This window comes from Epinephelus fuscoguttatus, linkage group LG5, assembly GCF_011397635.1.
Source record: "Epinephelus fuscoguttatus linkage group LG5, E.fuscoguttatus.final_Chr_v1".
Lineage (NCBI taxonomy): Eukaryota > Metazoa > Chordata > Actinopteri > Perciformes > Serranidae > Epinephelus > Epinephelus fuscoguttatus.
The window spans coordinates 34045755-34186595 of record NC_064756.1 but is presented as its reverse complement, the minus strand read 5'-3'; the positions used below and the strand labels follow the sequence as shown (position 1 = coordinate 34186595).

General features: G+C 40.3%; 4 protein-coding genes across 4 annotated transcripts; 3 read left to right on the top strand and 1 right to left on the bottom strand.

Moving 5' to 3' along the window:
* The first annotated feature begins 19187 nt into the window (after positions 1-19187).
* bcl9l (bcl9 like) lies at positions 19188-46011 on the top strand. Its single transcript, XM_049576169.1, has 9 exons — positions 19188-19534; positions 37116-37189; positions 37507-37913; positions 39978-40100; positions 40488-40662; positions 40823-40907; positions 41245-43660; positions 43751-44005; positions 44360-46011. The coding sequence occupies exons 3-9, from the start codon at positions 37589-37591 to the stop codon at positions 45532-45534; spliced, it is 4554 nt and encodes a 1517-aa protein (XP_049432126.1). The 5' UTR covers positions 19188-19534; positions 37116-37189; positions 37507-37588; the 3' UTR covers positions 45535-46011.
* A 29-nt stretch (positions 46012-46040) lies between these two features.
* On the bottom strand, positions 46041-49630 carry LOC125888670 (C-X-C chemokine receptor type 5). The gene is made up of 3 exons (XM_049576170.1): positions 49463-49630; positions 48996-49172; positions 46041-47402 (listed from the first exon to the last, which is right to left on the bottom strand). Exons 2-3 carry the CDS (start codon positions 49026-49028, stop codon positions 46332-46334), a joined length of 1104 nt encoding a protein of 367 aa, XP_049432127.1. The 5' UTR covers positions 49029-49172; positions 49463-49630; the 3' UTR covers positions 46041-46331.
* A 992-nt stretch (positions 49631-50622) lies between these two features.
* ddx6 (DEAD (Asp-Glu-Ala-Asp) box helicase 6) lies at positions 50623-64691 on the top strand. Its single transcript, XM_049575837.1, has 14 exons — positions 50623-50743; positions 51530-52123; positions 52248-52311; positions 52979-53083; positions 53967-54096; positions 54608-54754; positions 55722-55816; positions 55971-56093; positions 56218-56346; positions 56583-56699; positions 57198-57261; positions 59163-59264; positions 59412-59591; positions 61475-64691. Exons 2-13 carry the CDS (start codon positions 51927-51929, stop codon positions 59585-59587), a joined length of 1449 nt encoding a protein of 482 aa, XP_049431794.1. The 5' UTR covers positions 50623-50743; positions 51530-51926; the 3' UTR covers positions 59588-59591; positions 61475-64691.
* A 135-nt stretch (positions 64692-64826) lies between these two features.
* On the top strand, positions 64827-73780 carry treh (trehalase (brush-border membrane glycoprotein)). The gene is made up of 15 exons (XM_049575836.1): positions 64827-64962; positions 65610-65710; positions 65804-65951; positions 66041-66128; positions 66496-66596; positions 66761-66853; positions 67040-67156; positions 67424-67546; positions 67648-67697; positions 68335-68535; positions 68640-68857; positions 70588-70699; positions 71404-71516; positions 71609-71662; positions 72014-73780. The coding sequence occupies exons 1-15, from the start codon at positions 64883-64885 to the stop codon at positions 72149-72151; spliced, it is 1737 nt and encodes a 578-aa protein (XP_049431793.1). The 5' UTR covers positions 64827-64882; the 3' UTR covers positions 72152-73780.
* The last annotated feature ends 67061 nt before the right edge of the window (positions 73781-140841 follow it).

Genomic DNA, 140841 nt, shown 5'->3' with positions numbered 1-140841 from the left:
GTTAGGAAGAAAAAGGAGAAAACAATGGGTAGGAAATGAAGCTGGAAAGGAAGGAGAAGTAGTCCGAGGAGAGAGAGGGGATGCTGACAGATGCAGGCTGGGCTGATGAGGAGAAGATAAGGGCAGGGTTGTCTCTAAATGAGCTTCTTCTCCATCTCCCACGTCTATCAGTCGGCACTCTCCCTCAGCCCTGCCCTGCACCCTCTACCCACGCAGCTACACCCCTTCATTAAGGAGCCCATGGGAACAAGAAAGCTCATTGTCTGCCCTGGAATTTCTGCCCCTTGCTGCAGAGCCGACCTGTTAACGCCAGTCCCTCTCCCCTCCGCCCACCATTCTTCCTCTCTCCCCTCTCCAGCACACCCTGAATGAATGCAATTCTTATGAATCGGGCAGTGTGTTGTTAAGTTGCTTGATTCAGCCCCGGGTGGTTTTATCCTTGAGATGTCACAAACCACAAATGAAGCATGTTGTGGTTGGATGAACTCCAACGGCATTCCAGTGGGTCCCTGCAAATGATGAGCTCATATGGAGCAAAAGACTAATAATCTGTATGTTCTCTCAAGGATATGTGCTATTTATTTGTTAGTGGGGTCAAATATTGATGCAGGAAGATGCCTCACTCATGCTGAAGTAACCACAACATTTGTAGACTGCACCTGTTAGATACAGTTGGGGAAACACTGTCTCATCTTTGTTCCAGCTGCATCCATTTAACTGCCTCCATTTTTTCCCTGTCAACCCACTTCACAGTTTCAGTATGATCATACTTATCTGGATCAATAATGAGCCTATTGATGACAAGCAGGTTGGATCTGTTAACATGAGCTAACCTCCAGAAGGAAATGAATGGTATTCTCAGGCATCATGGGAATTTCTGAGAGCCACACTTGCTGAAAAATAAATCAGCCAAGTAGTCATTTTTATTCACCAACCACTCTAGAGTATCTGTGCACAGATATGAGTAATGATATGTTTATTTTATACGGATGAATTATTTAAGAGAACACTTGTCTTACGTGTAAGGATTTCTGTCAAGGTATGTGACAGCTCAAAGAAGCTAAAATGTTTCCCAGGAATTATTCAGGAATGAGAGTTTGCAGCCTTGAGCAATGTGCTTTAAAATGTTGAGATGTGTTGGTCTGCTCTGGATGTGCCACAGTCTCTCACTCCATCGAAAGTGACAGCACACAGCAGTAAAATAATGAGCACAGTCTAATGCAATTAAAGAAAGAAAAACAACACGGCAGGGTGGTTATTTGAATTAAGCAGAAACAGTAATGAACAATATATTTCAAGAAAAAACAAACACCAGATAGTCTTTTCTAATGAACTTGCCGTCCAGATGGTTTTAATAATCAACACAATACAAGACTGGTTAGGTATTTGAAATAGGAACCACAACCTCAGGTCTACATGGTGTCACGCTTTGTAAGTTTATATGGCTACCAAGACTGCAGGAGACAATAGCACAGTCTTCTACTTATCAAAGTGCTTCGGTGTGTATTACAGCCCAGTCCAGTGCTAAAAAGTCTGTTCGTCCAAATGATAAAAAACACATTTTCTCACTTAACCCTTGTGGTATTTAGCGTGGTAGTTTTGGGTTTATTTGCCCAGATTTTGAGTTACCTGTTTCTGAAATTTCTGCCTCCACCCCAATACGATGGAGGTGAATGCAATTTTATTTGTGATGCTTACAGAACTAAAAAATGTCCTTTAGAATATGTACAGGGACTATTTCTTCAGTAGACACTACTTCTGATTAAATTGAAACACAGCAAGGTCTGTGGATTAGGCAGAACAATCAGGAAGCTGTTTTTAAACTGAATTTATACTCCAACAATTTTTGTTGGACTGAAGACTCACAAGAAACAGATTCAAAAGGGAATGGTCAAAATCAAATCAGCAGAGACTGAGATATCCTGGTTTTAAATCCCTGGTATGGGTCAAGCTACGAAAATGCTGAATTCTACACTTCCCATAGTGCAATTCAATGGCTTATTTTGTTGTGCTTGGTAGACACCTCCATCTTTCAAACTCTACACCAACACAAGCTTGACAAAGCTCCACTTAGAATCATTTAAGTGAGGTTGGGTACCTAAACCTGTTACCTTGTTATTTGTCAGCAAATAAATGCTTCAACAGGGGCGTTGGTGGCTTAGTGGTAGAGCAGGCGGCCCATGTACAAGGCTGTTGCCGCAGCAGCCCGGGTTCAACTCCAGCCTGTGGCCCTTTGCTGCATGTCTCTCTCTCTCTCTCTGTCCCCTTTTCACACTTGTCTGTCCTATCCATTAAAGGCTAAAAATGTCCTCCCTAAAAAATATCTTAAAAAATAAATAAATAAATGCTTCAACTCCTCAAGATCCAAGTAAAGCTCCCATGTCTTACTTGCCACCTGCTGATAAAAATGAAGGTGGTTAGCGAAGTTAGCGCTTTTGTGTTGTTGTTGTTGTTGTTTTTAAAGTATCGGTTCAGGCATTGTGTAGGCAAGAATGCCATTTTAAAAGTATCATTTTAGCACTGGTATTGGCAAAAACCCAAATGATACCCAACCCTACATATAAGAAAGCTATTTTGACAGGCAGAGGAAACAGATTTTTATGTGTAAAGAAGTGTAGTTTCCCTTGGAGTGTACATTTTCATTGGTGAAATTCACTTTCATTGTATCATGGTCAGGGCAAAACATCTTAGAGACAAATCCTGGGCAAAAACTATCTTCATAGATACCATTAGAGACAAGTCTGAGAATATGTTTTGGGTATTTTACTCTTTAAAGCAAGTTAATTTTTAAGAAATACACAATGGTCATGAATCTTAGAAGTAGACATTAATGCAGCACACTTTTGAGGTGAAGAGACTGATGTAAACAAAATACACCAGACAGTTATCATCAGTCATCCTCCACATCCAGCCGGGTGAAGTAGAAAGTTATCCTGGCCCCTTCGTCTGTATCATACAAAGCCTGGCATGTGTACATCCCCTCTGCATCCCTTTGAAGCTCCTCTATGACTAAAGCAGAGGTGTTGATGAGCACCTGCATGTGGCCCAGGCTGCTGGACTGAGACTGGAGCTTGGGGCCCTGCCCGTAGTTGTAAGCCACTGCTATATTATTATCAGTTCCTGGTTTGGTGAAGCCCCAGATGAAGATGGTGGGCATGGTGGACCCACAGTCCAAGGTGACTGAGCCTCCCGCTGTTACTGTAGCATTGTAGCAAATATATTCCACTTCCTCGGGGTCAAGTATCTCCAGACCTGTAATACAAGATGGCTGGAGTCAGTTACTATTGCTGTGGGAAAGGAAAAGCTCTCAAGTTGTTTTCTGCACATCGACCAAAACAGCCCCAACAAGTTCAGTATTGACAGATGTTTATTAGTAAGTGTCTTCAGAAAACTTTTACAAGACCTCACAGTTCGTTGGGAATGGACTGCGTCAGCTTTTGAGGATGAGCAACACATAATTAAACACACTCGTAGTTTATCTGCCTCTGGCCTATTTGATGGATCAAATTTTATGACCCTCCCTTTGGCTGCGCTCAGCAATTTGATATAATAATGGCAGCAGTTTGTGATTAAGAGCGACTCGCCTCAACTTGTCTCAAACTCAACATCTTTGTTGTTAAAGTAAGCTAAAGTACAATGATCTTTTACCTTGTAGAGGAAGAGCCAGCCAGCAGAGGAACAAGCAGAAATAAGGAATCATCCTCAGACTCCCTGTGGTGTCACAAAGCTTCAACTGGAAATCTCAAGTCAGGAGGCTATTTAAAGCCTATCACAGTAGTGGAAGCGTGTCTCCTCTCCAGTCCACACCGCTGTACACACTAAGAGTGACTGAGCGAGGCTGAAGGACTGACAGGGAGAATTCTTTCAAACTACACTGGATTCACTTTAAATTATTCATCAGTGCGTCCACCTCCCCAGTGTCGCTCCATTTTGCCTGTCTCTCCAGCTTTCCACTCATGGCTGGGCTAATGGCTAGACCTGCGAGTGAAAGGTGTAGGGTGTCAGGGTGATGCCATTGCTTCATATATTATTGAATAAATCGGTGGAGATAGCCTTTTTAGAAATTCCATCACTTCTAACGTGAAATGAAAAACCAGCCCGGCAAGGGCGGAAAACTGGCGCCGAGGCTCCCTCGCTAACACATGTGAGTTATTATTTACCCTATGAGAGGCATGCAGCCAGAATAAAATCACAGCTGATTCACATCATCTATTGATAACTATATTTCTCATGACTCAGTGTGTCATGTCCAAGCTTAGACGGGTGAATCATGGAAGCAGTGTGTGTAGACACTCAAAAATGCATGGGTTTTTGCATAATTCATGCATAGATATTAAAATCCTTAAATGCTTGTGGAAGTAGGACATTCATGCAAGTATCTCTTGTAACAAAAAAAGGCTCTGTTTAGATTAGATGTAGGAGGAGAGAAACAGTGAGTATCATTAGTGGTGTCACACAGCTGCCACCAGTAAAAAGTCTTGTTTCCGAGAGCCTCTGGCTGATGTTTGGGCCTGCTAGCTGCAACAGAAGAGGCTAAAGCTGAGTAGTGCTGCCCTGCAAGCAGCCCATAAACCTGCTCTTACTGGAGGCAGCCCCAGACTGAGAAGAAGGCTCTAATTAGTAAGGACTTAGTGTTCAGCTCTTTTGGGGGGGGGGTGAGAACTATATTTAGAAGGCTGCTGGAAGACAGACAGATGTAATAAAAATGCAATATAAAACAACATGGTTTCTGAGGGCAGAGTGGACTGGCAGATGAAGTTCAAAGATGTTACAGGGAAAGACTGACAAGCTAGTAAACACATTACACAATGATGTTTCTGCTAAAACTGCCAAGAGGTGTTGTGCAATGGAAAATACTAACCTGTACCAAAGACCAAAATGTTGCAAAATGAGCAGCAATGAGAGTGAAAGACATTAAAGAATCAGGAGAGTTTTAGGAAGTTGAGAGTGGTTTATACCAGTGTGGTACTCCAAAGAGTGTGCAGCTTGTTTTCCTGAAGAAAACACAGAAAAGAAAGATGATAAGTTTATGAGGAATTAACAGATTTAAGAGACTTTGAACTTTGTGTTTTCTTTTAGAAAGAACTGTCAACTTGTTGGAAGGCAGTTTGAAGTTATTTGCATCCCACTGCCTGGTACCCCAGGGTATATAACAGGCATGGCTCGCAATACATGTTATTAATTAACTGTGAAAGGCAGCTTTAGGCATCTCAGCCTGCAGCCTGCCAAAAATCTATTAGAAATGCTGTAGCTTTATTGTATCTGATCCGAATTAGGCTTTAAATAAGTAATACAATTATACTCGATATAATACATTAATTCTGTGGACAGTTAAAGTTTAAACACATGTGTAGTGCAGCTAGGCCACTGACAAAACCGTGACAACACCGTCTTACAGCTGCTGCACCAGGCTATAGCAATGTCCAAACTATGACAAAGGAGAGCAGGAGTGTGATTTGTCATTAATGGGACGAAGTAAGTCCTGTTCTGCTGGAGTAAGAGCTGACCAAATTCCTTACTGGTGAAGCACATCCTTTCTATGTGCTGCAGTCCTGCATACAAGGCCTGCCACATCTGCTGGCAGCCTGCCTGATTTGCTGCCTGGCTGCTTGCAAATCTAAAAAAAAAAAAAAAAAATGGGGAGGAAGAAGACCAGGCAACTGGAAAATGTGAGTTGTTGAAAAACAAAATGTTTTGGATGGTGGTCGGTGTGGGGGAAGTTGGCCTTGGTGTGGGGGAGTTAGCAACCATGGAAAGTTGCATCTTATCTGGACCCTCTTAGCCCTGTAAAAGCTCTCAGGTGCAGTGCCCCATTGAGTGGTTCCGGCCAGGCCGAGCTTGAGCAACGTTTTTGTTTTTGGCAGCAGATGAGAGAACAGAATCAGACCCAGATAGCTGGGACTATATGGGGATCTGGGTAACACATTACTGCCACCCCAACATGTGCCACCCGCCCCAACTGTGAACACTTGGCAGCACTGCGCTTTATGTGAGAGCAAAGCTGGCAAAACAGGTGGGTTCCATGAGCGTGCCCTATGATTAGATCAGTCATTACCAACGGCATTGTTGAAAGCAAAGCTAACCTCTTATTTCAGAGGACCACCTGTACTGGAATGTGTTACTAAAGCTTAACAGCAGATGATTCAATCTCTGGATGGGAAAAATAGTCTTGGCTTACAGTGAGGATGTGTGTTTCCACTTATCATCTAATGAGATTGAGATTCACAGTGCTGCACAGCCACTGTGTTTATTTTTGTAACTCAGGTTTTATCAGAGTTGTTCAGCTTCCAACAATGTTGACTTCCTCCTAAGCGTAGCTGTCCGCTGTGCCCTGCCATCCTCAGACTTGAGTCCCATACATCTTATGCTGGCTGCAACTGCGAGGTTTCCTCCTCCTCATCCTCCTCCTCCTTCTCCCTGCTTTTTCTTCAGTTGACAGTTGTGTCAGGGACCACACATTGCGAAGGTGGAGCAAGGCTGTTGTACTATTCTGGCAGACAGGGTAACATATATTAGCCAGCCTACCGTATATTTCTGCTCTATCATCATTTATCTACCAGGCAGGCAGAGCAGAGGTAAGCACGGCTGTGCAGAGGCTTGTGCTCGTAAAGCACAGAGGCCCACCCCCATGACCTCCATTTCCCTCCTGGCTCACTCATCTCACAGCCTCAGACCTCGCTATGATGGCCTCTTCTGCAGAGGGCTCCCTGTTGGGCCTCTACCTGAATCACAGAGCAGAGCACAACCACAGCTGACTGGCCTTGGGACAAGGGCAGCAGGAAGGGGCCTCTCTCCTCAACTGAGCCCCAGGAGTACACAGGGACAAAATATAGTTTTACACAAGAGTTACAGATAACCTCTGAAGTCCTGTAGCCATGCACAAATGGAGTGTTCAGTGTGGGGCTAGAATCAAGTTTTCCTATAAAGTGATAAAATAGGTCAGCAGAAGTCAGATAATTCCAATCGTAGCCTATTTGTACTAGAAGGTGCCGTAATAATAATCAAAACATAACAGTAAAGTGATTTGTATCAGAAACCAAGTTTCAAAAGTAGATCACACACACCTATTCTTAAAGCAGTGGTAAAACATTTTTGGAAATATGTTTACTTACTTTCCTTACAAGTGTTTGATGTGAAGATACTAGGGGTGGGCAATAGGCTACTGCAAAATTCAGTTTTGATCGAATACCAAGGTGGGTGCCATGGTGATTAGATTATTTTTTTGAAGCCTTTTGCCTTATTGTTGTTTATTGGATAGCACAGGTAAAGAGTAACAAGAAAGGGGTAGAGAGGATGACATGCATAAGGGCCTAGCATCATGACATGGGTTGTATGCAGACTCTTGAAATACAAATGGTTACAACATAGAAGAGAGAAACTGATTCCTTTTTTTGGTATCAGTCCTACTGATGCTAGAATCGATCTTCAAAACCAAAACATAGTATCTGTAGTATTAATATTTTGATATCAATCCACCCACACTTGGAAGAAACTACTATTTGTTGGCTCAGTTTAGCTCAGCATAAAGAATGGAAACAGGGGGAAACAACTAGCCTGGCTCTGTCCAAAGGTAAAAAAAAATCCATCTACCAGCACCTCGAAAGCTCACCAATTACCATGTTATTGTAATATCATAACACAATGCTTTGTAATAACCGAGACCTCCTGGGTTTAAGTGGATAAGTTCAACTGTTTTTTAAAGATAAATTCCTCACACAGCCACTGGGGTGGATTTCCTGATCACTTCTACAGAAAAAAAACTTACATTACAGTGTGCCCTTTAGTTTAATATTTAGTGTTGACATCTGACATCTGTGTTTTTCTCAAAACAAGAAGAAAAATCTGTCATTGGGGTAAGATTATTCAACTTGTTCCCAATTAAAATCAACTTGTGTAAACGATTTACTTGAATCAAGTGTCGTTCTCTTGAGACTAGTGGAGAGATCTGCTTTTTCTGCCTTGTTTCAAGATGTTTACACTCACAGAGTTCTGTAACAAGAGAACCCACATTGGATCGAACAGGAGTCTCACTCCACTCACTGAAGTTTTATTTTGGTTTCAGAAGGAGACATTGTTAAGACTCAGTGCAATACTAAACAGGCTCTGACTGTGGTGATTTTTTACAGTGTGCTGGTCTGAGTGGAGCTTGCGACATGCTAGGTTGGGTATGTAAACCACAGGACTACAGAGGGCCTGGCACTCTCCCCTCCTGTGAAGCAGAAAGCAGGTCCATGTCAAGGAACGTGTGTGAAGTCCTGGACGAGCTGACCTGGAAAGAGCCAGATGGGGATTGGGGTTTAAGCACCATAGAGGCCTTCTGCAAACAACATGTGGAAAGGCTTTGGCGGCTAATGTAGCGTGGAGTATTTATGTACTGAGTGCAGACTTGACCACTGTCCGTCAGGATCTGGGGAGCAGATATGCCACATACAGCCACGACCTCTGCAACCATTTCCACAAGACCACCTCGTCTGGACCAGCCTACCCCCAACCCCATCCCCAACACCGCCCCGTTCTCCAGCCTTTCTCCCCACGGGACCCTCATACTGCTCCTGGTTCAGCTGTTTAGTGTACAGTAGCTCATACCCACAATCCTCTCTGAGCAGGTGGTCTGTCATAGGCCTCTTTGTTTTCCAGAGTCTCACATGGCAGCTGAGGACAGAGAACAAGAGGAACATACAATAATCCAGCACTTTAGGCTCTTTTGGCTGCCCCTTCTCTGATTTAATTCATTTAGTCAGAATGTCATCAGACTGGGAGAGCAAGGTTGACATAGTGGTTTTCTCAATGAATATTTCATTTGGCGGTTTAACATACTTTGTTTTATAATGCCTATAGGGCCATATTGAAGGCAACAGTGACTGTAGCAAGTTCTGCTTTGATGTTACTGTAACAAAATGTATCCTTAACATATTCCTCCTGATCTTTACGATATTTGAGCCTGCTCTGTAACTATTGTAATTTGTGGGGTTTGTGTGTTTGTGAGAGGTCAGGGAAAAGTGCCAAAAACTCTTAATTACATTTCAGAAACCAAAAACCTTCATGTTCACAAGATACTGAAGAATCAGATGAATACATGATTTAGACGACTACCTGTCAGTGTTCTGTGTTAAAGGGATAGTTTGGATCTTTTTAAGCGGTGTTGTATAAGGTACCATATTTAGTGTATCACATACAGTAGATGCCAGTCAGCATGCCCCCAGTTTGGAGAAGCAGGCTGGAGTCTGACACGAAAGCTGAGCACTGCCATGGGGTCAGCAACAAAATGGATTTTAGCCACCTAAAAAATGTCCCACCTAAAAAAAAAACATTAAAATTACCGTTTCTGTCAGTGCAGTCTGGTAGTTTTGACGAGAGCATACATATGGCACTTCCACATCAGAATGGGCTGTCTGATGGAAAGGTAAAGCTGTGAAAATACTCTGAATATAGCATTACACCTAAATTGTTATAGATTTTTTAGGTGGGACTTTTTTTGAGGTGGCTAAAAAGGCAGAACGCTGCTTAGCTTCTTTGTCTGTACTCTTGTCTACTTCTCCAAACTGGGGACATGCTGACATTATGTATGTGCATGTGATACACTGAATATGGATAAGTACTTCATACGACGCACTTAAAAAATTCTGAACAATCCCTTTAAATGTTTATGTGCCATACCAGAACCCATACGGACACTGGCCCCATAGCATTATTTTGTGTACAATTAAATGCTACATGTAGTCTGATTGACAAGAAATGTCCAACTTGACACAAACAAGTACTGTAACTGTCTTGAGACTAGGGGGCATGGTGATCATGTAAAGGACAATGCCAGTGTTGGTGCATGTTTTTTTAAGTAATGGTTATTTGATGTCTTGCAGAAACTTCAATGAGAAGATCAGCACATGTTTAATATCTGTACAATTAATATGTGACTACAACTAGCAACTAGTTAACTTAGCTAAGCATGAAGACCAGAAATGGGGGAAACAGCTGGTTCTGTCCAAAGGTAGGAAAAAAAAACATGACATTCATGACAATCAACACAGATTTAGAATGACAGAGACTTGAGTCTTACCCTATACTTAATGCAATGCTCTTACAGTTATTGATGACATCTTACTATTGTTGCTAATAGGCTGAATGCACTCATTGACCCTTTGAGACAAAAGCTTGAAAGTAATGTAATCCGTTACAGTGAAAATCATATTTAGTTTGAATTTTCTGCAACAGTGATGATAATATGTGTGTCGCAAACATTTCCAGCTATTCTGCTTTACCATCCAACAGAGTGACAATAAAAACAGACATGGAATAAAAAAGGAACTAATGGAAAGTTGGTAAAAACAACGTTCATGAAGCTAAAACTATAGCATGCTTTCAAAAATGATTAGCAGTAATATTAAATGTACAGTATGTGATGTGTCTTAAACATGCAGAAACACAGGTGTTTAAATGGCTGTGGGCAGATGCTAACTTGATTTTTTTCCTTTAGTGTCAGACACCATATTTCACTGTCGCTGTGACCCTTGTTTTCTTGTTCAAACTGTTTATACTACAACATTTGGGGAACACTTTGTATTATTATCCAATTTATCTCCAGATGTACGACAGTAAATTATCAGACTCCCTCAACAGAAGCCAACACTGTGGCATGTCGACAATTTAAATGTTGAGACGTTTCCCTAAAACCAAAAATTAGCTGCAAAAATGCTTCAAACATGACAGTGAAATTACTATTTTGTTTCCAATGGTGTAATAGAGTTGTCAAACATGGTTTAACTCCTTCGTCTTCTGGAAAAAAAATATATTCTGTGTGTAATTCACGAGCACAAGTGGGAGTGTGAATGAGCGGGATGCTGGTTGGCACGATACTCACTGATCCAGCAGTGGCAGAAATCTGAGAGTCTTTGCAGCAGAGTCTCTCAGCTTTGGTAAGATCAGGCATGAGTCTGCTTAATATGCAGATTGAGATGTTTATTTTATTTTAAAAGAAGATTGAAAGTGCATCAAAATATCATTGAAATCATTAAGACGTAATTCCTTTCTCTATTTCTCCACACTCAAATTCACAGAACAACGACTACTGTGGACTACTAATTGTGGGTTCATGTGCATTTCTGGACTTAACGACATGTCTTCTCTGCTGGAATAAATATATCCATTATCTGTGGTGACTTAATGGAACCAACTATGATCTCAGCTAACATCAAGCCAGTTCATAACTCCCATGCTACTAGCTGCTAATGTGTATATGTATCACCCCACCCATCTGTTGGCTCACACCTAAAGCACTACAGCTGGTGATCAACTTTCAGGCTGACATATTAATGAAATACAGCCGATGCTGTTGCTGTGAAGTAACACTAATGAAATCACATTTTTGCAACAGGGAGAACAAAAGAAATTACCATTCGAGCTTCATCGTCACTTGGAATGACGGAAAGCAGTATTAACTTGCACGCCATGTTTTTAAGAAATACAGCCAGCATACAGGTCAACCAGATAATGTGTTCCACTGATTTCATTTTAAACTTATGCATTATGTAGGAAAAAAAAGCCATTACACAGTGGTCGTGTTTGAGATTGGTTACTTTTTAACTCACTCTGCCAATAGTGGCTCAATTTGTTGGTGACTCAGCCTGTAATATTTAATATGGTGGTGCCTATAATTCTGAGGCTCTCTACTTCATAATTTCCCAGATGTAAATGTAAAAAAATGAGAGGCTGCATGGTTCATGGCAATATTTTATCAATGTTTAAAATCTTAACGGCTGTTAGGTGGGTATCTTGAATTAACCCACCAGCCTTTTATTTTCAACCACAGTAAGAGGCTAAAAGCTAATCTATATGCTTCTGAAACTAAATTGGAACATTCTAGTGATATTTTTTGAAGTATTGCCACTCTGAGTTGCACAAAGACCAATGAAATATGGCTTAACAAAAAGGCCTGAACAGTGCTTTATACAAAAAAAAAAGAAAAAAAAAAGATGTTAATAATGAACAAAAAAACTTAATTACCAGCTTGACATTCATCAGTCTTCAGGGCTTGGCTGGACAGTTTCTTGTAATCTCAAGAACCTCAATGTAACACGTGACAGATGTTTCCATGTAAGACAGAGGTTAAAACCCACCATCAGTTCCTCCCGTCTCCCCGTTCCCTTCAGCTACTTTACAAGCTTCTAAAATGGATACTTGCTCATTCCAAAGTGGTTTCTACCATTTATATGAAGGAGGTCACGAGAGCTATTTGGATGGGAAAGGTGACTGTAAAGTATTCAGTTACTGTTGCTTTTGTTTCTCCTCTCATTATTTGGACCTGATGAATATTACAAGAAGAAAGAGACCTGTGTTGTCACATTTGGAAAATACTCTGCATCTTTTATTTTTGAAAACTGTATTTTGAATGGAGAATACCGTTTCTCAGTATGGATTACACGCTTAGATATGTATGTAGAGTTAAATTTACTGTAGGTGGTACAATGCTCAGACACAACATTTTACTTTTATGTGTAATCTGTCGTACAGATGGAATAGAAAAGAATAGATGTTAATACTGTATAATTTCACCATCAGCTGAAGTCTGCACACTCGTCGCAAAGTGAAACCATAGTCTGTGACTTTGTGCTATTCCACAAGCTCATACCTTTCCCCAAACTACTGACACTGTACCTGGCATGCTTCTATTCACACATGCAGTAGCCACGTAAACAAACATCAACAAAGATAAACTAAACTATCTTCACGGCCCATGAGTTTTACAGACTGACACAAATCTGTGACTGGTTGTATCGTGTAGGTTTCTCCGCTCACTGCATAGTTTTTGTAAGGTAAAGACATTAAAGCATTACATTTTTTTCAAAAACAAACTTGAACCCTGGAGTGCCTTCCCCATCTGGAAGCAGTAGAGTGCTTGTCTAAAAGATAAAAACGATATGAATCGCTGCTGGCAACTCAAATGTCCAGTCTGGGATCAATTACCTAGACAGGATTCAGAGAGAGAGAGGAGGGGAGCACAGATTCTATATCACAGTCTGGTCCAGCATACTCATGTAGCCCACATACACCCACACACAAACACACACGCACACACTAAACAAACTGCTCTGTGACCTGCAGCTTGTGCGCACGGTTCCCAGTGTCTGGTTATGGATTGGCTGAGACCGCATGCTGCCATGTTCCCGCCCCACTCGCACACTGCATTTAACAAGCGACTGATGGCAGTTCCAGATGAGGCCGCTCTCAGCCAGCTGCTCTGTCATGTGGGTTGGGGCAAGGATTTCTGCTAGGATCAATAGAATGAGATGGTTGTCTCTTTTACGGCTCTGTGTAGCTTTAAAGTATAAAAGAAATCTTATACGAACACGTTAATTATTCAATTTTAAGGATTATTTCCTGGCTTTATGTTCAATATCCAAGTTTGTCTAACATTTCTTTATGCAGGATTCATATGGTTCAGCACCATGAAAACATCTGCCCAGCAGCCTCAACGAAATGCATTGTGGGACGTTTGAGACAGAGGGGAGGAGGGTCGTAATGGAATGAATATGAATAACACAAAGTAAAAACAGACAGCACAACCAGGAGGGGAGAATGGGAGAGAGACAAAAGGATTTAATAGGATCCAGATTGTTTTGAGCTCTCACTGTTTCAAAGGGAGACGCTGCCATATGTACGTCTACACTCACTGTGTTTGTTGGAGCACTGAGCGAGCAGATCTAGGCATTCGGAGCTTGACAAAAGGTCACAGCAACACCTTCATTCCCCATAACCTTTTTAGGGTCAAGCTCCAATGCGCAAATAGTGCAGGACCTCACCTCATGTAGCCCCATTAAACTTCATAGGCATGGCCTGCTCTGTGTCTCCCATTACCCTCACAAATGTAAATACACAGAGTTGCAACTGGTCGGTTGTTACACATTATTGCACAGTGTTATTTTGATTTGCAGGCCAGTTACATGCAGTATCAGATTAGATTAATCTGGGTTGATTTCAAATAAAACATTACCCATTAGCATAATTAGTTATTATAAAACAAAATTACACCTGCAAAGCTTCTGTCCAACTGAGAATGTCTTTTCCTGTCTTGTGCTGATGATTAGGGGTCAGAATAATTCTTATATTGTCAGTACATTTTTTTTTTTTTTACTTTTAAGCTTATTTTTTACTTTATTACTTTTTAAAAACAATACATCTTCATTTTATGTTTCAGGTACTGGCACCAGTTGATTTCACATTTTTCTTCTTTTCTTGTAAATTGTTTTAAAACTATCTAATATTAATTTATCAAATATTTCATGTTTAAAGACGAGTAATATCCACGGGTATGTTCGTGCACTAACTCAAGATTTGAATTTCATGCAGTTGGGTTGTTTTGGATGAGAAATGCTCTGCCAACACGGCACCCATGGCAGTTTATATAAAACCTGAATTTGCCGAATGTGAATATTTTTGGAATCTAAAGTTATCTGCTTTTCAGTGAGCCATACCTGCAAAGCAAATCTATCACTAAAGGAAGGGAGCAGTGAATGATTGTGACCATGATTAAAATTCACCAGAGCAACTCTACTGCCATCTACTGTCTGCTCTTGTTTTCCACAATGAAAACTGCAATTGTTCTATTGTGTGGAGGTAAACCTTGAGCAGGAGGAGATTACTCTGACCCCTAGTATGATAAAAGAGGAGCAACATTGATCTGAACTGGCTGCAATGATAACAAAGAGTCTTGATCAGCTAGTTTTGTCCAAATTTGAAACCTTCTGCATTTCAGCTAGAAGACAAACCTCTCTCAGAACAATGTGGTCAACATGGGCTTTGACTAATACCTGGATTCTATCTAAATCCTGTGCCAGACTGCTGTGATTCATGCTTCGTGTTTCGGAGTTTAGAGTTGCTGCTTTTCCAACTCAACATAGCTCACCAAATGTCTTATGGATTATTGGTATTTTGCCATCATGGAGACAACATTCTTTAGTTTCAGTTAGGGGGTTCATGCAGCTAGTGTTATGAAATCCTCCTAATTCTTCCTGTCTTTATATGAACCTAATGTTTGTAAGTTTTATTTGGGTTCATATACTTACACTTTTTTGTCTGGCTTTAGTTGTAGTATATGTATAAAATCTCCCATGCACGCCAGCATGGAGACAAAATTTGAATATTTGTGTTTTAATGACCACCCTGCTGTCAGTGTAATAATTACTGAACCCAAAGTATCCAACTAAACGTTACCTTCATTCACCTCCTTCCTGGGCTTAATCCAAGAAAACAAGTTGGCCATCTACTAGTGAATTGGCCACATGGGTATTTAGTTGTGCCAACAGCCTTGATCATAACACAAACAAGACTGTGGAGATTAGATTGACTTCCACAAGAACCCAGATGCTCATCTCCCCCTGGTAATCAACGATACTACCTTGTACACACAGCTGAGTCGATTAAATACATAAGAGCACTCAGATCGGAAGAGGACATTTCCAGCTTGACTGAAAGATGCTCTTCCTGTCTCAAACACGTCATGGCAGATAGTCCAAATTCTTATCTATGATCATGATCATCTTCCATCCCTGCTTGGTCTGGCTCCGCCTCCTCCGTCTCCGAGCAATTTGTCATTTCTGTGTGTGCTGGCTGCCCTCCATCAAAGACCTGCATGATTTTAAAGTAAGGGCAAGAGGGAAACATGATTGTTACTGACTTTGCCCATCTGGGAAACCACCTGTTTGAGATATCGCTCCTGTGCATCGGTGCCTGCACCAGCCGCCACGGCAACCGCTTCTCCCCAATTACAATTACCCTCTCTCCAAAAACACACACACCCTCCATCAGACTGACTGAACAAACAAACAAATCTGAACATGGCTGCTGGTTATTAGGTTATTCAAGCTATTTATCAATGTCAACCACTGACGCACCATTGCTACTTTGTTTTGTGCTTCACTGCATTCTCAAGTTGATCCTTCTCTGTTTGACATATTTAGGATTATGACTGATAATGGCAGCTTTGTATGTCAAGACTATTGCACAGTTTCAGTATAGTTTCATTTCATCTTCACTGTTAAGTCCTATATTTTTCACGCACCTATGTCAGTTCTTATCTGTGTTATATATATATATATATATATATATATATATATATATACATATATATAAATTCAGCATGAAAATATATTATACAATTTCAACATGCACAAACATACATTGCCTAAAGAATAATCTGAAGATGTATGATACTTTTATACAAGAGCGCACACACACACATTAGAGCACAAGCAGCTATTGTCTGTTGAGTACATGCTGTTCTCAAATGTACTCTGTTTTCCACTCTGAAACCGGTGGCAGAGATTGTAGGTGAGGGACTTGACTTCCTACACTGATACACACAATGGCATGGGTAGTGTTTGTCACCACGGAAACCATTAGTTTCTTGGCAACATTCCTATCATCTCTAGCCGACTAAAATCAAATCTAATGATGGGATTCCAGCAGTCGGCTGAAAGAGGAATGTTTGCGAGCAAAGTGCTGGTAAAGGCTCTGGCAGAATGAAAAAGCACACAGGTGAGAGGGAAAATAATGATGAGGTACAACAAACTTTTTCTGTTTTTGTCCCTGCATAATGGGTCGACACAGACTTTCTGCTGACAGGTGGCTTTCTTAAGACCAGACGTTTAGGCTTGAATCCTGTCATCTGAAATGTTCTTGAAAGAAAAGTGTGAGAGGGTTAACATGCATCTCCATCACTGAATGTTAGCCTATAAAATGCAATAACATTTTTCGTATGCAGCAGTAACAGAGCCACAAGTTGTTCACCCACATTGGTAATTCACATTCTCACACTGACCTCTGCACCTCACAAGCAAATACATGTTTTTAATTAGTCATTTGTAAGTAACTGCACAGAGAGAGATTAGGGCTGATCCTCACAACTACCACCATCTCAATCCACTATGGAGTCAACATAAGCCTCTACATTCAAAGATCCATATTTCTGTCATCATCATTACTAATATACATTTATTTTTGTTTCAAATCTCTTTATTTGCATAAAATGTTGTGGAAGGTCGTCTCTTAAATACATCTCCCTGCTTATTTCTTCCCTGTAGCGCCATCACATTCCCTAAGGGTAAACCAATTTACATTCTTGTTTTGCTCTTCAGATCCATGCCAGTTTCCATGACAACATAGTTTCACTTTCTCATCCTCTCTGTCTCACTCTCTCTATCTCCCTCCTCTCTCTCCCCTGTTCTCTCATTCCCCACTGCTCCTTTCTTATGTTCTCTTGACCTTCCTCCAATGTTTCATTTTCTATCTCTCCAAATACTGGGCTCCAAATTCCTCCTCTCCTCATTTCCTCACCTAATTGAGCTCATTCCTCTGCTTGCCATATACCAGCAGAGAATAATGGACTCAGATAAAATATATCTCAGGGGAGAACGGCAGGATAGAATTCCCAGCATCTTTTTGCATTTTCATTATAAAATACAAATGCTGCATACTCTGTCTGCAGGCTGTTTTATTCTCTCTTAAATATCCCTGGGCTGGTCTATTTGGCAGGAGTGATGCCTCAAGCCCAGAATTATTGAATCAAAACAATGTGGAGCAGAGTTTTCTTTCTTCTGATTGAAATAATACTCTTGTTTGGCAATTACTGTCTACACAATAGCACACAACTTAAAGGGGGGTAGGACAATGATAAAGACAAGATGCCTCAGTCAAATAACCATATACATTTCCTAATCTGTTAATTTAGTTGTCCAAACATTAACAACAACAACAACAAAAGCTTTCATCCTAAACCCAGCCTGAGCTTTTTTTTTCATTCAGTTTGGCATATAATGACAGAACAATATAAAGTGCACATCTCTAACCAATGACATAATAAAATCTCAAGCTATTTAATTACTCAATGATTAAAAATGTCTGGTGCCAACAGGTATGATGGCGCTTCCTCGGCTGATTAATGCCAGTCCTTTCTGCCTTGTCTGGAAGGAGAAGGTCATGAAGACAGTGGTCCGTCTCCTGCACGACTTTGACCAGTCTGCCTGCTCACGCTCCATGTCTGCAGGTCAGGGAGTCTCAGCAAGGCACTTTTGTGGTTTGTGATTATTTTTGCTTCTCCACTCTGACTCACATCCACTGCAGATTGCCATTTCATTTCTCTTCATCTCAGTATACATCACTGCAGCTCCCCTCTCAATGATCTACGACTTTATTGTATGTGTCCTTGCCTATATTCAACTGGTTGCCTTATCAAAAAAAAATCAGGGTTTCTTATTCATTCTTTCAGAAAAAAAGGGAAAAAAATCCCAATACTAAGGATGCTATACAAACCTACATCCTAAGCAACTGTTGCTGGTGCAAATCTTTGCAACATCTGAACAAGAAAAGCATATGAGATATGCTCTTCACTTGAACAATGTCTTAAGTTGCCTTGATTTTGACAATTACTTTGGTAGAGCTTAGTTGTAGCCAGTACTGGGAAGGTGTAGATGTTTCATACTGCTCCTACATATAGTCTAATGTAAGTGTTCTTCCTTGTATAAATTGCTGCACTAAAACACATCTGCCCTGTCAGCCTTTTCGATGTAACAAATAATGTATGAAACATAAGGCTCCTTAAACTCCCATCTAAATTCAAAAACACAATCAGTGTATTTGCAAAAAAAGGCCTTTATCCCATGTTCACTTGAGTGTATGTTGCCAAGCCTACTTCTGCTACCCATACCACCAGAGGGAGTATTCAACTAAAAAAAGAGCAGGTTTAACAGTGCAACAACTGGATCTTCACTCTGAGTAACTTTATAATGATTCCCCCAAACCTGAAGCGTCTGAGTTCAGTTTGCAGTGTCTCTGATTTATTTCTACTTTGAATGTGAAATCTTTTGCAGGATAGTGTCCCATAGGGATGTGGCTTGAGGTGGAGAGGGTGATTTGCTGGATCAGATAGGCCCAATAAAATAGAAATAAAACACCTAATATTTGCTATTTTAATGATTATTTTATTCTTACAATTTCAGGAAAGGCACCTACAGTGTATTTCATGTCTGAAAGACAGCATTTTATTTCAGGGTGTTGCCATGTTCATCATCTGAAAATATTACAAATATCAATAATTTTGAAGTGGCATTCATGTAACCCTTAGTGAGATTAAAAAAAAATAAGACTGTCAGCCAGCACAGAAGTCCAGTATGACATATCAGTACAGTGACATACGGATACCCGTGTGGCCACACTAATTATTGTCAGCGGCTGGGAGTGATATGGACTCGCAGAGAAATGCAACGTCCTGCCCTTCTACATCTTGAATAGTGGGAGTCATGAACCGCTGCAAGGTGACGCGTCCCCTGATTTCAACCGAAACTTCAACCTAGACACGCCGTGTTATTTATCACCATTTGAACCTCCCGTCAAACTGCACCAGCTCCTTTCTTATCAAACATCGGGATCGGGACCATCTTGCGCAGTGGTACGGCGAACGGAGCAAGCGGTGGCGGCGGCCACTCCGGGGAATGTCGACTGGCCGTCAGTCCTGACATCGGCCTCTTCTGATCTCACACACCAGGTAGAGAACACAGCATTTCAAAACACTGTCACTGTTGAAGCATGCTAGCTGTTCGCCTATTTCGGAGTCGTCTCCCTAACGTGTGGACTCGTATAACTTTCTCTTCCTTTTATGAAGTCTTCGGGTCGCTAGCAAGCCAATAACAAAGTTCAAATCCCGTTAGCTAGCATTGGTTCGCTTGCAGATGTGTGCTACGGCAACGTCAGTTTACAAGCAAGTAGCCTAGCGAAGACATGAATTAGCATGCTAAGTTAGCCCATGGACCTGGCTGGCGCAGCAAGTCTCCACTCATGAGCGCAGGGGTTCACACCAGGGGCATGTGTCCTTAAATTCTCCTAACAAGAATGCGGTGCTTGCTCAACTTCTATGCTTTCACGTGGCGTTACGAACATGTAAATCCACAGTGTGTATATCACTAATATTAGCTTGTCAGGAAGCTAATCTGACAGATGCAGCCTTTGAATGGTTTTGTGCTAAGCAGCTACACCGTGTTCGGTAAGGTGACAGACTGCGTAACGATACCTGTCACTTCAACACAGACTCAGCGTGGGCATGTGGAGACCAACATGCTGTTAATAATGCCGCCGCTGCTTAACACTATCTGCCCCCTTTACTGCCACCGTGGTGAACGTTAGCTGTAATGTTGAAAAATTATGTCTGTGTACTTTAAAAATATTTATTTTCAAGAGGCATTTCCTGTTCCCGCTGTGATTCAGTGTCACAGAGAGGAGCAGAATGTGCACCTGGAGTTTATTCCTGAAAACCTAAAACGTTGTCTGGTTAGCTGTCAAAAATATATATGTTGAAATAATTATTACCATTATCATAATTGTAGTTATTATAATTGTATAGATAAATACTGCCATACAGTTTATGAAGTGTCATACACACCCCTTTTCCTGTTTTTCTCTCTCTCTCTCTCTCTCTCTCTGTGTATGTATTTATGTACTTATGTGTGTGTGTGTGTGTGTGGTCTCAGTTCAGTAACCTTATGACAACCCATGACCCGCTCAGTTCAGCCTGTTGAATATGGTGTGATAATGCTGTGCTTCAGTCTGTTCACAGAAAGATACTACAGCTTTCCTCTTTTGCTACACATCCTTTCTGTGTCTGAGTGTGTGTGTGTGTGTGCGTGTGCATGTGTGCGTGTGCATGTGTGTGTATGTGTGCGCACGAGCACCCAGGCGCTTCATGCTGTTTGTGTATCTACAATATCCTGGTGAGCTATATATAGCACCTAACAGAGTTTGCAACTTGATCTGAATTGTCTTTCAGGGCTACAGTACACTGTGCGTTGCTTTCCACTGGAGGTCAGATATCTTTGAGTTCAGAGCATCTTCTTCTTTTTTTGTCTTTTTTGTTGTAAGAAAAGGACAGTCTGCTGCCTACCTGTAGGCCTAATGCAAGTTTTATGTTGCACTTTTGTTGTGTTTTATCCTTTGGTATCCCTGTAAATGGGGTTCAGGTGGATAATAATAGAAACTTAATCTAACATGTCAGGGCTTAATGAACCAAATATCATTTTGTTTTTACTCCATCCTGTTCTCAGAACTTTATAAACTAATATTTTAGTAATCAACCATGAACACTTCTGTACATTTTGCTTGGACAAAACGTGACAGAAAATTGGATGATGAACCAGTCTTCTAGTAAAAATGAGAAAGCTAATGTGTCTCTAATTGTACAGAAGAGCAAACTGTCAGCCTGCATGAATTAATTAACATATCCTAGGTGTGAAAACTCTACTTCTGCCTTTTTTTGCATTGTCCAAAGTTGTTTTGAATGAATAAACATGTGGCAGCCCCTGCATGTCCACACATACTGGTCTAGTGCAAGCAGAGACAGATTTGGTGAGCTGCTGACAAAGTGTTTCTTATCTGGTTAGGTGATCTGAGAACTTTGGGGTGAGTTACAGGGAGCACTGCTAAGGTGAGCTATGAAAGAATAATGTGATATTGAGAACGTTTCCACACGACAGAATATACAAAGACACTTATGTACTGGACTCTGTAGGTCTAGTGACAAAAGCGAGGCCCCACTCTAATCCCTAAATAGGAAGCATTTAGACATAGCATTTTCGTAACGCTTGCATTATGGTTCATATTTATGTCCCATGTCTGTTTTAGTTCTGTGCCTTTCACTGTGCTTATCTTTTGCATATTTTTGCATACAATTTTTGTAGACAAAATTACTCTGTCCACACTGCTTCTGAGCCTGAACCTTTCCTTTGTCACACCAGGCGGTATATTCAGACTATTAACGTTAGTTTGTTTGGTGAGGTAAGAACAATGCCAGTTGAGCTCAGCTGTATACAAAATAACCACAGTGAAACCTTGTTAGCATGCAGGTCTTGGGCAAACTGTGGTGCTGCTTGCTAGAAGTGAGAATGTAATATGAACCAAATACAGGATTTAACCCTCAGATACTGTGCCCAGCTTCATAATTGCAAGAGGACAGATGTTCACCTCTGTTTGTTAGCACTTACTTGTGCTTGGAAAGCCTTGTGTAACAAATTGAGTCTCAGTGAATGCTTATATTAGGATATTTCCTCATGTGTTCAAAGCTGATGTGAACCCAAGAAAATGTATGATTTAATAAAGAGCAGAGCCAAGTCTATCTCACTTGGTTCCAATTACAGGGAGAGGAATTTTGATTTGTTTTGACTCCTGTCACACTGCCAAACTGTGCTAATATCTAATACATTAGATAATTGTGGGTCTGTGTGACTTTTGTTTACAAGTTTGAAGCATGTGACACTAGATGACTCAAACAGGAAAATGCATCAAAGTAAACCTTTCCATACACAAAACCAACTGTGGGTGTGATCACAGGCTTGGTGATCAATACGCTCACATTTCACCTTTACCATAAGGCCTGAGCTCTGATCGGATCTTACCAATCATCAAAGCTTTTTTTCAATATCACAAACAGGGTGAACTAAGTAAGCTAAATCTGCACTGTGAAACAAAAATGTGGAAACTGAGGGTTGGCGTCACATTATGCAAGTTTGATATGATAAATACAAGCCTTATTGAGGATGTAGAGAGAATCTTTTGTTGTGGCTGCGTGGCATAATGCATTTTCACCCACTGATGCCTCAACACTTAGTCTCCAAAACTTGAGTATTTGAACATAATATCATCACCTTATCTTAAAATCATTTGAAGGATTGTGTGATAGCTCACTGCTTGAATGTATTTATTGCACATGCTCAGAATGATCAGCTCAAAACTGCTTTAAAGTCCTTTGCCAAAGACAAAACAAGACAAATATTTTAAAGGCTCCATTAGAGGCCTCTTGGGTCTAGTGGTACTTCTTACACCCAAACCAACCACTGTGTTTTGAACAGAGCTCCTCACAGTGCCCTTATTTCCTTTAGCAGGGCTAAAAATGTTTGTATTTGAGGAACTGACATTGTTCACAAGCTTAATACCTGTTTGACTATTAAAAAGACCAAAGAACTGTGAGTGCTGTTGGAGAATCGACACACAAAAATTTAATTCATGCAAGTTACTTCCTGGTATGTGAATGCTGAACTCTTCACAAGTTAACTTGCACTGCCTGCTGTATGAATGCACAATAGTATTTTATCTTTGCGTGCGTCTCATGAAGCTCTGTGTGGCTTTAACAATGGATACCATTATTCCCTCAAAGCAGTGTGTATTGCATTTTGTATTACATACAAATGCGCAAACAAACAGGCTCCAACTGGGATTCTACAGCCGGATGATGCATCTGTCACCACCTCTATCCTCCCTAAGCTCTCTTGCTTTTGTAATCACACAATTACATACAGTTAGTGTGTGATATTAATGTTTGTTAGACACTTTATGTACCCAACAAATATGTTCTTAGAAAGGACACCACTTTCAAATTGAGGTTTATTTCTTTACAAAGTGTGTGTTAGAGTGCATACTGTAAATTGACCAGCAAAGGCCAAAAGTGTGCAAACACTTCGATGATCTGGAGGTAATTTCCCACCTTGTTTATATCTGTTGCAATAATTACTAGTATGCTTGTTTATCCAGGTGAATTTTCCTCCTTTTTTGGGACTTACTTTAATCTCATCTTCATTTTAAGCTCACAGCTCGCGTCATAGCTCAGGACACTTAGCTTTCTTTTTTTTTTACCTTCACCGCTTTTTATTCAGTTATGCCTCATTGTAGGGCCATGTCTAGTTTAGATGCAACTGGTGTCTATTTTGTGCTTCTAATTGGAGTAAATCTGTTATCCAACTTGTTAAAATCTAGGATAATTTATTTTAGTTAAGGTCAGGTTATGTTTAGGCTAATGTTTTGGTCACTGTTTATGGATAGTTCAGTGTTGTTTTGGGAAAAAGATGCTGTGCACAACCTCTAATGCTCCCCAGGGAAACAACAGATACACTTCTAGTTCTGCTTGGTTAATTTGCCAAATCTTAAAAAAGGGGACAGATGTAAAAAAAAATAATAAAAAAAAAAAATCTCTACAAACCCATGTATTGTACGATAAATCATGTGGAGTGATGTGTGGAGTGCATTCTTACATGATGATGATGATGATGATCTTTGACCTGTGGGAAAAACCAAGACAGTGTATCTGATTGGACAGACTGGTTTTCCTGTCCTAAGCAGACTGGGAGGTGTGTGTTCAGTTTGACACTGGATGGCTTCTGTCCATCAGCCTACTGCTTCTGTGCCATAATGCCTGCCTTCTGTCTGTTCTAAGGCTGCAGTTTGGTCGTTTTCCTTGCTCTAGTTGGCTTTTTTCCCAGAATGTGTTGGAAAGGATACAACCCTTGACCCTATGTACAAAATGAGCCCAGTACTTCCCTATCACTGAGCTGAGGCAAAGCTATGGACTAGGTGCCCACGGTCTTCTTATGACTTAATTTCCAGCCCATTGAGGAGGTCTTTATTTGTGTTTGTATTGAATTGCCAACAAATCCTGTGTAAATTGCTCACATTGCCATGCCTACTCTAGTTAAGTCAGTCCTGAACACACGTTACAAACATGTCTGATATCCACCCTGATAGTTGCACATATAAACCAGAGGTGGCTTCGTTGACTCAGATAATATTTTAGCTAAAATGTCTTCTTTCCTCCTCAGCTTAACTCAGGGCTTTTTGTGCAGTTCATAATGTTTTCTCCTGGTGTGAAAAGAAAGGTACATCTTAGGTCATCTCTTTTGTCATCACTGTTCAGCGAGGCCTGTTACATCAAAAGACAGCGATGCTTTGAGATCTTCACAAATGTCTCACTTTTCCTTTTTTTTCCTGTGGCCTTTTCTCTGTTGCAGGCCCTTCTCTCTGCACATCGCCTACTGGTTAGCCTATATTTACTCAGCCCCGTGACATGTTTTGTTGCCACAGCAACCTGCCACAACCCCCCACCCCCCACCCCCCCAGTGTGCGGATTTTTTTGCTGGCTGTCACCTGTGTACTGTCCCACAATGCATTGCAGTTTAACCCCAGCAAGCATTATGAGCAGACTGAGAACTGCGAGTGCAGAGAAGGCAGCTATGCAGATCACAGACTTGTAAACAGAGTTTGTGGGTTAACTTCTCCCAAAAGTAAAAATACCTTTTTGACAAAGGTTAGATCAACGTACCAACCAGATCCTTCTCATTTTTAGATGTTTATTGAAATGACCCACAGTAACCTCTTGTTATGCTTGTGGACTAATACATTCCTACAACACCAGGCTGCAGAAAAACAAAGTGTGTGTTGGGAGAAGAGAACAAGCGTGCGATTGAAGGAAAGTGGGGGGGAAAGAGAAAAAAAAAAAGTTATAGCAGTGACGATAAAAAGCAAGAAATAGATATGGCTATGGGGCTGAATGTGGTCAATAATCCATGAACAGGGTTCTCCCGCCTATTACGCTCTTAACAGGCCCACTCCACTGCTCTGACCAAAAATGCCAAACATGCAGTATACTTTTTTTCCTCCTGCAAGACTTTTGAACAAGTTCCAGTTGTGTCCTTTCCTTGCCTACAGCCCCTGACAGCATACAAATATAGTCTTCTCTCAACTTAAAAGTTATGAGTTTAAAATGAACCTTCTTTGTACAAAAAAACATTCACACTGGCTGCATCAACACCAGATCAGACAGTAGTTTCACAGTCCCTGATCTGGAATCAGCTGCCATATGATCAGAAATGGGATGGTTGGTGCTTTCCAATGAAGTGACCCTTTAGTGGTCGCATTGTTAAGAGGTGCTTGAGGGAAATAGGTATTTTTTTACATACAAAATCTGAACCTGCATTCATCAACGAGAGTTCAAAAGTTGTATTCTATTGGGTGCTGGCACCAATAATCACTCAAAATGTACTGATGGCTGTAACTTGGAAGCACTGTCACATTATTGGTGTCAGTTGGTTTTTCCATGAGTGGAAGTTGGCAGGGGCTTTATAACTGATTAAACATCTTAAAACCTAGCAGAGCTTGCCTGTCATCATCCTTTTTGATTTTCTAAAGTCACATGGCTTTCAAATCAAGCTGGCTTTTACATCAGAATGGTAGCTGACTGAAACATTTAAAATGCAGTCATTATAAGGCAGTAAAGAAAAGCTCACTATTGATGTCATATCAGAGGAGTGTCCGTTTTGATATTTAAAATTCATTAGCAGATCTTAAGACAATTCTCACTGAGTTGTGGGGTTTATTTTATATAGTGTTTTAGTTTATTGCACTCGAGCATGCTTATTTAATATGCAGGAGGGATTTGAACCACAGGAGAAAATGACAGTACTTTGCTGTATTCTCTGTCCACAGGTCTAATCCAAACTAAGTCCTTATATGAACAACAGGCTAGTTGTAGCTTTTCACTATTGTCCATGAGCTGCGTTTAGCTGTGATCCAGCATTGTAGGTTCTATTGTTGGTTTGTGTTCAGTTGCACTGCTGCTGCTAACTGTAGTTTTGATCATTTCAAAAGTAATGAACAAAGCAGCCCAACCAGTATTTTAAACAGTGTGGAGAAATGACACCATTCATTGCTTTTGCCCCTAATTTTATTACACTATATCCCGCAGTATCACAGTGCATCCCAATCAGACTGTTCCCTCACAGAGGCTTCAATGTGGTCATGGTGTAGCATGGTTATTTCTAACATAAAAGGGTTCAGCGCTGTCTGTGTCACATCACATTTCATAAAATTTGTCACAGTCCACTTAAAGGTTGATGTAATTTCTTAAATAAGGCACACAGGTAGATTTGCCATCTGAAAATGAAAACTGAAATATAGAGCAAGTCTGTCTCCATGGCAAGTGGTGGTAAGTGTGACAATTTTGGGTTTCTTTGAAACCTTTGTGTGTGGACATGAAGGGAGTCATTACACCAGCCACATAGCCCACATTACATGTGTGTAACATAAAAGCAGGCGAGGAAAAAAAAAATCAGAGGTGCGTTGTTTGCTTCATTTGAGCAGGGTGCAAAAAACCAGAGCTGTATCGTTTTTAGGATCCAGCACTTGAGCGAAGGAGGTTCGATGTTTGGTGGCACAATAAAAAAAAATTAAGTAGTACAGTGACTTTACATTTAGACAGACTCTATAGCTAATATGTTATAACTTTGAAGAACTAAAAGAAGATAAAAGTTTCAAACTTGATTTGATTAATGAACAATGCCCTGGCAAGTGACAGCAGAAAAAAATAACATTTCATAAAAATATTTATTAATAAATGTCCACAGTGATAAATAAAAAATAACTTTGCTTTGGAGAAATTTTTTTGCAAGTCAGGATTTTGTGTGTAAAATGGAGCTTTCTTTAATGGTACGCTATGCGGGATTTTCCCAAAAAACACTGTATAGACTCATACAAAAGAAATCCTTCTGAGTCATCACCTGTATTTTTCTTGTTTACTTCTTATTTTGCTGTGTTTGGGATGTATGGGTACAATGTGCAGGTGAGGCCAGGCCATTGTAAAAAGGGAGCAACCAGGTGCCAGACTGTAAGCAGCAGGCACCCAGAAGGAAGCAATGAAAATTGCAGGCACAGTGCTAAAAAGATGCAAATATAGCGAGGCAAAACAGGAAGTGGACAAAGCTTTTTCCAAAATGAGAGTGCATCTGGGGTCTGCTTTCACTTTCGCTGGCAATACTGTTTACAAACATTGGTCAACAACTCCTGCACAGTGTAACTTTAAGTCCAGTTTGAATTCTTCTTGAAAGTGCACTCAGAGTCAGGCACTTCCTCATCACTTTAAAAACTAGTAAACTAGTTTACTATTTTGCGCAGTGCATGTCTCAACACAGGTTTTCTAAAAAGGCTGTTGGTTGAAAAATGTATGCAGTCATTCGAGGTGATATGGCTAGACTTTCAGATGATTATGAACATCTTCATGATATGATTGAGCAGAAATTATGCCTTAGGTGGTGAGAATTTGCAGTGTATACCAGAAAACTCTACAGAAACAGTGCCAAATATGAATGACAGAGTTCAAATGAGGAAATGTGTATTGACAGTAGACAGCAGGCAGACAGCAGCAAAAACAAGTTTGACAGTTTGTCAGGACGTTGAAACAAAACACGCATGAGTGTGTGTTGCAATGTCGATGTCGTACAGAATCAAATATATTATTTGAAATTATTTTGTGTTTGTTGATTTATGTAATTATTCTTGTAATGTCCAGTAATTGTCTTTTTTTCTCGTTTTGTGAAGGAGCTACGTAACATGCGATTGTATGTTCCATCGCTGAGGGTAAAATATTTTAACTTTGAACGGCAATGCTGTCTAGTGTTACAGTTGCCGGTCTCACCTAAGTCTACCATCCTGCTCTCTTCTACTAAAATGAAACCCTGTTTGCCATCTACCATGTGCCTGATTCCATGTGAATGCAGCTTAACCGTAAAAAATATTTGGTTACATTGCCTTTGATAGTTATGTGGTCTACCCTCCTCTGGAGAAATCACTAATATTCTTACAGTACTCCAAACAGTGTTTTTAACATCGTGTTTATGTGTTGGTGCCTGTCAAAAAAAATCCTCAAGTGTTGCATACTAAGTCAATTACAGCTGATAACGTTTACTATTGTGTATTTGTGATGCTCTTGAACCTTGATAAAGGACCTTCAGGTCAACCCAACAAATGTCCTCTGGTGATCCTGACGTGAATGTTGGAAGTGGCTGTCCTCTTAGATCACCATATTAACTGATAAAAAATTAAGGACTTGGTAGACCCTGCAAGGACATGTTTTAATTTAAGAAGTCCTTCACAGAGCATTTATTTTGTTAACAGTCACACATGTTGTGTTAGCTGTGGCCTTGTCCTCAGTTCGAAAGAAAAGTGGCTAAGCACATTCAACTTATTTTTCTTCTTTCAGGCTGTTTGACTGGCGCCATGTGCAAATGAAGTTTGTTAACTGTCAAAAAAGTCTTAACTGTGCATCTCTGTGTAACTGTGTGGGCCTCTGCGTCATACACATTATTCATTCATCAGTACTGTTAAACACATTGGCCTCAGTGTTTACTGGTGTCGATCCACAGTTCAGCACTGTGGCATCTGTGTTTTGGACTTGGCGTCGTATTTTGTTCTCGCTGTTGGCCCTGACTTCCCAGGACTCTCTGGGTCTATTAATACCAGCTCACTCTAAAAATACACAGTACTGTGTGACCCACTGGGACTAAATAGGAGCTCAGCCTCTCACCGTAGGCACACTGACATAGACATAAACAGCAGTCATAAATTGTGACCTGTAAAATAGTTGTGGTACTGTTGTCCTGGGATTCACACTAAAACCTTTTTTTTTTAAATACCTGGATGGTCAACTGAAAAAATAAATAGTATATCGGTATTTTCCACTCAAAGACAAATAAATAGCTTTTGGGAAATTCATTTAAATCATTCATCACACCTTTGGGTCTAACTGAGAACAGTGATGTTTTTTTCCATTGATGTTGAAGGAATGTAGGGGCGTGTATTTGTGTGTGTTGGCCTGCTTTGTGTGTATATGTACTTATCATTATGGCCCTAAATGAGTTGGCCTCATACGTAAAGACCATGTGCTATGGATTCCAAAACTCATTGAATTATTTCCGTAATTTGTTTGGAGCAGCAGTTAGACGCATCTGGACAAGGTCCAATTATTAAATTGAATTTGTTTTCCAAACAACTTGTGAAAATGTCAAACGAGGAAAAGGGAAATGGAGAACATTTTATGCCCCAACACATTTCTTGATTGGGTAACAACTCACCTTTGCATAAACATGTGGCCAACTGATCCTTTCTTTAGCCGGGGCAACATGTTTCATTAAAAAGTAACTCACATCCTTAAAAGAAACCAATAATACAAAACAATGTACATCAGGGTGTGAACATAATAATGCCAGCCCTCATATTTTTGTTTTCAGTTTCTCTGCTGGCTCCATGTCGTATGGGCACATGCTGATTTGTTGGTTTAGAAAGCTTCCTCCATGTAATCAACAGGTCAGTTGGACTGGATTGTCATACATAGATACATTTTGCTAACGTTGGCAGTTAGACATAGTCATGAATACATTTTGTGAGGCATGCATGATGCTTTGGTTGCTGTGAGACAATAACTTTTTTGTTGCAACTAAAGGCACCAGCCTATTTGATACCATTTAATCCCAACAAACTGTAATTATCTCTCTTGCCTTAATTGGAGACATCTTTTTCTGTGTTTATAAAGAATTGGCTTCCCCTTGACTTAACACCTCTGGTGTTGAAATATGCTAAATTCAGAAGTGGTGTGAGACTTGCTGGAAATTTAAGTAAGCTGTTCTCCCTATACAACTTGACTTTACTGACCTGTATAACTGCTGCACTATACAAGTTGCTAGGGATGTGAATCACCAGTTTCATCACGATAAGATATTATATGGATTCTTTGGACAACGATCCGATATTTGCCAATATTACAAAGTCTGCCATGATATGATTTCGATTCAATGTGATTTAGGGGCTTGTGATCGAGATGAGATGATATTAGATATCCATTTAACATTTAAGGGGGACTACATATAAGTAAGTATGATCCATATAATTGAACAGCACCATGCACTGCATGCCCCAAAATGACCATTTCAACAAAACCTGAACATTATAATCTTCACTGAGGTCAGACTTATTGTATTAGACCACTCAAGTTTAAGCCAACAGGGTAGTTTTCAGAGATAATTGAGTTGAGACAGTTTTAAAAGGAGACATTATTCCATTCTGAATCAGTCCACACAAGCCTAGTGTTGTCAGAAATATCAATTTATCATTACATATCAATTTTGAAGTTTGAAGTCATTTTTTCGTAGTATCAATACACCAGTTCCAGCTGAGCTTTCTTACTTTCTCTCTTATTGTTAACATTTACTACCATCATTTTGTTGTCCTCTGTTCCTCTGCTTGTCTTTGTCATATTATAGTCCTATATTTATCTTTTAATAAACATTTTAAATGTTATGCCCTCAATGTACCAATAAGATTTGGTATGAAATATCAATATTTTCCAAGGTTTTGTATTGAAATTCCAGTATCGTGACAACACTATTTTAGTAAGTCAGTATCAGTCCACTGAGTGTACATTTTATTGAAATAGCTGCTCAGACAGACTTGTTTGTTGACATTCTCAGATGACTGAACAGACGCCTGAATGGAAAGCAGGATTTCTAGGTTATCCAGATAATTTGTCTTTGCAGAGGTAGGTTTCAAGGGTAACATTTTTTGACTGGGTGCAAGAAATAGTATTTCCTACCTCAGTTACTTTGATCATTTGTGCCGTTAAATCCTTTTTAAAATGTATAGTCATTTATCAGTTTTCACAAAAGAACACCATCAAGCCTCTTAGCAGTAGGAGCTGAAGTTACACAACTTGCTACTTAAAAACCCAGAGCAGCTTTTTTTTTCTTAGTTTATATGCCAGATTTGAAGGGATCCGAGTGTTGCTTAGCAAATGCATCCAGATAATGGACATTGCTTTTGTGAAAACATTAGTGTTTCCAGGTTGTTTCCATAAAGAATTCTGTACTCATCAGTACAATGCCTGAACAACATCAAGACTGCTAAATCTCTTCCTCTTTGCCCTCTGTTCAGTTGGCAAACAACAAAACTGCACATCACAGAAAACATCTGGCAAGGAGTGGGACAGACCGCCCAGCTGTCCAAATCATTATTTCATGGTTGGGACGTCATCTGACAGGATCAACATAATATATACAGGTTAATGACAACATCTGTGGTTTATGATTGGTTATACTGACGTTTGAAATGCGTCATTACAGAAAAAGAGACAAGAGGATGTTGTCTTAACTTTGCTGCCATAAAGCCTGTTTCTATGTCAAGTGACAGCCTGTTACACCTCTGTTCCCCTGCTTGATGTGGTCACCTCTACTGTGGTTTAATATAGATGAATCCACAATATAGTTGTACTTGTTTGCAGATTTTTTCTGTTTTTGTTGTCATACAACTGACTGAGTATTAAATAGTTGTTTAATTGGGCCCCATATTAACATTATCATTTGCAGCTGCTGTGCTGCAGTTATAAGACCCCTTATTTTATAATTATCTTATGAAATAAACATGAATCCAGGTTAATGGCAACAGCGCTGATGTGTATTTAACAATCACAGAGAAAGTTAGGAGAAAGTTAGAGGCAACCAGAAGCTGCTAGCTAAGGTCATTGTTTTGCAAAAGCGGGTGTTTTAAGTTTCACACAATCTGGAGGCTATTTTAAAAGAGTTCCCTTTTTGGGGGGCAGAAAGATGCTGCTTTAGTCTTGATGGACTGAAACAAAAAAGAAAAATGTACATTTAATCCTCTTAAAGTGGATGTACTCCCAGTAATTCATCTTTGAAACAGGCCTGATTTCTTCTTCTACACAGCTTGACCATTAGTAAGAGTGGCCTTGCAGCAGGTGTGGCCAGGTACTGTTTGGCATGACACAGGATCCCTGCATGCGTAGACCTTGACAGCAGACACAGTTGGCTGTGGTCTGTGCCTGGTCTCCCAGGGCATTTCTCAGACTTTCACCACATGATGAGTATCTTCTCTGTTGGTTCTGATTTTAGTTCTTCTCTGGAGAACTGTGGAGTTGGTTCAGCATCATTCAGCATCTCATCCACACATTTCCCTGTGCTCTGGTTTGATACTGTTGGTTCTTAAATGTTGAATCTTCCATTGTCATTATTACCTAAAGCCATGGAACTGTGGAACTGGTTCACTGCCTATGACCTTCATCATGAAATGATGACAGCACATACAGTTTTACAGTTACATACAGTTTGTTTTTTCCACTCTTTGAATAGAGCAGCAGACTTCAATAAAAGGACCTGCAGGGGTCTAATTATGATTACTGGTGACTGCTGTACAAGACTATTTTCTCTTATTTGTCACCATGAACCAATAAGGTACGAGGCAGTCCTGCACCCATGTGTTTGCACCTTATGAAGAATTACGTTCTTATTTTTATCTAGCTACTGTGCACTTGCAGTGTCTTATCGACTGAGCAGTGTACATTTGAGCAAGAGTCACATGTCACCCTACTTTAGCTGTAATTATTTTTCAAGCTTTTAGTAGTGTGAGCAAAGATTAACATGGTTTCTTTTTCATGTGTTCTCTCAGTAAATGGCCAGCTGGGAGTCAGTATCAGTGATGCCAGGGCCTTGATTAGTCAGTCTCTGTACACACCAGGTATGTGTGATTATTAATCATAGGAGTCAGTGCCCTTTACATACCAAGTTAAACTGCGGTTTGTACATTTTCAAACTGTGTCAGCAGGCTCTTTTCCACAGTAAGATTTGGGTTTTTTTTAGGTTTTGTCTGTCTATCCATTATCACTTCTTGCTTATCCTTTTCAGGTTTGCTGGGGGCTGAAGCCTGTCCCAGTGCAATTAGCATTTTGGACCTGCAGATTCAGACATATGAGAGCAACATATTTTCTTTGCCATTGAGAAGTTGTTAAACCATTAGAAAAGAACTGCAGGAGACCTTGTTTGATAAGGAAAGCTTCAGTCTGTCAGGCCAGATGGAGATCTGCAACCTTGTCAACATGAATACAAAAGCTAGACTCAAAAAATGAGCATTCAAACCTGCTTTGGCAGAAACTGTTTGACTGGATAAGGGGGAGAGAATGTGAGAAAGTCTCCCTTAAGGGACATTAACTTTGATTTTTAAACCTTGATTTTATTGTAGATTAATTGCATAGCAGCCTGGATGATTTGATTTAATTCATCATTTAAATGTCACCATAATTAAGTGCTAATCATTTCTCAAGCTTAGGTGTAAAATGTCGTCTTAAGTTCATGTGTTGAGGTCAGAATGTAATGAATGCAGATGACACCAATTAGGTTTAGTGTTGGTTCTCTAAGTGTGTCTTATTAATCAGCGCCTTTTTATAAACAAAAATGAGAGCAGAACATGCAAGTCAGATTTTGCTTGTATCTGTACTGCCGTTCAATGTACAGTACAGTACTCAAAGCAACTATTGAACCTCTGGACCTTACTTTTCAATTTTGCAACATTAAATCAAAGTGGATACAATTTGGCTCTTTAATGATGATCAACAGAAAACAACTTGAGTATCAAAGTGAAATTCATCACAATTCGATGTAAATAGTACAAATACAATAAATAGTAGTTCATACTCTCCCATGATACACCCATGTCATCACCGGTGCGACCAGGTGTTTTAAGAAGTTGCATAATAAATGGAGATTGCTCTTGTGTAATAAAGGTGTGACAAATAAGTTTTGGATTAATAGGCCTCAAATGAATAACATGTACAATCAGATTACTTAATTTGTTTACTCAAGGTAATTATTTGTAAATTATTAGCCTCTTACAGGTCCAATGTGTAGGATTTAGGGGGATATATTGGCGGAAATGGAATATAATATAATAAGTATGTTTTCTCTAGTGTAGCAGCCCCTCTGACAAAAGCAGCATTGGAAAAACAATGTTTTTTTTTTTAACGTGAAACTACTTTATTCAGTGTTTTAGCATGTTTAAATTAACGGGTCTGTTTGTTTTGTTTCTGAGACCTCTGTGGTCTACAACCAGAAACCAGGGCTCTTCCCCTCTTCTTCCGGAGGCAAGATCTCCGGGGTTTGCCTACAGACTCTACATTCACTAAATGTAGAGTCTGTATATAGAGACTAGATGCCACTAAATCCTACACACTGTTCCTTTAAGCCAAATCTACCATGTTACAGGTCTAATCTTAAGTAACAGTTTTGATTTTTAATTGTATTTTCCTGTCTGAAATGCATTTAAGCACTTTTCTCAGATGTGTCTTGCGACTCCTCCAAATACATTACATTTTTAAGCCTGTAAACAGCACTATATGAATAGAATTTCTTGGCATTAATGGAGAAACCTGCTTTGATTGAGACCTGTGACTGTAAGAGCTCAGTTAAACATTAATATGCTAACCAAAAATTGCCAAATCATTGCAGCACCTTGTCTAGCTACTTTTGCAGAAGGTCAAGGAAGAGAATTTATTGGTTTGGTTTAACTAGTTGTAATAATTTTCATACACTGATGTATTACCACTTCACCTAAAAAACACTCTCAAGTAAAAACCCATCTACTACTAAAAAGGCTTTAGCTCCTCTAAAGTCCCTGTAATGTTCCTTGTGGCTGATTACCTAAATACAGGCTTCATTCACATGGCAAGGAGTGGGCATAATAGTAGTGCAAGGCCTAACTCCAGGTTTACAAAATGTTCAAATGAGACACAACATTTACTCGAGCCTTCAATGACTTGTACCTGCTTTAATGTTCTGTTACAGTCCAAACTGGACTCACTTTGATTTCTTCAGGCTGTTGATATTATCAACTACAGCAGAAATGACTGAGAGTCTCCTTGATATCTACTAGACTGGCATTCACTTTAGATAGGCCTATCTTTTCTTTACTGTCCACTCGAAGGTCAGCGACGCACCATATGATTAGTCTGCCTCCACTTTGTGTTGCACAAAGCAAATGAGTCACACTTTGTCAACAGGAGTGATGTCTGACTGTCCCTGTTTGGGTTAATGAATGATGAAGCTCTCAGCCGACGAACAAGGTACCTTTCTGTGCTGACATGAGCCAGTGGTAGTTAATGACTAATTACAGCATTATGTTTACCATTACCTGTCAAGGTGAGTGAGTGGTACAGATGGTTTTGTCAGAGTGTGACAGCTGACCTGACTGACAACACTGTGTGCAGTGGTGAGATTGTGTCATCGCTCAAAATGGAAACCAGTGGAAATGTTTGAGATCTGCATCATGTCAGCCAAATATCTCAGCTAGATGTTTTTTGAGCAGGCTGTGATGACTGTTTTGACCAACTATTGTTCACAGCAACAGGTGTGGAAGGGTCTTGTTGAGACCTGCAAATACTGAGGAACTCCTAAATGCTCTGTACACAAGCAGCTTTTATGGGATGCACAGCAAGAAAACTTTGTGTTCAACTAGTTTGTAGACTGCATACAAATTCTTCAACACACAGAGAAGAACACCCCAGTTGCAAAGGTTAAAATCAGGGCCTTGGGGTTATGGACACAGGCAGGTGGTGGTGTCAAGAGGGCGTCAGCTTGCAGCTATGGACTTGAACCCAGAAGGAAGCCTCATGTGCTGGGAAGTGTCCTCCATTCTTAATGTTGAGCTTGAATCCTGCTCAGTTTACGGCTGGTTTTGTTCCCTAACATTACCAGTAAATGTAGAAGTAGATGTCTGAGAGCTGAGGCCTCGTCATCTGGTCTCTTAGGTCACACCAAAATAGATTAAAAACAAATGCTGATAAACCCATGAGGTTTGGTGGTGTGTCTAAATAGGCCTTAACTAAAATCTGTAATAAGCAGGTAATCAGTTTTTGCCTGTTTGTGCCTTACACTCAAAGTGTGAAACTGAGAGAATGAGTCTCTCTGAGTGGGTAAGGGAGGGAGGGAGAGACAGGTATTGCTACAGACAGTGTTGTGGAATGTGTGGTGGAGTTTTTGTGGTTTGCAAAGTGTTTGGTAGGGGGAGGGACCTAAAACACTGCTGAGCTACTTCTGAGCTGCAGGTTCCTCCCCCAGCTCAATCTCACTCTCTGCTCTCTTTCCCTTAAAGGAACAGTTACCTCGCAGTAGGCCCTTATACACAGCCTGTTCAAGGTGGGACTGTTGTGCCGTTATTCCACCTCACTGTTCTGTATAAAAGGTACAAACACAGAAAAGGGGGGGGGGGGCATTGTTGCTCCGCTGCTAAACCCACAGCAAAAGGAAGTCACAGAGGCGAATCAAAATCTGCATAAAAGGGACAGCTGGCATGAAGGGACTACCCACATACACACACACACACACACACACACACTGACTGTTGTGTTTACACGCCTTTTTTGCTTCCGGAGCGCAGGCGTGTTGTCTCAGTTCACACACTGGAGCATTATCCCAGGTGATGTTTGGTTCAGTGTAAAAAAGCAAAGCCGGCATAATGCCAGTATTGCAGATTCTTTGTTTAAAAAGGGTTTGTGTCTCTTTGGCCCTGCTGTCTTATCAAACTTTTAGCTCCTTCTCTCTCTTATCTGTCTTTGCTCATGAAGTTGATGTTGACCCACAGATATCTCTGACTGTAAAGGTTGCTATCTGGCTCCACTGAGATGATATTACTCTCTTGCTTTCCCCCAGGTCCATGTGTGGTCAGTGAAGTGTCCTGGAGAGCAGCATGGCAATGTATCAGTTAAGCGTCTGGTTGAGATGAGGTGAGTGGCCAAGTTGAAAAGTATGCTCTTAAGGCCTAACCCTAAACCAGAGTGTGCTGCCTATCATCCACTCAGTTTAGGCAAGAAATAAGGTTATTTTTTTAGAAAAAAAAAAAAGAATTAAATACATGTCTAAACTCTGTCCAGTACCTTTTCTAAATTTGTAGTTTCACATTTCCTAATTGCTGCTTGTGCGTCGGCCAGATTTGTATTTATTCTCAGATCAGGCCTCGTAGAGAAAGGGGCTGAAACTTTCTTTCAACTCATACAGAATTTAAGTCTGAAATACTGATACTGATTTTTCTTCTCTCCATCAGTGTCGCTTGTAAGCAATGTGAGCTCCACTGACAAACAGCTTTTCTCCATACCTGACCTCCACCTCAATCACCAGCCAATCAAATGCACCCAGACAATAAACTGGCCAATCATGGCAAGCAGGTCACCAGTGACAGCCGATCCCAAATACCCAGTGTAAACCAGCAGGCTCAACAGCAGCAGGGAGCTGCTGGCCACCTGGGTCCAAAGGGCGTTGGTGCCGGGAACCATGGAGTCAAAACCAACCAGATTTCCCCCGGCAACCCTGGACTGAAGGCGGTCAGCCAATCAGTGAGCAGCGTTGGAGGGATGCTGAAAACCAAATCCAAGCGAGAGCGGAGCGTCTCAATTGACTCTGGTGAATCAAGAAATGCTGTTCCTCCAGCGCTAGAGACTGATGCCAAAGGAGGTAAGGCCATTCACGCACAAACAAAACTGTGTTAGCATCTGGGACATATAGACAGTGTGCCTCTGTTCTAAGTATGCAGAAGTTCACTTCCTTTACCCTCCTATCAGCCAAATCTTTACCCGAAATACCAGATAACGTGCATTCACCTCCTCCACAGCAGGAAGTGAATGTAAGGACTGAGAGGACAGAATAACTTGTTTTCTCTCTAGCTAAAATGCCCTGACCTTTCAGTGAAGCGTCAGAATTTCCCCCTGGCTTTTGATAGTTTGTGCCGTGCCCGCGCGGCAGTGACGTGTCTCAGATGAAAAAGCATCTGGGCTTTCTGTAGTGCTCAGAGGGAGAGACAGGTCATGAGGTTGCGAAAACTTAGTAAGCCTAGAGAGGTTGTTATTAAAGCAGAGACAGCGAGTGGGTGGGAAGAGTTAAAGTTCCCTTTGTGAGTGTTTGGTAAACAATCGTGTTCATGTGGTTCAGTACAGTGTTTGATTTGCATTTGTTTGCTGTTGCTTACTTAAGCGTTCATGTGAGCGATTGACTGCAGATGACAGTATGATTTTGTGAAACTCATCTGGGCTTCCTGTACATGACTTGAACCTCTTTAAACACACACATAAACACACACAACTTGACACACTCAGAGGTGTGGTTCCAACACAAAGAGCAACAAGCTGAAAGATGGAGAGAAAGAAAGATAGGGTGGATCATTTGAGGGGAAATCTCCTCTGGCTCCATTTGACCTCCACACACACACACACACACACACACACACACACACACACACACACACACACACACACACACACAAACATACCACACACTGCCTCTGTCTCGCTCTTTCTGTCTCACTCCCTGTGATCTAATTTCTGCTTGTAGAAAAGTGCATTCAAATGAAACCCAAGCCTCCCTACTCTTCACTTCAAATCAGTCCGCCATCAAACCCGCAGAGAGTCAGTGACAAACAGTCTGAACACGGTTAAGTTTCTTTTTCTTTTTAAGTTTCTTGTTAAGATAAACCAGTAACTGCCGCTAACAAAAACATTCACAGAAGAGGTCAGCTCTTTCAGACTGTCTTTCTGTGTCAAGGTAGTAGCCCTCCCTCTGCTGTCCTTTTCTCTGTACTGTCACTGCACACTTCCTTCCTTCCTTACTGTACATTTGCACATTTTATATGTGTATGGTTACCCAAGCTCATCTGATGTGTTTATTGGAAGGTAGTTTTCTGCCACAAAGTGAGTAAGATGTTGAGTAATGAACCTGAAAAGCCTTCACTGATTTGTTTTAAAAGTATCTCTAAATATGTGACAGTAATCAGGGATATCGCCAGTATACCTTTCTCTCCCGTCACCATTTAAGTGAGAAAAACCCACAGTTGTATTTGCTGTCAGAAGTTAGTTTTGCCTCTTCTACTGTAGGTTACCTTCTGGAAATGTTAAAGCTGCTGCATATTTCCTGCAGCTGCTTGCACCCACCGGTGCACAGCAGCTTGTGCATCCACAAAATCATAATTACACCATGTGAGAAAGCTCAGCACATGCTTCTCAAAACATTGCATCTGCAGATGTGATTAGTATGCATGGCATTTTGTTGTGGAAAGAAAAAAGAACCAATACAGGGACGAGCAGAACTGCAAATGATTCTAGTGTTTCATTTTTACCCACAAGCATTTTTGATAATTCAAGTGTGTAAATTTTAGTAGCTCTGATTAACATAATATGTGATTACATGACTATGACACATTTTACCAACATGACTTTATGATGCAGCTAATTTCCATTTTCACTGAACAACATTTGATGATTGATTTGAAGTGATTCTGACATCCTGTCCAGGTTTAAAGTGATTCCTTACCTTTGCCAATGCAGCTGTGGGGTGGGATTGTATAACTTACAGCACATTAGACAAACTGCATTAGCATGTCAGCTTCTGGCTCTGGGAAACATGGGGATGGCTTTTGACCTTTAGTGGTGAATTATAATAACAAAATTACATTGATGTGCTCTTAAAAGAGACAATACTATGACAGTTGTTGTCCAAGTGTTGATGTGTGCGTGTATTGTCCTCTAGAGGGTGTTATGCGCAGCAAGCGGCGCTGTGTTCTGGAGAAGAAACAGCCATATAGTGGAGATGAATGGTGCTCTGGACCTGACACGGAGGAAGATGAAGACAAGCCACACACTGCGACCCACCGTGAGTCTGCCCGCCTCCACAGATGGGGAAACACACTACCAGTTGCTGTTGTCTGAATGTAGCATAGTCCTCACTAACAGTAGTGTCATTGAACCTTTGAAGGCCACATGACTGACATGTAGAAATCCCCTGCTGCATCTCAATTTTGTTTTCTCTGAAAACAACAGGTTAAAGCCATAAATTATCCAGAGCAGATCCTGCTCACACACACTGAAAGGAAGAGGCTGTCAGCTTGACGTGCCACACTACTACTTTCCACTGATTTCACTTTATATGTGTTTTAGCTCCATCTAGTGTTTAGATGTTGTAGCCAAAAGGATGTACTGCTATTAAAATTATAAACCAGGGTACCACTTTAACCAAATTGTGTGCTGCTGATGTTTTTAGGAGAGCGTGGGCTGGCAGGTCCTATCCAAGGGCTCTCTGATCGCCTGTCTGCAGGGCCTGTGTCTGAACCTGCAGGTCCTGTAATGGGATGTGGAGTGGGACCAGGGTTAAAGACAGAGCCACCTCCGCCTTCACAGCAAGTGGTGTACGTTTTCACAACCAGCCTAGCCAACAGGTAAGAGCTATTTGCAGGCTGTACATGCAGATTATTATTCACATCAGAAATGGAGATGTCGAGATTGTCTTTTTGATTTTGATCAGATCTCCAGTTAAACACTGAATTATGTAATTGTAGTGATGATTTCTTTTGTAATATTGCTCTGTTTTTTTGACAGTGCTGCAGAGGCAGTAATGAAAGGACAGACCGATTCCATCCTTCTGTTTCACCAGCAAAATGTATCACGCACCAAGTTGGAGCAGGTCAGTGGCAAATTAAATAAAGGGTCAAGTTTGTGTTAAACCACGGGGAGGTTAAAAGTGTTTTTCCACAGTAAAGACCACAGATGCAAAGCATGTGGGGAGGTTATTTCTTTAGCTATTTTGGTCTTAGAAAACCGCTTGTTCCTGTTTCCATCAGCAGCTGTTATGACCGCTGCAAATGCTTGTGTTGAGAAAGTGAAGTGCACTGTGTTGTTTAGGCAAATCAACAAACGGACAATATACTATATATACATTAACTAAAATTTCTACTGCTACTAGTGAAATACCTATTATGCACTTAATGTAATTGTTTCTTTTTTCCTTTTGTCTGCTACAGGGCCACACATCAGGAAAGCTTCCTAACCAGTCTGAGAAAGCAAACTCTAGCAGCTCTCCACCCACAGGCACCCCTAAATCCCAAAGTGGAACTCCACGGCCAGCCTCTGCAGGAGTTGGAGGCCCATTGCATCCTGCAGGGACACCGTCATCAGCGGGACACTCCGATAATGAATCCTCTCAGACCAGACCTGGTGGAGTTTCCAGCAATAACAATATCGTTGTCCATAGGTCAGACGGAGGAAGCACGGCCACACCTGCAGGCCCAGTCCCAGGAACTGGAGATGGGGAGGGTGCAGGGGGTATGTCTCTTCCTGTTCCTACTGTTTCTCCCTCGGGCAGTCCCTCCATTCTTTCAGCACACCTACAGGGTGATACAGGCCAGAGGGGTGGCCCAGGGCACACGGATGGTCTTTCCAAAGAGCAGCTGGAACACAGGGAACGCTCTTTGCAGACACTGAGAGATATAGAGAGGCTGCTTCTGCGCAGTGGGGCAAGTGGAGGCCCAGGAGACACAGGAGGCTCCAACAACAATGCTAGTAATAATTCCTCCAACCTAAATAATAACAACAATACTGATAGGAGCGGTATACTCGAGGACAGTGACAATGGTACTAATAACTCTGGAAACTGCAGTAGTGGTAATATGCTATCCTCAGCCTTGGCTCCAATGGGGGGGATGAAGAAATATGAAGAACCCCTTCAGTCCATCATATCTCAAACACAGTCCCTTGCTGGACCTGCCCTTGACAGCCCTCAAATGGACTCTCACCATAACCTACCACAACACCCCCATCACCAGCTGTCTTCACCTGGGGTGGACATGGGTCCGTTACTTGGACCAGAAGGGCTGACCCCAGAGCAAATGGCATGGAGGAAACTTCAAGAAGAATACTACCAAGAGAAGAGACGACAACAAGAGATACAACCCCCCACACATCCACAGCACTTTAGAATGATGACAGAAATTGGCATGCATGGAGGTCCTATGATGATGAGAGGACCCCCTCCTCCCTACCACAGCAAGCCTGGAGACCAGCAGTGGGGTCCTGGCAATATGATGGGAGGAGGAATAGGTGGAAATGCACGAATGATAGACATGCACCAAGAGGGACCCCGTGGCCCCAGGTTCCTGGGACAAATGCAGAGAGGGCCACCAGGGGGAGGCGGTTTTCCTGGTAGTGCAGGGGGAGTTTTATCAGTGGAGGGTCTCGGACCTCAAAGGCCCACCAGGCCAGGGATGATTTGGCTTGATGATATGCCCAACAACATAGGCGGCGGAGGTCCCTTTCATGGCTGCTACCCTGGTGGACCTCCTCAGCACATGCAAGGGGACCCAGAACATCTGTTAACACATGAGGAAATGTTTCGCCTCATGGAGAAACGGCAAATGCAGGGGATTCCCAGGTTTGAACTTGACAGATTGGCTAAACAGCAGCAACAGGGCAACCTTGGTTCAAGAATAATAGATAATCCTGGGGGGCCAGACTTTCACAGTTTGGGAATGGGCCGGGGTCTACCCTCAACTCGAGGTGATCCTATGGACTTTCCTGGTTCACGGGAGATTATGGGCTCTCCTGGAGGGGGTCCTCAGATAAGAGACCTGGTGGATTCTCATTTAGGGAGCAACCTCCCAATGAACATGAACCCACAGATGAATGTTCAGCAACAACAGCAGATGATGCTATCTCAGAAGCTCAGAGGAGGTCCTGCAGGAGGAGGGCCTTTAGGTGACATGTTTAGCCCTGGAGAGATTTCAAGAATCAGGGCTTCACAGAATGGAAGAGGAGTAAATAAGGGAATGATCCCAGGACCTGATGGCCCCTTCCAGTTTCCTAATCAAGGTCCCTTCTCTGGAGGACAAGTAGATGGGCCTTATCTTCAACAACCTGGGCCTGAGATGTTTGGGCCTGAGCAGCAAGGTCATAATCAAATGGGAGGTACATCACGGCTTAGTCATATGCCAATGACTGGAGGCCTCAGGGGAGTAGACCTTGGTTCTAGGCACCCCTCAGACCTATCAATCAATGTTAACCCGCTGACCTCTCCTTCTGTGCCTCGTCCCCATCAACTCAAGTCTCCATCCCTCAACCAAGAGCCATCTCCTCTTCTACCTTCCCCCTCTGCTCCAGGACTGAAGTCACCCTCACAGATCTCCTCTGCAGGGCATCACCCCACTCTTCCCCCTGCGTCTGGTGCTGGGACTCCCTCCTCTTCTTCCATGAAGTCCCCCCAGATAATGGGGTCTTCCAACCTTGGGTTGCACTCTCCATCTGCTTCTCCTGGACGACTCAAGTCCCCTGCCATGGCTGTGGGCTCTCCAGGGTGGGCGTCTCCCAAAACAGCTCTTCCAAGTCCAGGTGGTCCAACGAGTGGGAAGGTAGTGGGCAATGGAGGAAGTAGTTCCACTGAGACAGGTACACTCAAAATCCAAGATGATGTTTGATCATTATTAAAGCGGTTCCTTTCATTAATGTGACATTAATTCTTTTTAATGTTCTTTGCAGGCCAATCACTTCCCCCCAGGAGTTCCAACTCTACACCCATTAGCCAGCCAGGCTCTATGAATCCTAGTATGCCATTTACTTCCTCTCCCGATAACCCTCCATCTCAGAATCCTTTATCTCTTATCATGTCTCAGATGTCCAAATATGCCATGCCCAGTTCTACTCCTCTCTACCATGATGCAATCAAAACAATTGCCACTTCTGACGATGAGATGCTGCCAGATCGACCTCTTCTATCTGGTGTCAGCATTGGAGGTATGAAAGCAAGGACACATTGTGACACATATGGAAAATACCCTATACAGTTCTGCAGTATGTAGAGAAGAAGCAGTAGAATGACTCTGGTTCAGTGTGTCATTAGTAGATGCTGCCATGCCTTCAGAGAAAGACTGACTAACTGAATAAATCAATAAAATGTGTTTATTTGTAGATCTATATTGCTTTCCCTGTAAAAACCTTCTCTCAGCCAAAACTCTCATAGTAGTGCTGCTTGAAAATATGAATAGACCCCCAATTAATATTTTAGTATAATGGGCTGAGGAAAAGGGCAGTCTATTTTCAAATGTTAATAATGTGATTTTCCGCATGCTGGTTTTGTTTTATCACCAGGAAACATGGGGAACTCCCAGACCTCCCAGATACTTGTCTCCCAGGGCTCCATCGGTCCCCACAGTGATCCACAAAGCCCCATGGGTATTGTGAGCCAAGGTCAGCAACACCTGCCCCATGATGCCTCAGGACCTGTGCTTTCATCCCCAAACCAAATGGGCATGCCTGCCATGAATTCTGCCATGATGGGAGGAGGTGCACCTGAAGGAATGGGGCCCTGCAATGTTTCACCTATGTCTCAGAACCAGATGACAGGTTTCCCTCGCATCCAGCCACCACCTCATGGGCACATGCACTCACCTATTGGAGGAATGTCACAGAATTTCTCTCAGTCGAATGAGGATATTCTCCCACCTCAGCAGTTACACCTACTTAGAAAAGGTCATCCTCACCAGCGCCCCTCTCATCCCTCAGACTCATTTGCCTCTTTGCCCATGGGGGATGGCCCAGATCTAAGTGAAGTTATACGACCCTCTCACACAGGGATCCCTGAGTTTGATCTCTCCCGCATCATTCCTTCTGATAAGCCCAGTAGCACTCTTCAGTATTTCCCAAAGAGTGAGCCACATCAGAATCCACATCAGGGGCCACCATCCCAGCAACCTACTCCACAGCAGCTCCTCAAACAGCTATCATCTTCTGGCCCATCGTCTAACCCCCACTTAGCAAACCTACAGAATATGATGGCTGAACAGCAGCTGCCACTTCACCCCTCACATGGTGGAATACGCCAAAACATGGGCATTCCTCAAGGGGGCACTAGGGGTATGGTGTCTGGTGGGGGTATGGGCCCCATGTGCCCCCCTGGACATATGATGGGAAGGACAGGCATGGTGCCCCAGCAGCAACTCCAGCAACAGCAAGCCATGATGGCGAACAGCCTTCTCCACCATCCTTCCAATCCTTACCCTGGCATGATGTCCTCTCAGCAGCACCCACACAATCTGATGGCACAGCAAAACATTATGATGATGCAGGCTAAGCAGCGAAGCATGCCAATATCCGGGGATCCGTTTGGTCCCCAGGGTCCTCTAATGTCCCCTCAGGGTCCCATGATGGCCCCTTCCCACCCACAGTCTGGTATGATGGGCCCCCAGTCTCTCAGACAGCGGGGAATGTCTCTGGACAGTCCTATTGGCTATGGCCCTGGAGGTATGGCCAATATGCCATTCTGATCCAGCTAACATAAACTGTATAAAAATCATGTCCACTAGGTCACCTTCCCATTGAGTCCAGTTTTTTCATTAATGTTATTCTTGCAGTTATTTGAAAAGAGGAACTGTAAAAACAATAAATCAGTGATACTCTTTAAATTTTGGATTACACCTGATGAAAATTGAATATTTAAAAGCACTGTAACACAGTTCAATAACAAATCTGAAGCCATTTTCTAAAATACTGTAAAATATGTATATTTCAAAGATGTGTGTATTTGTTGTGGGAACAGAGTGGCAGTCAGGAGAGGAGTGCCTCAAATTTCTATTTGTTTTAATATCACTGATTTATTTTCTCCAACTACCAAACTGTTGTGCAAAGGAATTATATATAATATATACTTGCTGTATATAAGATGCAATTTGTGATTGTTTGCAGTTGTTCTGTATAACAGTGTTTTAATAGAAGTCTAAAAATAGAATAATACTGATCTCTAAGGTGGTTTTAGTTTTGGTTATTGTGTTGTCAATTATTGTTGTTTGATAACACTGACAAGGGGACACAGTTGCTGTATAATATATGAAATCTTTATTAAGTTCAAGTAGCAGAAGCTAAAATACAAGCAAAAACAGTTTCCGGCCAACAATAACATTTTTTTCTTGACTGGGTAAATAAAACATCTTTTAAATGCAATCAAAGAAGCAATGGGTACTGTATTGTCAGAACATCTGATAAAATTTAAAACATCATTACAAATGAAATATTGCAGAACCAAACGGAAGCATTTTAGTTACAGCTGACATTGTATAAGAGTTAATTAGATGAGGATGGTGCTGGTTGTTGTTACTCCATCAGAAATGGAAGGGCGACTGTGACCTTGAGGTCTGATGAAAGGTAGGCAAACTCGGCTGCAGCCCAGTTTACAAATTAAGTGTATAAGCTCCCTGCGAAACCGCACCCCAACAAAGGCGTACAAGAAAGGGTTCAGGCAACAGTGTGAGAACCCCAGGCTCTTCGTCACATCAAGGGCGGGAGGCAGGTTGACCATAAGTTCACAGTTTATATTATGTTGGTCACTCACAGTTTTTATCAGTAAGGTGATATTATAAGGCAGCCAACAGAAGAAAAAAACGAGAGTGACAAGTACAGCCAATCGAATTGCCCCTTGCTTAGCTTTGCTTTTTTGACTGTTGTGCAAAGTAACTACCACTGCTGTGTAACAATAGCTCATGACAGCCAGAGGTAGGAAAAAGCACAGATGATCTAAAACTCTGTTGGCCAAAACCCAGTTGTTTGCATGGATACGGAAATGATGATAGAAACAGGAGAGCCTAGATGTGCTCGTAGGGTCTTCCTTTACAGAAAGAAACACAGCATTGGGTACTGATAAACCAAAACAGACCAGCCACAATAACATGCATGTCAGGTGCACTGTTCTTGGACGTCGACTTTGCATACTAGGAATAGCATGAACAATAGCCAAATAGCGATCAAACCCAATGCATGCTAGAAGGAAACACCCACAGTGGAGGTTAAGATTTTGCATCAGGCCAATAAGCTTGCAGAGAAACTCCCCAAACAGCCAACCATTTATATTTTCAACTACATAAAAAGGAAACGTGACAAGGAGCATGAGGTCAGCCAGGGCGAGGTGCAGCAGGTAGATCTCGGTGATGCGCAGGAGGCGCCAACGTCTCAGGAGGACTGTTATCATCAGGCCATTCCCTGCCACACCCAGCAGGAAGCTCAAGCTGTACAGCAGAGGTTGAAACATGGCATGAAAGATCTGCAGGCCAATCCCCTTATTGTCCTCACAGAAGGTTTCTTCTTGATTTGTGATGCTGTAATTGTAGTCTGTGTCGTTCCCCAAATCATATGAGTCACCCAGCTGTAAAATATAAAGAGGAAAATGTTCATATGAAGTATTTCATCACAGTTTGAGAATTATGTTTGTGTTGTGGAATAATACACAATTGTATAGTCAATTGATTTGGGCTAAATTCTAATAGTTGTTTTTTATAATGAAATGAAAAATTAGTTGTAACATAGTCTGTTAACGTAGCTTTAAAAGAACTACCTTGATTTGTGCTTTGTTCCTTGTGGTTTTCTCAGTCAAATTATTAGGCAGGAAACACCGAATATGCTGCTTTTTTCACTTCCCCTTCACAGTAAGTAGGAAACATTTTGTGGTATATATGCCAAAACATCATACTTTGGCTGTATACTAGTAAATGAATCCTGTTGACTTTTTACCCCACAACCTCTATCTATCTATCTATTTATCTATCTATCTATCTATCTACATATTGTCCATATTATTAAAATATGGGTAAAATGTTATATACAAACATTCATAGTATTACACATACTGAATATATCCTCTTAAATTTCATCACATTCCAATGTATTATTAGTAACAGATTGCTGTGTTCTGGTATTTTTATGTTACTTCTAGAATAACGATGTCTTTGAATAAGACCGTAATACATATTTTTATATTTAAATATATTCATGATTCTTTGAAAAAGTATTCTGTCTGATGAAACAAAACTTTATGTTTCAAAACTATAAACTGTAATTATAATTTATTCATGTAATAATTGTTGCCGTTACCTTTAATGTTATTATTGAGCCTAAAATTCATAGTGACAGTTACACTATAACTTGCTCTTATATCAGTTTTTTAATGTTAGAATGTAACTTCTTTACAATAATCAAGTTTGTAAATTACATACATTTAGATTCATATTATAAGCAATAATCATCAGGAAGATAATATGTTTTGCTGAACGACTCTGATTTGAAATCAGAAATAGTCACAGATAGAATTGAATTGGTTTAAAATTATATATTTTTTTTTTTTACCATATACACCAGTGTCATTATAAATGAACTGGAAGCTATTTGAAGCTTGTGATTAGATCCTCTTTTCACAACAAACGTGATGAATTACAGTGTTTTTTCTCTCTCGCTTAATTCCCTAGTGAGTCAACGGGAAGGACACAATATGTAACAAACCCACATCTGTTTAGGTGCATTTTTATGGTTCAGTAATTCAAGCCACTGTAGTTCATGAATTATGTTTCTCAACTTTTTGGCAATTTTAAAATCCTATAGTTTAAGCTTAATCATAGAGAGCAGCAATATGTTGCTTGCTACCTTGAAAAATGCCAGATGCTGCAGTGGAGGCTTAGAAAATGTTAAAGATTTATGCAGAGTTATGCTGTACTGTTCTTAATAGTAAGCTGTAGCATCTGGAAAGTGTCTACTAGAAATTTAAGGATATTTGACAACAGACCAAATCAAGCCTTTTGCTATCACACCCACTCTTTTAAGACTAAAAAATACAAACTAAACATACACACAGGCAACATTTCAGCATCTCAAATTAGATTTGAATCAATCTGTGACCTGCTATAGACCTTTACAAATATCTATAGCAGTTCACAATTCACTTCAACAATTCTCAATTATGTCTTACCTCAAAAGCTTGAAAGGTGTTTGTTACAGCCATGTGGGTTAATCTCAGTCACTTGAATGTATATCTTTTACTGCCGTAATGAAATGTGCTTGTACTTCCTGTTACTGCTGGTTCTTCTACATTTGCTTCACTGCTGTCTTCGTTAGCGGTGCGTTTGGCAGAAACAGCAAGTCAAATCTGACAAAAGGTTTCAATACCAGGCTTTTTATACTGTAGTACACATGAGAGAGAAGTAATGCAAGTCCAAGTAACCACACCCCACAGTACATTGTAGCTTTGACAAGCTAGAGTCAATCATACAGAACTACACAGATTTAGATGGGTATTTTTGGCAACACACCCTTATAAATCTTATAACATCCAGCCATCCTCTGACAAGAAGAATATGTTGATGTGGGATAATCATACACACCATCCAGCTTTGTCACTGGTATCAGTTCTGTTTTTGATTGTAATTAATAATTTACCTCAAGAAGCTATCTTGCAAAATTCTGGGGGGCAGTGAGAAATGGGTTTGTAACCAAAAAGTCTAATTTGTTGTAGGTAGCTGGTTTGCAGGATACATTCGGGTGGGAAAAGCCACCGAGGAACCGATCCTCAACCCTCAACTCTTCCAGTGAAACTGCTCCGTGGCTGTACTAGGCATCTCTCTTAAATGTGTGAGTATGGACCTGGCATTTCTGAAAAACAGAGCACATTGCTGTCAGTGATATGCCCATTAACTAAAGTTTTCAAAACAGCTATATATGGATATTCAGTAAATATCACATATTGATTCCAGCACCGGTATAAAACTATAGAAAATAAATTAATAAATAAATAAAGACCCCCTTTATTATCCACATGCCACCCCTTAATTCAGGGCTACTCAGCTGTTGAATCGTAAAGCTTCACAATTGTATTTTTTATGTAGCTATGTCCTAAAACTTACGGTATGATAGGCGATAGTGCAAAGTGAAGGTTACTTGACTGTAATAAAATTAAAATACAGCCAAGTTATTTGCCTATGAAACATTAATATAAAATTTGGTGTATGACAGGGAGACTAAAAACAAGAAAGGCCTCCTGTGTCTTGCAACCATTTTATTCCTATGCTCGAAGCATAGAATTAAAATGGTTACAAGCTTTTGCATTCGAATACAATCACAGTCTACCTCAGCTAGCCTGGGTTGTTTCCTGTGGGTTTACCAGATCATTCTATTGCCTTTTGGTTTTCACAGTGGTTTAACTCTTAAGTTTGGTAGAAAAAAAAACAGGGTACACACAATATAGCTTTGGTAATTTGACTATGGAAGTACATTGCTTTGACCTAGGGTAATCTAGTTTACAGGATTCCCCTCCACACAAGTGATCACAGTGTGTCAGAGTGGGTAAAGTAAGTAACAACAGTGGTGAACACTGTGTGTTGTGTTATTTATTTACTTAATTTAAGGTGGCATTAATCCCAATAATATAGATGGACGTTACGTACATTTGAGTGAAAGACGATGGCACTGATGATATACAAATTGTACACTGGATTGTGGAGTGGAGTTAGTAATAGTCTAAAAGTATAATTTTGACACGACACCCTAAAGTAAATCCTTGATTTGAAATGAAATCAGCTGATTAGTTGGATGGGGGCGGGTTCAAATACGAGTGGAGGCCATCTTGAACGCTTGGTTGACAAGACTCTTTGGTAGTCAGCTAAAAAATTGAGTACACCTCACAAACAGCGCATAAGGAACCGGTTATTTCAGTTATCCAAGGTAAATGCATGCACATCTTAACTATTTCTTCTTCTGGATAGTTCTTTACCAGATATCCCAGTGTTTTGTGGGGACTTTTACGATATGAGTTAACTGTAAATGGTATTTCGCCATCGATAGCCAGTTTGTTAGCTTGCTAGCACACCTAGCACGGCAGTTGAGTCGGCTGAACTGGCTGATATTAGCTGTGTGATTGTGGAGATCCTGTTTTGTTTGTTAGCTAAAATTGAAAACGGTGTCAAGTATCATTTGCACTAGCGCTATAACATACGGACTGGTTTACAAGTATCCTGACTCAATTATGTCAACGTTGCTTACCGAGCAGCACAACATTAGCATGAAGCTAAATCTTCATGTGCTAGTTAGCCGGATGTCGGCTAGCTGAAGGGTAACATTAACGTTAGCTTGTTTTCCTTCTAGTTGGTTGGCTTTAACAGAATAGGCTTCTTGTTCGTCATGTGGTTAGATATATATCCGCCAGACTTGTAATTTGGCAAAGTTGAAATAACTGGACTGATCGTGTATTTCGGTGATTGACTTTCCGTAAATCAGCGCCGTTTCCACATTGTTAGCAAGGGTTTACTAAATAACATGACGGGCCACCGCTGTGTCGGCTAACTTTTGACGTTAGGCCAGCGCAGTACTGTCACAGTTATTGATGAACTAAATATTAACTCGATAAGTCACCGTACACTCAAGATATAGGATATTTTCTTCTGCCACGCAGCATCATTGTTTTTTTTGTGAAGTATGATGTTTCTAATAACTGTGTTTCGTATGTTTCAGGGTTGGAGAAACCTGAGAAAGGACGCAGCGGCTCAGTCAGGCTAAGAAGCTGGCTAGCTAAACAGTCTCCTAATACCTGAAAGCTAGTCAAGCCCTCCTAGTGTGTGGTTTTCCATATGACAATGGCAGATTACATCTGCTTTAAGCCCTAATTTGCTAATAAAATCTAACCTTAGAAGTCTTCTAAAAATTGAGAAGGGGAATTTGTTTTTGACACTTGAGGTCCCAGAAAGAACAATATTGTTGAGACAAAATACTTGAAATACTTTTATTTGGATAATTACAAAAGTCTCAAGAGGGAAGGACAATCTTAAGTTTTGAGTGGTCCCAGCAGAGTGGACTCACTCCATCTTTTAGTTTTATTGCTATTGTAACAGAAAAGATAAGCGGAGTAAATATGAGTACAGCCAGGACAGAGAATCCAGTTATTTTGGGCTTGTCCAACCAGAATGGGCAGCTCAGAGGCTCAGTAAAGCCTGCCGGAGCACCAGGTGGAGGTGGAGGAGGCCCTCAACAACAACAACTTAATCAGATGAAAGGCACAATCAACAATGGCAATTCCCAGCCAGCCCCCACAACTAATGCTGTCATCAAGTAAGTTATTCAGTACTAGAAATCCAAGACTTTGGATATCATGTTTTCTGCATGTTGGCACAATTATTACTGTCTGTCAGTTCTGTGTTATGCTTATTGCTTACAAGAATTTTACCCTCCCCAGGCCTGGAGATGACTGGAAGAAAAGTTTGAAATTGCCCCCTAAAGACATGAGGATGAAAACTTCGGTTGGTACAAGATAGTTCTCCTTTTACTGAGCTGAGAGTCATCCAGATTGGAAGTTGAAATTACGGATATCTGTTTTACTTGTGCTTTACATGGGTCTATTTGCAATTCATGTCACTGTTATGCAGTCATGCTAGCAAATCCTGCTAAGCTTGGCTATACATTTGTCACAAAGGAATTTATTGTACGTACTGTTACCACAAACAAAGTGTGACTGAAAGAAGTTTTACTTTTGTAAAAAAAAAAGACTGCCATGTAATGCATGTTCAACGTGAACTTGCAGTCACCATACATTTGGATCTCTGTACTCTGATCTTGGGTGCTTAACTATTTATGTGGTTTATTAAAGCATACATTTTCTTGCCACTGTTGTCCTCACAGTCTTCAAATCACTTAAAGTCATTTAAGTTTTCCTCTTCATTGGAACTGTTGCAGTGGTCCAATAACTGTTCTTAACATGGTTTGTAGTTGACCTCCTAAGAGAAACTTGCTGCATGACTGCAATTTACAGATTTAAGTAAAAAAAAGTTTATATTTGTGTAACTGAAAAAGCTGGTCAATTAAAGTAATGCACTGAGACATTTTCACTTATTTTATAAGCCAATAATCTGTTTACATCTTGTCAACCAAATTCGAATTATTATTTTTTTTTTTATTTTATGATTACAGGATGTGACTGCAACTAAAGGCAATGAGTTTGAAGATTACTGCCTAAAGAGGGAGCTGCTCATGGGAATCTTTGAGATGGGCTGGGAAAAGCCCTCTCCAATTCAGGTACATTCAGACATGCAAGTCAAGATTTGATCCCTTTCAGCCGCTGGACAAGAAGGTGCTTAAGGAAGTGCATGTTTTTATAATTAAAGATTTGGGTGTGTTTGAAAAAAACTTTGGCAGACATTACGGTACCTAGACTTTGACACTTTACCAAGCTTTACTTTGATACCCTTGCTAAATTATATTTATAAGAAGTCACACTGTGATTGTCAATCATTAAATGACTTCAATGTTATATAAATATAGTATACTGGGTTTTGGTATGAAAGAATTGTACTACCTGCTTCTAGTTCAGCGTTAATCATAATGATTTGGATTCCTTTAAAATCCTGTATGTATCGGGTTCAGTGGTTAAAAATTGGAAAGGGTTAGAATTAGGTTTGATTGTAAATTAGATTCTGATGAAACAAATAAAAAGGTGACTCAAAGTTAAACTATTTTTAGCCATGATGGTGGCATGACAGTGTCAGTCAGTTGGGTTGCCACGTTGGTCCGGACTGAAATCTCAAAAACTAAACGATTGATTGCCATTAAGGGTTTTTTTTTTTTTTAACGTTCACAGTTCCCAGACTATGTATTGTAATGAATTCGATGGTCTCCTTAGTTCTCCTCATCTGACCCATTCAGATAGACCCCCTAAGTTTGTTTAACCTGGCCTGAATGAGGTATTAGTGGGCCAATGACAAAGGACTTTAAAAATTACTGTTTTACTTTTCATCAGTCCAGTACGTGTTATTTTATGTGACCAAACCTTTGAATTAAATGTTTGAATGTAGTTTGTTCAAGTAGACGTAATGTGGTATGAGCCAAAAATGCAATGACTGTACCCAGCCCCCCAAAAACAGTACTGTGTATGAATCTATTATTACTGCTTGTGGCACAGGAGGAAAGCATTCCCATTGCACTGTCAGGAAGGGATATCTTGGCCAGAGCCAAGAATGGCACGGGAAAGAGTGGAGCCTACCTCATTCCCTTACTTGAACGCATTGACCTGAAGAGGGACTGCATACAAGGTGAGTAAGATCATTTTCTGCCATAGCAAATGCTTGGAAGTTGAAAGTGGACTCTTACCCCAATCTTAATCAAAGTCATCCTTAATTTTCAAGGCAAAATTCCTAGATTTCAACTTTTGAAATGTCAATATATTATATTCATAATACTATTCTTATCTTTGTGTATATCAAGTATCTCAAGATCAGTTGATAATTAAATGTTAGTTGCAGACCTATTTTTCTATATATTCTCTACATGTATATTCAAATGGAGTAATTAAAAAATGAATCGACCATCTACAGTGTGTAAAACTACTTTCTTTTGGAACTGTGTGTAATACCTATATAAAAACACTAATCAAGGTATCTTTGTTACAGTGCGTTTGAAGCTTCCATGCAGTTTCTATCTGTAGTTGTTGTGATTTCATTGTTTTAATGGTTTGGGAAAGCTGTGTTCATGTCTCCAAATTAAGACTAAGCTGGTTTAATAATGTTGAGTACTCTATCACAAGATTGTTTCTCTTTTTTTCAGCTGTTGTCATAGTGCCCACCAGAGAACTGGCTCTGCAAGTAAGCCAAATATGTATCCAGGTCAGCAAACACATGGGTGGAGTGAAGGTAATGGCAACCACAGGTGGCACCAACCTACGTGATGACATCATGAGACTTGACGAAACGGGTAAACTTTTTGTCTTCATTGGAAGAACTGTGTTCATATCTCTCTGGAATGACTAAAATAATCATGCTGGTACCTTAGCTGTCAGTCTAAATCATCCTTTTTGACAAATGCCAATGAATGTGTAAATAATATTTCAGTGCACGCAAATGAAAATCCCTATTTGATCTGTTCATAGAAACATGAAAACATCAAATGAAGGCATTATCATTTAAAGTGGAATTCTAATTTATATGTCTTGGCACTGCACTTTGCAGAGGAGTAATCTTAAACACAACAGATATATATTTAGGTCCAGATGATGGATGTCAGTCTGGCTCATGTGTTATGTTTGAAGTCTGGAAAGTCCATCTGATCTTGTCAGTATCTAACACAGATGATGAAGGGGCTCTGTCCGGTTTGTTTGAATATTGGCAATCTGAATGTCTCAAAAAGCAATCTGTTTAACTCACTGGCCACATCACAAAACCACAGTGTGAGGTAGTTGTTTGTTTCTTTTTGTTTAAGGCCTTCATTATTGACCGCATTATTTGTTGTCACTACGGAGTATCAGGAAAGAATTGAAATATGTCGTAATAGCTAACATATGCCATCGGCTTGGTTTGTTTTTTCTAATACCTGTGGTGGTTGTACAGCTGTATTATTGGCAAGCAGGGGTTGATAATGATTGAAATATGGCAGCCAGTCAAAACATCTGCTCTGTGGCTGAGTGAATATTGCCAAATAAATGGAGATTTTCAGTGAAGTACAGCTTTCTATACTGTGCAGTCACCAGTTGCTGAATATTACCAGTACAACAGAGACGTGATCCTTTACATTCATAGTGCTAAACTCAAATCTATACATTTTTAAATCCTCTGCCATGTGATAAAACTGCATTACTTAATGCGATTCTTGTTATGTGTTTATGTATAAATTAATTTACCGATATTTATTTTTATTTATTTATTTATTTATTTATTTTTTATAGTACATGTAATTATTGCCACTCCTGGGAGAATTTTAGACCTCATCAAGAAAGGAGTGGCCAAAGTCAATCAAGTGCAGATGATCGTTCTGGATGAAGTGAGTTAAATAGTTCATTTTTTATTCTGTATAACCCATTATACCATTATATAACCCATACTTTTTTTGTAAATAAACCAGTGAGGTTAAAATTTAAGTAGTCGCTTCAGACAGCTCTCAATGTGTTTTTCCCCGATCTCCCTTTGTTCAACAGGCTGACAAACTCCTGTCTCAGGACTTTGTGGTTATGATGGAGGAAATGCTGGGCTTCCTGCCCAAACAGAGGCAGATTCTGCTTTATTCTGCAACCTTCCCTCTTAGCGTGCAGAAGTTTATGGTGCATATTTCTCATTTTTTATTTAAGTACTTGTTTCATCATTTCTTATTGCTGATAAACAAAATCAGCCTTCATAATCTTTAGCACAACTTGAACATAACTCCTGTTATCACCTGCTTTGTAGAATGCACACTTGCAGAAACCCTATGAGATCAACCTGATGGAAGAGCTTACACTGAAGGGTGTGACTCAGTATTACGCTTATGTAACTGAAAGGCAAAAAGTTCATTGCCTTAACACCTTGTTCTCCAGGGTAAGTGTTGCCTTTATGCAATCCATGATTCTGAATCTATGTTGTCAAAACAGCTGTAAAAGACTTTTATTCAAATGCCTGTCATAAACAGAGGGTATTTTCATGAGTTCATTTCTGTACTTTTGTTTTGCATTGGACACTGGAAATGTTTATTATTAGATAATGGCTGGAAACCTCACAATTCAAACAAATCGATTTCACCAGGATTTACTGCTGTTGCTGTTCTGTTGTTTCAGCTCCAGATCAACCAGTCTATTATCTTCTGCAACTCCTCTCAGAGAGTGGAGCTCCTTGCCAAGAAGATCTCCCAGCTTGGTTATTCATGTTTCTACATTCATGCCAAGATGAGACAGGTCAGCTCAAAGTAGTGCCTCAGAAATACCAGCTCTACCAGCCTTAAGACCAAAATACACACAGGTGGCAATGGATGCATGCCAGAACAGCTGCTGCTGTTACGTTTGGTGTGCATTCAAGTGGTGCATCATGTAGACATGCATGTACCTCTGCTTGATGTGCTGCTACAGTTCACACCAATGCTTTATTTCTGGAGTGTTGCTACCACTACCATTATCCTTTCCCCAGTGAGAAACTGTCTGCAGTGCAGTGTCTGAAACTGCATGTAATATGAACAGCAGCTTTTGAACTGTACCTTATTTGTCATCAACAGTATTGGCATTTGAGCCTAGTTTTGCACCTTAGCTTGTACTTTACAATGTATAAAATTTTACATTCCATAATAATAGGCTACATGCACATAACGTGGTGCTTTTTCACAGCAAAACAAAAAAAATGTTGTACTGCAGAGTCCATCACTTATGAGGTTTTCATGTTATAACATTTTTTCCCTCCAGGAGCATCGCAACCGTGTGTTCCATGACTTCAGAAATGGCCTCTGCCGGAATCTCGTCTGCACTGGTAAGTGCCATGTGGATGTACCTGTGCTGTATTTTACGTAAGATTGTGATTATATATTTTGAGCTTGTCCAACCAGAATGGACAGCTCTTTGGTTGGAATGGGTAGCTATTGTGAGACTGGCTAGACATCATCACCACCAGGCAGGCTGGGCCCACTTTGACCATTATTTTCCACAGAGTGGTGATGCACACTGCTCAGATTTTGAAACTTCACCACTGAGCTTATAGTTTAAATGATTTTATTATCAACCCTGCTTGCCACTGACTTTTCAAAGTGTGTCCAATCAGATTACAGCTGACCTAGATTCCTGACTGAGTGACTGAGTCACCAGAGATGTAATTTTTGTCTAGTTTGAAAGGTAAGTGCTTGAAGTGCAGGAATTTCAGTTCTTGTCTAAAAGTTCTGTGATGACATATCAGCATGAGCTGAGCTAATGGCACTAACGCAGCAGTGAGTCCAGCTCATATCATGTGAGTCAGTCATTATTTATTTGAACTTGAGAGCCTTTAGAAAGACAGAGCATTGTTGCATCACTCAGCTTAGTAGGTAAATCTTTTTAACTGACAGACATTTGGCTGCTCCTGCTTGCAAAAAATATATTTTTTAAAGGTTTTGCACACAGAAAAAATGACCAAAAGACAAAGTACATATAGATAGGATGGCAATGCACTTCAAGCTGCATCGAGATCTCAACAAGATCTGGTTGCCACAAATCCTTTAACTGGAATCACCCACCTGATCATGGAACAGTGGAAACATTTTGATAGGTTTAGCTAGCCAGCCTGTGCACATGGATTAAAGCCAAATGGGGTGCCACAGTTCGACCATAGTAAGCTCATGTTGCCTGTGGGAACACATCAAACAGCTTTGTTCAGAGTGTGCTTTTGGCCTTGGTTTTGGTAATGGAAAGGTTTTGCTACAATGATAGAGCTGTGTAAGCCAAAAGAAAGTGAAACAAAAGTGAGACTGGTCCTCTACGGAAGTGGGATGACACATGCACACAAACTTTCGTGGTGCCTTGTTTGGTAGACTGAACTTGTTCCACGGATGTGTCAATGTTTTTGTTTTCGAAACAGAACTCTGTATTGTTTCCATCTTATATTCAGTTTGTAGTGACTCATATGGGTTGAAATTAACTACTGCTTGTCTTTTTTAATAATTATTCTACATTACTGTAAGGTCTGGTGTGTAGGATTTAGAGGGATATATTTGCAGAAATGAAATATAATGAGTTTGTCATCAGTGTATAATCATTTTTAAAATAAGTATTGTTGTGTTTTTGATACATAGGGAGCAGGTCCTCCTTTATGGAGATTTCCACGTTGCATCACCATGTCTCTACAGCAGCCCAGAATGACCTAACCAAACACTGGCTCCTAATAGGGCCATTTGTGTTTTCGTGCCAACCGCCATAGTTAGCAGGCCCTCCAAGACCAGCAGCGTTGGAAAAACAGTTTTGTTTTTTTTTTTTTGTTTTTTTTTAGAACATCAAACAGAGAGGAAGAGGCCTATGAGGATATTTCAGCTCTTGTAGAAAATATCCTAAATGTATGGATCAGAAAAAAGATGAGCACACATTTATTTACTAGAGAAAAATGGTGAGCACACATTAGTAGGTGCTGGGCTACTGGTCCATCTTCGATGAGCTGAACAGCATCTGGTCCATTTATTTTAGAGAGGAAGAGATTGCAGATAATTCGGCTCCCGGTAAAAGCCTCCTGAACACTTAACACATATGGAATTCTAAATAGGAGAAGTTAAATCTGGTTGCAATCTGCAGTCCTCACCACTAGATGCCACAGAATCCCCCTTAATCTTACACATAGCTCTTGATATTTTGCCCCAAATGTATATGTTGTGTTGATAGAGATTTGGTTTCTTGCCTTTTTTTCCCCTCTAGACCTCTTCACAAGAGGAATTGACATTCAAGCTGTGAATGTTGTGATCAATTTCGACTTTCCCAAGCTGGGAGAAACGTACCTACATCGCATTGGTAGATCTGGTAAGAGAGCATGTTGTGATTTTTTTTTTTTTTTTTTTTTTTTTTTTTTGTGCAGGATCTTATCTGGTACAAAGATTTATTGTAGGTGGCAAACAATAGAGGTAGGGATAAAATAATAATTAAAACCCTCACATCTTTAATATCTAGGCCGCTTCGGACACTTGGGTCTCGCCATCAACCTCATCACGTATGATGATCGCTTCAACCTGAAAGGGATTGAGGAGCAGCTTGGAACAGAGATCAAGCCCATCCCTGGCATCATTGACAAGAGCCTATATGTGGCAGAGTACCACAGTGAGAGTGGCGAAGAAGTCAAGCCATGAGCCAGTGAGTACATGGACATTGACGGCCAATATATATACATATATTCACTCTTTCAGGATAGTCCCAGGATGATTAAACTACTTTTCTGTGTTCCCATTTTCTGTCCTTTTTTTTTTTTTTTTTTTTTAAATGCCAGTGTAGAGTTGGGCGATCTTGTCCATATCCTATCGTCCTATCGCCATCTAGTGAAATCACAGATGAACGATGTCATCGCCCGCGGGGGGGTCATTACGCGTCGCTGCTGAAATGTTCACTTGTTCACTCTCTTTGGCGTTTGAGCAGCTTTATAAAACTCTTGAACATGTAATGGCTCCTTAATTAGCAAGTTGACTTTACGTAGACGGCATATCTTTTCAATTTCTCCTGACATTGTGTTGTTTGGTTTGTTCACCACTCCGTGACATGCGCGTTAAGGCCTGAACATACTCAGGCAGATTCCGCGGAGGTCCGTGCGGACTCAAAGCAGACGTCCGCAAGCCCTGTACGCGCAAAGCTCAGATTTTACGACCGCATGGACTCCACTCCGCGCACCAGTGACTGCTTGGCATGTATTTTTCACATTGCGGGGATTTTTCACGGACATTTTTACAGGAAACTACAACGCGGAAGTGCGCTCGACTATGAAAGCCCGAATGACTGCGGACATTTCTCGCGGAGTCCGCTCCGCTTAAAGTACGTCCGAGTGTGCTTGTGTTGAGCGGGGGAGGCGTTGACCCCCCCCCCCCACCCTCCGCTCTCTCACTAAGCAGCCTCCCTCTGTCTCCTCTCACTCAGCCTCGTTCAGCCTCGATCTCGTCAGCATGCACCACACACGCGCTGTCTCCCCCCCACACCTCGCGATTGCATCGTCATTTAAAAAAAGACATCGTGAAACAACCCTTCTATCGCTGATGGGCGATTGGATCGCCAATCGGCACAACCCTATGCCAGTGCAACCATTTTAACACAAAACTGCATGGATAAAAGAGATTTTATAATTAGACATATTAATGGCAGACATTACATTGTCCTTTGCCAGTGCTGTGCTATGTTGGGCACGCTGGGTTATTGGTATAACTCACTGGCACAACCAAAGGTAAATTAGTCATTATTACTGTCATCACCTAGATGGTGCGTTTCTTGCCGTGCCAAGTATAAATGTTCCCAATGAGAAAGGTCTTTTACCTTTTTTAAACATGACAAAAGATGAAGCAAAATGAGCAATACCTCCAGTCACTCTAAAACTGTCCTTCTAATGCGGTTGTCACTGTGCTGTGACAAGGTTGCAGTTTTTAACTTGAAAGATTGTTAAAATCCCATGTAACAAGGTGTCTGACCTGAAGTGTCCTTGATTCAGACACTCAATGGCTACCAGGTGCAGAGGGGATATTCTTTGTCATTTTCAAGAGTTTTCTTTTGTAAAAGTCAAAAGAAAATCTGGGATGTCATCAAGTTTTTTTGGCCCTGATCTGAGTCACTTTAATATTGGGTGTCAGCTGATACCAGGACTGATCAGCTACTTGGTTAAATTATGTATGTGATACATTGAAAAAACAAGTGTAGCCCACGGAATTTGTCGCACCTTATTTTTCAAGGTCTTTTAGATCCAAATACTGAACTCAAAACTTATTTACTGTGTAAGCTTAAGTTATTAAGATATGAATGAGAGTTAACCTTGAATGTGGCTGCTCGAGTTGTGGAAACTAAATGGGGTATAATTAGACTGATTGTGTGCTACAAGTAATCTGTGAGGGAACACACGACCCTTAGCAATTGAATGCAGTTAGAGGGTACTGATGTGTAAAAAAAAAAATAAATAAATAAAAAATAAATAAATAAATAAAAATTAAAAAAATACCAAGCTTCGTTCAAGTAACTAACTTAATGTCACTCTTCTCTCTCGACAGATCAGTCCATCCTCCATTCCCCTTTGTATCTTTTTTTCATCCCCCATCTGTCTTGGAGTTTTTTTTTGTTTTTTTTTTAATGTACAGTGTCTGTCTTCCTTTTTTGGATGCCACCATAAGGAATGTGTATTTTGATGGACGCGTTTCGGAAGAACTCATTTGCCTTTTAATAGGGCTCTGTGCTGCACCACCACACCCTGAAGACATAAGCACCAGGAGGAAAGCACGGGACCAAGTCGAAAATGTATCAATGCACATTGAAGATTCATATCCACAATGACACAAAGCCAGCACCAACAGACCGCTAAATGACACCCTCCATTCTCCACGTGTTATTTTAGAAGTTTTAACCAATTTGTATCAAGTGCCTTAACAAGCAGTTCAACTCGTTCTAAAGTAATAACCCTCCATCATCCGTCATCTTGCTCACTTCATACCACACACTCATGTTCACCTAATTGAAAATTTGTTACACTAATTTAATGTCCAACCACATAGGTGAATTCATTTTTGGTTGGCTCATCCGTTTGCAAGGAAAGGAGATAATAAGGACGGAGGCTGGTCTGAAATATCTTTTGCTGGCTTGGCTGCACTTGAGTCTGGCTGATAAATGAGGACAAACTTGGATGTTCCATGGACAGAGATGCTGGATTTTTTTCCAAGAGACAGCCAGACTGTCCAGTTGCTTGTGAAGGAGCTTGTGCTTCAAAAAGACCCAGACCCTTTCCTCTGTCTTCAGCATCAGAACACTAAAAATGAATAAGCAGCCTCTCAAAACCATGAGTCATGAGGATTCCTGTTTTGGTGGAGTTTAATTGTAGGGAACGCTTTTTGTTTTTCCTTTTTTTTTTGTCCTGTGCTTCACCTTCCAATGGATGGCCATACTTCAGTCTACGAGATGTGCAGCCGACATGTGTGGTGCATCTTACACCTTATGTATATAACTTCATTTTAAGATTGTTTTAAACAAGTTCAAAAGGCTGGCCGACAAACTGAAAAGCTTTTTCCTCCCATCTCTCTTGTTAGCACTGGAGACTGTGTCCTTAACTGCCAGTTTGTTTGTTCTGCAATATTGGCCTGTGAATTTATTTATAATTTTAGAAATTGCAGAATTTATTAGAACCCAAAACATCCCTTTGTGCATGATATGTTTTTGGAGGCAGAGTTCATCACTGATTATCTTTTAACCCCTCCAAATTTGATGGCAAATGCAATTTTTCAAAGCTGCACTTAAACAGAGATTGTTTAAATTGTTGCCCTTATTCTCCTGCTACCAGTGTTAACAAGTGTTCAGTCTAGACAGATGGCTTTGTTAAGCTTGTGCATTTGAGTAATGAATTCTTTGTTGTCACCAGCCTTAACTTGTGAAACTGACTCTTGAGGCACACTCTAAGATCTCCAGTTATAGTGTGTGTTGTTATTGGAAGAGAAAATAATCATAGTAGTACTACTTGCTGCAGTGCAGCTGAATTGGCAGAGAATTTGTGTTATGGGGAAGGTTTAGCTGTTACGTTGATCTGTGTGCTCTTTAAGCCCAGCTGCATTGCTTCACAAATCTTGAGGAGGAAGCTGTGGATTTATTTTCCCCCTTTTCAAAGAATGCTGGCCAAATGCATCAAAATGATCTATCTGACCTAACATGTAGCAGGAATTCATTCTCTGTGCATTGCAAGTTAGCTGGCTTTACTAAAAACCAGCTAACAAAAGCTGCCTCACTAAAAACAACCTGAGCAGGTTGGGCTGCACTTAACGCACAGAGAGATGGGTTCAGGCAATAACAGTGACTGCACTGCTTTTTGTACACCCATGATGCCCACATGGAAAGGAAGTGTGATGCAGAACATTGAAAAAATAATAATAAAAAATTGGCACGGAGGGGGGAATGGGCATGAAGGATAACATTACTATTAGTCGGACTGCTTGTTTAAGAAAATAACTTGGGCACCTCAGAATGCTGAGTTATGGCTTTTTTCTCTGCCCTTTATTGCTTTGATATTTTGGGTTTTGGTATCAGTTTTTTGCATTTTTATGCAACACAGCCTTATTTTGCATTAGGGTCAACTGTTTGTTCAGCTGAAACCTTTCTGCAAATGAGGTTCCCTTTTGTTATGGTGAGATGCTCTCTTAACTGTTCTAATCAATGAGAAGTATTATCCCACACTTAATTTAAGCTCCTTTTAAAAAATATACCTGTTGCAATGTTGATTAGTTTAAAATGACCATTTTATTTCTCATTGGTTAGGACTGTGATCCCTGTTCACTCAGCTCTATTGTTGTCCACTGAATCCTTGCACGTGTAATTTGGCTGTTTTGGCTTATGGTTTGGGTGGGAGGGCTGTATTTGTTAAAAATATTCAAATTAAGCATTGGTTGAATGAATGGGGATCTAATTGTTCAGGCACTTGGCAGCTGCCTGTCTCTTGTCAGTCCACTGGCAGTAATCACCACAGCAAATGCTTTCATGTCTAAAATTGACGATCCCTCAAATTTTAGTGTATTGCTACCTTTTGATGGAATGCTGCTTTACTGTCAGTGGCTGCCATTTTGAGAACCTTAAAGACTGAGACAAGAGCATCTTGCCCCAGATTGGGTGACTAAATTGGATAGTATGTGTAACTAAATTGTCTCATTCTTTAAGGCCTTTTTTTTTTTTTTAAACTTGTGGGGAGGTTTAAATTAGCGCTTTCGCTGCCCAGATGCACATGTTAATCTTCTCTTGATAGTTCCAGCACATTTAAGATAACACAGCTTTTGTGTACAATTTGGCCGTCTTATCACTTATCTATCAAGGAGGATGAGAAAAGGAGTCCATTAGCGTTTCTTTCAAAACTGATGCATCTGTAAAATGAAACAGAGAGAAGCTTTTGGGCTTTACAGAAACAGGATAAGATCTAAAGATCCAAAGTTATGGTAATGGGTATAAAAACGTTTCAAAATGATGCCCTTAGATTTGGATTTTTTTTTTTTTTTTTTTTCCCAAATGGAATGTTCAAGTGGAGTAAACCTTATTTATAAAGTCCAAATTTAAGTGAAGACTTTAAAGCCTAAGTTCATTTTTTTTTTATTATTTTGATGGAAAATTGGTTGTTATTTAATTGGCTCATTTTTTCAGTGAAGCTAATTTTACAATGGACTTAAGTTAAAAAAAAAAAAGATGTCCTGAATATTACTGGATACAATTGAAAGTTTTGTTGAGAATAAAGCTCACTGAAATTTATTGTGTCTGAAGTTTTTGTTTTCATTGGCAGCCACTGCAGAGTGCTGTTAACCCGCTCTTTTAAAGCTAGGTGTCAGTATGTTGCTGCTCTTCAGTTCAGACATAATTTCTTAATATAATCTTTAACCTGGAGGAAGCTCTCAGACCACAGGCTTACTTGTTTCCTGTTGTCACTTAGTTCATTGCTTAAGATGCATGTGTTTGTGTTATGCATTTCGTCAGTGGTTCTTTTTGCCTGTGTAAATAGCGGTGTTCCACCGTCATGTGACAGGTAAGATAAATTACTGTTTTTCTTTAAAAGGTGTTTGTATAGGAGACTGTATGAACCAGTCTCCTGTTACTGCACTTCTCTTAATTATAAAAGGAAAAACTGATTAATGTATAGCTGTAAAACTGGTAAGTTTAATCCAGAATTTGTCCATGGCAAACCCTAAATCTTTAAACTTTGCCCTTTGGTTTGAATTTGCCACCAAAAACTATTGATCTGTTCAATTTTAAACTACTGCAATGCTTACAATCAAAAATACTGGAATGCCTCCATTTTGTCAAATGACTCATCTTTTTCCATCACATGTCCTGCATACTGTGTGCTGGACTTCTTTAAAAAGAATTTGCACTGTAATGGCAAACATGTTAATTATTTTGGCATTCGAGAGCTATTTATTCATCTGCAGCATTATGTTTGTAGGATAACATCAGCCTTCTGCTGCGTCTGAACTCCTGGATGTGGCGGTGTTTTTTTCATGTTTATCTCCTTAAGCACATATTAAGTTGTTAGCAGACCTTTGCCCTCACTTGCTTATTATTGATATGGTTTTATTACTTACTTGCAGGACTCTGTAACAAGAGGTCAGTATATTGTAGTAATACACATAATGTCTTTCCTGTCTAATGATTCACAACTCCTAACAATTTCAGTGAAATATACTGCACTGGGCCCATCTTGCATCAGGTACAGGAAGCTAAACTGTTTGACGATGACAAGTACTTTGTTGACATGAAACTGAGGGAAACTCCTGGTGAGTCATAAATCAGTAAATCAGCTTCTTTTTTTTGGTTTCTTTTGTCGACTATGTGACTGCTTTTGTTGCTCACTGTGTCTTTTCCTGTAGATGTTGTTTTGTCTGCGTTTTACAATCTTTCAAATGACTTGCCAAACACCACTGTACCGCCTGCCAAACTGCAGGAGTTCCTCAATACTTACTTTGAGAAACCAGGGACTGAGTTTGAGTCATGGACACCACCAGACTGGCATGAAAAGTGAGAACCAGTTATTAGAGGACTCTTGCTCAGATGGAACTGTATTTTTTAAGTGTGCTTTGCTGGAATGAGTTGATTTTTATATGCAGGCCAAAGTTCCTGGGAGGAATAGCAGACCAAGAACTACGCAGCTGGGCTGAAAAGATACACGATCTGTGGAAGCTTCTGGGCAGAAAGGTGATGAGCTTAAATGATTGGTGGCTTAGTAAATCTGCCTAATTTTGCTTTATTTCAACTATTCAGTAACTGAGGAAATATTGAGGTCATTTAAAGTAAAAATGCCAAAACTGTATAACAGTATATATGTATATATCTTCAGATTTTGTTCTGTTTATTGAACAATACAAGCTTTCAATATGTCAGATTGACCTTTAGGCAAATGTTATTCACTATTTTGATTATTTGTGGACCAAATGACACATTGAAAAATTATTCAGGTTCATAAATAATGAAAGTAATTGTTAGCTGCAGCCCTGGTGAGGTTAAAGGATCCATGTACATGTGAATCCAAAGCTTTTAAAATGAAAAATAATCTCTCCTTCAGATCCACGCTGGTGTTAAAGATCACCCAAAGCTCTACTCGCAGATATACACCCCACATCCTGTTGTTGTGCCAGGAGGGCGCTTTAGGGAACTCTACTACTGGTGAGTGAACGATGAGGCCTGTCTCTCAGCTGTCTGTCTGAGAGTAAAGTGTCACCAGGTCAGAGTGAGAAGAGATCACAGCCAGGCTCAGTCAGGGGTCTCTGCTCAGAGCCCACCTGGGTGCCATATGCTGACAGTGACGTGAGCTGTTCTGTGCCTAACAGGGACTCCTACTGGGTCATCAATGGGCTCCTGCTGTCAGAAATGACAGCCACAGCCCGTGGGATGATTCAAAACTTCCTCTACCTTGTCAACAGGTAAGCTTTAAAGTACATTTCATCTTTCATAGCACTTGCAAAGTCCAGCTCGCTGCAGGTTGTTCAGCAGGCTCATTTTGAATAATAAGTCATTTAGCAACCCAAGTTGTACACTTGGATATGGAGCTCTCAGGGGGGAATTCAGGATTTGTGGAATAAAAGATTTTTTCAATCACTCTCCTACAGATATGGCTTCATTCCAAATGGTGGGCGGATTTACTATGAAAGGCGCAGTCAGCCTCCATTCCTCACTCTAATGGTGGAGAGCTACTATCAAGCAACCAAGGATAAAGAGTTCCTCAGGTGATATTTAGGCCTGAGCTGATGTCCTGCCAGACGCATTATCATTCTTCAGCTGCCTCGTGTCTCTTCCAGAATAGAAAAAAGGCGTATTTAACATCAAAACCTCAGTGCTCGTGTCTGTCTGCGCCTCCGGTGTTTTGTTTCCCCTAACGCACTTAATTAGAACGTGACACCCAAACTTTTGTGTGTAATGATATTAAGGACTGTGAAAAGTAGTCTGAATTAAAACATAGCTCTCTGCTGTCTGTACAAACTTTCATGGTTTAGAGCAGCTTTGCCAGCACTGGAGCAGGAGTACCAATTTTGGATGCAGAACCGCTCTGTGACTTTGAAATTAAATGGGACAGAGCATGTGCTGAACCGATATGATGTAAAGGTGGGCTTGCCCAGGTAGGCTACATTTGAAAGAAATCTATTGAATTATAAAAACAAATTTAAGATGTGGGTATTGTTGATTGTGCTACACTCACCATGTCTTTTGTTCTCTTAAGGCCTGAATCCTACACAGATGATCTGGAACTAGCGGAAGGACTCACCAATGGTAACAGATTAATAGTGTTTATACTGTATTGTTGGTGGTTGAATGAATCCCCCTTCATGAGCCCTGCTCTGGTCATTTTATTCCATGAGAGAGAAAAAAAAAGGCTGATGCTGTGGGATGGATGTACTGTAGTTTATCAGTGCTCCTCGACAGAAAAGGGGAAATATTCCCCTCGATTTAAAGATCATTTCCATGTTTTGATGTATATTTAATATGTTAAGCACAACCATTTTTGCGTATTGTGGCTTATAAGCTGAGCATTAATTTCAAGAAAAGCTGTTTTAGGGAAAAACACTGTTGTTGTTTGCTAAAATGTTGAATTTTTCTGCCAGCAAAGTGTGTTTGCTCAGATTTCTGAAGATTTTATGCAAGAATATATTTATATTTATTAACAAATAGTCAAGGTCAAAGTCAAGTTATTTCCTCCTCTTTGGGGGAGACGTTTAATTTTTTTGTCTCTAAAGCTTTTGAGAAATGTTGCAAAACTGAAACAGCAATGTTGTTCAGAGCCTGCATATTTTACTTTTTCCACATCCAGTTGACAGATGGCACATACATGAATAAATAACAAAGTTTAGATGCTGATCTGTTGTGGCTCTACTAGTGAATTCATTTTGTTTTTTTTTCTTGCCCCCAGACCGTAAGGAGAAGCTGTGGATGGATCTGAAAGCGGGTGCAGAGTCTGGCTGGGACTTCTCATCCCGCTGGTATATAAACGGTGACGGCCACAACAACGGCACCCTGGGGGATACCAGTACCAGTCAGATCCTGCCTACTGACCTCAATGCTCTTCTGTGCCTCAATGAGAAGACTCTTGCTTCATTTCACAGGATACTGGGTGACTACATGAGCAGCCTTTGACCTTGGAACTAACTTTGGTCTTCACACTGCTTTTAGCTCCTAACTGGTGTTACATAACGGTGATGTGCTGTTTCCTGACAGGTGATGGTGACTCAGCTGCACTGTATGACCAGGCTACAGCCCGCAGGCTGGAGGCGATAGAGTCTGCACTGTGGGATGCTGAGAGGGGTGCCTGGTTTGACTACAACCTAGTGACGCACACCAAACACTTTGAGTTTTACCTCTCCAACCTGGCACCTGTTTGGGCACAATGCTATTCTCAGCCTGAGATGGGAGAGAAGGCAGTACAGTATCTGAAGGTCGGTGGACAATCTTGCCTTTATTGTGGTTTCAATTCATAAATGTGGAAGAAGGGATAACTTTTAATCCAAATCAATAAAGATGCATATTTTCCCCATTCACCTTTAATAGAATCCAGCTATGCAGATACTGCATGTTGGTTTTTCTTGAGTAGGTTTTGAGATATTGGTCTCAAAAAATGCTGCTGGTACTTCAATACAGCAAAGGTGTGTATAATTTTAGTGAATCCAACAAAGATTTTTTTTTATTTTTTTTTTAACAGCAGCTTTTTTTACAGGATGAGTTTCCCTGTAATCCACAGTGCACACTGTCAACAGTGTCATCAGGGACTGTTTTTTAGTTGTTTTTTTTTTTAAGGTTTTAGTAACAGATCGGCAGTTGGTAGTACTTCCAATAAAAAAGCCCAAACAGCCAAATCACTGATTCAGTTACCCTTTACCTCTGTTGTATTGAAGGAGCATCCAAAACCTGGACAAATAAAGCTTCGAATGCAGTCATGCCAATAAAGCAGCTTGAACTGAACTGAACTGAACTAAAGCCAAAACTGTGTGGCTAGAAGCCATTAGGGTTAAATGAGAAAATGCCCTCAGTGACCACTTTAATAATATGATAAGATATGTATAATCCATTGCAATTAAATACAACAGCTCTGCCACAATTTCTGCCTTTACGAAGTATATAATGTTTCTGTATTTGTTTTAAGTTATGCTTAAAGGTCCAGTGCGTAGGATTTAGTGGCATCTAGTATAGAGTCTGCAGTACTGAACCTTCTCCCATGAGCCGAGCCTGTGAGAACTACAGTGGCTGACGCAAAACAGCGAATGGCTCTATCTAGAGCCAGTGTTTGGTTTGTTGATTCTGGGCTACTGTAGAACAACATGGTGGACTCCATGGAAGAAGATCGCTCTGTATGTTGATATAAATGCCTCATTCTAAGGTGAAAAAAAAGATTATAGCTATGAAAAAATAGTTATGAACATTACAAAAATTCATTCATTTCTGCCAATAGATGCCACTAAATCCTACACACTCGACCTTTGATATTGAGGCCACAGATACGGTAGGTGCTGTACTGGACTACATTATATTGTAAGGTGTTTTCGTCCTCCTTATTTACATACATAGGGGGGGAAGAATATTAGAAACAATTCTGAATATGGCAGATCTGTTATGTACCTAATACAGTGACAACTTAAAGTGTGTATTCATGCCATTTGTGTGAAAGAACCCTTTAACCTGTATTTCTCCTGGTTGGTATGACTTGTCTCCTCTTCTGTTGGCCACTGCAGCTCCACTCTGTGAGTTACAATAGATCTAATTAGCTGCTCAGCTGCAGCACATTAAACACGTAAACATACCTGCAAATGTCACTTCTGTCTGGTTAGATGCTGGTATGGTCCTTACTCTTAAATACCAGTAACATCACGTTGTTTGACCATGACATGTTGACATTTTTTATTACAAAAAGGGTTAACTGAATGTAATTTTAAGCAGACTTTGAATGTTTTGCCTAAGTGCCTCTTGACAGTTGTTGAGGACGATGAGACTGTTGCTCATTTATTTCCCCACCACCATTTCCAACCAATTAATCCTCCCTCTACTCAGAAGCCCACCTATATGTCACAAGCTTTATGAACTGTGCTCATTTGCTCCAGCAGATGGAGCACACACACTGCACTACTTTAATCCATGCATGCTTCTAAGGTTACTGGTTTTCCTGTGTGTACAGGGGAGTGGTGCTCTCCAATTTCCCAATGGAGTTCCAACATCGCTGAGAGAGTCTGGGCAGCAGTGGGACTATCCTAACGCATGGCCTCCTTTACAACACATACTCATTGATGGTAGGTGGTAATAAATTGATCTACCATCAACACATACCAATGATGCACCAACTGTTCAACATGTTGCTCTGTTGATTTTGCATAATAATTTGTGAGAATGCATAGTGGCTGTAGCGTGGTGCTTTATTTTTTGCTCTTGCTTTGTATTCCAGGACGTGGATTTAAAATGAAACAAAGCAGGTTAAACAACTGATCTTCAAGTTTATTTGAGGGTGTTTACATCTGTTGATTGTTACTCACCAAGGCATTGTGTGTATCTGTGTGCAAATGTGTGTCCTTGTGCATGTGCACAGTACAAACTAAATGGAGACCCACTTGTAAAAAAAAAATATATATATATCTCCAAAGTGCAACCAGTCGTCCAAAACTCCACAGGATAGCTTTAGGTTACATAGAGTCATTATATTTTATATTCTGCTTGAAATCCAACCACCCATAGAGATCTGCAGATACTTGATATCTGCTCTGATGATGCTCTGCTAGGCCCTTAATGTACCAACCTTCACTTCTTGCTTTTTTAGAAGGATTTTTGCCTTAGTTTGTTCTAAAGCAAGTGTGATTAATGATAAGAAAGTGACCCTTCAAAGTCCTTGGTTGCCTGGTCTGTATGATCACTGCCCTGCTGAATGTTTCTCTGCCTCATGTATGTTTAAAAAAAACTTTCTTAGGCTTGTTTAGTGATTTAAGTCTTTATGTGTTTCCAGGTTTATTAAAACTGCCTTCAGAGGATGCTCAACAATTAGCATTTGATTTGGCCCAGCGCTGGATCAGGACAAATTGGTTGGCATACATGAAGTATGATGCCATGTTTGAAAAGGTGAGTCTCTTTAGGTTTCAGTGTGTCAGAGCTTGTGTTGCACGGTGATAACACAGCTGGCTCAGAATGTGTAATTTTCTTCCTCCTGACAGTATGATGTGAACGGCGATGGCAAACCTGGTGGTGGAGGAGAATATGAAGTTCAGGTACTTCTTGTGTTGATGGTGTAAAACTAATGTGCTTATAGTCTTTCTGATTTCACGCAGAGCCCTGTCAATTCTTTCTACCTCACTTTTGCTTCTTAACTTGAACACATTTGCATTTACACATATACTCTCACTCCTCCTCACTTCTTTGTCTTTATCCATCTTTTTTTTGTATCATTTTCTACCCTGTTGGGTCTTGTTGTCTTTTATCTTTGACTTGACTCTTATGTGCTTCCATCAGCACAAATTAATCACTTGTTTTTCTCAGGTCACTGTGTTTTGCTGCTTTACTAAAGTGTTATATAAAAATGAAAACATCTCTTATACACCGCTGTGTTGCCCTTTCTGTAGCTGGGTTTTGGCTGGACCAATGGCGTGGCCCTGCAGCTCCTGAACCAGTATGGGGCGACTCTCACCTCAGGAAGCGGGCGAGTGTCTTCTGGCCTCCTGCTGCCTCTAGTCGTCTCAGCCGCTATCATGCTCCAGTGAAACAGAGGTGACGAAAGAGCCTGACTGGAGGTTGGATTTTATTTTTTCTGGTTTCACTGCACTACAACACTCCCGTCCACTGGCTGACTTCAAACAAACGGATATTGACATTAAAATGAGACTAAATTGTGCATATTTTAACAAGTTCTGATTTCTTTCTAAATTGTATATGATCAGGATCACTCTTCTTTGTAGAAGGAACATGATGTGATTTATCATAAACTAAAAATTCCTTTGATGAATATTTTAGTATGTATCCTCAGAGGTAAATGATCTCTGATGATATCAGAAGATGCAGATCATGTAGGCACTTAAATGGACTCTCTCCAGTAATTCAAGCTGTTAGCGCTGGCTGCTGCTTGGATCACAACATTAACTCGTCCCAGATATTGAACTGACATTACAAACAGTTATTCACCTAATTCAATTATAAAGTTTATTGCTATGCTGCAGCTTAATTCACTCCGAGGCCTTCTATTTGCACGTATACTGAAGTTGGACTGTAAACGAGCTCATGTGAGAAATAAAATGCAACATGAATACAATAATGGTGTTTAAAACATACAGTTTTTATTACATCTGTCTACTCAAGACACCTTTATTCATTTTTTACAAATCAACCAAGGAATTCCAGGTTGCAATGCTGGTATGATAATCACATGTTCAATATAGTGATGAATTCCTGCTAACTGTCAGCACTAAGGTTATTTGAAATGCAGTGTTTTGGTCTCATACCTTCATTGGGCATGGGTGGTCTATGACCATGAAGGAAGGAGGACGCACAACTCCAATATAATAATATTATATTATATAAATATTTCCAATCGTGATGGGTGCAAGTTGTTTGGCCGTGTGTCGCCCTATTAAAACATAGATTTTGACTCTAGTCTTTTGTGATTGCTGTTGTCTAATAGTTTCTTTGGTCTATGACCATGACATTGCATTTTCAATAAACTTTGTGCTGATTTTAAATTCCTGTGCACCTCTCTACCAATGCCTATTTGTGTATTAGACAACACAGAGCAAACATGGCAGACTCCAGGAGAGAGGACCTGTTCCATATATATTAGCGGCTCATTCTAAGGTAATAAAAACACAATGCTTATTTTCAGGGGAGTATTATAAACTAACGAAAACATAGTTATGAATATTATATGTCATTTCTGTAAATGGATGCCCCTAAATCCTACACACTGGATCTTTAAAGACACTTTCTTTAAAGACAGAACACTGCTAACCACAGTGACGAATACATTACCTGTGGCTGCTTCACAATATAAGCCACCTGTATTCCACTTCAATGTTTAACAGTAGGAAGTTTGGTTTGCATTATTGTTAACCTGATGCAGCTCTGACATGATGGAAATAGAGAGGACAATAAACAGTGAGGCCCATATCAATGACATAAAATTACGTTGGATAACATCTATGCATTGTTTGCCTGTGAATCCCTGGTGCATGTGAAAGTAATACGAGTCTAAGATGGGAATGACAGACTCTGCCACCAACAATGAAAACTGCTTTTTACTGAATGTAAATACACTGAAATGCTATTGCAGAAAAAAGATGACAATGAATAGTATCCAAAACTGGGTTTTATGTATTTATGATCCTTCAGTATTTTTCAACCTGGACTCTGTTTTCCCAGACAACATTTTTTATATAGGTGCAGTATTGAGAGAGGCCCATGCAGCCACCAGCCACAAAACAGGCTGCAATGTAACCACTCAGGGCAATAACGCACCATCAATGCACATCCACTAAAAGTTCTTGTTGTTATCACTGACAGGCTCAGATTTTTATTTTTAGTGCATAATTTATGGAAAGAACCTTTACAGAGAAATAAAACATTTTTCTTTATCTTTCACCTGATCCGATCTGTTTGTGATTGTGTGTAACAAAGTCTCGCTCATGGAAAAATCTCGTTCCAAAATGTTGTGAGACATGACTTGTTGCATACAACAGTGTAAACGTTGGTGGCAGTTGGAGAGGATTGCAAAGAATAGTTTGTTATGTTGGAGTACAGAAATTGTAGTGTAATCTAAAGATTTTCCATGTCATGGCTGAATATTTAGCAGATTTTGACTGTGAAAAATTAAGCAAGATTTAAAGACCAGACTTCTCCTTGAGTGAGAACAAACTGACCGGATCAGTGAATGTTAATGAAAACATTTAATTTCTCTGTAAAGTCCCTTCCATAAGACACTAATAGTAACAATCTTAACCTGTCAGTGGCAAAATAAAGTACTTTTATTGGCTGTAACTTGATGGTGCACAATTGCTCAAGTGGTTACAATGCAGCCCGTTTCATGGTTGCAACGCTTCCTCTCAGTACTGGGCCAATTTCAAAAATGACTGTCCCCACAAGTCACTGAGACCCAAAAACATGGGAAAACAGGTTGAAAATACAGTAGTTTCCCTTGAAGAATGATGAAAATGATGGGCACTTTTCCCCACTTTGGGAAATGTGTTTTCTGAAATGTTGCGTTTAGCACTTAAAGGCCACCGTAGTTATACAGTTAAACCTCTTTGACATTAAAATAGTCTACTTTGACATTTCGGGTAATTGTGTTCTCACTTCAGTTTGAACTCAGGCTCACAAAACACAGAGTGAAAAAAGTCAAGGACCTTGAAAAATTTATGAAGGCACAGTAAATGTTTGACTGTAACTCACACACACACACACATACTGCTAATCTAAAAAGAAACAAAGACAAGTCAACATTTTTATGCCATTTCTGATTGTTCCAAGCAAGTCATTCTCTCTTTTGCATTTCTGCTTACATCTATGGTGAAATGCAGGTCAAGCATGAAATTAAGTCCATATAGATATTCAAATGGTCGTGGGGGAAAAAGTAATGAGAAATTTGCTCCTTAAAGAAGAAAATGCATCCCTCTTGGCTGTGAAGATATGAGGCCCAAGCAGGGATTTCACTGCATCTCTCTCCTTAGCATGAGTGCACACAACGGATTGACTGTGCAACTTTAAATGGGCAAAAGGCCAATAGGTGCAGTGGTCCGTGCAACCCCAAAGATCACACTCTGGTAATGTGCTATTGTGAGTCTCCATCTACAAGCCATATCATCATCTTTTTTTTTTTTTTTTAATCCCCATGCATAACTGTGACACCCACACAGTAGCAGCCGTGTGTATTATGCTGTGTTTAGAGAGGTTTAAGCAGTAGGCAGCAGTCATTATGTTTTCAGCCCTCGCTGACAGCAGTAACTCAAGTAGAACCTGCACCTTTTGATAACTTGCACATTACCATGCCGTTTTAGTAGAAATGTGTTGTGTTCTGGTAATGAGATGGAGCTGTAAAGTGTGGAATAAGTTGTCCGGCAGTTAAGTGGCGATGAGGTGAAACTACAATGTGTTTGTGGGTGCACGTGCGTGTGTGCCTTTTAATTACACAAATCGGGGGACGTTATTCTGAGAGGCACGTTCCATGGGCGGTCTATGAATTGTAAGCAGCGGCGACAAGTGCATTACATGTTGTTGTGGAAGTAAAGGTCAGGGTGTCTTGTCCTCATCAGTCATCCAGTAACTGGCACTGCATACAAACTAGCATTCACATACAAACTTGCTTTTTCTTTTGAAAGGGCATCACATTTTAGATTCATTACTCTTTGTGGGAAATGTACAGTTTACAGACAAGGAGATATGTTTGAAGTAACGTGGCTAGAGACAGGAGTCTTTTTTTTTTATTTGAGATTTCATTTATTCTCGTGTCTTTCAAATTCTACATGCATCTCTACGGGTCTTTACTGTATGACCCTCTGGTCTTAGATGTGTTAAAAAAAGATACTACTGTGGCTAATACACTCCCTGATTTCCATAACGAGAATAAGATGCAGGATTATGTGCAGAAATGTGTAAAATCTTATGAAAAAAGTAGATGCATAGGACAATGGAGGTGGATTCATATCCCAGAATGTCTGTGTGGCTTTAGATGGAGGGCTGGGCTTCATTACTCTTCCCTGGCTCAGCTTTCACTAGCCCCTGCAGCACACATCACAAAGACTGCTCATTATCCACTGAGTCCTCCTGGTGCCGCTGAGTCCTGCTTGGTGCTGCAGGAACCCTGCTCTGCACTGCCAGTATAATCCCCACCCCACCCACCCACATCCCCACCGTCTGTGAAGACCCACGATGGGGATGTACAGGACTGCCTGCCTGTCTGTTCTCTGATGGTGAATCAGAGAGCCAGAGATCGTTCTACTGACTCCCATTCAATGTGCTCTGATCGATAACTCATTGAAGGATTATGCCAGTCTTCCTGTGTAATTATTTCCCTAATTATGACCGTGGCCTCCGCAAAGAATTGGTTTGTCTCCGGTTTAGCAGGCAAATTGTTTGGAGAATAGGCCAACTCCTTGACCTCTAAACTGGAAGGATTGGCTAACTGGAGGCATTATAGGGATAGATATGAGATAGCTTAGTAATATTGATTCGGCACTGTCCAGAGATATCAGGCTTTTTATAATCAATAAGTCTTGAGGAATCATTCCTATAGAATTTCTTCTGCTTAAGAGAAGATTTTAAAATCCAATCTAATGGAAGGAAGAGCTATCAGCGAGAGAAAATTTAATATTGTCTCAGCTGATCTGCACCCTTGAACTCCAGACTGGGAGGAATCTCTCAAAAAAGAAAACTGCATCAAAAGCAGTTCACCTTGCTTATGCAGTTACAAGTTTTATATCCTTTTGTGAAGGTCCTAGGTGGCTCTTACATATTTCTCTATGATATGGTGAAGTGCAGCTGTGGATATATTCATGCCTTTATGTTTTGAATAAATGCTGAATAAAGCTCTCACACAACACGTCTGATTCAAAGAAGAACCATAAACCTTTAATATGTTTCACATAATGCTGTTAAGGGCTCGCTGTGGTCTTGTCTAAATATTCAATCAAAATGGTCTGTAAATGGAATTATAATGGCTTAAAGACTTTGAAAACTTTTTGTTTCTTGAGTATTCCTCTCACATAAACTATTCATGGCTAAATATGCAACAATTAAAGTTCAGAAATAATATCCTCAGTTATTATCAGTTTAACACTCAGAAATTCAGCTAATCTGCTTCTTCAGGATTGTGTGGATGCGCTTTGATCAGATTTGACATTGCTGGCAGCACAAGCAAACAGCTCTACATCTGTCATCGCATTTTGATTCAAATGTAACTAAACTCTGATTTGTGCACAGAAGTAACATCACCTTTTTATAACTGCGTCGCGCTCAGTGAGAAAAGCTCAGACAAAAACACAAATAAAGAGATCTCTTGTGTGAAATCAACCAAGCTTTTCTAACTTTGGCAGAAAATAGCATGTTCATGTTGAATCACATCGCTCAGAGTGAGAGGCTGATTGAGAAAATAAGTTTTCAGGGCCTGCTTTACTTTTAAATCCCACTTTGTTTGAAAATGAAGTGAATATAAATTAAAATAAGGGAATTAAACTGATGAAGACTGTATACAGAGATATAACAATTCTTGATTAAGTAATGGAAAGGCCCAACAAACCCTTATTGCTCTCATGTTTGTGTTTTAAGTGTTTCAGTCAGACAATTGTTATTGAAATCTTCCAGACATCTCCTCTCAGAGGAATGACCACACAGTTTTACTACGTGATGTCTCTCCTCCTGTCCAAAACTTGTGAAAAAAAAGGGCTGTTGCCCAAATGTGCCACTGTGAGGCGATAGAGCTCTTTGTTGTATTGGATGATGCACCTTGTTTTGCCAGTCATGCCATTTCGTTCTGGTGGGCATACAATCAATATGGACACCACAAAAGCCTATCACCATTTGCAGTGTGGCACAGTGTCCTTGCCTGCTGCCTGAAGGCTTTTACTCAACACTTTACATGGTTAAAGAAAAAACGAACCACATTCTGTGAGTTTGTCTTCGAAGATGGTTCTGTTGTTTGAACCATAAGCCAAGAGAATCACGCGCAATATTTCACACTGATTTTTCCATTACCCAGCTGAGTGGGATGTCAGTATGATGACTGGCTCACATCAATAGTGTGCTGTTGGTGAGGACTTGGATTGTTAGATCTTGGGCTGTACACTCTTCACTGGAAGAGGGAGTTTTTGTTTTGTTGGAGTAATTGAGAGTGATCACGCATTGTGTACATGCCACAGAGAGAGCACGAGGAAAGTTATCACATTTAAGCTTGCAGCTTGCCTTCAGCAAAAGATGAAAGCACTGTTTTGTTAACTGGCTGGGCTTGCTGCGTAATGGCAGGACGTAGTGTGTGTGAGAAAAAGTGTCTGAGACATTACTGCACACAGGGAGTCTGACTGCATGGTAGCTCCATCGTGGGACGCAAACAAGTCAGTCAAACAGCCATGCAGGGGAGGCCATGCCTGGAGAGGGGGGATGAGCCAGAACCAGGAGGGAAGAGAAAGCAAGGGAGTGAAAGAGAGCACATGAGGAGTCCTGCTTATTACAGCTGCACAGATGGTGCAGCAGATGAGATGGGAGGGATAGATGGATAGATAAGGAGTGAGGGTAAGACAGGGAGAGAGAGAAATGGCACGAGAGCACGTGTTTGACAGTGTACATAAGGAGCGCCGGATTGGAGAACTTCCAAGGGAAACACTATAATATTTATTGTTCTGTGGCTGGTCGGAAACTTTCTTTCCACCTCCAATTCCTCAGCAAGAAAAATGGCTGAGGAGCCGCCTGTGAAATATTAATTCCATTGCAGGGAAGCGGGATGCTGAAGGTATGCAGGATAGAGCGACATATGGTGGGAGATCCTGAGGGAAAGAACACCAGGAAGGAACACTCCACAGACAAGAGAGGGTCGGCGCAGTGAGGACGCGAGGCGGGGTGAAGGAAAAGAAGGAGGGAAATCAAATTATTGGGAGGAGGATTCAGTGGGGCTCATGAGTCTGCATTTGCAAGGGATAATAGGCCAGACTTTGTGCTTTGTAAGCTATTATTGCAGGCACAGTCAATATTCATTCAGTCTGTCAACCAGGGATAAATGCAGAAGTAATAAGGAAAATGACAGTTCTTTCTTGTATTAAAAAAAGGCAACCTCAGCTGACACTAAGGCTTTACAGTTCTCTTCTCCAGACTTAGGTAATATGTTTGATGATCAACACTGTTCTGGTTTATTTGTTAGATCTTAAGAGTGAAATTCAGACACTGAAGATTTGGGTAAGTGGTATTTGTGACAGATATAGATTGTAAACTTCAAACAGTAATGAAAACAGTTTTTGAGTGTTATTGTACAGTTTTTGACATAAACATAGTCGGTTAGTACACCCCATAGAGAATTAATGCTCTCATCCCACTGGAATCTTCACACTGATGGTGAAAAAACTGAGCATATGGCTTGTGGGAGTGTACCTCCTTTATGATTCATGATAACAGCCCTTGTTTCCTCAACATACAGTACAAAGACACATAATGTCCATATGTCTAGTATTAAGTATTTTTTATAAATATATAATTTCATAGTAGATATTATGCAAATAATTAAACTTTGTGTACAAGATGCACTTGTGCTGCACAATTAAAAATGTGGGAGATCTCATATATGTTGCTAATGTGTAGTGTTTCATAACAACTTAAGGCTAATATTCATGCTGCCACTAATGCCACTTTGTTATTGTTTGTTTGTTTTCTGATTCATGGAAATATTTTCACGAGAACTTTGTTAGCAGCTCGTAAATTTATTGAACGACTAACATAGAATATATCACGGGTGCTATTTAAACATTTTAGGCAAACCATTTCATTTTGTTTTCCTGAAATAAAAAAGCACAATTTACATTTGAATGTCAACAGTATTTAACCGCCACTAAAACCTGACAAAGATACAATTGCAGAAGGCAAATCCTTTTTTTGTTTGATTTTAAGCTTAACAGCTAAACTGAACATTTTGAAGTATTTAGAAACAAAAATCCTAGATCAGGGATTCTCCAGGTGCCATCTTGGGGAGCCAGCATATAACTGAAGGCTGCAAAGGCTCTGTCATTCTATGACATACTATACTATGAATTTTCATGTCATTTTTTATTGCATACTATACTAAGGCATTTTTTAAGTGATAAACTATACTGTGAATTTTCATGTTTTTTTAATGGCATGACTTTTTTGATATAATTTTTCATGACATACTATGCTATAGCTTTTATTAAAAAAAATGTTATGACATACCATAACTTTTTTTTTTGTAATTTTTTGTTAAATTACATATTGTACTCATAATTTCTGTGTTGTTTTTCTATGGCATATTATACTATGGCTTTTTATTGCATGACTTTTTGTTTAATTTATTTATTTTTTTCTACATATTGTCAAACTATACTATGAATGTTTGTGTCATTTTTTATGGTGTACTACACTATGGCTTTTTAAAATATATTCTTTATGATATACTATAGCCTACTTTGACTTTTTTAATGATTTTTTATGATACACCATAATATGACCTTTTATGACATACAATACTATGAGTTTTTTTAAATGATTTTTTTGGCATAACATACTATTTTTTGACTTTTCAAAATGATTTTTTAAAATGTCATTTTCATGACATACTATATGATTTTTTGTGTCCTTTTTTGTGACACACCACACTACTTTTAGCTGGCCTTTAATGCTGTTCTAAAAAAATTCTATTCAAGTTGAAGCTCGTCCTGATTGCTGAATAAAAGTGCACATTATTTACAAAGGCCAAAGAGAAGCTATCAAACCATATGAGATTATAATGTGTAACTATTGTTACACATATTGAACTACTTGTGAAAAGTATAAGGGTACAACTGGGATTTTATTTTGGGAATAGGAAGTTTTCTTTCTTGGCCAAAAAAAAGAGAGAAAAGACTGGTCTTGGCTACATCCTGACTGTGCTTGATTGTGCGAATGTATTATACATGAATGCATCATCTCAGTGTTTGCATGCTCAGACTCTGTGTACCATGGTGCAGTGAGATTATTAACTGTGAACCCCCTACCCATCACTGTATCCTGTATGCTCGGGTTGGGTGGCTCTCTTTAAAATTTCGCATTCACTTTTTATTGGCATTTTTTATTTTCAAAGCTATTCTTGGCCTGCTTCCAATATATTTATGTGAGTACATTAAGAAAAAAAAAATGGAAATGACTATGCTCTCCATTCACAAACTGTGTACTTACTGTCTATACCTAGAGTGTGTACGGAGTTTGGCAAAAGAGCTTTTATGTATGCAGCTCCATATCCATGGAATCTTCTGTAGTAGGATTTAAAGGGAAATTTCGGTTTATTTCAACCTGTCTCCTATCATCCTAAACTTGTTTCAAGTGACTAGTGACATACAAATAATAGTTAGCATGTTAGCCGTTAGCCTAGATACAGCCGGGGTGCATAGTAGCATCAGACCTGTTAAAACGTAAGTGAACAGGCAACCTTCAAGTGCAAAGTTAGTCCACTAAACAAGCTTTTTCACCACAAAGACCGCCTCATATCGTTAGCATAAATGTCAGAGAACATATAGAAAACGACATGTAAACATGTTGTCTTACCTTACCGGTGTGCTGCCATGTTTGTTTACCATTTAGCTATGCTTTCCAAAGCGCGGCTGAAATATTGCGAGAACAAGCAGCAACAGCTGGAAGGCAGAACCGGACAGTAGCCTGAAAAGTTCATTCATTTATTTTATGAAAGATTTATAGAATAATGGCTGACTTTTTGCCAGACTTCGACTTTGTGGAGGTGGAATTTGATTTTGCAGAGTTTGATGGCTGCCCTTATTTATTTGAGCCAGAATACACTGACGAAGAGCTTTGTGAAATTGAAGAATGGAGGAGGAGAGAGAGAGAGGAGGAATGGCTGCTGCAAGGCTGCGTAGCTCTGGAGATTGGTGGTGTACCTGTGAATGCTGTGCCCCAATGCCCACAGAAGAGGAATGCCTCTGTTGCAAGGAATGGGACCGGTTGCAGCCTTATTTTCAAGGTCTGGATGTGACCGAGGACGAGACACCTCCACCTGGAGTAGTATCTAGCTGGGCTTTATCTAGAGCTCGCGAGATTTCAGGCACGAGATCGCTGCTTGTTCTCGAGATATTTCGGCCATGCTTTGGAAAGCAGAGCTATATGGTAAATAAGCATGGCACCACACCGGTAAGGTAAGACAAGACATTTACATGTCGTTTTCTATATGTTCTCTGACATTTATCCTAACGATATGAGCTTGTTTAGTGGACTAACTTTACTTGAAGGTTGCCTGTTCACTTACGTTTTAACAGGTCTGACGCTACTATGCGCCCCGGCTGTATCTAGGCTAACGGCTAACATGCTAACTATTATTTGTATGTCACTAGTCACTTGAAACAAATTTAGGATGATAGGAGACAGGTTGAAATAAACCGAAATTTCTCTTTAAAGTTGAACTTATTAGTTCCTCTAGATGGTTAGAACTGTAGTGAGATTTTTTTAATGTCATCATCTATATGCCAATGTCAGAGTGTATTTCAGCTGGTCTTGTTAACTGTTCATAGTTGCCCCTGTTTTCTTGTTTTGCCTGTGATTCACTTAACGCATTTGTGAATATATTTTTTAGTTTTTCTTTGCAGTCATTTCATTTTATGTTTTTTTTGTTTTATATTGATTGCTCTCGCGTTGCATATTTGATTATGTATTTTTTGTTTTATGTGGTCTGTAACTTATGTTGCTGCTTGTCTTGGCCAGTACACACTTGAAAATAGATTTTTAATCTCAAGAGGTATTTCTGAGTAAAAACAAGGTAAAAAAAACAACAACAACAACAACAAATAAAAACGAATTTTTGGTGATTTTTTTTAATGACAAACTATGCTTTAATTTTTTGTGTCATTTTTCATGGCACACATGACTTTTTCAAAATTACTTTTTATCGCTTACTGTACTCTATTTTTTTTTTTAAGATTTTTTAATGACATGCTATGCTATGCTATGATTTTTGTGTCATTTTTTATGGCATACTATGGCTCTTTTTAGCTCCCACTAGGTCCAGCTGAAATAGGTGTCACCAGGACCACATTTTGCCATGATGACACACACAAACACAAACACTCGCATGGTGAAAACAATACCAACCATTGCAACATTGTCGCAGCTGGTAATGATGGAAAGGTTAGTTGCCACTGAGATGGTAAATGGAGTTGCATTTGTATAGTGCCTTTCTAGTCTTCTGACCACTCAGAGCTTTTACACTATGTTCCATATTCACCCCATTCACACACAGTCATACAGTGGTGACCCAGGCTACCATACACGGTGCCACCTGGTGCTCACCACTCACCTACCTGCTACACATTCACACACTTACACACACCAATGGCACAGCCATCAGGAGCAATTTGGGGTTTGCCTTTGACATGGGGACTGGAGAAGCTGGGAATCAAACCACCCACTGATCTTCTAATTAGTGGACAACCCAGTCTATCTCCTGAGCCACAGCCCCAGCCACATCCTAAAAGAGGGGATGGCATGCAGCAAAGGGCCCAGGCCGTACTTGAACCTGGGGTAAGGACTCAGCCTTAATGTCATGTGCTCTTCAGTAGGTCAAATGCAACCAGCCCTCTGCTAGTTCAACTCTATAAAAGAATTTTAATGGAATAATAAAAATAAATCTAAATTAATTCATCAAGAAAAGCAAACAAAAAAAGAACATAGTGGCCATCAGAGTTGTCTTTGAGATCCCAGCAATCAAATTGGCAAGGGAAATGGTACAATTAACAGAGAAAATAGCCAAACTTACAAAAATAAGTTCTACATTGCAATAACCAACCATCCTTTCACTGAACCTCAACCCATAGTCATTTTAAAACATATTTGCAGCAAAAAAATCAGAAACACTACACAGAATGTAATATGAGCGCACAGAATCTTCCAGTATTAACATTCTGTTGGGTGAATGTGCTGTGGGAACACAGGACCTTGAGAACACTGAGATGACCCTGCGGTGACCGAAGACACTCCTCCTAGTGTTGATCTTCATCTGAGGGGTTGGATAGACCTGGAGCAGGGCTTCCTGACAAGCATATTGAACAGCACTTGGAGCTTTATTCCACTTAGGCTGGTGATGAACACAGAAGGTGGTAGAGGTGTCATGCAACCGCAACTGTCAACTTCTAGCTGACATCTAGAAACAGCAGAGAAGGAAACATTTTTTAAAAATCTCACAACAGCACGAACATGAATAAACATAAAAATGAAGAAGCACGCATGAGAAAAGGTCTTCTTGAGTGAACATTTGCTTAGTTTGATTTCCTGCCATCTGATTTAGTATTCAAACATGAGCTTACAGGATACCGGCAGCATGCTCTGTCCCTATCATTTATATTACAGGGAAGAAATAAATCAATGTACATTTTAAAGCAAATTACTTCTATTCCAGTTGCTGTAATCAATAACACAATTAATGTTCTTGTGCACCTGTTTATGAACAAATGTGTGTTTCTGTTTAAAGTGCAGGCCACATCATCCTGTAATTAACATGCACACCTTTAGAAAAACCTGTATTTGATGAGGAAGCTAATTTATTCCCTCTCCAGAAAGACAACAAAGGATGTGCTGGGGTGATTTCTGTCACTCTTCCTCTCTGTTTCATGCCTCTCATCAGGAATGCACGACATTTGAATATTTACGAAGGTCAGGTCAAGACCATCTTTGTCCACTGGAGACCTGTTGTGTCCCAGTGGAATAGAATAATGAAGAAACCAATTTCCTCTTTTGTCAAAGCTATGTGAACCATGTAATCAGCAAATCCTGCCAAAACACCCTTCAGGAGGAAAGAAAAGGGGAATTCATTTTAAGGAAATATTGCAGCTTCACAGTTTTTATTGCCTTTGATTGTCATCTATTCTAAATGAAAATAAGCTGGGACTTTACATATTACATCCCAGCATGTTACTCTCTGATGCACCTTTGTGATTTTTGCATCGGCCACAAGGAAGTCGCTCATGGTTCATTCCCAGTTTAATATCTGATATCGGAACAGATAGAAAAGATTTTAAAAAATCAATTTTCATATCAGATGTCACCTCTACTCTACATCTCTGGGAGACAGTAAAAAAGAGGTGCATGAAAAATTAATTCTAATGATTAACAACTCATAATGACAGAGGTATTGCGTATTAGTGTTGCAGGGCAAGAGTTTCCCTCCCTGTGTGGGCTGGAGAATCGGTGAAAACGCTCTCCCAGGTGTTGCTTCACCAGATGGGCTCGGGATGCGATGATAATATATTCCCCAAGCGTTGGCTCTGCCTTTGAAAAATGCTGGTGCTGGGAGAAGATGGCCTTGCGCTGTTTGAAAGGCAAGCCGCAGGGGGGACAGATGCTCTGATATTCCAGCAGGGGTATAGCTGCGGGGCCTCGTGGCTGTTCTCTGCCTAGCAGGGGAAGTTCGGTTGAGTCACGCCTACGCAGCTCAGCAGGAGAAACCGAGAAATGGAAGGCAAAGGGTGGCGGCGTGCTCTTCAGGTCACACTGCTGGATTTCCCAATGAGGGTAAGATGGGAGATCTGATCATAGACTACACCAATTTACAGTGTGAGTGTCAGAAAGTCAAGTCTTCAAATAGATGCAAAAAAGCAACATTTTAAAAAATTATAAGTTTAAAAAAAGGGGGCAGAGAGTTAGATTTGAGTTGACATGAAAGAGGAGAAATAGAAACTGAAAATCTAAATTTCATTAATTGGTTTGCCCTTGCTGACATTTTGCCATCCAACTGGTGAATCTATGATTACATATAAAAGCAAAATTGTCAAGCTAATAAATATTTTTTATGAGATAAAACAGATAAGACAATCTGGGAAAACCAACCATCCAGGGTAAGATTTTCTCACATCATTACACTAAGATGAAAGAGATTTCAACGTCTCTTTGCCTGTAATAGTTACATCACATTGGTCCCAGTCATCCCTTTGTATCTTCTGAAGTATCAAGTTACATTTCCATTCCATGTTGGAATAGATAAGGTTTGCAAAGTACAACAAAAAAAAAACAAAAAAAAAGAAAACATGTGACCATGACTAATGATAGATCACTGAGCTTTTTTTTATTCCACTGAAGGATTTTCAGGATGTGGTTTCACTAAACTAGTTAGACAGCTTCTTGGGGCCTTTAAATTTCAGAGCCATGTCTCAGATGAAGGTGATTAATTGCAGTTATGGACTTGCTCACAGCTGCTTAGCCATGAAGAGGGACACAATTTTCTGAAACAACATGCAAATACATGACATAGACTCAACAATGTAAGTACCTCAGAGAAAATGACTTAGGTGTGAAGTGAAACTGGCACAGAGGTGGGTTGCATGAAGCTGAATACCAATTAGTAACATTTAATAGCTATTAACAAGATCTGGCAGTCAGTACATTGATATGTAAGTTTTCAAAACCCATTAAATTCACTGGAAAGCTATCTGTTGCTTTTTGGTTGCCTTTGGCTTTTCTGATCTCAGAGACGGATTGCTGTTATGTTGCGTTAGCCAGACGGTGAAAAGGTGCAACTGTGTATGCAATCAGCACTTAAATGACATAAGCCTGTTTGTTTGTTAGCTGTATGGTAGTTGTTAGCTGGCTACTTAATCTGTTTTAGGTACATATGATTCAAAAATCCTTCACTCACAAAATGATCATTTGTATATCAGTAACTCACCCCATGTGATGTTGAATTTGTGAAGTATTTCTTGCACACTTCCATGGTGAACAAAGAATCAGAAAACTGAGAAAGTTCTTAATTAATTGGAGTAGGGGGCTGTGTTTAACAACAGCAAAACTGTATCAAAACATCTGTTGACAAACACACCTCATGCTGTGTAATCCAAGTCTCATTTATCAAGTTGTATGCTCAGTACTTTCCAAACACATCACTACCTGTCTATTTAAAACACACACACACAACAGTTTCATGCACAAACACTTCATATGCAGTGCCTCATATGCAATGTTTTAAATAGTAGGCGGTTAAAGACAGGGCATGTATATGGCCCCTAATTTACAGGGCTGGTATCTGCAGTTATTACACAGGCTAGCTAATAACATGTCGGGCAAGACATTCAAAGTGTGGGATCGATTGAGAAGGTGAAGGATGAACCTAAGGTGATATGTAAACTCTGCAGGAACAAATTTGCCAATCATTCATCGACTACAAACATGATGAATCATCTGAAACATGGAAATAGCTACGTGCCCATTAGCCACTTAGCACAATCATTACTGCTTTTCTGACAACGTCATTAACAGGCGGCTCGCTCAGTGTGTGACGTGCACTTGTAGATAAAATGTAGGCCCATATTAATGAAGGTTCATTAGTACGGTTTGTATTTCTCTGCAATGTAGCACAGTGTTAACAATGTTACTGATACTATTCTTTCTCAGACTTTGAACGCAAACAATGTGTTGCCCTGCCCAAAACACATAATTTATCATTTAAATTAATATCATAAACATGCAGGCAACTAGTCGACCAATGGCCCTAAATGACGACTATTTGTCGAAATGTCTTAGTTGGTGGCAGCCCTAGTTTTAGCAAAAAGGCCTACGTTTGGGAAGTGCTTCTACTATGTTTTTGGATTCTTTGTTCACCATTAAAGCATGCGAGAAAAACAAAGTGTTCCTTACAAATTCATTATAACATGGCATGAGTAATTGATATACAAATGATCATTTTGTGGGTGAATATTCCTTTAATTCTCTTTTTGCATTTTTTTGATTGTTGGCAAACCCCTATACCTGCATCCTGCCATCTTTTTGACTGGAGTATTAGTTTAGCAAGTTTAAAGCAGCTATAACTATAAAAGTACACTCGTAGAATGCAGATCTTTGCCAGGTGTCCCCCTGGGTCACAGCTGGATCACAGAGAACTGTGCCTGGAGGAACTGTCCCTTCTGGATCCCTTACAGTCAAGATGGTGAAGAAAAGAATGGGGGGAAAATGGAGATTTATTTATCCTATATCGTACCTAACTTTAGTGGATCACAACATATCATGTATGGAATAAATCTGCAGATGCTCTGGTTCAAAATAAGACCAAATGTTTCTACAGTTGTCAGTTTTTGAGCCACAGTGAAGGCCAAAATATGTCATGCAACAGATTGTAAGGCTTACTGCTTTCAGCCGAGCTGATTTGCCGAAAACTTGCAGCCCCTGCTGGTCAGTTAAGAGGAGTGAGGAGTCAGCAGTCAATGACAGTATGAAACAGTCAGTAATACAGGTTTTTCAACAACTGTGAATCACCACAGCATAGAAGTCCTTGAGCACACAGTCAAAATGTGCACACAAAATATTAGGGTAATTGGTCCAGTAATTTGTGAGATTAGATGCAGGCAGACAGATACACACACTCAAATACACACACGACCAAATGCATGATCACAGGCTTACACCTGGTGGAGATAATCCATATTTTCATAACAACAATGGATCGAATGACTGTGTGATGTGAAAGGGTTTGCTCTTAATAGTGAACCCCCAGTGAATTATCAGCTGACTCTGCAGTTCCGCTCAGCTCTACCAGGCTTTACAGCATTATTCACCTAATTGTTTTGGTTTTACAGCCCACAACTTTATTGTTTTGGTTCACTCTCATAGCAACATTTTTGGATGCAGCAGGCAGCTGTTTTTAGAGAAAAAGGCTCTAAAAACCCTCCTTACACGACCTGCACAGCACCACAACTACAGCACACCAACATAGTGGAGCATTTAGCTAAAGAGCCAGATATTTCCCCCAGGAGCTGGTGGATACTGGACTTATGCCAGGTGGCCAGAAACAACACTCCAAACGAATGCTAATGGTGCTCCTGCATCAGCTGGATGTGTAAATAGGCAACTGCACACTAACAAGTTTGTCACATCAACCGGAAAGGTGTTAGTATGTTGGTGTTGTGTAAAGTCATCAAGTGCAAGAAAACCAAGTGGGTTGCAATCAGATTTCTTATTTGGCTAATGAAAATGCATATACATCGATGAGGCTATGAGTACATCAAATTAAATAGGCGTAAGGCTCCAAGGAGGCTAAATCACATCAGTGCAGGAAAGAGTATAGTCTCAAAAATATGCCAAATATGTCAAACATAGACAAACTGCATGATCAAAGAAGAAGAAGACTCACAAGCTGAACTTAACCAAAAGGGATGTCTGACATACACAATATGCAGGGAATTGACAAATGTTGCTATAACTGGCATCCAACCAAATATGACCCATGTAATATTTGTGGCAGTGTTTCTAATGGTGATTTAGTTGCTTCAAATTTAGCACTTAAATTATTTATTCTACCATTTGGAAATGGCCACTAGAGGCAAACCATTCCCCAAAACCATTCTTCAGACTACATAGTAAGTCCTTGAAGTTGCAGAAAGCTGGTATTGTTCTATTCATTTCAAGGTGACAGCCGGGCGATTATGATTACACTCATTTGGTTTCTAGGGGCAAATAGCGGCAGATCTTTGAAAAGACACGTCCCTGTGCCATGCCTTCCCTGGCCTCGCTGAATTGCGGAGAGGCCTTGGATGCAACGGCTGAGTTTATCACTCTTAATGAGAGACTCTGCAGTAGGCCACACTCCATTACGCATGAGCCAGATGATAAATTACATCGCCTTCCATGACTCCCTGACCCCAAGGGATGTTTAATTAATCAGAGGCTGGACATGGCCACCATTAGTCGAAGGAACAGCGGCCAGGGCTGCACTGGACACATTCTCACTCCCACACATCATTATTTGGCTATCCTTCCAGCTCCCTCACCTTGGCAGCAAGGTGTGAATATATAGAATCAGAACAGAGGGAGAGGGAGAGACATCTTCACGACCTCATGGGGGCTGTTACCAACACTAACAGCTATTTGAATGTGAAACAACCTCAGCTCTTAATCAGGTTAGAATATGAATAATTGAGCCTCACAGATGAGCTCAGAGGAGGGGGGAAATGAAGTAGAAGTGTTGCTGCACAGGTAGAGCAGCTGTTCCCCAAAGTGGGATCTGGGGACCCCCAGGAGGGATCCTGGAGGGGGATCCTGGAGGTTCCTGACAAGATTAGGAGTAGTTAAACTTGAATGAAATTCAATTCACCAGAAATGATCACAATTAAAACAATGTATTGGAAGGACTATTCTAATGAGGTTTCATTTTCACCACTATTATTTTCCCATTAATAATGTCCAAAGTTAATTCAGTACTTAATCAACAACAATCCTCCAGCTATGCGATGTCCTGGGACAAAATTGAACAAGAATTTGTGACTGAACATGTGTTAATTGGGGGTCTGTGACATGGAATGTTTCAGATCCCAAAACAATTTGTTACTTTAACCATCTACCAAACACAATCAATTAACTATAAATGTACAATATCAGGGGCTGCAACTACTGATTGTTTTCATTATACTTAATATGTCAGTTGATCGAGTCATTGTTTTATAGAAGTCATAAAGGAGTGGGAAAAGTGTCTTGTTTTCTCTGACCAACAGCCCAAAACATAAAATATATTCAATTTATAACAATATAAAACAGAGAAAAGCAGCACAGATTACCAAATTACTGATGATTAGGCAAATCTCAGGACTAAATTCTTTTTCTCAGCACAAAGTTGTCCAGTTGTTCATCAGCAGGTGAAGACATACCCATTTTTTTGCACTGAAAAAGAGTTTCTTTAGAAAAAAGCAGCCAGCCCTGACCCTAAAACATTGATATTAGTTGTCTGCACAAGCAGCTATTACAACTCCTAACATTTAAGACACATCCCTGTGCCATTAGCCGGCGACCTCTAGCGGCTGTAGTAATGATGCTGGGAGCAAAGGATTAAGTCAGGTGATGTCGTATAAAGAGTGGCAAAGTCCTCATATAGGGAGGCGGTTGGGGTAGATGGTTGGGTAAGACAAAGACTGGACTTTCACCCACTTTCTGTTGAGTTTTAGTGACTTAGCAGCTAAGTGTACTCATAGTTTATTATTGTAGTCTGTTTTGCTAACCATGCCACTAAGGTTTAGTAGTGCTTTGGTAGTCACTCACCACCTCCACTGCAGAGATATGGGGAATCACCTTTTTCTCAGCATCTTGGTCTCCCTCCATTATCCCTCAAGTTTCTGCCTCTGCTTATTTTCCCATACTAACTAATATCACAGTCAGAATCACTGACCTGCGTTCATGCTCGTTATAATCAGAGGCACCGTGGTGTTAGAGTGATGCCTCCAATTTCACACACCCCAAAGCATCCTGGACACTTCAGCCTTGTTTCCACCAAGTATGGTGCAGTACGTCTTTTTTGTTTCCACTGCTAAAAGTTGTGGATGGTACTAGGGCTGGGTGATATGGACAAAAATGCATATCTCTATATCTATTTACAGGCTGACTGGCAATACACGATATCTCTTTATTTTGTACGTAATGGGAACATGTTTTCAGTTGCAAGTCAAAGCCAAGTGTGAGATGTCACATGCAGTTTTTTAAAAACAGGCTGTGACCAAACTAAAATGCAAAGACAGGGATTTTATCCTTCTGTTTGAAAATATACAGCTGCACAACAGTTACACCTCCAAAACACTGGTTGGCAGCAGAAGTGCTATAAAGTTTAGTTAATTCAAAACACACCTAAAACACAAAGTAAACATGGCTTAATAGCGACAATGTCAAACTAACTTATACAGTGTAAAATGCCATAGGCTTGCGCTAATAACGTTAGCATTTTGGAAAACGTGTTTTTGTGACAGTGTGTTCACACCATGTACTTGCGACATTCACGCGAGAGAACGGGGCAGGGGCGGGCAGGACAGCAGCACGTCAGTGACGTCGGTGACGACAGGAAAATCTCAACGCTGATAGGTTGCCCTGACACAGCATCAAGCGAATATTTCGCTCAAGTTCAATATTTTGAACTTGCGCGAAGAGGCGAATGATGCGAATTTCGCGTTTGCTCCATTTGCATCGCGCCATTTGCGTCATTTGCGCCGCCGGCACAAATTCGCATCTAATCGCGTCTTTACATTGATTTTGTATGTAATCTTATCGTGCGAAAAAATTTGCCTCGCGCCCGGTGTGAACACACTGTGACAGTTGTTTTGTCGGTGAACCTTGTGAGTTGTAATGGAGCCAAATTGTGTGCTGTTACCTTTGTTAAATGTCACTGTTGTCCCTGGCTTTATATGAAAAGAGGAAAAGATCGCTAGCCACTAGGCTAATCTATACAATGTAAAATGCCATAAGTTTGTGTTAATAACGTTAGCATGTTATATTTGTTTGGAAAATGTGTTTAATACAGGACAGTTGTTTTGTCAGTGAATTTTGTGAGTTGCAATGGAGCCAAATTGTGTGCCATTACCTTTGTTTAATATCACTGTTGTCCCTGATTTTATATGAGAAGAGGGAAAGATCGCTAGTTGCTGGGCTAATTTATACAATGTAAAATGCCTTAGGCTTATGCTAATAACGTTAGCATGTTGTATTTGTGGGGAAAATGTGTCCGGATTGTCTGTGAATGATGCTAGTTATAGTGAAGCTGATCTGTGTACTTGTGTTTGAAATGATCACAATTAAGCCATGTTTAATGTGTGTTTAATGTGTGTTGTGAATCAACTAAACTTTACAGCGCTTCACAGAAACCTAGTGTTTTGGAGGTCTAACTGCAGAGTGATACAGACACACCACTGCAGAGGTAAAAATGTTCACAACTGCATGGGCGACGTGCGTAGGCTACGTGCGTAGGGTCTACAGTACGCACAACCATAAATCCGTTTAAAGAAAAGACACTTGGCATGGTTGCATTGTAATGGTAGGATAGTTAGCTATGTAGCTAACCGAGGTCCTGAGGGTTGAGGTTGAGAAGAGTTTAGTTGTACAAAATGAGGGTACCACCAAGGTGGGTATAAACAGCACACATAACTATAATCCAGGGTACGAATAGCATCCACTTCTAATTGTACAGAGGGTGCAAAGTTTGCACCTGGGTGGGTGTAAATAGCATACACTGCTGTATACACCAGGGTACAAACAGCATCCGCTTCTAATTGTACCCTGGTACAAATAGCAATATGTTGAAATTTGCACCAGCGTGAAAATAGCCCTTTGAAATTTTGTATGTTTTATTTCCAAAACTTTGTCCATATATTGTACCATATGTAAAGGTCACATATCTAGTAAAATGACTGTAAATTTTTATATTGTATTTTCACACTGTTTTGGAATGTTTTTCCTCTACCAAAATTTGTCACTACCGGAACATATGGTATATTATTATAGAAAAAATATATATATCAACCCGTTATGCTTGTTCCTTCCCTTGTCTAAAGATTAAAATTTTTACAAATTTTTGCAGGTTTTCACAATTAAATCTATAAAAATTAATATTTTAACAAATTTCGAAGTTCAAATTATAAAATTCTTGAAAATCTAAATGCAGTCTTTCTTTGTAAAATGCAAAACGCTGATCAGATTGATTTCAGAGTTAATAATTGATGAAACAGAACATAAATGTAACTGATTAGCATCATAATGCTTTAGTTGATAACTCAATATACTTTATTTTTCACAAAACACCCAGTGTTTCAGTAGTGACTGCACTGTTTCGGTAGAGCAGAGTAGAGAAGAACAGAGCAGAGTAGAGCAAAGTAGAACACAGTAGAGTAGAGTAGAGCAGAGCAAGCAGAACAGAGTAGAGCAGAGCATGGTAGAGTGGAGAAGAGTATAGTGGAGCAGAGTAGAGTAGAGTAGAGCAGAGTAGAACCGAGCAGAGTAGATCAGAGCAGAGTAGAGCAGAATAGAGTAGAGAAGAGTATAGAGTAGAGCAGAGTAGGGTAGACCAGAGTAGAGCAGAGTAGGGTACAGAAGAGTAAATTATAGAGTAGAGTATAGTAGAGTGGAGCAGACCAGAGTAGAGCAGATTATAGAGTAGAGCAGAGTATAGTAGAGTAGAGCAGAACAGAGCAAAGTAGAGCAGAGTAAAGCAGAGCAGAGTATAGTAGAGCAGAGTTATTATTTAAAACCCCCTTTTTTCTCTCAGTAAGGCTGAAGGTAGCAGTGGTAAGTAGGGATGTGCTTTTAATCTTTCAAAGGCAGTGTTGTGAACCTTAATTTCATTTTTCACTTTATTATAGGTTCATGTTACTTACTGCTGTTTTGCCCTTTTAGAGCCTTTGTGTTTTGCCCTCGTTTTGCTTCTGTTTTGTTGTTTGGTTTCCTGTTTTGCTTTTTGTATTTTGCGCTTAGTTTTGTTCTTATTCCTATTTGCTTTTGCATCCTATTGAGTTATTTTTTTGAATGTATTAACACATTTGGGTTGCTGTATTTGTAAATTTTGTTATTAGTATTTTTCTTTTAGTGAAGTGGAGCACCATTTTGTTGGGGAGGCTAGGCACCCCGGGTGAGGTTCCTACACATTGCATGTAAGTAAAGGCACCGGGACACAATTGTTCTCAAGATTGCTGTGAGACTTGCTGTGAGGTTTGCTGTGTTTCACTGAGGTGAGTAGTGGTGGCACCTTTAGGCACCCCTCCATAGTAGTCTGCTTCCCCCCTGATGGCCTCTGCTCACTCTTTTATTTAGGTTATGTTGGGCTGAGTTTTTTTAGATAGTTTACCACATCTCTGGTTTTTAGATTGTATTTGTTAAGGCCTTTTTTTTTAGACAATATTGTAATAAAAATGTTTATAATCCCTTTCAGTGTTTGTTGATTCTGCTTTATTTTTGACTTGTTAATTTTTCCCTCTTCCTTTGCAGTTCCAGCCCTGCCTGTTTATTTTGATTTTCAATAAATAATTCATTTATTCAAACAATACGTCTCTGTCCTGTTTCAGAACGAATCTGTGTGCCTTACTAATCTTCCAAACGTTAATATTTTTGAGGTATTTCCTGGGGTGCAATTCCCCAGGTGGCGTTGTTGGTTCTCGCCCTCATACTACTTGGTGACCTCTCACCTCACCCCGCCACATAGAGCAGAGTGAAACAGAGTAGAGTAGAGAAGAGCAGAGTAGAGCAGAGTAGAACAGTAGAGTATAGAGTGGAGGAGAGAAGAGTAGATTATCAAGTAGACCAGAGTAAAGCAAGGTATAGAGCAGAGCATAGTAGAGCAGAGCATAGTAGAGTAGATCAGATCAGAGCAGAATAGAGTAGAGCAGAGTAGAGTAGAGCAGAACAGGGTAGAGTATAGAATAAAGCAGAGTAGAGCTAAGTAGAGTATAGTAGAGCAGAGTAGAGTAGAGCAGAACAGAGCAAAGTAGAGCAGAATAGAGTAAAGCAGAGTATAGAGTATATATAACATGTGAGTCAGCGACTTACCATGCAGCCATCTGGGACGGGGGTGCAGTACTACCCCCCTTCTCAGAAATTCAGGGGTGTGGCTAAAATCCAGACTCAACCAGAGCATTAAAACTCTTGCGTTTTGGTAGTGACATGGAACAAGGGACACTATTTTTTTTTTTTTTTTTTTTAAGCATGGTTTCTTAATTTAAAAACTAATCCCATAATACATCTAAATCTTTCAACTTCTGTTTAAACTTAATCACAAATATGTTTTAAGTTACACTTTTGAAAAAAATATGAAAAATGTTTTAAGTGTTATTTATATGAATTGAATTTTAGAGGTCAGGGTTGGGGACAGCTACTGATTTTGTATATATTTAGCTTAGCTTAACACTTTCTCATTTAATGTCCTGGGTTTAAATAGGCCATAACATAATCTTTGTAAATATCTGTCTGAATACTCAATTTTATTATTTTTGTTGTTTTTTTTAAGGGACAGCACTTTGCACAGAATCGGTAGAATGCCCCAGATATATATATATATATATATATATATATATATATATATATATATACTGTATATCAGTTCAGATGGTCTCAATGCAATGAAGTGAAAGATTGAATTGTGGACAATCTAACAGAGATAACACTGTGTAGAAAGGTCATATTGACAAAGTTTCTACACTTATATGTGTAATGCTCAAGCTAAGCAGCTAACTGACCACTAGCTCGGGCGATTACTTGACAACATAACAGCAATCAGACCTGGTGCTGAATGCATTTATTTGTCAAAATGTGTGGTCACACTCTGAGTTTGATTGGGAATCAGCATTTAAAGAGGACCTATTGCGAGCCTCGGCTAACTGGCTAACAAAAGTTATTGTTTTGAAATGTGTTTGTTTTTCAGCTCATACTACGTTACACTGCCAGCTGGGTGGTGTCAGTAAAATGAACTGACTTGGTCCTTTTTGGCTCTCTAAGCAAATTCAGCATTTTTTGCACATATGTCAACACGCCAAAAGAATTCAGACCCTTCTGAAGCGAACCATACTGAGACCACCGCCTGAGGCAACCTGAGTTTGGTTCCCTTTAAGTCTGTGGTGCAGTTCACTTAACCTGTGCCTTGTGAACACAAAGTGCTCCAGGCTCGCTTTGCAAGGACGCAGGACGAGGAGTAGTTTGGTCCACGAAAGAAACTGCACGTCTCCAGATGTTGAATGCAGAATACATCAAACTGCAACAGTCTACAGCACACAGAAACATGAAGGGTTTCCTCCAATTTTAAGTTAATCTCAAAGTGAAGAGCTACATAACTTCACTGCAGTGCCTCCTCAAAGTAAAGGACTTCTTTGGAGCAACAGGGAATTGTCCCGCCCAATATATCATTTGAGGAAACTAGGGGTGTAACGGTACACAAAAACCTCGGTTCGGTACGTACCTCCGTACACAAGTCACGGTTCGTTTTTTTTCGGTACAGTAGTGAAAAAACAACAACTAACAACTATTAAATATCTTTTACTTATTGGTAACCTTATTAAAACATACCACCACAGCAGTTAACTCTTTTTACACAATTTTTGAATGAAACAAATATATATATAATCCTGCTTTTTCACATTGTTTGAATGAAAATAGAAATATAAAAGTGAAAAATAAAATCCTGCTGTTTTTTTTAACACGTTTTGAATGAAAAATATAAATATACATTTCTGCTTTAACAGTTTTACTCAATTAAAATAAAAAGTATAGTGCAGCTGGTCAGCTTTAAAGCCTGCTCAGATTCAGTTTTACTATGAACTTACTTAGCTTTCCCATTTTGTTAAAGTGCAGTGAACAAAACATGCTTATATCTAAAGTGCAGCTTAAACAATTTTACTCAACTCCAATGGCGTTGGCTATTTCTTTAGCACAATGGTCAGGGAAACGCTCTTTCTTTTTAAACGATGACGATATCGTAGTTTGCACCAGCTTTTTCTAGTCGTGGCGGTTAATGTTCAAACTCGGGTGGTGTCGCTTTAGATGCATTAGCATGTTAGACGTGTTTCCAAGTACATACCCAACCGCTGTTCTGCAGTGTCGGCACACTGCTTTTGTCTTGTGAATTTGTTTATTTCCATCTTCGTATTTTACAATGAAACCAAAGTGTTCCTGAATGGAGGACTTAAGGTTTGAGGGTGGGTCTTCAGGTTCGTCAGGCTCACTTGTCATGGGGTCCATGTCATTGGTTCGACTGTCGGTGGTGCTGAACGGCTCGCGGCGGGCGTATGGTGTGCCACGACCGGCTTGAGGCGGAGCAGGCTCACGGCTTATGTGTTTGTCACTTTCTTTTTCATTTTACCCACACCATGCACAAAATAAAATAAAATAATATCCTGCACCCAATAATTTGGTACAGGGTCGTGCCGAACCAAAAGTCGCATACCGAACGGTTCGACACAAATACATGTACCGTTACGGCCCTAGAGGAAACTATACAATTTTAAACAATATAATAATAAAAACTGAAAGCACTTGTGCCAATTATACTCAAGAACATGCATCTGTAACTTTGAAAAGATTGCATCCTCCCCCCTCATCTTCCTCTGGGAGATCATAAAATGCCTTGTGGAGGATCAGAATAAAACAAAACGGTCAGAAAAACTGAATTTGTTACATATATATATATATATATATATATATATATATATATATATATATATATATATACACAGTACAGGCCAAAAGTTTGGACACACCTTCTCATTCAATGCGTTTTCTTTATTTTCATGACTATCTACATTGTAGATTCTCACTGAAGGCATCAAAACTATGAATGAACACATGTGGAGTTATGTACTTAACAAAAAAAGGTGAAATAACTGAAAACATGTTTTATATTCTAGTTTCTTCAAAATAGCCACCCTTTGCTCTGATTACTGCTTTGCACACTCTTGGCATTCTCTCCATGAGCTTCAAGAGGTAGTCACCTGAAATGGTTTCCACTTCACAGGTGTGCCTTATCAGGGTTAATTAGTGGAATTTCTTGCTTTATCAATGGGGTTGGGACCATCAGTTGTGTTGTGCAGAAGTCAGGTTAATACACAGCCGACAGCCCTATTGGACAACTGTTAAAATTCATATTATGGCAAGAACCAATCAGCTAACTAAAGAAAACGAGTGGCCATCATTACTTTAAGAAATGAAGGTCAGTCAGTCCGGAAAATTGCAAAAACTTTAAATGTGTCCCCAAGTGGAGTCGCAAAAACCATCAAGCGCTACAACGAAACTGGCACACATGAGGACCGACCCAGGAAAGGAAGACCAAGAGTCACCTCTGCTTCTGAGGATAAGTTCATCCGAGTCACCAGCCTCAGAAATCGCAAGTTAACAGCAGCTCAGATCAGAGACCAGATAAATGCCACACAGAGTTCTAGCAGCAGACCCATCTCTAGAACAACTGTAAAGAGGAGACTGCAAATCAGGCCTTCATGGTCAAATAGCTGCTAGGAAACCACTGCTAAGGAGAGGCAACAAGCAGAAGAGATTTGTTTGGGCCAAGAAACACAAGGAATGGACATTAGACCAGTGGAAATCTGTGCTTTGGTCTGATGAGTCCAAATTTGAGATCTTTGGTTCCAACCGCCGTGTCTTTGTGAGGCGCAGAAAAGGTGAACGGATGGATTCCACATGCCTGGTTCCCACTGTGAAGCATGGAGGAGGAGGTGTGATGGTGTGGGGGTGTTTTGCTGGTGACACTGTTGGGGATTTATTCAAAATTGAAGGCACACTGAACCAGCATGGCTACCATAGCATCCTGCAGTGACATGCCATCCCATCCGGTTTGCGTTTAGTTGGACGATCATTTATTTTTCAACAGGACAATGACCCCAAACACACCTCCAGGCTGTGTAAGGGCTATTTGACCAAGAAGGAGAGTGATGGAGTGCTGCGGCAGATGACCTGGCCTCCACAGTCACTGGACCTGAACCCAATCGAGATGGTTTGGGGTGAGGTGGACCGCAGAGTGAAGGCAAAGGGGCCAACAAGTGCTAAACACCTCTGGGAACTCCTTCAAGACTGTTGGAAAACCATTTCAGGTGACTACCTCTAGAAGCTCATGGAGAGAATGCCAAGAGTGTGCAAAGCAGTAATCAGAGCAAAGGGTGGCTATTTTGAAGAAACTAGAATATAAAACATGTTTTCAGTTATTTCACCTTTTTTTGTTAAGTACATAACTCCACATGTGTTCATTCATAGTTTTGATGCCTTCAGTGAGAATCTACAATGTAAATAGTCATGAAAATAAAGAAAACACATTGAATGAGAAGGTGTGTCCAAACTTTTGGCCTGTACTGTATATATATATATATATATATATGTCTTCATGTTGAGGTTATGAAAACATGCTCTCCAAAATAGACATCCTACCCGCAGAAAAACATCCAGGCCTGAGATTGTGCGGGGAACACAATCAACTTTACCTATTTCAAATGTAGACTGAAGGGAAGAAATGTTTGAGTCAGCTGATTTGTTCCAGTGAAAAGCAAAGACAGAAATGTGGACAGTTATAAATACAACCAGATGATGCCAAATAATGTTACAACAAATCTCCAAAGTCCTCTGTATCCTCCACGGAAGTACAATTTAGTGCACTCCGTTACTGAGCAGGTGGGCTGGCGGATCTCTAATAGTGTATTTGATATGTCTGATCTGTGGGCACAACACAATGTTGGGTTATACTTCAAGGTACATTTTTTTAAGGTTTCACAAGAGAATTGCTCCGAGTTAGCACCTACAAGTTAGAAATATACTGACCTCTGGTGATCAGGCAGAACGTGTGCATTTTAACTATTACTGTATGGATTAAGAAAAAGAAAATGCTCAGAAGCCTTCAGTGTTCAATGCATGCGCCGACTGTGCATGCAGCCTGTTGCAGTTGCTCTTGCTCTGTGCAATACTTTACTATTTCAACTGAAAAACTGCAATATGCAAGACTGACTCGAAGCCCTCTACATCAGTGGTTCCCAACTGGTGGATCACAGTCCAGGAGTGGGTCATGGATCCATTTTGAATGGACTGCAAGTGACTCATGTCAAGTTTGTAAAAAAAAACCTGATTATTTTGAAGTACAGGGAATTTTCGTCACAGAGTTTTTATTTTAAGTGCTGTTTCCTGCTGTAGAGTGAGTGACTAAAGGACAACTACTTGACAGAGACAGCAAACTGTCTGGTCCAGGTGGTCAGTTTTTATCAGAGTTTTCTGACTTTCTGACTTCTATTATTAAGCTGGGAAAAGTTTTATTAGTTGGTGATTTAACCTATGCATCAGTGAGGCCACAAATTGTTTGCTACTGAATTTCTTAAAATTACTGAATCTTTTAATTTCAAACAACATTTTCTGAGTGCCACTGACTTGTATAGTTATAGCTTTGACTTTGTCTTTTTTCTGGGCCTAGATATTGATAAATGCTGTGAGGACCTATTAATCAGTGATCTTAAGTGTATTTTCTTTGACCTCTCTGCAATCACTGAACCATTGTGTCCTCAAACAACATTGTGTTCCTGAGTTATTGCACAGAGTACGGTTGATCAGTCCTCAGTGCAGTTTTGCTGTGACATCAGTGCAAATTTTATCAATGTAGAGTTTTTAATGCAGTCTTTTAATGAGCATTGCTTTACCTTACTGGACAAAGTGGCATCATTAAATGTAAGGACCAGGGCTATCTGCAACACTTCTTTTTGGATGACAGACACTCTCTGTTGCTTCTGTTGACAGAAGTGTTGCAAGTCTGAACAGCTAATGGAGAGCCACTGGGCTAGAAGTCCACCACCTTTATCTTAAAAATCTCTGTGCCCTGTAATGTATTAGTAAAGGAAGCCCGGACTGGTTATTTTGCTAACTTTATTTCATCTCAGAAATCCGAAGGGTATTTTTTTGAGACGTATAATAACATTATTTCACTGCTGCCCTCCACATTACCATGTTTCTGTATCAATGATTGTAACAAGTTCCTTACTTTCTTTGTTGATAAGGTAATGACTGTTAGGTCCAGGATGCATCCTGAGACTTGCACACAACTGTAGCCCCACTGTCACGTGGTGTCCCGCAGGGCTTGGTTCTGGGGCCTCTGTTTATATTTGCTGCCCTTGGGCCAAATAATAAACAGATATGATATTGTATATCATTTATATGTCAATGATATTCAGCTACATCTCTCCCTCAACCCCTCTGCACCTTTTAGGTTATCTAGGCTCCTTGACTGCCTTAGTGTTATTAATCAGGGTCTGGGTGGCAGAAAACTTTCTACAGCTCAATATTGACAAGATAGAGGTTCTGGTTGTTGCTCCAGAAAAAGTTGTTCCTCCGATGATGCAAAGTATCAGGCCTCTTTCCTCTGCTGCTCACTCAAACCTGCATAATTTAGGGGTAATATTTGATAAATCCTTGTCAGTTGACACCCATGAGATGCACCTGTCCAAATCTTGTTTTTTACATTCCAGAAATATGAGAAAACTGAGATCTGTAGTTTCAACTGCTGAACTAGAGATGCGTATGCATGCCTTTATCTCATCTCACATTGACTACTGGAAAGCACTTTTCCCCTCACTTAGTGTTTCTGCTCTTAATCGTCTGCAAGCAATCCAGAATGCTGCCGCAAGACTTCTTACTAGGGTCAAACAGACAATCTCATATTACCCCCATACTAAAATCTCTTCACTGGTTCTCTGTCACATATAGGATCCAGTCTAAAATTTTCATTCTTACTTACAGAGCATTACACGGTCAGGCTCCTGCTTATGTGGCTGAACTACTTCACCCATATTACTCAGCTTGCTCTCTCAGGTCAGGTGTGTAAAATTTGCTGTCTGTTCCTTGCTCTCACCTTAAGACCCATGGTGATTGTGCTTTTGAGGCTGTAGCACCTAAATTCTGCTCTGCCCGCACCCTTATAGTCTGCTGACTCTGTGGTTTCTTTTAAAACCCAACTAAAGACGCACCTGTTTAGACAGGCATTTGCAGGACTTGTGTGCACTAGCTCTGTATTTTCTTTATATTTTGTGTATTATTGTTGTGTACTGTGATTTTGATTATGTATTATGCAAACAGTTTGAAACTTTTAACTATGTGGCATGGGTAGTCACTTTATCTTCTATGTTTTGTCTTCTGTGTTTTCTTGTATACTGTATATTGATCTTGTAAAGCGCTTTATGACCTTTGTAAAAAGCACAATATGAATACATTTTACATACTTACTTATTACCTTACTTGTTTTTACATAAATAATTGTAGTGTTCCTATCTGTATAACTAAGTTACAACAAATTAATTTGTAGCTCTGATCAACACTGTTGTCCAGGAGACTGTTTTACCTGCCTAAAACAACAACAACACCCTGTAAACCACTATTTTATATGAGAAATGAAATATTTGTGAACCACCAACAATAAATATCAGCACCTGGTTATACGTTTTCTTGACCCATTAAGATCATAAATTACAATAGAAACGTTAACTGAGAGTTTAAACAACACAGCTATTCCAGGGTGTTACTTTCTATGTTAACTTTCGGTCAGACTCAGAAGCAACCATTTTAAAGATTCATGTAAAAAAAAAGTTTAATTTGGAAAGCTGTAGGAGGTTAATCAGCTTGCTCCGACATAAGTATTTTTGCAAGATTCCTTGTTTTTCCAAGTCTCTACAATGGAGGTGGTAGGGAACAGTATGTTCCCAGGGTCCTATGTCTCTTACTAAAAACTAACATTGTAAGTGATTGGTAAGGACTAGCTTTGCAAATAGTAAAAGAAGGAAGGGTTACAGATGTTGTAAACTGAGTTTGAATGGTAAAAATACATTCAGCTGTAGTGGTGATATCAATGTCTAAAGTCAAGAAAACTGTTGTGCCCACAAATTTGATGGCATAGGTTTCAAGGAGTATAACATAAGTCGGCTGTAAGTTGTAGGTGGATAATTTCAACATATTGACCCAGGGAAACATACACTGAACATCTGACTTTGTAAGAACATTGCTGGAAACATAAAAACCTTTTAAAGTATCTCCTTAATGATATGATTAAGAAGATACTGAATTGGGTAACAGTGGACCCTGGAAACATACATACGTATGCTCCCAGTGAGTGCAAAGTTAGCATGACTCAAGGAGTCACAATAGCCACTTACTGTATATGGTAAATACACTGAGTTGAAATGTACATGAATTTTTCTTTGACACAGGTTGATTTGAAAAGTCTTTGCCGCATTACCTCAAGATAATGTGAAAAATTAATGCAGACTTGACATTCACTGTGATGGATTACACCGCTCAAGCAAGTTTCAAGAGTCTGCAATTTATTTTCAAGCCATATGGAAATGAATGGAAACAAATAGCAGCCGTAGAGGTAAAAAAATAAATTAAAATCTGACAGCATACTGTGGAGAATGGTTAGCACTATTATAAAGTATCTTATCTGAAGTTAATGGGCTATGACATGCTGAATTACCATTTTGATCCATTAATTACTACCGATTACTACTAGATTCTCTCAGTGACCCTCCAGAGGTTCTTAGACCATGTTTTGAACCACTGCAGTAAACAACTGGCTTTGCTGCTTGTGAAACTTGACGGTTATTTACTCTGGAGATGGAAAGCTCATTCAGACTTCCATCTCCTTCCAAGTGAAGTTTACGGCTTTTGTGTGCTTTAAAGGAGCAATAAGCGAAATCGTTCACCGCTAGGTTCGCTCTTGTGCACTGCCTGTAGAGCAAAACAAAGTGTGGCATGAGCCACTACTCCCTCTGCCTCTGCTCTCCAACCCCCCCCCCCCCACACACACACACACACACACTCACCTCGTCTGTGTCGACGAGTACTGCAGCACCTCCACGGACTATCACATCCAGACGGTCCCGGTGTTTCTTCCGCAGGCTCCGCTTCACTCAGCTGCCCGACATACCTGCTGCTTCTTCCCACATTAACCTGAATGACAAACCAGGGCTTGGTGCTCCGGTTGGATCCATACAGAGAGCCACTAGCTGGGAAGCTAGTGGAGGCTAACTGGGTGTGTTAGTAGCTGGGTGAAGTGGAGCATGAGGAGGAAGCACCGGTTAGCCCCCGCTTTCACTGTAGGCAGATTCACTCACCACAGGGGCGAGGAAATAAAACCTAAACAGTCAACTTAGTTTAGCAGTTAGCAATGTCTTTCACTCACTCTTGGTCTCTGCTGTGTTTAGCTATTTCCCTGCTTTCCTGTTAGCATTAGCACTTACTCGGCTGCCACGCTAACGCTCCAACTGAGCCGGGAGCAGGGCTCACGCTTCTCCGCCAGGGTCAGTGAGTTGGAGCTGAGAAGCGTGGGGACGTTAGCGTTAGCCGGCTGCTATGCTAACGTTCCGGGAGCCTGCTTCTCGGCTCCGGCGAGCTCTGGCGTGGGGACGTTAGCCTGCACTAGTCAGCTGCTATGCTAACATTCCGGGAGCCTGCTTCTCGGCTCCGGCGAGCTCTGGCGTGGGGACGTTAGCCTTAGCACTAGTCGGCTGCTATGCTAACATTCCAACTCTTCACCGTGAGCCCAAGCTGCCCGCCGGGCTACACTTTACAATGCTAATTGCAAATTAGCTGGGCTGCCGGGCTACACACCTAACACAACCGAAACGCCTGACCCATTGCTGGGACCGAAGCTCCGAACATTAACCCATGCTACGATTGTAACATTAAATTTAACTGAATTGACATAGCGACATGTGCCTAACGTTACTGTAACACTAATTAAAACAGACATTTGACTTTATGTTGTACCTGTCCAGGAGAAGAAGAGCTAGCTCCGAGTCAGATTGTAGCCCCTTTAGCTCTTGCAGTGCTCTCCACCTTGGAAATGCAAGGCCAATGTTAATCCGAGTTCTGTCCCTTTCTTTATCCGACAACTTCTTCACCAACAACCGTTGTTTCTTTAGAGGTAATGTCAGATCCTGGTCGTCTTCAGGTGGACGTTCTGCTCTCTGCCATTTGATTTCGAAAATAACCGCTGCCATTGCTCACACTGGCTGTAGCCTTTTATAGGGAGGGAGGGCCAAGGGCTCCGAAAGAAGGAGGAGGAGGAGGAGGGGGGGGGGATTCACATGAACGTACATGACCTCGCAGCCGGACCGGCTTGTAAACAATGGGCTGGAGATCAACACAGAGAGAGGGTGTGTGAGGTCATGCTATACTCCAGATGAAATTACACCTCTAGTTCTTCTCATAGCAATTTTTTAATTCCTTCAATCTAGAAATGATGAATTTCACTTATTGCCCCTTTAAGATACTGGGTAGGTTTTTGATAAAGTTGTCCTTGGCTTTGGCAATGATTGTAACGACTGGAGCTTCATGACTGTCTAACAGATCAAGGTCTTTCCTTATCCACCTTTTCATGCACTTTTGGTGGCATACACTGAATACAGAATCCAACTTTTTGACAGAAAAATATTCCTTTGAATAATTGTCAAGATTTTTCTCCACACTTTACTTTGCAGGAGTCAAAACAGCACTTTCTATTACATGTAGATTGTGATCTGCCAATCTTCAACATGGCACTTAAAATTCATCAGATTCCAACAACTTGAGTGGCATGTTTTCCGCTTTCTGCTCGCAGGCCCTTGGAATGTCCTGATGCTGTTGTTTGAGCTCGTCCGTTTCTGTTCTTCTCCCTGTACTATACATTTGTCTGTACCAAACATTGGCTTTTATTCTCATAACTCAGGGATAATCTGCTGTGATTTGACACTGATAAGGGCAAATGGCTGCATGCATATTCCTTCATCCCATTTATATAGTCAGTGGCAGAATTGTTGATAGAGTGGAGAAAAGAGCTAGGCATGAATTTGGCCTCAGAATTTCACTTTGAAATTGTGAGCTTGCTTATTATTGAAATTTAAATGGAAATTCTGCTGTGAAAGGTCACAAAGACACGACTGAAATATGTGAGCTGCAGGCTTTGAATTGGTCCAGCATTTCAAATGGGGCTCCATTAAACGCTAAGTTACACACACCGACTGAGCTCATATCACCTTTGATATCAGATGACAGTGACACAGACATTTTCGCTGCATTTTACTAAACTGCCCCCCCTCCAAAAGAAAAAAAAAATCACTGAATTAATCTCAGATGTGTCCATGCATATCATCATTTGACTTGTATATAGGCATTGGATGTTGTTGGTCATTGTTACTTTTTATATACATACGTATTTCCCACCTACTGTACTTGCATGTACAGAGTACTTGTGCTTCTTTTTACACATCTTTGGTCTGCTTTGTCTTTGTTTTTAGCTGCTATCTTCCTATAAACTATTTTTTGTGTCCAGTTTCTAAATGACAGAGAAATGGAGGGAAATTTGTAGTGACCACAGGTTTATTTAGTTGCAGGCTGAGGTATGAGTTACAGCCTCTGTGTGGCAGTGTGTGCTCACAGTGTCCCTCTTAGACATTTCAGGCTTTCACCAGCTCTGCATGAACAGCCCTCCTGGCTCCTCTGGTTTGTCTCATCTGCTCTCTGCATGCTGAGCATCTTCCAATCTGGCCGCAAGCAATGGAGAGACTGGCGCTCTTGGTGTCAGCTCTCCTCAGGATTGTCAGAAGTCCTCTGTCAAATCCCCCTACCGGCTGGCCCTGCAGGCTCCAAGGAAATTAACCAGGAGGAGAGACTGGGGAGGGGGTGACACTGGCGGGAACTTCTTTTTTCTGTTTATGCTGCAACAGTATTACTCTTCTACAAAAGACATCCTCCCTGATCCCTGCCAGTGGTCATTTCATTTTGGGGTGTTTGCTGAGGAGCAAAAAAACAAAAAAAAGAAATGGACTTCACTGTGTGGCTCCCTGGCATCTGACCAGCAGGTCTCTCCACTTCTTACCCTTATTTCCTGGTGCACTTACCTCAGAGTAACTCAACGTGAACCATCCATGACTCATCAGTACAAATATATGAACATTCACATCAGGCACAAAATTAACATTTTTTGCTCTCGGGCCACAGCAGCTCCCAGATTCTCAAATTCACAAGCAATGTTTGACCTTCTGGATTAAAAATAACCTCTAAACCAGTGCTGGGTATGTGCCAGGTGGCTGTGAGGTAAATAAAACTCAGCCAATGCCAGACTTCACCAACATTTGCCTTGAGTTTATCCCTCACCCTAATTAATAGCAAAACAACCTGCTGAATACAACAGTAAATGGATCTGGTGAGAAATACAGATTAAAGGAAATACAGTTCTCGCATTTCTGTGGCTCAGATATTTTGGTTCAATGTGCTTTTGAATTGCAAATGTTGAATCAGCTTTTCCAGGATGGAGTTTTGACACACAGCAGCTGTTTAAAAAACTCTTGAAATTAAAACAAATGTGAAATGAAAGAGAACAGCACTCAACTGCAGCATCACTTCCAGCGAATCCTGTATTGTTAAAGTGGCACACTATGATTCACATCATACCTGCACAGAAACTGCTGTTTGTAATTACATAAAAGGAAAAAGCAAGCTTTCTGCCTGAACAAAAAACTGTATCTGATTCAGAATGGCAAAACATATTTAAAATTGATGATAGAGCTGTCCCTTTTGCAGTCCCTTTACTTTCTAATGCCATTGCAGGCAATGTGATGAAGAAGGTACATTTAATGTTACTGTATTTAAGTCTCTTAATGCACTACATACACTCAGTTACCAGTCTATAGGTACACCTAGCTTAAAATAATGCAGTCCAACACAAGAGTCCTACAATAAATCCTACTTCCATGAAGGTTACAATCAGCTTCAGTTGAAAGTGTTTTAGAGAGGTGGTGGTTCATTTGTTTGCCCACTTTGGAGAATTAAGTTTGTGGTGCTGTTAAGTTGCATTGCGTGATATTGACCGGTGTGTCTATTATTTTGTCACCCCATTCATATGAGTGAGGTGGGCTAAACAATAGAAACACCTCTCTGTATAATGCCACAGTTCAACAGCAGTACAACAGTGCCCTGTCTCCAGCTCAACCCAAACGTGTTGGATTGGGAGATAATAGCCCTGTGCAGGCCAGTCAGGTTCTTTCACACTGAGCTGGGAAATGATCCTGGCTTTGTGAGATTTTGATAATGAAACAATTAAGGGTCTTTCCCAAACAGTTGCCACAAAGTTAGAAGCACAATATGGTCTACAATATAACTGTCCCATTAAGACTTCCCTTAAAGGAAAAATTTTTTGGCATTGTATGTTTTTGCTAACCACAGACTACTTACTTACTTTTGAACCTTCTATTCATTTCAAATGGTTGTTATTCAGATTACATGTATATGAGCTAAGTTTGTCATCAGGAGGAGCAGGGGAAAGTGGATGTCGTAAGACCTTGGTGTGACAGCTACCAAGTCGTAGACCACTGTTTGAGACCAACAAACAGCAGAAGCGGGTATATTTTAAGGACACATCAGGACAAGACTGCAGTTACAAAAGTGTGCATTTGAAGCCAAAACATGATTTTATTCCCCACCCATAACCAAATGGTTTTTGTGCCTAAACAAAACCATGTTAACCACAGCATTTTCACAATGTAAAATTGAAAACATATAGAAGTGTAAAGTTGCAACATATTTCCTATATGTGAAATGTACACATGTAACATATCTGTGGTTTACAGAACCTTAAAATGCCAAAATTTCTTCTGGCAAGAGTTAGATGGGAAGGTCGTTACCTGTTTTATATATGATTGTGATATCAATTTCCTCATCTAACTACAAAGAAAGCAGACTATTTGTGTCAGACTATAAAAAACATGAAAAACAGCCCAAAAACAAATGTACAGTGGGACCTGTTCATATTCTTTTAGCTGTGCAGTGACAGTTTGATACTAGATATGTCAAGAATCAAAAAAGCAAGCAATGGCATCTAAGACAAAGGATAAGACCTGAATAACCATAATAACTAAATGCATTGGAATTATGTCTCAGTGTATTCTTGACCTTCTGGGGGTATCATTAAAGCTGAATGTACATGCACTTTAAAGCAAAGCAATTTCTGTAAGACTCTCATTCCATCTCATCATTCCTCTCCTCATGTTTGCTTCATGGTGTCCCTAACATAGAAGACTTGCAATCTGACAGTATTACAATTTCCCTCAAATTGCTTGACATTTGTGGAGTACACTGCAAAGGCCTAACAGAGCAAAAAATGTACACCAGGGGGTAAAAAGCCATTGACAGAGATTCTCTTAAAGATAATTACAGTGACAGTGTAAGATCTATGATAATAAGCCTTTTCCACCAGACTGCAGCTTAACAAAAGCGGTTGCTAATGCATTTGTACAAGACATTCTCTTGCTGGAAAACAGGAGGAATTTCAATGTGCAGATAAAAGTGAATCATTGCCCGCCATTGTGTATACTTTATTTTCCACCGTGCCCCCCTGTGACTTCAAAATGAATTCTGAATAGAAGTTTGTCCATATGCTTCTTAATGCGTGGCTCTTATTTCCAGCTGTTAAGAGGTTCTTTTTCACTGATTATAATGAAGAGGAATTTTGATAAGGAAGATGAGGAGAGGCGAGAGAGATGGAGGAGAAATGGGTTTGATCTTGAAACGGGGAAAGGGCGGAGGAGTCCTCAGGGCCTTGGCTTCTTAAAAGGTGCTTGTAGCCTCCAGGGAAGATGCTCACTCTCTCCCTCTCTTCTCTGTTTTGCTCTCTGCTTGTCTTCATCCACATCTCCCACCACCCCCGCAACTCAAGATCTATTATGATTGACAAGCACTCTGGTTCAGAAATTGTTTAAGTTGCTTGATCTATGGGTAGATATCACCCCCCCCCCCCCGCTCAACCTGCAACGTACCTCACCTTCCTCCTGCTCCCTTCTTACTCCTACGTTCCATCGTGAGCCCAATCTGGGATCATGCAGAGTACCTGAGGGATCGCTGCTTTCACTGAAGTCCTTGCCGCATGTTAAGCGTCGTTATCTCAAGAGGACTTTCAATGACTTGTGCACTGTTTGCCAGTTCAAGTGAGGGTGCTATCTCAGCTTGACTAAAGAGGGAAGGAGATTTTTCCCACTGCAATGTGGCTCTTCATGGTGTGTTATGCCGAACTGTAAACTGATATCGGAAGCTTAAAGAATTACTTTAAGCTTGTCCATTTGTTGTAATGTTTCCAGAAATCTGCCAGAAAATGGATTATTCCAGCCATCTCCCTTTAGCTAGTGCAGCAGATAACAAGCACAACACAACATCAGAGCTATTATTCATTATAAACTAAGCCTGGAGTTTGCCTAACCAGTCCTAAATGAGCGTGGTGATGAGATCTGTGTATAAAGTGCTGTGCAAACCTTCAGGTGTCACACAACATCCAGGGTGCATTCCCCTCAGATAAAGGCAGCCGATTCTGTAATCACTCAGAAATGGACTCAAACACAAAATTAAAGTTCAAAATAGTTCAAAATAAAACATCAAATCAAGAGAAGCAGCAGAGTTATCCACTCCCACTGTGGACACTGTTTGACTTGTTCAGCTGTATTACAAATGTGTATGATTTGGGGAATCAAATGGCCAGTCTTTAGTCAGGGGCTGCATGATGTTGGCTTATCACTTTGATTCAGATCAATCCTCACGACTTTGATGAACCCCCAACTTTTCATCTAGCACCATCATGAGATTTATGTTTATAGTTTAGAGTTAAATACCTCAGAAACAAGAGGATGGATTGCCACTAAATTTTGTACAGATATTCAAGGTTACAGTTACAATGACTTAGGTTTTTTATCTAGCACCATCGGCAAGTCAAATTTTCAGTTTGCTGAATATTTTGGTTTGGTAACCAAAAACCTGCACACTAATCAGTTCCATTAGTCTCAGCTGTACTTTGTGTTTAGCGTCAATTAGCAAACAGCATGCCTACAGGCTTAACTAAGATGGCACAGCTGGTAAATATTGCATGCTAAAAATTAGCATGCTAGCATGCTGATGTTTAAGTCAAAGCATCCTCTGTGTCTAAATCAAGCCCATAGACTGAAAAATAAAGATGGACAACATTACAGCTCCAGGCCCCTAGCTGTGTAGACAATTTTTGTAGACTTTTTCCCATAGAGTTATACCGTGAAAGAGGCTGTAAATCAGTGGATGATTTCACTATCAGGATTTGTATCCATTCATTTCGATGACATTTGGAAAGTCGAGAGCTGAAAGATAAAATCACGCTATCCCCATTCAATTTAGCATAGTGCTAAATTGGCAGTAGCTGAATCAGCCGGCAGAAGTCTCAAGTTTGCTTGCTCTATGGGCTCAATTATGTGGAAGCAGTGGCGACCACCTGGATAATTTTATATTTTATTTTTTGGCTTCATGTACCACTGAGCAACTTTCATAGGAATGAACAAGGTCCCACCTCCAAACTGTATTGAGGCCTTTTTATACACCAATTGCTTGACAGCTCCCCAAAAGTGAAGCCAAAAAATCTACATCACACCCTAGTGGTTTGGCTGCAGTATAGGTCATAAACCCCACCCACAAACCTCAATGTTAGATGGGACATCAAAGTACACATCAAATAAATTTTACCCAAAGATGGTTTCTATCATTTTAACCTCTTTAACTCTGTTCGGACGTTGGCGTCCGCGCTCCCTCCCTCCTCTGTTAAATGGGATCTCACAGGCGCACTACGTCATCAAACCATGTGATGTTTGGTTTCACCAATTCAGGAAGCTCTCGGCTTTCTGAATCCGGCATCGTTTTTCTTTTATTCCTTACGGATTTCGCACCAGAGCAGCCTAAATACACGAAGTCCAAAATCGCGATGAGTGGTGACAAGCCATGTCATGCCGTTTTTCGAGGGGTAAAGTTAAAGGATTACTCGCGATCTCATGCGGATCTGTTAGCGTGCACGTAGCTGGTTTATAAAAGGTAAGAGTCTCACTCCTACCACTATTTTTGGCTGAGATATACTGCCTAGAAAGTAGGATCACAACTTTCACGTTTCATATATTTGGTGATATTTTATGGTGTTTCTGTGTTATAAACAACATCAGCTATCATAATCACACCTGATTTCAATAAGGTACGATGTTTGAAGCTGGCTGAGTGTTGTTTGATTTCTGATAGCGCTCTTGTCATGTGGAGCTCCGCCTGGATCTTTTCATGGTAAAAACACTGTAGAATGGTCATACTTTGAGCAATTTTCTTCAAACTTGAAACAAATGTTCATTGATAGTGTGCCTACAGCCCCACAGTGTCATTTACCTGCTTAGATGAAGCCACAGACAGTTATTCATCCTGAAAATCATTTTTTATTTTTTTTTAGGCAAAATCTTCAACTTTTTACTGATTTCAGAGTAAAAAGTTGCCAGAAAGCAAAGTTCAGAGAGTTTGCTTTCTGGCAAGACCTCATGCATGCATGTAGCCAGAGCGGTTCAGACGCTACAGTCATTTTAATTTGGTTATGTTATTTTTCACTACAAAATGAGGGTGGAGGGCAAGAGTTAGGTAGGTCTTACCACGCTGCTGTATGTTCAAGTGTTCACTTTTCTGATTGGTTTGGTTATAACGACATAGTTATTTTATGCTTTAAAGCCACTACAAGGAACTTTTAACTGGATATGCAAAAGTCTCTCGTTTTTGCTGATGTCTGCGAGTGACCTACAACAGCAAATGAGACCATCGGTGTGAAGATAAGCTATTTCTATATAATGTATATCCATACTTTTAGGAAACTGTGTCCGGGTCTGCCCCAGGTCGCTTCCAGGACGAAGCAATTTGCGGCACTCAGACGGCACACTTCATCTTACCTAGTGGCTTACATTTAGTGACTCTTATAAATAGTCGCTATTCCTCCGCGGGGAGTTAAAATGGCAGCAATCATCGGATAAAAGTTCTGTGAAAGCACTGAACACCTCATCCGGGCCGACGACGGGTACCAGCCAGGCGTCGACAGGATCCAGCGAGTGCCGAGAAATAAAGATAAATAAATAAATAAATAAATAAATTCATGATGTTACCAAAGCCAATGAATAATCATGTTAAATAACGGTGATCTCAATATCAATCAAAAATAATTGTGATTATGATTTTTGCCATACATTTTTGCTATAGATAGATAGATAGAGAGAGAGAGAGAGAGAGAGAGAGAGAGAGGTGTAGGTGGTAAGAAGAACATAGGAAAACAATTCGCTATTCCTCTCAATCTGGCTGAAAAATGGCTTAAAACATTTTTGCCTCTGCAACTTGCTGACCATGATGAATACTGTGTGTTATAGCAAATAATTAGGCTAGTCTAAGCATCTATTGTAGGAAAGCATATCTGATGTTTACTTCACGTTTGACTTATAATGAACATATTTGCAACCTTTCACATTATCTTTGTATTTGTTCTAAATGGTAGATGTCAAGCGCCCTCTTGTGGACACTTACCAGTTATGACTGTTTGGTTGACAGCCTTAGAGCTCAGCCCATAGCAACACAAAAATGAGCCCCATTAAAAGACAATCTGTCAACATAATAAGCAATGCTTGGCCGTATGTTTCATTATTTTTAGCAGTTTATCTTGCACTGAAATGGCTCTTGAAATACAAAGTGAGCTTGCTTTAAAAAGTAGGTTGGGTTATTTGTATGTTAAGAGGCTAATACCAATTCTTTATTCTTGTAGATGCAGAGAGTTCTGCATCAGATGCTGAAGGCAAGGAATGGTGTAGCTTAAAACCCTATTTATGCTTTTTTATTTTAAATAAATACCCCTTTTTTTTCTTTCTTTCTTTTTTTTTTTTTTTGCTCACGCGCCTCGTGCACTGGCATGGATAGGGGCCCACTGACATTGAGAGTGTACAGGGCCCAGAATTTGGTGCTACGACCCTGGATGTCACTAGCGTAAGATGGCAGCAGCCGTTTTGAGAATACTTTAGCTTCATTTTTGTACAGTGAAAAGAAGTGTTGTCCATCCTTATCTTTACAGTCACTGCTACAGCCTCACAGGGCAGCATGGCTGTGGACTCTTGTGAACAGAAGGGTTACACTCTTCTAAGTGACCAACAAAACAGCTATGTTGCACCTTTATTGGAAGTTATCCTGCCATACAAAAAACACAATAAGCATGACAGCACACTGGAATAACTTTAGTTTAGCCACAACAGCTTTTTCTAATGATGTTTAATATTAAATTTAAGACTTTTTTAGGTAGCAGTTGTGATGGAACTATCCCCTTTTTTTTAGTGGATTAAAAATAACTCCACTTGACAAATACATTTTCAATTTAAATGACATGCCTTTTCTCTTCAGTCTGCAGATCCTCTTTTATCACAGACTTTGCCCAACTGTGCTTATGCTATTCAGTTTAAAGTAATTCCAAATTACCTTTTTGTGAAATAGGCTGTTAAGCTTCAACTTTACAAGCAGAATTGCCCAGACCAGCTCATTGTTCTCATCTGTAAACAAACTCTGTCCTCCACACCACGCACCATAATGAGCCACATATTGACCATCAGGCAATTTAAGTCATGCAGAATTTTCTCTGAACTGATCACTGTGAAATTAACTGCGATAACCACTGCTAATACTACATTCTGTGACAGTCTTTCTGTCCATGCACTTCATTATTTCCCCTTCTCACTGCTTTGAATGTGTGCTTATGGTACTGGAAGGGATTTCATGGGGAAATAAGCCTGAGAACTCCCAAATTAGGCCAAACACAAGCACAAAGCTCACCACTGGGAATACAGTTTAAAGTGCTGACAGTTTTGTTCTTTCTGAAATGAAACTCATCACAGCTGTTTCAATGAGAGAAATCCACACAAAGTTTTGCAATTAGGGTATTTCTTGGTTTACAGAGGATCTGGTTATTTTCAACATGGAATTCCCGAATTTGAAGAATACTGATAGAAGTTTAATGCATCGATGCAGGGATTTCTATTTATTCAGTTTCACAATACCCATGAGCCTATTCAAGCATGGTTAATAGCCATATTTATAAAATAGCCATGAATCCATCAGTTTAAATGTTTTGTCAATGAGAAAAAAATTCTTATCAGTACAGTTGCAACTGGCCCCAAAGCGTCAGACCCGAAAAGGACAGTGTATTTGTTAATACTAATATCAATATTCCTCACAATCTTTGTGGAGCGGTGAGTGTGAATTGAGGGCTGCCTGATTGGTTTTCATTCTTAACAAGGGCTGTGGAGAGGCAATTTAATTTCTTCTCCTCCCTGCCTCCTGGGAGAATATTTTTTATTTTATTTTTGTGCTTTCCTCTCCAAAAAATGTCAACATGACTTTGTCAGCACTAAGCACATTCTCTGCTGTGACAGATATCACCTGACCCCAATTTATGAAAGGCACAGAAGAGACACATTCCTGTAGCACAATATGAATATATTATCATCCTGAAATGTCCTGTATTCAGCATTTGAGAATTATATTGAAAGATGTGCTGGAAATCCAAGCAGCCTTCACTTAAATAAGACAAAAGTACTCTACTTGGATGCAAAAATAAAACAGGGCTCATGAATACTCTTAACGCACAGTTGTCCCTCAATCTGGTCACAGAAACTGTGATGCGACTGTCAAGCTTAGATTAAAAGGAAGTATCAATCAAAAAGGTGCATCAAAAAAAGTGCATCCAAAAATAAATAAATTAATAAAAAAAGCTTTTATTTCCAGATGGCTGAACTGTGAGATCCCATCTCCTGGCTAACGCTGCTGACACATCTGTATGGAATTCCTGTCTCTCCTTTTCAACACTACAGCCAGCTCTAAGTTCAAATGCAGCCTATCTTCCTGATAGTGCAATGTCATTATGGCACCAATATTAGCGATGTGAGGAAGGATCTCTGCCTTTCTCAGCTAAGCAAGGAAAACAGCAGTTACAGAGCAACCTTCTTTCTCCCTCTAATGGTGTTTTCTGCCACTCAGAGAGAAGTGCCTGGATAATGTTTACTGAATTCTGTTCTCAACAACAGCCATAAAAGCAAACAACACTGGTTTTGGACTGAAACCTCGAGTAGGCAAATCTATATGTTACATAAACACACAGTGCAACACGCGCGCATGAATACGTGCACAGACAAAACATCTGCAAAGGTTTGGCTGTATGTGTATGTATGTGCACATGTATACGCCCACAGACACACACACACAAATTGCATTCAAAAGACATCTGCCATCATGTGACCACGAGGCATTCAGATGCTACCCTCCAATGAATATAAAGTATAAACACTCCTACAAATTCTCCACCCCTGGCCTCTATTTCATGCCATTATCTTGGCATAATAAACACATTAGCTTCTCCCTACCCAATTCCTGCTTCTAAGATGAATCTTTCCCCACTATATAAAATAATTTGCCAACATTATATGTGCTGATGAATAATTCATGAGGGTTCATGGAGAGTTTCAGCCCCATCTGAGTCCTGGAGGAGGCAGAGCTGACAGACACGCAGGTTCTACAGTTGGACCGGCTCTCAGGAAAGAAAGTGGAGGATTTACTGAAAAATTCTTCCTTTGAAAATGATATACAGTCCCCTATATTTACTCTGAAGGGTACTTATTCACACAGGCATGAGGGCAGTTCAAATGAAGATACAGGATCATTTTATCTCTATTGAATTGTCATAATTGGTTCAAGTGAAATGATTTCTAAGCTGCTCTGTCTGGACTTGGGTTTCCTGTATCCTATAAATACACTGCAGACTTTATCAGTGCTAATCTTTGGGGAAAACAACATTTTCTATGATTGTACACTTCAGTGTAGGTGTCAGCAGGGGGAACAGAGTTTGATTCTGAAACTTTCCTTCACTGAATTGGTCCTCTCAAAGTGCTTTTGACAAGTCATAGTATCCTAAACTACTTTTGTGCTTCAGTACTTTCGAAAATTATCTACATGAGCTTCCTTAAGGAGTACATTTACATCCCCTGAAGATCCTGTCTTTGCTGACCTCCAGTGGTTTAACTTTTCACCTTGCTGCAGAGAATTACGGATTAAAGGTTTGCTGGGGAATTTTCTTCTAAACAAACAATATAGTATACTTGAGATCTAAATGTGTCAAGTGTATTTCCTTCCTCATAAAACGTTTGCAAAGTTGATATTTTAAGTATTAAGGGTTCACAGTGGGCTGGGTCTGACCTGTCTTAGGGCAGCAACAGAAATTTTGCTGATCCAGCAGGGAGTTTGCACAGGCTGACTTCGATTTGCTAAAGGGTGAAGGTCTGTGTCCTCAGACCATCTGCCATTTTTAGCTTTCTTCCTTCGACTTTGATTTTCTTTAAACAGATATAACGTCACGTTACTCATAGATGACCACAATAAAAGTGGAAATGTCTATCCATCTCAGCATTTGAATTATATCAACTATATAAAAATTGACTTGTTTTCCCCACCCCTTGTATATATCCAAGTTTACTAGCTCCTTTAATGTCTTTGTTGGCACACTGCAGCATATCTTACTGCCACCTGTTGATCAGTGAAATAGTGTGACACCGTTGAAAGGACTGCATATCGTAATAATAATAATAATAATAATAATAAATTTTATTTGTTGGCGCCTTTCTGAACACCCAAGGACACCTTACAATAAAAAACATACAAAAATACCAATAATACAGCATTAAAAATAGATAAAATACATGACAGAAAATTAAACCGGATAGGCAAGTCTGAACAGCTGGGTTTTAAGCTGTGATTTAAATTGTCCAATGGAGTCAATCTGACGGATATGGGGGGGCAGAGAGTTCCAGAGTCTGGGTGCAGAGCAGCTGAAGACTCTGCTACCCATAGTGGTCAGTTTGAAATTAGGGACAGACAGAAGAGCAGCTGAGGAGGAACGTAGAGCACAGGTGGGGGTGTAAGGGTGGAGAAGGTCTGACAGGTATTGGGGGGCCAGGTTATGGAGAGCTTTGAATGTGAGGAGAAGGACTTTTTATTGGATTCGCTGATGGACAGGTAGCCAGTGGAGCTGAATGAGGATGGGGGTGATGATTCTGGCGGCAGAGTTCTGGATGATTTGGAGACAATGGAGAAGTTTGTTGGGGAGACCAGTGAGGGTTGAGTTGCAGTAATGGATACGTGAAGTGACAAGTGCGTGGACCAGGACCTGGGTGTTGTGTTGGGTGAGAGATGGACGGAGTCTGGAGATGTTACGTAAGTGCATGAAGGCAGTACGGGTAATGTTACTGATGTGGGGGGAAAAAGAAAGAACACTGTCCAATATGACACAGAGGCTTTTGACTTGGGAGGAGATATGGACCGGGTGACCGTCGATAGAAATATTGAAGGGATGAGTGTTGAAGAGTGTGGACCTTGTGCAGACGAGAAGGACTTCGCTTTTATTTCCATTTAGCTTGAGAAAGTTGTTTGTCATCCAGATGTTGATGGCCTGGAGACAGTCAGTGAGAGTGGGGGGGTGGGGTGGGGGGTGGGGGGTGCTTGGTTTAGTGGAGATGTAAAGTTGTGTGTCATCAGCATAACAGTGAAAATGAATTCCAAAGTGACGGAGGATGTCACCAAGGGGGAGGATGTATATGATGATAGAAGCGGTCCCAGCACTGATCCCTGCGGGACACCATGTGTAATGGATGATGGTTGTGAATAAACATTTTTCCCTTGAACAAACTGTTTCCTGTCAGATAGATATGAAGTGAACCATTGTAATGCAGTACCAGAGACCCCAGTGCCAACCAGGCGTTCCAGGAGTATGGAGTGGGAGATGGTATCAAAGGCGGCACTGAGGTCGAGGAGGATGAGGATGGTGAGAAGGCCAGAATCTGCTGCCAGGAGGAGGTCATTGGTGATCTTGATTAAGGCTGTTTCTGTGCTGTGTTTTGGGTGGAAACCGGACTGGAATGGTTCAAAAAGACTATTGTGCAGGTGGTTCTGGAGGTGGGTTGCTACTGCCTTTTCTAGGATCTTACAGATGAATGGGAGGTTGGAAATGGGCCGATAGTTATTATGGTCATTGGGATCAGAACCAGGTTTTTTAAGAACGGGAGTGATGGAAGCAGTCTTCAGTGATGGTGGAACAGTAGCAGCGGAAAGGGATGAGTGAACTATGGATGTTATAATGGGTGAGACTGTTGGCAGACAGGCTTTAATTAAGGCAGTGGGGAGAGGATCATGTCCTCGTGCACAATATCAACAAATTGATCACCCATTCACAGAACTATAATTACTACTTCATGGTTGTATGCCTCCATGCACGTGTCAAGTTGCATAAATTCTGAAGTTATGGCCAAAAACATTTGTGAAGTCATAATAACCCTGACCTTTGTCCTTTGACCACTAAATTCTAATCACTTCATTCTTGAGTCCAGGTGGACGTTTGTACCAAATTTGAGGAAACTCCCTCAAGGCCCTCTCCGGATATTGCATTCAAGAGAATGAGATGGATGCAAGGTCACAATAGCCTAGACCTTTGACTGCCAAAACTCAGTCAATTCATTGTTGAGTCCAAGTGAACATTTTTGCCAAATTTTGAAAAATAAAAAAAATCCCTGAAGGTGTTCTTGAGATAATGTTTTCACAAGAATAAGACAATTGAGGTCACAGTGACCTTGACCTTTGACCCATGACAACCAAAATCTAATAACTCCATCCTTCTGTTTAAGTGGATGTTTGTGTCCAATTTGAGGAAATTTCCTTGAGGCAGTCTAGAGATACCTGGTTCAGAAGAATGGGATGATGTACAGTCATATGGACAACCCAACAACATATTGCCTGCGACCATGACTCTTGCCGGCTCACAGGCATTAAAACAGCTTGAAAGTGTTACCTGAGATGAGAAGCCTCATGTCCACGAAAGACTTTGGGCATAGAACCTGTAGAACCAAAATTAACCCCTGTGGACATGTACTTAGACCATACTGTAGATCCCTTTAGTGTTTCCAAAGAAGACAGTACTCTTAAATGTGGGCAGGGTTGTTGTCACTCATTGCTTAGTCCAAATTTCGCCACACTTCCTTAGTGATACAGAGGAACATCTGCACTTTGTTTATAGTCCTCAGTGCTCAAAGGTCCAATAATCACTGAAGCGTATGTCATTCAAGAGACAATAATAACAAATATAATGGTCAGAGTGGAGTTGATATATTAACATTAAAGGTGTGTTGACTGATTCACCTTGCCAACTTATGCACTGAGTACATTAGAAGTAAACGTTCAACTATAAAAGTTGCGGGTAGCTGCTGGAAGTTGGCATAATGAATTAAATTATTTTTCTCAGTCTACAGCTGCTGATCGAGGCAGCAATTCCGTTCATTTTATAGCAATAGTTTACTATTGTATGAACCAGTATGAACAATGGTTACATAACTTTTAAAACTAGCATCAAGTCAGTCCTGAGCTGGTCTCTATATACAGACTCTACATTCAGTGAATGTAGAGTCTGTAGGCAAACCCCTGGAGATCTTGCCTCCGGAAGAAGAGCAGAAGAGCCCTGGTTTCCGGTTGTAGTCTGTTTGTAGTCCGCATGATATTGACCAATCACGTTTGAGTCAGCTGCAGTTGTTGCCAGGTTAAACGGTCCCTGCGGTGAACTAATGAGGCGGAGCATAATTGGCATCACTGCAAACTCTGAATCCATCGCAATGGTTCAGCATATTTACTTATATATAAACGGAAATTCGCCTCCTCAAGCCGGAATGCCAAAAAATCGGGGGTCTGCCCCCAGGGGCTGTATCGCTGCCTCCCGGAAGTCCGACGCCGAATATAGCTGATGGGTTCTGAGAATGGTCCTGAGCAAGAGTGACGGTTTTTTATTGACCAATTAATGGACTGCAGTGTTTATGGCTCCACCTTTTAGTACCAGATCACTTTATTCGGAACTCCAACAGAGGATTGTGAAAAATAAGGGCAGATCTATCTGTACCATCTCCAACTTTTCACAATAGAAACGATAAAATAACTTTTCTAATGTGTACCAATTGAACTGAACTGGGCTGCTCAGTGGAAACGAGGCTTAAAATACCACAGAGAACCTTTAAACTGCCAGCTCTACCAGCACAGTGGCCTTGTGGTAGAGTGTCCACCCTGAGATTGGGAGGTCGTGGGTTCGATCCCCGGCCGGGTCATACCAAAGATTATAAAAATGGGACCCATTGCCTCCCTGCTTGGCACTCAGAATCAGGGGTTGGAATTGGGGGGTTAGATCACCACATGATTCCAGAGTGCGGCACTGCTGCTGCTCACTGCTCCCTCAGAGGATGGGTCAAGTGCGGAGAACAAATTTCACACACTCAGGTGTGTGACAATCAGTGGAACTTTAGCTTTAGCTAACAAACTTGAGAAAAAAAATGTCATGGTATAAATGTAACAATGAAATCTTAAGTGTCCATATGTACAGATATAAATGGACTTAGTGGAGGAAATGCCACTCTTCTTTAGCTCATGGCTTTCTTCGCCTCTGTCTCAGCCATCATTTTTATATAGCAGGAAACCTTGTCATGTGTTATTGCTGAAATGAGATATTGTAATTTACTTTTATAGTGTATCTGCCTTTTATACTTCTGCTTGAGTTATTGTTTTCCAACCTTTACCCGCATGCTGTACAGCAAAAACCAGACATTAAGAGTCACAGTCCTTATTAATGTGCTAGGTCTTACTAACATTAAAACCTGACGTTCACTTCTAAAGATTGTTTTTTTTTCTCTTTATAATAAACTTGCTTTTAGCAGGGGTTATATCTGTCTATATTTGTCAAGATATATTATTAAATTAGACCTAGGAATGCAATAAATGTCTAGATGTTTTTCCCAATATTCTGTATGTTTAAAGGTTGTAGGAGGTTGTGGGTGGATGTTACAACTATAGTTTTGTAGTATTACAGGAGGTAGTTACTTGAAGGCAATCACATTAACATTGTTATCAATTAAGTTAATGCTAAAGTAGCTCATGATTGAACTTGATCCATTTTAAATTTACAATAACCAGATGTCAAAACAACAGGGTCAGAGCACTTCACTGTGCGAGCACTGCACACTCAGGTATGATTTTACAGGAATCCCAATTTATTAAACAATCCTCCACTCTGAGCACATTCCCCAACAGCTGCTGTACGCTGCTCGCTCTTATTGAGTACTGATTGAATAAATATGTCAGCTTTAATCAGGTGTTGCAGTAACACTTTGGTGTTTTGTAAGCCTGAGGCAAGCGCTCTCATAAACAGTGGCGATAAGCTCAGAGGGTGTAAACTTCCAGTGGAGCTTATGCACAAAAATGATGCACACACAAATTTCCTCACTGTTTCCTCACAAGTCTGGTATTTATAAAAATACAAATCTGACACGTGAACAACAACCCCTCTCCCCTCTCTTGTACATTTTTACAGCATGCACTGTCTTTTTTCCCCCAAAATAATTGAATTGAGATGTGTGTCAGAAAGTTGGGTAAAAAAGGCCTCACAGTGTATTTCTATTCCCTGGTAGGCTGACTGAAACATGTTTACAGTGTGTTAGGGAGCTATTTTAAGTTAGCAGTATGTTGATCCAGCACAGCACATTTGTTGTGTTTTGCTGAAGTAAAGGTACAATATACAGTACCAGTTAAAAGTATGATGATGAGGTCATAAAGATAAAATCTGAATTTTCCCTTGGGTGAATTATTAGTACACTACTGTGTGATGATGGCTTTGGTGTCTTTAATTTAAAGTTCCCCATGAAAGTGTCACTATACCTACAGCAAAGGTATCTTAGTAAAGCTTTATATCATGAAAAACATTACACTACATGCAGGGTAACACAGGTCACAGCGACTCCTCAATAACTGTAATTCTATATTTCATATGTGTTTTTAGGTGCTCTTAGTTTGTTTTAACCCTTAGAAGAAAACATTAAGCAATACAAAGAAAAACTGTAATCTCCTCTTCACCAACAGTTAGAACCCATTTCAAGAAATAACATTTTCTTTCACTGCTATTGTTATTTTTCAGTATTACAAAGTGAGTATATTAGTATTGACAGATATCAGGTTTGTCTTGAAGAATGACTGCTGCATTGCCTTCCATCTATGTCAAATGGTAAACAATATGCAAAACTACAAATCGGTTCTTACCTTGTGACTTATTGTGTAACTAAGTCTGACTGTAATGCTGCAAAAAATTGCTAACTTTAAATGGAACTCAGGAGCTTGTGGTTACCACATTGGTAGCCATGTACACAATATGCTTGGCATTCAAGTTGTGAGAGCACTACTGCAAGACAATGGAAACATGGACACTACTGTCAACGTCTAGAGACCACAGAGGCTGACAGTTGAGCTAGCTAGCACGCGGGTCACATAATGCAGGAAATGCAATGGCATGACACAGGATAAAGACGAGACCACAGGGGATTTTGATATTGTCCTCAGACGTATCATAAAATCATACTGAACTCAATATGACTAAAAATTACAATATACTTTCTTATCATCTACCAAAAAAATTAATGTTCATGGCCTCCTCCATTTCTGATAACCTCTGCAAACACATTGTGAACTTGGAAAACTCCTGAACACGGAGCTTTCAGAAAATGTCAACGTACAAGGTTGTAAGTACTTCATATGGACTCTTCTTGTCAACACGGTAAACACAACCCCATTTTAGCACAGTAAATGACAAACTTAAGTCACAAACTGTTTTTTGAGGCTGTGTCCACACCGAAGCTCTTGGTTGTAAGGTTTGTATTTTTGGTGCATACTAGCAGCATGGCTCCAGGGAGGTCAATGTCTGAATAACATAATGCCATAAAATGCTGTACAGACAGTCATGGTTTTCCAATAATGTAACCTATTGACTATCTTGACCCTCTGCCTTTTCCCATGGAGCCACCAAAAGGTTGACATTTGTGGTGTTGAGTGAAATGTCCCAGCACTTTGTATGGATTGTCATAAAATTTGGTACACTGGACATTTGTGAACTCTGCAGAATTAATTAGATTGACTTTGGTGATCCTCTGACTTTTCATCTAGAACCACTTACAGGTCAAAATTGTATGCAAAAACTAATGACTTCACATAAGCCCAAAGTGTGTACTGTATTTAGTGCTAATTACTAAATTTTAGCATTCTAACCTGCTAAGCACCACCGTGCCAAAGTGGGTGCAGACTCTTACTGATAAGTATAATTAAAAAACTAAGTTTTGTTTGAATGTGACTTTTTTATGGTCAGGATAAAGAATATTTGGGGTTGAATCTATGCAAGGTTTTTGACTTAACCTTCAGAGTTTTTAATTGTTGCAGCTACCGAGGAATATCATCCTTTCTTTTGATTAGGGGAATTTGATCTTTGGACTCACCAAACAGTGACTGCCACATTATGTGCTGTCTAATTGTTTCTCTCTGTGGACCACCATGGAGTTGACCAGTTTGTCTTCCTCAGATGTCACACCATATTCTTCTTGTTCTTCTTCTTCTTATCATTATTATTATTAAAAAATACTTTTCAAAATGGGAAATGCAAGTTTGTGTATAGCCTGGACAGTTTTAGTGCACAGCATGCGTATACAAACAAATCATGCCTGCAATACAATTGAACAGAGGACAAGTAATAATGCAAGAAAAGGGTGCGTGTCGGCTTTGCAATGCCTTTGTTTTCAATTATTACAACAGAAACAACAAAGTTCTGAGACTGTGCTGATATTATGGATGGATGAATACATTAAAGATTCATCAATGTCAAAAGTTTATTCATCCATTATCAAGCTGCACACATACAGTGAGTAAAAACCAACACGTCAGATAATAGCAGACACAGACAAGAGAGACAAAAACCAAGAGCCAAACTGGCTGAAGATTTGGATTTAAATTGCTCCCTTTACTCTCTGCAAGCCTTCAAAGGGCAACACTCACTCTCACAGATTCACTGATTCGCTGTTTCTGCCTCAGTAGCAATAACCTTCAGGTCAAACTCCTCTTCTTCCTTCATGCCAGCATGTAACTGTGCAACCCTCACCCTAACCTCCACATAACTCAGCACAAATTTATTTAAATAAGCTAAGTTGCAGCTGTACTCAGTGGTAAACAAAGATAATCTGAGTGCCAAACCTGAACACAAGTGCAAGACTATACTGCTACAGAGGGTAGAATTTATGGATTCAGATCAGTCAACATCGACCTAGGACATCTGGCGGACAACCACAGGTGGGCATAAACACAGACCACAGTCAACCCTGGCATTACGACTGAAAAACAGGTTTGAACCAAATCTCAGTGATATGTGGAGGTGACTACGTATAAGTTTAGATATGGGAGTATTAAGAGTGTAAGATGACAGAAATTGGCAAATAAGAGATTTCAAAAAACCCTGAAGAGATGTTTCAACCTGTAACTCTGGTTGTGGGAGACATCCCTGTCAGAAACATTAATGGTAGGACAATTAAAACAAACTGCTTCCCACATGGTATGATTTGTGAAATGAAAGAGAAAATTGATGAATAAACACCCCCAAAATTAATCAAATTATCTGCATGTGAGGGGCCAATTATGTTTTTTTACAGAGAGCAGTCAGAGGTGCTAAAGCACAATTTTGTTGAGCTGTTAGACTGTGTGGATAACCTGGTCTCACCGGGCTTTTCACCAACTCCAGTGTAGACCCATCCATATCATTATTATATGTTTAGAGCAACAGGCATAGTTTAGAGAGTGTGAAAGTCTACTCAGGGTGGATGGGATCAACAAAAACCAGACTTTGACTCAAGAGAGTGGTGTTGGAGGCCAACAAACAACAACATTGTTTGCAGCTTTTGTGCCATTCAGAGCTGGGTGTTTTGTAGCAACACACCACTGTCTTTCCAGTTGCATTTGTGCCACTCAAAGTTTTCTATTTTTAAGCAACATTTGCAGTCTTTTCCTAGTCATAACCAAGTTGTTTTGCTGCTTAAACCTTACCACAGACCCCTTGCGAGAGTCGCCTCACATGACTAACATCAACCACAATCTTTTCCTAACCTTAACCAAGTACTTTTGTTGCCTAAACCTAATCTCCAACCCCTTTTTACTGCCGTGTTTGTGGCACTTAAAGCCAGGTGTTCTTTTAAGCAACATCTGCAATCTTTCCTGAACCATCACCAATTTGCTCTGTTGCCTAAATACCGACCACAGCTTCTCTACCACCATCACCTTCCACGTCAAGATACAACACAAAAGGCAGCCCCTGGTGCCATTTTAGTAATGTCCAGGGGCTTCTGCCCAAGCGGCAAAGTATGACGAGTAGGGATAAGATAATTTATGTTCATCTGGACAAACTGTAAGCCCACGGCCAGCAGCCAACAGAGGGATGAACTGGTTCAGCAGATTCTTAGAACTCAACACATGGATCAGCATCAACTACATGGATAATTCAAATCTGTTCTGTGGACGTGGCATGTGTCAGGGTAGATGGTCCGTGACACCCATCAGCTGGGTGTAAGATGATGGAGCCTGACTAACGAAAGCATTGGTGCCACCAATTCAAAACATCAGCATGTTGACAACCTGCTCATTGATAAGCCTCCTGATTAAACCTCCCTTCACTCTCCCCTCCCCCCTGCCTCGTCCCTTTTGGGATTCACTGATAAAATGGAAGCACTAGCTAACACTACCATTAAATTCACCCCCTGGTCACTGCCCCTTCCTCTGCCTTCACCCAAACCAAGCACACTGTGTAACACCGACCCTGCTGATAATGACGATGGCAAAAAAAGGGAACAGCATTCTCCTGCCCTGGCTGGCAAGACTGATAAGGCCAGCAAGGTCATCAAAAGTTTGCCTCATTGGTTCCCCCCTGCCTCCCTTCCCTTAGGGACAACTCTAACAAACTGAGATCAGAGATTAAGGAACTGCATGTGATGTTAATGGATGCCCCAAAGCTGCAATACAAAATCTTGGAATTACTGACATTCAGATCAGCATCATGCAAACCTGCCTTGCATCAGTGCAGATGAGAGAGGATGTCTTAACAGACAGGATAACTGCCTCACTTCTACTACCCCCAATATGTCTCTTCTTTCTCCTATTAGACGTAGACATACTGCCTCATACTGTGGCCCCTACCAATGCTCAGACACAGACTCTTGGACTTCCCAGCTCTGTTCGGTATGGAGTAACAAGAGCAAAATGCACCCAACTAACTCTGCAATTTTAACAAATGTGGTATGGTCTGAGAGGAGGTGTGATGTTTATTTCCTTGTCCAAGGAGGTTAGGTTTTCACTTTTGTTTTTTCGTTTTTTTTGTCAGCAAGATTACAGAAAAACTACTTGCCCAATTTTCATGAAACTTGATGGAAGGGTATAGGATGGGCCGATGAAGAATCCATGAAATTTTGGAGCAGATCTGAATCACAATTTTGGGCAGTTGGCAAAGGCAGAAGTCTGTGCACTATGAGTGCATGAGGGCTGTAACCAACTCACTTGACTGTTTATTATGAATATTCAACGCTTTATATTTTTTTTTCATTAAAATTTTTAAAGTTTGAACAAGGCTCAGTGTGACGGTGGCATTCAGTAAAGAAGCTAACAGTGCTAACAACAGATCGGAAATGTGTAACATTTTTTGCCGACACCAGAGACTGTGTTGTATTAAGTATCTGCGAGCTGTAAATTCACTACTTTCAACAAAAGAAGATAATGTTATCTCAGAGCCTTTCGATGAAAAGTTTGTCCTCCTCAGTACGGCTGCATCACGTCTGCAGATGTCTGTAGAGTGCACTTTAAGTTTTTTTAAAAAATTGTATTTATATATATTTTTTGTGTTTGTGTTTAATCAGACAATGAGAATCTTCCATTTTTGGAATAGAAGCAGAAATATGTTGTGATTGTCAACCTAAAATGTTGTCACACTTTTCTCACAGAAGAAAAACCTTTATTAAATATAAAACATAAATGACATCATGCAGGCTTAATTTGACGTCAAGTATTGCTATCGGCAGTTCCCTCTGTACCTGGAGTAGATAAATTGTTGCTGTTTGTATTTAATAACAATCTGACAGGTGGGAGAAACACTGTTATCAAAGAGAAGGACGGTCAAAACTTTGCACTTCTGACTGTGTTCTAATGATGTGACAAAACTACTATCAGAAAAGGGTTGCAATTTTATCATAAGATATTTTGACGTGGCCGTGACGCCTGTGATTAAGGTGGATAGCATGAGATAAGCAGTAATGGGCTGTCAGTGTATTATCTAGTGTCAGGGAAAGGTGATGTAGGAGTAGGAAGGAGCAGCAGGAGACAGGGGGAAGAAAAGTGCAGCTGACAGTTCCATCTTTTCCTGAGGCCAATAATGCTGTTTTGTAAAATAGATTTACAGGCACAAACCAGACAAAACAGAGAGCAGAAATCATTTCCAACCAAACTGAAGCTCAACAGAACCCTAAAACAACAGCTGCTTGGGCTAATTTACTAAGGAGGAGATAAAAATATTCAGAACAGAGAGTATATTTTCACAAAAGGTAACAACACTGGAGACCTTCTTTTATTTACTTCTCTTATTTACCAACTTGTACTCTCTGGCCCTGGCTGTCTAATCGTAAAAGTCCCTCAATTTTCCACATGCAGTGGGAGTGAACTCAAATCTTTCATTGCTTACATTTTAAAGATGGTTTCCAGATGTGTCAGTACACAAGCCTTCCTGGTAGCCTATTTGTGAAGGGACTGCAAACAATTAATTTGATTTACTGTAAGATGATTCACAAATAGAAGAGGAAATGATTTTCCCTTTGAAGCCACATTGTGTACTATAACTGAATGGATGTGTATGATCCCTCTGTTTAGGATGTTTTATTAAATATATCTCTGCAACTATTCATTCCACTGTAAACTAATGTCATCTGTTTATTTCCATAAGACATTTAATGACAGATCATAAAATAACTTTTTAGAGATACTTTAATGTGAGTTAAATTATAAACATACTTATATGCAACATATTTATAATGTGTAACAGGCTCCAATATATGACTTTTTTTAAAAACGACATGATCAAACATGAACAAAATATGTTTTAATTAACAAGCACAAACTGGGACTACAGTGAGGGTGTTATATACACTTGGTGCAGCAGCTGCTACCACAATTAATGTGATTATGTGCCAAGCATAATGTTAATTTAGTGTGTAGTTTCTATTTAAAATATATTTTCTATTATGATGTGCAAGACAATGCACATTATTATAATGGTACATAAAAGGAAAGGTGTGAAAATGGAACTTCAATGGAAATGTCACGAGTAGTGTTGAAATAGAAGGTGTGAACGTGAACAAATAACCAAACTACAATATCCTCTCTTGTACGATAGAAATTGTGGTTGACCTATTTAATGTCATAGTAACTGTTTCTGTTCTCTTCCAGTTTGCAGCTTCTTTATGTTTTTATTTCCAATAAACAACATCACTAAATATAAAGTTATTTACAATGGCTTGCGTACTTGGATGACACATTTTTTTTATCCTGACACAAGTAAAGCTTTTAAAAGCACTGACAGTATGTGATAGTATATTATTTTTACACATGTTGAGTTTTGTTTACATTTGTTGACAAGGACATTTTTTGTCTTCAGGGCACAGCAGACTTCCCCTGAGTTATGATGCAATATCACAAGGATCTTGTGTTTCCATCTATGGCAAGAGCAGTGCAAACAGACACTGTTTGATCAGGATGTCTTCTGGTTTCCATCCTGAATGTGTGGTAATTAGAAATATAAGTGGAACAGAAGTGATGTTAAAATGTAAAACCAACAAATGAAAAAAACACTTATATGGCCTCCATGCAGAAGATGTTTGGAGTACAGTACAGGTTAAGCCAAGTAGTCTGGATGCCCCTCTCCACAGCCACATCATCCTGTTTCTCCTCAGGGACCCAAAGGAATTCCCAAGCCAGATAGGATATATAATCCTTCCAGTGGTAACCCTCTAGTGTCTTCTCCCGGCGGGGCAAACCCAGAATAGCTCCACAGCAAGGTGTCCAGGTGCCTATACTAATCAAATGCTTCAACCACCTCAACTGGCTCCTTAAACGTAAAGGAGCAGCAGTTCTAGTAGAGCTCCTCACCCTCTTTCTACCCACACTCTATGTTACCCTTCTTCATGACCAAGATACATTCAAGAATTCCTTTACTTTTACCCTTCACTTTTCAGACACCCAGACAAATGTGGGTAAGCCACCCTTTTTCCAGCAGAGTACCATGGCCTCAGATCAGAAAGTACTGACTGCCATCCCAATTCATACTGAAGTGCAAACTACTCCAGTGCATAGTGGAGGTCACGATATAATGAAGCCAAGAGAACAACATCATCAGCATAAACCTCAGATATGACTGTTCCATGAAATTTGCAAATATAATAAGTGACAAAGCACAAACTCGGCCATGGGATTGGATTTGATTTGTTGTAGGAAATGAGCACACAGTGTTCAATCAGGGTATACAAGGGCTAGTTAGCTTCAATGAGCCAGGTAACACATATTCTCAAAACATCCACACAAAACACTCCAAAGGCCATAGTCATAAAACTTAGGTACTGGACATTTTACACTTACTATACTGTGACACATTTGCTGTCTAAAAGTGCTGATCTACACAAGCTGTTATTCTGAAACCACAGGCGATGCAGCTCTGCAATTAAATGCATTTGTACTCTGCAGAAGGAGTGGCAACAGAGAGCATGGCTGTGCACTGGGGAGTCTGTATTGTTCTTGTGGAACTGGAGGCTGTGTTTGTGTTTTCCCTAGAGGCCTTACAGAGTGTGGACCCATGGGAGCCAAGAAAGTGTGCCTGTGGAGTGCCGCAACATCGACAACAGAGGCAAGATAAAGCAGGCTGAAACTTTGTGACTCAGGGACAGTGGAGCAGAGATTTTTGGACCCAATCTGAAATCAACCAGTGCAAAACCCACCCCAACCCAAGATGAATAGATCAACTTTCTTAAAGGAGCAATAAGCGAAAATTCATCATTTCTAGATTGAAGGAATAAAAAAATTGCTATGTGAAGAACTAGAGGTGTAATTTCATCTGGAGTATAGCAAGACCTCACACACACTCTCTCTGTGTTGATCTCCAGCCCATTGTTTACAAGCCGGTCCGGCTGCGCGTTCATGTGAACCCCCCCCCCCCCCATAAAAGGCTACAACCGGTGAGCAATGGCAGCGCGTAATTTCAAAATGAAATGGCAGAGAGCGGAACGTCCACCTGAAGACGACCAGGATCTGACATTACCTCAAAAGAAACAATGGTTGTTGGCAAAGAAGTTGTCGGATAAAGAAAGGGACAGAACTCGGATTAACATTGGCCTTGCATTTCCAAGGTGGAGAGCACTGCAAGAGCTAAAGGGGCTACAATCTGACTCGGAGCTAGCTCTTCTTCTCCTGGACAGGTACAACATAAAGTCAAATGTCTGTTTTAATTAGTGTCAAAGTAATGTTCGGCACATGTCGCTATGTCGATTCAATTAAATTTAATGTTACAATTGTAGCGTGGGTTAATGTCCGGAGCTTGAGTTATTAGCGGCTCAGTCCCAGCAATGGGTCAGGCGTTTCGGTTGTGTTAGGTGAGTAGCCTGGCAGCCCAGCTAACATTTGCAATTAGCATTGTAAAATGTAGCCCAGCGGGCAGCCTGTGTTTAGCTATTCCCCTGCCTACTTCAATGATGATGGTCCCTGTAATAAATGCAATATATTTGCTGAGATGGAGGCGAGGCTCAGTGACTAGAAGAGCTGGTAGAAGCGCTCCATAGCTGTAAGTTACTCCAATAGCCGTAGTAGCTCTAGTGCTAACTCTGGGAGCTAACGCTAACATTCCTGTCTTCTCCGTGAGCCCGTCAGGCTCCAAGCTAGAGCTCGCCGGAGCCGAGAAGCAGGCTCCTGGAACGTTAGCATGGCAGCCGACTGGTGCTAACGCTAACGTCCCCACGCTTCTCGGCTCCGACTCACAGAGCCTGGCGGAGAAGCGTGGGGACGTTAGCACTAATGGGCTGCCATGCTAACGTTTCAACTCTTCTCTGTGAGACCGTGAGCCCAGCTCCTGGCTCAGTTGGAGCTGGAGCGTTAGCGTGGTAGCCGAGTAGTGCTAACGCTAACAGGAAAGCAGGGAAATAGCTAAACACAGCAGAGACCGAGAGTGAGTGAAAGACATTGCTAACTGCTAAACTAAGCTGGCTGTTTAGGTTTAGGGTGTTGGAGAGCAGAGGTAGAGGGAGGAGTGGCTCATGACACACTTTGTTTTGCTCTACAGGCAGTGCACAACAGCAAACCTAGCGGTGAAACGATTTCGCTTATTGCCCCTTTAAAGATGCAATCCAAAGAGAGTGCTTTGTTATATTGCTGCAGCTTTATTTCAATATGTATTCTCTGCCTCCTTTTTGGTTGCTTGTTTTTACCAATCTGAAATTGTGTTCAAAATCTGAATTGTTGGAGCATTAGACCATGTTTGCTTTAGCTTTAACCACATACATCTTTTTTTTAAAAAATGATCAGTTCTTTCTTTGTATTCTAGCAGTGCATGCCGCTACTTAACACTGACACACTTCTCTGGTTTGCCATAGTTTGTTTTGACACAATATTAGGCAGATGTCATAGATCACTTGTATTGATTGTCTGCAGGGCCCAGCATATTCAGCATATTACTGTCAGTGCTAGCTTTTCCTGTGGTCAGTATAATGCCATAATGATAATGACCTGACATAACAACAGAAAGCTTAAGGCCATAAACACATATCTGGGCTTTGTATCTCCTCACAACCTTGTTCAAAGAGAATAATACTCACCACTACAGAGGCAGATCATGCCTTCTGGCTCCAAACATGACAGCAAAGCATCAGGCTGTGAATTCAAGAAGATGAAGAGACTAGTCCAGGTCCAAATAAGGTAACATCTACAATCCCCCCAGTTGTTAAAATAAGGTTTAATCACCGTTATGTGTTATTTTTTGTACTTGAGGCCAAGCAGTGCTAACACAGGTTAATTCCTCCTCTGTTTGATCTAAGTCAGTGTGATACAGGGAGGTATCCCAAATGGCTTAACGCCAAGAATGAGTTCGGGCTGCTGAATCAAAATGCAGGACTGTTATAAGACTAGCTGCTAACAATATCTGGTGCTTCTATAAGTGTTTAAATGTTCAGTTTTCATGATACTGCTCATACTCACGCTTCTGCCTGCAGAGTGGGCTTATCTGTATCAGATTTGTACAGTATGTCTTGGCATTTTTGTGTCTTTATTTACACTCTGTAAAGCACTTGTAATAAATTTTCATCTGAAATCAATCTTTTGTGCACCACTCCCTGTAGGCTTCGAAAATGGCTCATTAACAGAGCAACTCTGGCTCTGGCACTTCTCAGATGTCCATCTGTATGTTCAGTATGTTGCAGACGCTTATAGATTTGTCAAAATATGGCAAAATATGCCGTTTCTGGCTGAGCCTTTGATGGAAGCAATAGCTTGACATGGAAGCAGCATATTTTGTCATATTTGGTCAAATGATTGGGACATACTGAGCATACAGATGGACAACAGAGAAGTAGATTACGAGTGGTTAGAGAAGTTTTTAATAGACATTTTAATATTGTTTTCCCATCATAGAAACTAGTGGAATCCATTGGAAATGTCTGAATACAAAGCTGACCAGTGACCACAGCTGCTATTCTTCCTCAATAAGAAAACTGAAAACTCTTAACCATAGAATTAAAAGTCTACAGGGGACTTACAAGTACCAAGAAAATGTCATTTGGTTCTTGCCACATGAAATGCCATTTATGGAATTTTAATAATGTACTTGTCTCTTCTGTCGACATGACCCATGTGAGGATTTTACGAGTTATCATGGACACAGATTGGGCAATGACATGCAAAAGGTCATGCGACGATATGTCTTACCTGGACACCCCTATTCTTTGTAATTTCATGACTTTCTGGTAAAGTAGAATCTTGGCAACATGCTAAGGCTTTGTGTAAAGCAAAGGACTGCACCGCACCTTTACTGTCTACTCGATTACATTTTCATCAGCTTTTATAATATCACCTCTTTACTGACAGAGGCCTACAATTGTTTAAAATATTTTGAGCCATTGATGCTAAATTTCTTCATGCACAAATCAAAAATCTGCATTGAAACAGGAAATGTAAGGAGTGACATGACCAAACATGGACTTTAACTATTGCACTGCCCAGTCGCCAGAGGAAAATTTTGGCACTATGATTCTGCAAACCAAGCATACATTACATTTGTACATTTCATACCTATTATATTAACATTTCTAGAGTTATTTAGTAAATGACGATGATTTTGTCATCGGTAGGTGAAAGGGATGTTGGATAGTGTGACGCCGAGGTGAAAAGGCCGCCAAGTCGCAGTCCACTGTTTGAGACCAATAAGCAAGACACTTGTAGCATTTCCAGCCATGTTTGTGCCACCAAATCTGGGTACCTAAAGCCAAACAATGATCTTTTCCTAACCTTAATCAACTGTTTTTTGTGCCTAAACATATCCACTTGTTAACTACAGTGTTGAAGAAACGTAAAGGTTCAGCATATCTGCCACATGATAACATACGAATGTCTGCAGAACCTTCAATGCCAACATTTATCCTGGCGATTGTGTTGCTATTGCAGCATGCACAAAGAACAAGAAACACCAAAGGCAGCTCCAAAAAAAGACACACAGATTACTGCTCTCAAATCTAAAGGGGAGTGTGTTTGGGTGTCCAGCACAGGCGAGCATGTAAAGTCCATGCAGAGAGTGCCAGGAACTAGCTTGACTGTTCCAAACCTCTGAGCCACTGTGACAACCCTTGACTTTGTTGAGTATTTCCCGGTATTTCCTCATGTACAATAAGCTTCATGTGGGGAAAAAACAGGTCTTGCAAGTATCTGTCAGCAGGCGTACAATAATGGAAGTACACACACTCCATGTAAAACCTATTAAAACATTACATGAACAAGGAGCTGAAAACAAGCAAGCAAAAGCAAAGAGTCGGTCTGATGAGCATGTTTTACAAGACGATCAGAATGAGCTTGTTCGGTGTCCCTCTGGGCATTGTGAAAGAATTACAAACATATTAGTGTAGTGTGTCTGCTGGACATCACTGATCTTATTCACAGCAGTCATTTTCTCTTGTTTTTCCACAATTAGGTTTTCAAATCAGGCTACCCCTGAGACAGTGGAACTTGATTGCATAAAAATGTATGGAGCAGAGCTTGTTGTGTTCACCCACAGCTGTGGATTTTAGGCTCCGCTCATTTTTCCTACAAATACTGTGCCGTCAGAATCAATATTTACGGAACGGGCAAAGATCTTTTTGAAAACTGATAACAGTTGGACAAGGCTGTAGGAGCTGTTTTGTGAATCTGTCTTTTGTTTTATTCAGAAATACATTCCTCACTCCTTTTCATTTACTTCTACGGTCTTGCAGCCTGCTTCTGTTCACTGTAATATTAGGGAATGTGCTTCCTCTTATATTGGATCCTGTGGCCTCGGTGTAAGCAGGAGAGGGACATGAGCAGGACAAAAACCCTGAGGTGAGCCCAGAGCAAAAGATCACCACTGAGACATAACCCCATTTAGCCTCTACATCTGAGCATTTCTGTTTCACAGGAAAAAGCAGACTCTCAGCCAAACGGAATGAAACGTTTAAAGTCTAAAAGACAGACAGACAACCCATACTCTTCACTGAAATATAAGCCCCACAGACAGTAACCCTAGCATCACAAATGTGCACCAGAGGTGGCCCATCAACATCAGCACAGAAAATGTACAGTGTAAAAATAGCTGTGGAACCAGAGGAGCAATCAGTGGACTACATGTTGTGCGGAAACAAGTGGGGGGGCTGATTACCTCCAGTTGGTTCGCCCTGGGAAACTGATGCCAAATCAATTCTTCAAGGTGCACCTCTGACAAACATCCTGCAATGGTTTTACCAGTTGGAGGAAATTCATGGAGCTCTTCCAAAGCCTAAGTATTCTGGCACTGAATTCAATCTGATGACTCTGTCATTGTGACAGCTGTGTCTGCAGAGACAGACAAATCTGGTGTGTTGTTTTAGGATTTGTCACTGTAACAACACATTGTCTGATGTTTCATTCCAGTTATACAGCAAAATTAAGGCAAATAGAGAGATTAAAATGGATGACAAGATAATAATAGGATAAATGATTGACTAAGTCGTTTGTGTGTTCAGGAATGAACAGCTTCCATGCAAAAAGATGGGAACATCTGGACAAGCCACAGCAGGTTTACAACAGATAAAGACATTTTATAATCAGTCTGACATTCATACATGACTGGAGAAACTGAAGAGCATTTGATTATTTGCTATGTTAGAATGTAATATGTTGATTTATACAAAGCAAATGAAATCTGGTGAAAAGCCTGCCTCTCCAAACTCAAGGCTTCATGTATAAGACTCCACAGATGCACTGGGAAAATGTAGGTGAGGTAGATAAACAAATACTTTACATCCTCTTTACTCTCAGTACATACAAAATGCAGTCTGGAAATACGGTACAGACTACTCCCCAAAATTCAATTCAATTCAATTTAACAAAACTTAATTCATCCTGAAGGAAATTCCTGTGCCAGAGAATGCTTCAAATTACAGTTACAAAGTTTTAAAATATACAAGATATAAAGTGTTAGACAATAGAAGACAACAGAAGTAACATATGTTTAGAACAAGAGTTACTAAAAATAACCTAAAACGGAGGGAAATGCAGATTGCACCTGATAAGCAACATTATATTGTATATAATATAACAATGAGAAGTAGTACTGCACATGACTCTGACATGTGATCATGATATTGAAAAGTCATATTGCACATGATGTTGAGAAAATATAACCTGACATACAGTATGTTGTATCTTTGGAAACTTACAGAATAAAAATCTTTCGGTTTGAATAGTGTTTTGCTGCCTAGTGTGAGTGTGTGGATGGAAACAGTGCCGGGTTCAGCAGAGTCTCAGAGGTTAAGTAAGCGAGCACAGAGACCGCTGCCCTTACACCGACCACTCTGGTTCTCCAGCTGCAGCTACATATACAGTAGTAGATGCAGTATTCAAACCAAATCTGGGTACCTAAAGCCAAACCAACCTCTCTTTATGTTTTTTTTTCATATTATATAGCCTTAGAAAACATATTCATTGTCAGTTTAAAGCTGAATTATCCATTGACCATTAAGTCAATGATGAAAAAGTTATTCTCTATTTAACACAATTATATTTTTTGCTGTGAACATGTGTAAGTTTACCATACAGAAAAGGAAGATGTACTCAAGTTTCTTTAGAATAATAAAGGGGTTACACAAATACAGTGACTTATACTTTGGTGGATGTACAAAGGTAACAGAACAGGCTATGGATAAAAACAAAAGTTTTTACACAACTTGGCCGAGAGTCTGTTCCCTGAGCTATTTTTCAGGACCAAACATCATTTCTCTAAACCTGCAGTAACCATTTTTTTTCTTCTGGTCACTTGGGGGAACAAGCTTTAAACACAACATTGACATATTATCACCTTTGACGCTGGTTTGTTGAACTTGTTAGTAAGCAGCTGCCTACTCACACATCCTGCGGACATGAAGCAACATTAACATTCATAATTGTAATTCCAGTTTTCTCCGTCTCTCTCCTGGCTGTTTTTTGGTCTCTACCAACACCTGAGGGAAATGCCTGTGTCTTCAGCTGCTAAATGTTCCACTATGTTCACCAGCTTGTCAATTTAATGTGTGTGTTTGTTGTTTGGGTGCTGTGCATGTAATGTACATTGGGGTTTTAAGAGCTTTTTCTCTGAAAGATGCTGCCTGCTGCAGGAGACTTGTCCATGGGTTTAATTATTTATCACGACCAGTGACCCCTTACACATTACACATAGTTGTTGTTATCTATTGTTATTACAAATATATTGCTTAAAATAAAAGTCCTCTGTATATTCTTCACATGTTGGTATATTCAGAACCAAAATAATTCATTTAACAATGAAGCAAGTGTACACATCACACCAATTCTCAGGTCTACCTACTAAATTCAAGTGTGTCAGAGAAAAGACATTTAAATAAGTCTTTTTACAGAGGCAGAAAGATACAAATATTTTTGAAAGTGGTGCTACATGACCAGAAAAAACAGAGAATACAAGCTGTGGCATTCGCTTTTGCTCAAGAGGGAGAACAATCTACAACTATTAGAATGGACTGCACTGGACCAATAAATGCTCCTGCTGGTGGGTGATGTAATGCGAGTTGCCCATCCAAAACAATATGGCAGCCTAATATGGCTAGTAATAAAAAGCTTGTATTACAGTCAAACAGTGAGCTAAAATATGTTTCTGAAAACATTTTAGGCAAGGTATAGGCAACACAGTAAAATAATCTTGGTTCATATTTATCAGCACTACCTAGTTGTAGCGTTTGATCTGAGTTTGTGAGACAGTGAGAGACAGAGAGGCAGGTCTCTCTTAAAGGGACACTGTGTAACATTTTCAGTTGTTTATTGGCAAAAATCGATGTTTGCATTCATAAATATGTCATCATTGGTGTAACAGCGGCTAACAGCTAACATCGACAAGTGCCTCAACCTCACACACACCTCATCCCTCTCCTCGCATCACTGCACCACTGTTAGCTGTTAGCCGCTAGCCATTGTCAGCCTGTGATTACATTGCTTTTCTCCTTCAGCAGCTCTCTCCATCTGGGAAAGGCAATTTGCCAGTCACGTTGCCTTTTTGATTCCCTTTTATGCTTTCCTGGCAATGAGGATTCCGTCTCCCGTGATGCTGCAGTAGTGCCGGGGTGGCCTGTCGCGATATGCGATAAGTCGGTTAATTGCATGGTAAATTTAAAGGGAGACGGTAACTTTTCCGGCCGTGCATTGTCTGGCAGCCAGGTGAGTTGGTTCATTAGCATAATGAACAGAGGGAAATCTCTTGTCATCAAGTGCCTTTGTCTCGGTGGGGGAGGCGGGGCTATGGGACACACACACACAGTGCGATCTTCATGAGGGCAAAGACGGTGGATATCCCAAGACGGTCTACTGCGAGTCAGTTTCCTGTATCAGTGTTATGTGGGGTTTGCACCCACCACGCCCCTTTAGGAGACTAACCGCAGGTCCAGAGTCCATTGACTTCAGTGGGAGAAATGAACGTGATTACAGATTATGGCCGATTCTTTCGCCCCATAGTCACGGAAGCAAATATTGGACCCATTTATCATAAGCCACATATCTTCAGAACATTCTGACACCAAAATGGTAAATTTCAGACAGACAAATCAGGAGAAAATTTACTTTGTTCAAGACCTGTCTCTGTCTCAACAACACACTCTCGCGAGATCTGGCAACAGATATTTCCTCTCTGGTGCTGAACTCAGCGCAGTTTCACCAAAGATACTGGATTAAAAAAATATTTTTTTCCAGCGGATGTCTTAGTTACAACATGATTGAGCTAACTGGAGTAGTTTCGTTGACGATGACGTCCTGATGTTAGCTTTGCTGCTGTTAGCTGTCCCTGTCAGCTGCAGCCACTGATACTTTCTAGACATCGTGATTTCCCAAAACTGAATAAATACCACACATAGCAACACAAAACTGTTTTGCTAGCTCAATCATGTTGTAACTAAGATATCCACTGGAAAAAATATTTTTTTCCCAGACTGTTTATTGAGTTACTGAGTTATTACAGACACCGCTAACGGCTAACGGCTAACGGTCAGCCCACAGTTCAGTGTAAGAGAAAGACATGGAACTTGTTCCTAACCAAATGCCACGGCCCCTCTGTGGGAGTATTTTGGATTTAAATCAAATGACAGAGGGGAACCCAGTAATTTGGACAAGCCAGTGTGTCGGGTTTGTTCTAAAACCATCTCAACAAAAAGAGCGAATAGATCAACTTAACTGCACACCTGAGAGTGAGAGACTCTGTTTTGTATTTATTTATTTCGATATTTTTAGGTGTTATTTCAGATATTTAAATGTTCTTTTTGCATTCCTAAATATTCTTGTTAAATAAATGTTTATTTCTCTTTAAAAGGCTGTACTTGCATCAATATGCCTTTATTATCATTATATAAGTTTAAAAAATGGTCTAAAATCAGCAAAATTACAACAATTATAAAATGGTCTTAAAAGCACAATATTATGCAATATTATTTCTTATCGCAATAATTTCTATGCAATTGCTTGCCCAGCAAAATTTGTTATTGTGACAGGCCTAGTGCCGAAGTAGGAACAGCGGTTAACAGCTGTCAGCGGCGCAATGTTGTGAGGAGAGGGATGAGGTGTGTGAGGTTGAGTCAGTTGTCAAAAGACAAGACGTGATTGGCTTGTTTCAATTTACACCTGCCCCAACAGTCCTTCATTGTAAACACAGCCAGCATGGTGAGTAGGTACAGTCTGTAGTTCGAAGAACAGCCCTGAAGCCAGCAACAATCTGTCTTCTTTTGCTGGCAAATAAGAGCAAGATCTGGGTGCTGGTGAGCTGGAGGTAAGTTTAAAAAAATTCATTTACACATACTACTCACATTGTTAGGAAGCTGATTAAAAATTGGCAAAGTATCCCTTTAAGTGCAACTGCTTGTCTTTAAAAAAAACTCACACTGTTTTATGACCAAAGTAATGTACATCTCTGACTGTATAAACTCCC

Bases quoted from the DNA above. Each gene is read 5' to 3' on its own strand.
- bcl9l (XM_049576169.1), top strand. From the start codon at position 37,589: ATGCACCCAGACAATAAACTGGCCAATCATGGCAAGCAGGTCACCAGT. The intron at 40,663-40,822 runs GTAAGAGCTATT...TTTTTTTGACAG, and splicing joins ACAACCAGCCTAGCCAACAG to TGCTGCAGAGGCAGTAATGA. The intron at 43,661-43,750 runs GTACACTCAAAA...TGTTCTTTGCAG, and splicing joins AAGTAGTTCCACTGAGACAG to GCCAATCACTTCCCCCCAGG.
- LOC125888670 (XM_049576170.1), bottom strand. From the start codon at position 49,028: ATGGCTGTAACAAACACCTTTCAAGCTTTTGAG. The intron at 47,403-48,995 runs GTAAGACATAAT...TATATTTTACAG, and splicing joins ACACCTTTCAAGCTTTTGAG to CTGGGTGACTCATATGATTT.
- ddx6 (XM_049575837.1), top strand. From the start codon at position 51,927: ATGAGTACAGCCAGGACAGAGAATCCAGTTATTTTGGGCTTGTCCAAC. The intron at 54,097-54,607 runs GTGAGTAAGATC...TCTTTTTTTCAG, and splicing joins GAAGAGGGACTGCATACAAG to CTGTTGTCATAGTGCCCACC. The intron at 56,347-56,582 runs GTAAGTGTTGCC...CTGTTGTTTCAG, and splicing joins TTAACACCTTGTTCTCCAGG to CTCCAGATCAACCAGTCTAT.
- treh (XM_049575836.1), top strand. From the start codon at position 64,883: ATGCATGTGTTTGTGTTATGCATTTCGTCAGTGGTTCTTTTTGCCTGT. The intron at 65,952-66,040 runs GTGAGAACCAGT...TTTTATATGCAG, and splicing joins CCACCAGACTGGCATGAAAA to GCCAAAGTTCCTGGGAGGAA. The intron at 67,157-67,423 runs GTGATATTTAGG...TTCATGGTTTAG, and splicing joins AAGGATAAAGAGTTCCTCAG to AGCAGCTTTGCCAGCACTGG.